The following is a 144,179-nucleotide window of genomic DNA, read 5'->3' as shown; positions in this document are numbered from 1 at the left end:
GGATTACTGCTAAGATTTTTTAATTCGAATGGTAGCTAATTGAAAATGTATGCAGCAGTATACTGCACACGTTTTTGGACAAGAGTTAAGGAAGTCCGATCCAAATGCAGGTTTGATTTCTGCCGAGTATTAACCGAGTGAAAGCTGCTTATTCTTGGGAATAAGCTAATATTCTTACAAAGAAATGACAGTACGGAATATATATATATTGGAAGACCAATGTCAAAATACCCAGACTCGTGAACAGGGGTCGACAAGAGGGTAGTGAACTTACACCACTTATTGCCCGAACCAACCGTTTCTGAGCCAAAAATATCCTTTTAGAATGGGAAGAGTTACCCCAAAATATAATACCATACAGCATAAGCGACTGAAAATAAGGAAAGTGGACTAATTTTCGTGTCGAGCGATCACTCACTTCTGATAACGTTCGAATAGTAAAAATGGCAGTGTGAAGTCTTTGAACAAGATCCTGAACGTGGGCTTTCCACGACGGCTTTCTGTCTACCTGAACACCTAGAAATTTGAACTGTTCAGTTTCATTAATCAAATGCCCGTTCAGTGAAATTAAAACTTAAGGTTTTGTTGCATTGTGTGTTAGAAACTGTAAAAACCGAGTCTTACTGTGATTTAGCGTTAGTTTATTTCCTACACGCCATGAACTTGTCATGTAATGCACTATTTGAAACCGAGCCAATCTTGCACATAACATCCTTTACTAGCAAGCTAGTGTCATCAGCAAACAGAAATATTTTAGAGTTACCTGTAATACTGAAGGACATATGATTTATATAAATAAGGAACATGAGTGGTCCCAACACTGATCCCTGGGGCACCCCCCACTTGACAGTAGCCCGCTCTAGAAACCATTAGTGATACGCTACTGGAGCAGAAGGGAAGAAAGAAGAAAAAAGTAGGGATCAGTCTTCCGTCGTTAAGATGTCACTGATTGCGGGGCACACGCATGGACCAGAAAAAAAAGGGGCTTGTTCTTTTCAAAGGATCTATGCCATCACTTGCGGAATGAAACATGGCATTCCAAGGGGGAGCATAAATCTAAATGGGAAAAATGTCACTTGCACCACTGTTCTTCTGATTGCGAGGCCAGTGCACCATTTCTCTGTGTAGAAGAAGATATGGTATCAAGCTTCATCCCACTGGCTTTATATAGTCATTTTCCTCAATCATGCATTGTGCTATGCTCTCCATAGCTGTACTGATACGTCTCAGAGTGGGGGGGGGGGGGGGTACTGTATTTTTCAAGCTCTCAACTGTGAAACGAGGTGACGTGTTATCCAGAGCAGGCACGGCTGACGCAAGGAGCCCGACACGTCTCCAGTCGTGATGACGTCGGCGGATCGGACGACCGGAGCGTCGCCTCCCAGCTCGCTCCAAATTACGACTGCTGAGGCTGAATCATTGCGCGTAAAACAAGCGCGGATAAAGTGCCGCGATAAAGTCTCTGCAACCCCCCTCCCCTCTCCCCGTCAACTCACAGCCCCACCATATATCACGCCGTGTTTCACGACGACGTTTACGGCACGCTCCCCAAACGCTGACTGCATCCGCTTGCGCGACCATCTCTCGCTTCTGCCGCTCTTCTGGTAGGATTTCCTGCCAGGTGTTGTTGTCAGCGCCAGTACTGTTAAATGCCCGGATTCCCGAAGTCATCTGTTTAGCAAGTGAAGGAGTGCAGCTCGCACTGTGTGAAGTCGGTCTGTTCGGCAACAGTGATTAGTGTAGAGATTTCAGTCAACGGCTTGTAACGTGCGCGCGTGGCACACGATACTCATTAAAGCCTGTACTATGGTAAGTTGACGGGCTTCACCTTATGAGAAAGGATTTTTGTATAGATATTGACCGCGTGTACCTGAATGGAGGCAAATCAGACTTACACCCACTCTGTAATAACAATGATACGTCAAGTAAGTCCGAAATGCAACTACACGTCAGGACGGACAAAAAGCAACACAGCAGATGCTACCAATTTGTTAATAATACGGTCGCCAGCCTAATTAGGCATTAACTGAGTTTATTCCCTGCACAAGTTGATGTACGTTCATGCAAAACAACACGTAATAACACTGCATAATATGGTAAATTTTCGCACCAGAAAATCTACTGAACTGATAATTTCACTTTCTGTACTGATATGGATAAACCATAGATACATGACACTACACTATAATGTTTACTACAAAACTTCGTACTGTCTATTGATCTGATTAAAATCGGGCATAGGTTACCCTAGAAATAGCACTTTCGAAACACACACACAATGTCAATTTTGATGAAGGTAAAACACTGATAAATTTTGGCTTTTATATTGACTTTAACTTTGCTGGTCAAATCAGTTTAGAACACTTCAGAATTGAAATGAATAAAAAAAAAGGGGGGGGGACCCTGAAACTGTTCTGGTCACTGTATTAAAAAATTTGATTACTGAAGTCATTACGTTCTCAAGATTTCCAATATATGAGTTACTACTCTTTTTATCTCATTTCCTGCTCATCTAAATACCATTATACACTCCTGGAAATTGAAATAAGAACATCGTGAATTCATTGTTCCAGGAAGGGGAAACTTTATTGACACATTCCTGGGGTCAGATACATCACATGATCACACTGACAGAACCACAGGCACATAGACACAGGCAACAGAGCATGTACAATGTCGGCACTAGTACAGTGTATATCCACCTTTCGCAGCAATGCAGGCTGCTATTCTCCCATGGAGACGATCGTAGAGATGCTGGATGTAGTCCTGTGGAACGGCTTGCCATGCCATTTCCACCTGGCGCCTCAGTTGGACCAGCGTTCGTGCTGGACGTGCAGACCGCGTGAGACGACGCTTCATCCAGTCCCAAACATGCTCAATGGGGGACAGATCCGGAGATCTTGCTGGCCAGGGTAGTTGACTTACACCTTCTAGAGCACGTTGGGTGGCACGGGATACATGCGGACGTGCATTGTCCTGTTGGAACAGCAAGTTCCCTTGCCGGTCTAGGAATGGTAGAACGATGGGTTCGATGACGGTTTGGATGTACCGTGGACTATTCAGTGTCCCCTCGACGATCACCAGTGGTGTACGGCCAGTGTAGGAGATCGCTCCCCACACCATGATGCCGGGTGTTGGCCCTGTGTGCCTCGGTCGTATGCAGTCCTGATTGTGGCGCTCAGCTGCACGGCGCCAAACACGCATACGACCATCATTGGCACCAAGGCAGAAGCGACTCTCATCGCTGAAGACGACACGTCTCCATTCGTCCCTCCATTCACGCCTGTCGCGACACCACTGGAGGCGGGCTGCACGATGTTGGGGCGAGAGCGGAAGACGGCCTAACGGTGTGCGGGACCGTAGCCCAGCTTCATGGAGACGGTTGCGAATGGTCCTCGCCGATACCCCAGGAGCAACAGTGTCCCTAATTTGTTGGGAAGTGGCAGTGCGGTCCCCTTCGGCACTGCGTAGGATCCTACGGTCTTGGCGTGCATCCGTGCGTCGCTGCGGTCCGGTCCCAGGTCGACGGGCACGTGCACCTTCCGCCGACCACTGGCGACAACATCGATGTACTGTGGAGACCTCACGCCCCACGTGTTGAGCAATTCGGCGGTACGTCCACCCGGTCTCCCGCATGCCCACTATACGCCCTCGCTCAAAGTCCGTCAACTGCACATACGGTTCACGTCCACCCTGTCGCGGCATGCTACCAGTGTTAAAGACTGCGATGGAGCTCCGTATGCCACGGCAAACTGGCTGACACTGACGGCGGCGGTGCACAAATGCTGCGCAGCTAGCGCCATTCGACGGCCAACACCGCGGTTGCTGGTGTGTCCGCTGTGCCGTGCGTGTGATCATTGCTTGTACAGCCCTCTCGCAGTGTCCGGAGCAAGTATGGTGGGTCTGACACACCGGTGTCAATGTGTTCTTTTTCCCATTTCCAGGAGTGTATTATGTGGTTAGCCACAGTGACCACCGCCCATTGAAACCGTCTATGTATGTGGTTAGTTACAGTTTTGCCTGCCCTTCAAAGGGTTAGGCAATTATACCGAAGATTCGGCTCATGGGGTGAGATTAGAGGTTCGGAACTGATGGCGCAAATAGGGGCGTGAAATACTTATTCTATGCTTATAATTGTGCAATACGGAACAGTGTACTTTCTTAGTGGCAGATGAAAGGAATCAAAAAGGGTAATAGCTGACTGAGGTGAGAATGAGAAAAGTTTGTGATTGCTTGCGCCTTTTCGTGAATTCAGTACATATTAAACCCAATGTTGTCCATAAACTGTTCAGTTTAAAGATTCTTTTTCATCACAGTGCGTTCATTGAGCCAGAGATACTGGAGAGTTTGAATTTGTGTCTGTAGTTGTCACAATTGAACCACGCCAAAAACCAATTTGTGATGACATGCTGCAATCTGTATTCACTCCATTGTGGACCGAGAACTAACCCGAAAGCGAGAATCTAGCTGTGCAAGTTGTTAGATCAAATTTCTAATTTCCGGACAGAAACGTGTAGTAGAAATGTCATGTACACTTTGAATACATCTGTGTACTCGTAGTAACACATGTTTACGTCTGTGGAGTAGTGAGAAGATAATTTAAAATTTAATGGTAAATATAATGTCCTCATTCCGTAGGAAGTATGAAGTATCTCCCCAGTTATCAGAAACGCAAGTCCCCATCCAGCACCTGGTGCTAGCTAGACGCCTGCTCTTCGACAGTGTCACAATTTGGTAACCTCTCTCCTGGACGGCAGAGAGAAGGGCTTAAACACGTGGCAATGGACCGCAATTTACGACCTGAAATTTCGAGCGTTTATCGTAGAGTTTGTGACAAACATACTGTCATAATACCTTACGTCCTCGTCTAGTTACATAATATTTTTTGAGCAAATCATTAACAACTTCTAAAAAGACGCTGCTGTTTTTAAGCTATAGGAACTGACGTTTGATGAAAGGTTATCTAACGTGATCTGAGAGTAGGTACACTTTCTCAACTATTGACGAAATGCGAGTTGGATGAGTTCATTTCTAGGCACATACATGAATAGTGCACAGGAAAGAAAGAACAGGCACACCTGAAGTGCAATGGCACTCAATTTCCAAATGGAAGATCTATGTTTGTAAGATTAAGAGCATCAGATTTGGAACAACTTTTTACACGTGTGGCCAACAGCCTTGTTGCAGTGGTAACACCGGTTCCTGTCAGATCACAGAAGTTAAGCGCTGTCGGGCTGGGCTAGCACTTGTATGGGTGACCATCCGGTCTGCCGAGCATTATTGGCAAGCGGGGTGCACTCAGCCCTTGTAAGACAAACTGAGGAGCTACTTGACTGAGAAGCAGCGGCTCCGGTCTCGGAAACTGACATAAGGCCGGGAGAGCGGTATGCTCACCAAATGCCCCTCCGTACCCGCATCTAGTGACGCCTATGGGCTCAGGACGACACGGCGGCCGGTCAGTAGCGTTGGGCTTTCATGGCCTGTTCAGGAGGAGTTTAGTTTAGTTTAGGTTTTTACACGTGTATCACAACCATTGAAAATACTAAATATAAGTCATCCTAATGTATTCTAGCCCATGCATCCGAAGACAAGAAACGTCCTTTCATCGTTATCGCTAGTCACTAACGGCGTTCAATGATTAATAAAGAAGGGGAATATCACCTGACACACGTAACCAGTTGAATAAAGAGACCTGTTGGAGGAACATCCACCACTGAGCATTATATGAGAGGTTGAACCTACCGCTACCATTGTAAAGTTCTTTTATCATCACACGACCTGTTTCGGACTGTCAGGTGTCGTGACTTGGTTCTGTGACCCCAGGGCGCCGCGGTGGACGTGTACAATACGCCGTGTGCTACCTGCGAGCGCAGAACAGGGACTCCCAGCCATACAGCCAATCGATTTGTTCTCCACAAAGCCTACCTCCATTACACAGTAATCTTGAAAGAACTGTGACAGACGCCCCAGCAAGAGGGAACTAACATGCATTGATACTGTGAAATAATGCATTGACAATGGCTAGGGATTAGCAGAAATTTAAATTTGACAAGTACAACCTGCAAAAAAGGACGGCTGATTGCTGTGCTCTATCATTTGTAAATCATACCTCAGTCGCTCAATGCACCCATGTCCCTAATGAGAGGTAAGGTGCGTTAAATCAGAGTAAAAGTAGCCACAACTACACTCAGATTTACACTTCCTAGTCATGCCCGTTAATTCTGTGCACCACTGGCGGTACATCTGTTCCGAATTTTGCTGCTAGCAAAATAATGATATCTGGCTGTACCTACTTTAACTTGCTGGTCGTGGTACTGACTTAATGCAGCAATTACTTCGTCATAGCTGAGTTCGTCGAAAGACGCGGTTGCGAATGGGTTCAAATGGCTCTGAGCACTATGGGACTTAACGTCTGAGGTCATCAGTCCCCTAGAACTTAGAACTAGTTAAACCTAACTAGCCTAAGGACATCACACACATTCATGCCCGAGGTAGGATTCGAACCTGCGACCGTAGCGGTCGCGCGGTTCCAGACTGTAGCGCCTAGAACCGCTCGGTCACCCTGGCCGGCGTTTTGGGAAAAGGTTTTTTATTAACCTGTACACTGGGGACTCCGCAATCGAAAGAAAGTATTGTAGCTTTACAGTACCTTGAACACGATGAACTTGACAATGTTGTTGGAACTGAGCTTTTCCTCTTCTGTGTTGTTAAATTGCCGGAAATGTAGTGTGCTGGTCGGCAGTACTTGTTGGGCTGGTTGATTCGTCTGTTGTGGTACCGACGCAGCTTCCGCAGCCAGAAGTTGTTGTACTGTCGTCAGTAAGGCAGTAATTTGTTGGTACTGAAAAGCTTCCGTTAGATCCATCACTTATTCTGTCTGCTGCTGTGCTGCGGAGACAAGGGTTGGAGGAGGAGGGGTAGTCATGGTTTACACAAATACTTTATAGGAAAGAAGGAAGCAAAGCCTCTGAAAAGAGAAATTTGATAAGTCCTGCGGATCCCTTCCTGGAATACATGCAAGAACAGAACAACAAATTAGCAAATAGAAATCTCTGCTAGCTATAAACAAAAGGAGCAAGTAAAATCTTCAGTCAAGTTGATTAACTACAATCCGCACTGAATTATCCTCGTTGCCACTGTTGTATTCTCGTCGCCACTGTAGTCCTCGTTGACACTGTAGTGCTCTGCACCATAGGAATCAAGGAAGAGGATGTTGTTTAGTAGCCGGTATCCTCTTTCTAGAACACAATTGCACACATGTATTAACAGGGTTGTTTATTTACGTGAACGGGAAACTACTTAACTTCAAGAGTCCATGTGTTGTGGTATAAGCTCGTCACTAATAGTCCACGTTAGCCTGACTGCTGGTGAAGTCCTGCTATGCCATGAATGACAGGCGACAAACAAGGATGCGAGTCAGTGCACTAGTGCCTGAGTTAGTAACTGAGCGACTGAGCTATTGACTGAGACTGACTGAGCTATTGACTGAGACTGACTGAGCTAGTGGCTGAGACTGACTGAGCTAGTGGCTGAAACTGACTGAGCTACTGACTGAGACTGACTGAGCTAGTGGCTGAGACTGACTGAGCTAGTGGCTGAGACTGACTGAGCTGTTGACTGACTGAGCTAGTGGCTGAGGCTGACTGAGCTATTGACTGAGACTGACTGAGCTAGTGGCTGAGACCGACTGAGCTAGTGGCTGAGACTGCCTGAGCTATTGACTGACTGAGCTAGTGGCTGAGACTGATTGAGCTAGTGGCTGAGACTGACTGAGCTATTGACTGACTGAGCTAATGGCTGAGACTGACTGAGCTAGTGGCTGAGACTGACTGAGCTATTGACTTGAATGAGACTGACTGAGCTATTGACTGAGACTGACTGAGCTAGTGGCTGAGACAGTGAGCTAGTAACTGACAATGAGACTCAGCCCTCCAGTCCACGCCGGCAATCGAGATACTCGTGATCGAGAGGGCATTGGCAGCGCGTTGCTTGTGAATCTGTCTCCGCCCTCTCTCCTGATAGGTACACTGTACCCAGCGCCCACTATCGATCACCTCGCAATATCTTTGCTGACCGGTTTGTTAGCGACAGCTTACACCAGCACACACAGGACTCCTACTTTGTATGTGCATCTACAAACGACGAGGATGGCGGTCTGCTAAATGTTCCTCTAACTACTGAATCCCACTTCACTGGCTTACCAGACGATCAAGTGATTCGTAAATTGTATGATTATGAATGGGTGTCTTCAGTTTACACAGGGTGCAACATTGTCTTCTACTGTACCACAACTATACACATCAAAGAAAAGTTTTGCACCACCTCGGTTCCGAGAGTTCCGGAACATGTACAGAAAATTGGAATAGAGATCAACATAAACATCATTTCTACCCTTTTTATTGCTCATGAAAACCACACATTTCATGTTGTACCACCATACAGCGAGACCCCCCAGAGTTGGTAGTCCAGATAGCTGTAAACGCCAGTGCCTCTAATACCCAGTAGCACGTCCTCTTACATTGATGCATGCCTCTAGTCGTCGTGGCATACTTTCTACAAGTTCGTCCAGGTGCTGTTGGTCCAGATTGTCCCACTCCTTAACAGCGATTCGGCGTAGATCCTTCAGAGTGGTTGATGGGTCACGTCGTCAGTAAACAGCCCTTCTCAATCCCAGGCATATTCGATAGGGTTTATGTCTGGAGAACATGCTGGCCACACTGGTCGAGGGATGTCATTATTCTGAAGGAAGTCATTCACAATATCTGCACTTTGGGGCTCGAATTGTCGTCCATGAAGACGACTGACTCGGCAATATTCTGCCGTTATGGTTGCACTGCCGGTCGGATCATGGCATTCACGTATCGCAATGCCCTTAAAACACCTTCCATGACCATCAGTGGCGTACGTTGGCCGCACATAATGCCGCCTCAAAACAGTAGGGAACCTCCACCTTGCTGCACCCGCTGGATGGGCATTCAGCCTAACCGGGTTGCCTCCAAACACGTCTCCGACGATTGTCTGGTTGAAGGCATATGCGACACTCATCGGTGAAGAGAACATTATGTCAATCCTGAGCGCTCCTTTCGGCATGTTGATGGGCACATCTGTACCGCGCTGCGTGTTTGCAAAGATGGACCTCGCCATGGACCAGGTGAGTGAAGTTGCGCATCATAAAGCCTATTCCGCACAGTTTGAGTCGTAACACGATTTCGTAGATAGAACGCCGTCCATGGTTGACAGTGTAAGGTGGAGATATCGATGCTATACTTCAAGGATTGCTGCGCGGGGTAGCGCCGCGGTCTGACGTGAGGCACTTCCTGTCAGAGGTTCGAGTCCTCCCTCGGGCATGAGCGTAAGTTAGAGTAAGAGTGAAAAGTTAGAGTAAGTAGTGTGTGAGCCTAGGAACCGATGACCACAGCCATTTGGCCCCATAGGACCTTACCGCAGAATACTTGAAGAATCGAATCTATCCTTACGCTCTTTACTACAGCGCAGCAGCTTCGCTGGCGGAGATGTCCCATCGTCCTAGAAGGGAGAGGCTGGTGTCTGGACGACTTCTGGCGCAGAGCATCGCCGGTCCCAGGAGCTCGTGCTCCACGCATGGGGCGTAAGTAAAGTAAATTAGTCTTGCGCTATTTCGGAATACTGTCAGTCAAGCCACAGCATGCGTACAGGCATATCCCAAGTGCCTGCGCTTCTCGCGATTACGCTCTAAGTGAAAGATTTTACTGATAGTTGCACTGGTATTAAAACACATGTAGAACGCGTGTATATTTCAGCAATGTTAGAATTCTGAAGTTCAGAATTATATTACATTTAGCATCTGGGAGAACTGTTACGTCGGCCGGCCGGAGTGGCCGAGCGGTTCTAGGCGCTACAGTCTGGAACCGCGCGACCGCTACGGTCGCAGGTTCGAATCCTGCCTCGGGCATGGATGTGTGTGATGTCCTTAGGTTAGTTAGGTTTAAGTAGTTCTAAGTTCTAGGGGACTGATGACCAAAGTAGTTAAGTCCCATAGTGCTCAGAGCCATTTGAACCATTGAACTGTTACGTAGCGAAAAAGTGATTTGATAATGAACCGGCAAAATTAAACTTATAGAAAAGCGTGATAATTGAGTGTTCAAAATTGTTCAAATGTGTGTGAAATCTTATGGAACTTAACAGTCCCTAAGCTTACACACTACTTAACCTAAAGTACCCTAAGAACAGACACACACACCCATGCCTCAGGGAGGACTCGAACCCCGCCGTGATCAGCCGCACAGTCCATGACTGCAGCGCCTTTGACGATGATTGAGTGACCGCGTACCTAGTGTCAATACTATCTGAAGCAGTAGGGACGAGTTACTTGAGATGAATGTGGAATAAAATAACTGTATCGTACAATAGCGTTTAAGTAGTAAAACGTGTTTATCATTGTTAGGATATGTTGGAAGGAACAGAATTATAGAACAATGTGGAAGAATAGATAGGGCATTCGTCGTGGAATTTTAGTACCGCCGCATGTATCTGGGGGTAAGTAGGCTCTATAAGTGACTACTTGTCAGTGTGCGATGGCCATTTTCTCCAACCGGCCAAACTGTAGCAAAAGTATCTAGCAGTTATGAAAAAGCGAGAAAATAGAGGAGTGGCTTAAGGGGAGCCGGAGGTGCCTGTGCTGCCCATGTTAAAATCACTAAGTTTGAGGAACATTTATGAATAAACTGCCAAATAGAAAAATTTGAATTTTTTTTTACATATAGAGTGGTTTAGTATTGCAGTTATGACAGAGAGATTTTGGAGTATCTTTTCTAGTTTCCTTCCAATAATTTTTTTTATTAATGACCCAAATTTTTTTACAAATATTTGCTTTATAATTAAACTGAAATGAAACTGCTGAACATATTGCCAAATGCCTGTTTTACAATGTAAGTTTTGCCACGAGGAGTGCTGTATAAAAATTTCATCTCTCTAGCTTGAGTGGATTTTGAGAAAATGTTCCTTATATTCGAAAAATTATAATTTACGGGAAATGGCTATCAAAGTTTCTCAATACATTCCCGCACTATAGGATGGATTATCAGGGTCTTCTTCTTCATCCTCCAAAAGCTTCCTCCTCTGTCTTCTTTTCTGACCTGTTGTTCCATCATACTTCATATGCCTTTCTCTTCTTTCTGCTCCTCTTATCCTTTCTCTGTCAATATTTCTTAGTGCTCGTACAGTGTTCACCCGAGCTGTAAATCCTAATGCCTTCAGAACTTCACACTTCACACTGTTCCCTTGGTTGTAGGTTGCTATTGCATCATAAATGCCAAAGTGCAGTGTTTTTATGCTTACAAAAACCCTTTTAGGAATCACTTTCTAAATCTAATTGTTTACGCTCTCATTAGGATTCTGCGTCTTTCCGTGTAGACATTTGTGTAACAATTCTGGCTGTGCTAAGTCATGAAAAATTGGTTTTATTGCATTTATCACACCTGCTGGCAAACCATGTTTATGATCATAGCCCTTTTTTGCATTATATTTGTACCAGGAATCTTTTGGGCACAGGCTGTGTTGAGGCAGTATGAAGGAACAATGCCCACACTGCTTTTCGCATGTCACTAACATTACTAGTATTTTGCCTTATAGCATACCCATAGTATCTCTGTAGACGTTCAATCACCTCATCAGTAAGCCTGCCTCTCCCTCCTATTGTCTTTCCATCACTGAGCTTACTTGAACCCAAAGTTTGTTTGAGCCTTCGAAGCCGTGCACCCATACGCTTTTGCACATGCCCAATGCATTCCAACTTTTCAACTACAAATTCATTTCCATATGGTTTCAGTTCCTCTATAGTCTTGAAACCTTTGGAGTCACCATCCCCAAGGTAGTATTTGCTAGAAGATGTCACAGGGCTATGGCCGGCCATGTGTTGCTTAGCAGAAGAACGCACTGTTTCAGTAATTGTAGTATCGCAACTTGGTATTTGTGTTAATTTTATTTTCCCTACGTTCTTCGTCTTCTTATATACACGGTTACTAAAACGTGGCATCGTAACCAGAACAACGCTTTACGCAATAAGTATAATACTACCAACAACAGGCGCAACACTGAAGTAATTCGAAACGGTAAACAGCAAAGAGACGATGTTCCGCGCTATTAGCGCTTCATTTGTCACAGAAAACAATGTAGCCATCCCTTGCACACTCGCTGTATGCGTAACATAAGGCGCTGTATGCGTAACAGGCCAAGAAAATTCCAAGCAGTTCGCCAGGAAGTCACGAGAGGGTGTTAGATGCATTCTGCGGCCGCCCATTTCCTCTGCAGGCGTGGGGGAAAATGGTAATAACTCCACTCCTAGGGCGAGTAGAACAATAATTCAAAGTTTACATTAAAGAGGAATGTTCCAATTGATTTTCGGTAGCAAATAAAAAATCGTAATTTTTTGGATTTGACCACCTCCGGCTCCCCTTAAGTGAGCAGCTATATGGTGAGGAAGTCCACGTCGCATAATTTTTGTCTTACTTACATAGAACGCCGTTTATGGTCACTCCTACCGCAGGTTACGCAGATACCGGTGGAACAAGCAGTCGGTTCCTGTAGTCGATGACGGGGTAGCAACTTCCAGATCGTAGTGAAAGTCTTCGTAAACATGAACAAAGAGTCCAGGGAGTGGCTGGAATTGAAAGACATAAACAAAGGCAAGGTAAATCACGCTACGAAGGCTTCAGAGAATAGGGGAACTGCTACACATTGGAGGCGCCTTGGTATTTGCGGTCACTTTCGCGAAAGGCCAACGTGACCTGCCGTGTCTGCGGCGGCTCCCTCCGCGGGAGGACGCTGCATCCGTGGTATGACAGCCGCAGTTTAAAAGACATTTCCTCCGCATCAGAACTTGGAGGTGCCTGCGGAATCCGAATAACTGACAGATAAAAAAGTGAATTTTTCCATTTACATATACACCAAACTTTTTCTGTTCCTGCAGGGTGCTGCGCTACAAATATGTTTTTATTAGTATTGTTTGCTGTCTTTCCTATATCGGACAGAATCTGCTGGAGTTGTATTGCATTTTGCTAGTGGGCGGTCAAAGTTATTTGCGAGTGCGATCGCTGCTCTGAATGTCCCGGGTAACTCCCAATATCGGGTAATAAAACGGGCGTCCGTATTCCGTTTAGCCAGCGTTCATTAACTACGTAGTGGCACACATCTGCGGCAAAAGCGGCTGCAGCTCCTCGACCCACTTGCTTCTAATTAGGGATTACGCGCGCGCCAGAACCGGCCATTTGTCCAATTACGGGCCGCGAGTGACGGGCCGGCGACAGCGGCTAATTGAAATACGGGCTTACCGGCGGTCAAATAATTAAGTAAGTCGCGCACGGGATGGGACGGTCCGGCTCAGTTGACTAGCTGGCTGACTGGCTCAGGGAGCGCCAGATTCTCGATGTTGCATAACGGTCGCCCAGGCGTGAGTAACGAGCAGTCGCGTGAAGCGTCGTTCGCGCGGGAGGCAACTGAGAGTAAAACACACGGTAGTGAAAGACGAGTTTCAACTGTAGTGATGTTTCATTGTAGAACGTATGTGTTTCTTGTACGTATGCGAGTCTAAAGAATGTACAGCTGTTCCAAGATCTTTGCATCAAATGCCTATGGTTGACAGATCAAGTTTCGACAAATAACTTTAGTTAGAGAAAAAATATTTTCGACACTACCCGACGACGTTAAGCGTCATTTTTATTGACTACGTCAATGAAAGTTGGCAGATTGTAGCCCCTCTGCGGCGGGCGTTTTCGCTGTCTCTGCTTTTTTATTGGTTCAAATGACTCTGAGCACTATGGGACTTAACATCTGTGGGCATCAGTCCCCTAGAACTTAGAACTACTTAAACCTAACTAACCTAAGGACACCACACACATCCATGACCGAGGCAGGATTCGAACCTGCGACCGTAGTGGTCGCACGGTTCCGGACTGAGCGCCTGAACCGCTAGACCACCGCGGCCGGCCTGCTTTTTTATTGCTCGCGTAACAATTAATATATTGATAAATGTATGAGATTAATATGTTGCTACGAAAAGAGCCCTGAAACACTTTTTAGGGATGCTGTGATGTGACTTTCCTTGGATCATTAATTTTCAATAAAACAAAATATATTATCTTCTTATTATTCTGGATCTGGCTTTCTATTAAAGGAACATTGCTTCGTTACTCTAACTCGCTATAAAGTCCAACGTATCTTCCTTACTTTATAGTTATTGAAAAGGTTACTGAAAATTATTTCGTTATCAATACTGATGTACAGTACGCAATGTCTGTTCAGCATCAAAATTTTGCAGTGGATTTTTGTTAACAGTAAAACAACAATAAGTACCACGACTAACACGAGAACACGAGACTAGTATCAGAGAAAAAGATATTTCTACTATAATGTTTGCCAGACCACAACTACGCACAGCAAGATTTCAAAAAAATGGTTCTGAGCACTATGAGACTTACCTGCTGTGGTCATCAGTCCCCTAGAACTTAGAACTGCTTAAACCTAACTAACCTAAGGACATCACACACATCCATGCCCGAGGCAGGATTCGAACCTGCGACCGTAGCGGTCGCGCGGTTCCAGACTGTAGCGCCTTTAGCCGCTCGGCCACTCCGGCCGGCTAGCAAGATTTCTTTTATGTCATGAAGGTAAATTATATTTTTGCACTGTTCATAATATATCATCTGCAGCCCGCGTCCACCTGTAAAACACATAATAAAATCTGCTGCTCTGCCCTGCAATCCCGAAAGCTAAAGGAAATAATTTTAGTTCAGTATTACCTGTCCGCTTCTTTGCGGTATGATTGGTTTCATTTAGTGCAGTTTGAATGCGCCGCGGCAGCGGCTCGTTCGTTCGAAGGGCAGCTCTGCGTCACGAATAATATTTAAATAGCTGAAAATGTCTTAAAAGGATGGAATAAATACCATGAAAGCTTATTACAAATCATAATGCAAGTTTTCACTAAGTAACTATATTCAAAACATTTAGGCAGATTAAATTCTTACACACCTTTACAAATCAATACTTAATAGCGTTCTCCTCACAATCTTGACAAAAGAATGCTACACAAGCATACAATATAGCGTCACAGGCTCTTCCTACTCACGTAACTCCAAAAAGACGACAGAGAAATTAACGCTCGGTCACTACTATCTATACTCGGTGTGACATATTCTCATCTTTGTTTCATATTTAATAAGTATCGTCTGTGGCGGTTTCAGTACTCGCCGACACAGATATTTTCTTTAAAAAATCTGTACATAACTCTATACGAGTATAAAACATGACACATAATGGTTTCTCTTTATTACATAAAGTTCACACAATCATTACAATCATCCAGTTCAATTACTCTTTTCTCCCTTTTTTACCATGTATAATACGTGTTTTGCCAGGAGACGTTACAGCGTGTGTCTTGTGTCCAGTAATCTATTCCATGTGAGATGAGTTAGGCCGAGCAATCTTAAAGCTCCTGATTCGTGTCTAAAATGGCTTTCTCCGCTTAGAGACATTGATTCGTAAAGTTTTCTTGTTGAAAACAGTGCATCAGATGACTGGTGAGGCAATATGCAGCACACATGATTACTCTGGTGATAGGACGTAGTTCCAGGGTAGCCAATTACTACAATAATTACGCCTGGCGTCGCAGGCAGTTGTCAGTGAACACTTTTTCTCTAACAACTACTGTAACCTATGACATGATCTATCAGCCCTAGACGTTTGGTGGGAAGTGAAATACAGTGATCATTGATAAGACCGACAAACCGTAGGGACGCATTCCTGCCTACAAATGGAGGAAAAAAGCTCGTATGAACACGTATCCAGAAATGCACCTTTGCCGCTGTAGATGGCGCTGCCGAATGACAGTTGTTCTGACCACTTGCCGTGTGTTCCTTGTGTGTGTTGCAGCCGGCCGCGATGGTCTAGCGGTTGTAGGCGCGCAGTCGCAGGTTCGAATCCTGCCTCGGGCACGGATGTGTGTGATATCCTTAGGTTAGTTAGGTTTAAGTAGTTCTAAGTCCTAGGGGACTGATGACCACAGTAGTCAAGTCCCATAGTGCTCAGAGCCATTTGAACCATTTTTTTGTGTGTTGCAGGCTGGATGATGGACGTACTGTAAGCGGCAGAATGGTCCGGTATTCATGTCGGGAACAAGCCGAGATGGTGTCTGTGTAGAGCCAAGCAGACGGAAAGGGTCGATAGGCAGCACGGCTATCCAAAAACAATTACCCCACAGACACCAAGCGCATCACACAAGACTTCAAGCCCTCTCTGGGCGTTTCTGTGATTATGGGTCCTTTCAGACGGAGGAACGTGCAGGGAGGCTGTGGTTTGTGCATACATCAGATTTGCACGACCGGCCGGTGTGACCGAGCGGTTCTAGGCGCTTCAGTCTGGAACCGTACGAATCCTGCCTAGGGCATGAATGTGTGTGATGTCCTTAGGTTAGTTAGCCTTGAGTAGTTCTAAGTTCTAGGGGACTGATGACCTTAGAGGTTAAGTCCCATATTGCTCAGAGTCATTTGGCCGTTTTTTTTTTTTTAAAGATTTGCACGACCGGTTTCAATAGGATATTGATACGAACCGTAGTACGAGCCTGTACCCAGAGACTTACAATATATTGGCAGATCTCGTGGTCTCCCAACATAGTGTAAACCAAAGCACGATGATGTATCCTGCATGACATTACGTCCCATTGTGTCCACTTTCCACCTGTTTTGCGACGTGGATGAGATGCATCTCTGTGCTGTTTTCTGCGACGATTTGTTGTCGTGCACTCAAATTGTCCATTTCCGGGCACATGCTGGTAAGGGTCTTTTTTCCTCCATTTCGAGTCAGGAATCCGTTCCTGATGTTGTTGTCAGTTTCATTAATGCTGGCTGAAAAAGCCGCAGCACCAAAAATAATAACAATTATAATAATAATAAGTAACGTAGAGCAATGAAATTTCGGGAATACATCCGTCTACGTAACATATATAAGTGATTAACGTCGCAAGATCAGATGTTTACGTAAGCGCGACATAAGCCATTGCAAATGTGAAATGCTGATAAATTAACAACAAGTTAAACCGCCGAATGTTGAATGCAAGCATGTAAACCTTCATGCATTGTGTTGTGCATGTGCAGGATGTCAGTTTGTGGGTGGAGCTCCATGACAGTAACCCTTGGCCGGTCAATAAAGGGACGGATAGTGATGGTTGTGGATGATGCTTGAGTTGTCGTCCGATGATAAACAACATGTGCTCGATTTGAGACAGATCTGGTAATAGAACAGGTCGTCAACACGACGAAAATTTGTAGAGGATGTTGGGTTACAACAGCGTTATGTTGGAAAGCAACCCCTGGAGTGGTATTCCTGATCGGTTCTAGGCGCTACACTCTGGAACCGCACGACCGCTACGGTCGCAGGTTCGAATCCTGCCTCGGGCATGGATGTGTGTGATGTCCTTAGGTTAGTTACGTTTAAGTAGTTCTAACTTCTAGGGGACTGATGACCTCAGACGTTAAGTCGAATAGTGGTCAGAGCCATTTGAACCAGTTTGGTACTCCTGAGAGGCGGAACAGCCAATCGAATTACAAGATTGATGTACGGTTTTGCAGGCAGGGTGCATGGAAGAACTAAGTGAGTGCTCCTGCTGTCATACGAAATCACACCATAGACCATAACTCTTGGTGTAGGTCAAGCATGCGTAGAATATAGTCACAGGTTGGTGGCAGGCCCTAAACAGGCGTCCTTCTAACCAACACATGGCCATCACTGGCAGCAAGACAGAACCAGATTTCATCAGAAAACACAACAAATCTCAACCTTTGTTTCCAATGGGCTCTCGCTTGAACTCAACGAAGTCGCAAACGGCGGTAGTTTTGGGTCAGTGGAGTACTCGCTACAGGCCGTGTGGGTCGGAGATGTTCTCGAAGTAAACGATTTATAACCGTTTTTGTATCAATGTGATGCCAAATGCTTCTCACATTAGTTCTGCAGATGCAGTAAGATGCCCCAGAGCCACGCACCGAACACGATTGTCTTCCCTCTCGATAGTGACAAGCGGCCGACCGGAGTCCTGCTTTCTTCCGACCGTACACTCTCATAACCACCACTGCCAGCAGTCTAGCACAGTGGATACATTGCTGGCAAATCCTTCTGCAATATCGCAGACGGAACACAGTTTCTCGTAGTCCTGTTACAGTAGTAACTGAGGTGTTGACAATGTCGTCTCTGTCGTCTTAAAGGCATTCTTGACCAACGGCAGCTCACCGCGTCTAATCTCAAAGGTACCTATCGGTGACGACTGTTATAGCTTGTGTGCAAACCAAACCTGTTTTACATCATCATAACGGCACTACTAGTAGCACTCGAATTTGACTGGTGCGAAGTTTAAAGTTTAGAAACACGCCTACCATCTTCGTTTATCTCGGACAACTTCACCTTGGTGATAGATCATTTTCCGTAGTATATATATGTGGGAACTATGTTGATATATTACCTACGATTAACTCAAAAGAAAGTTTCTCCATATTGTTTACTTATTTATTAAATCCAAAAATATGAGTACACAACACTCATCAGAAAAAACATTTCAAAAACGATATTTTCTCCTACGTTGGTCCCAAAGCCTCAGTAAATTAGAAAAGCAACATGGTTCCAGCAGTCTGTGTTTTAAGTAACTTAATATTCATTGCTGGTTTAAGACACTGCCCATTTTCAAGTGCATCAGTAGTACCGGATGTAGACACATCGTTGCCAATTTGTTGAAAATACCGGATGATCAAAAAGTCAGTATAAATTTGAAAACCGAATAAATCACAGTATAATGTAGATAGAGAGGTACAAATTGACACACATACTTGGAATGACATGGGGTTTATTAGAACCAAAAAAATACAAAAGTTCAAAAAATGTCCGACAGATGGCGCTTCATCTGATCAGAATACCAATAATAAGCATAACAAAGTTAGACAAAGCAAAGATGATGTTCTTTACAGGAAATGCTGAAAATGTCCACCATCATTCCTCAGCAATAGCTGTAGTCGAGGAATAATGTTGTGAACAGCACTATAAAAATGTCCGGAGCTATGGTGAGGCATTGGCGTCGGATGTTGTCTTTCAGCATCCCTAGAGCTGTCAGTCGGTCACGATGCACTTGCGACTTCAGGTAACCCCAAAGTCAATAATCGCACGAACTGAGGCCTGGGGACCTAGGAGGCCAAGCATGACGAAAGTGGCGGCTGCGCACACGATCATCAAGAAACGACGCGGGCAAGACATCTTTCACGCGTCTAGCAATAAGGGGTGGAGCGCCATCCTACATAAACATCGTACGTTCCAGCAGGTATCTATCAGCGAGGCTGGCGATAATGCGATTCTGTAACATATCGGCGTACCTCTCACCCGTCACGGTAGCAGTCACTGACGATTTGCTGTCCAGCGCCATCCGTTGGATATTTTTTGAACTTTGTTTTTTTTTGTTCTAATAAAACCCCATGTCATCCCAAGGATGTGTATCAATTTTTACCTCTATATCTGCATTTTTCCGTAGTTTATTGAGTTTTCAAATTTATACTGACTTTTTGATCATCCAGTATGCATTATTTATTTATTTATTCGTGTCAGAAGCATTTACGATGTATAAAATAATGTACAATGTTTACATGTCGTGTGTGTATGTATTTACAAGACAATTATTTACACTTCTGTCGCTCAGAAGTTAGTGACCTCTATTGCATTTGGCGTTGCATGTAGCAGGTGTTCTGTTGTGCATTTTGCTGGACATTGGCTACACTGGAGCAGGCGGAAGGTCGTCTGCGTTGCTCCACGCTCACAGAGTGGCGGCTCCCCTAGGACACCCTATTTAATCAGATTGCTCTTACATTTCGTGACACCCGAGCGTAGTCTGTTGAGGAATTTCCATGTACTCCAACTCTGTGTAGCCGGGTGATAGTCTTTCGCTTGGTGTAATCCATCCCACAGAACTGGTAAGCCTTGCACGCCGTTCTTCGATTCGCTATTGCTGTGGTGCCCCAACTAGAGCCTCGGTAGATCTGAGGAAGCTCTTTCTGGATTTTAGTCGTGGGTTTGTTGGTTGATAGCCTTATACGGGGTGAGCTTCAGAAGTTCCTGATTCTTTCTTCTCACTTTTTGCTGCTACCTCTCGGCGGTTGTCGGGGGGTGCAATTCCCACGAGGCTGTACAGTTTATGCAGAGTAGTAGGCTTCAGGCACCCGATGATGATACCACAATTATCACTGAGAGTGACACCTACTTTCTTGGCATGGCAAGAATTGAACCACACTGGGCTTGCGTATTCTCCGGCAGAGTAACACAATGCAAGGGAAGAGATTCTCACAGTGTAGGCGTGTGCTCCCCGGGGGTGAAGCTGATTGCTGCACGTGATGCCCCTGAATAGGTATCTGAAATAGGTACTGAACTGAACATCAGCATTCGAGAACCACTTTCTGTGGTGTCACCGCCAGACACCACACTTGCTAGGTGGTAGCTTTAAATCGGCCGCGGTCCATTAGTACATGTCGGACCCGCGTGTCGCCACAGTCAGTATTTGCAGACCGAGCGCCACCACACGGCAGGTCTAGAAAGACGGACTAGCACTCGCCGCAGTTGAACGACGACTTTGCTAGCGACTACACTGACGAAGCCTTTCTCTCATTTTCCGAGAGACAGTTAGAATAGCCTTCAGCTAAGTCCATGGCTACGACCTAGCAAGGCGCCATTAACCATTTCTGGAGAGAGTCTCACTTGTATAATCAAGAATACTGTATTCAAATGATGGATTAAAACTTAAGTATCACATCAGCTACGTACTTTTCTTTATAGCATTCATAACGTATCCTGTTCCAGACTTCACGCCAGTCGGCGTGAGTTGACGCGTGCCCTTTCGGTAACTTCACCTTGTGTCTAGACTGTCTTGTCTAGACACAACACTTTCAACAAGAAATATGCATGATACACTATTTTTGTAAGGAATTGACAACGATGCTTCTGCATCGGTTACTAGAGATGGAATCATGTCATTGTGACTTTGATATATTACTAATTAAAATGAAACAGCTGAATTTCTCAAACAGCGCTATACACTGGTTCGACAGCTACCTCAAAAACAGAAGTCAACAAGTCATTTGTGGGTCGGAAAAGTCATCATGGAAAAACGTGCGCTCTGGAGTTCCCCAAGGCTCCGTCCTTGGTCCATTACTCTTCTCACTGTACATTAACGATATTTCTTCAGTGATTCACTCCTGCAACTACCATCTATATGCCGACGACATCCAACTGTACATAAGTGCAAGCCCCAAGAACATTGCTGACGCAGTAGCGAGTATGAACGCAGATCTTTGCTCTGTTTCTCGATGGGCACAGAACCTAGGTCTGAAACTAAACCCCAAGAAATCCCAGGTCATACTTATATCTCATCCAAAGTTAATCAGTCGGTACTTTCGCGAAACAGTCCCTCAAATACTCCTCAATGGTACCCAACTACCATACCAAAAAACAGTAAAAGACCTTGGAATAATCTTGGATGAACACCTAAACTGGGAAGAACAAACAGTCACAGCTTGCCGGAAATCGCTCTCCTCCCTACATGCAATTCAAAAATTTAGAAAAATATTTCCAACCCATGTTAAACAAAAATTAGTCCAAACACTAGTCTTGCCTAATCTTTACTACTGTGATGTAGTTCAACACGGCACAAATAGTGAAAATTCGAGATGCCTCGAGCTAGTGATGAATGCTTGCGTTAGATACGTATGCAATATACGGTTGTATGATAAGTTCTTCATACTCCCAGCTAGGTTGGATACGCCCACATAAGGCACGCGATCTCCACACGATGTGCTTACTTCAACGATTTCTTAGCCACTGGTGCCCCCAATACTTATCTTCTCACATTAAACACCTATCATCATTCCACAACCGCAATACTAGATCGGATACATCTAGCATCTTGGCTGTACCTTTACATAACACAAAATCTTTCTCTGTGTCATTCTCCATCTCAGCCATACGACTATGGAACGCGCTCCCCTGTGATCTGCGTCTTATCCAGAACCACTTAACATTCAAGAGGGAACTCAAGACTTACATATTAGGGACGGTATAGCCACCATTGTCGTGCCCCTCTCATCTTTTTCTTTCTCCTCTCCATCATAGCTTCGAATTTTACCATTCTATTTCTCCTCCTCTAACTTATCTACCTTTTCTATATCTCTTTCACCCCATTCTATCGTCTTATGTCTCTGCTTGATGAGAATAACTCGCAAGCTGCAAGAATATAACGAGAAAATTCCCAACTAGCAATAGGACTGACATTCATAAAAGAAAAAATATGTTCACTTTCCTATACATAGTCATTACTATTATTATTATTCTTGATTATTATAATTACTTTTTGATTGTTATAATTATCATTGTAGTACTTTTATAATCTCTAATTTTTTCTGTAACATTAATACTGTATAACATGTTATATGTCCTTAATGTTCTGTAGAAACTGAAATTTGTTGAATCTGAGAATGCCTGGTTAGGTGTAAGAGAGGGCCTGAAGGCCCTAATCTTGCCAGGTAAAATAAATGCATAAAATAAAATAAATACGATTAATGTCAGTGTCACTAACACCACGCGCAACATGTATCGCAAGAGAGCAAATTGACAGACAACTGACTCACTTTCCGCAAATCATGTATTTTGTCTGTACATGTTACACAGTGGCACACAACAAGCTGTCACATTATTTTAACATAACTTCTACTGAAGTTTTCTTTACGGTTCACGTGAGCTGTGTATTAGTATGACGAGATGCCTCCTATTCCTATTAATATTGTACGTTAGATTAATTTAGGCTGAAGACTAATTTCAACTATGGTTCAGCACATCGTAATGAAATTGAACGTTTATGATGTTTTGCCCCATAAGTAAAGATTAACAGCATATATACAGTTACACATTTACTCCTCCAAAACCATGATACCCCGATGTGTACATATAAAAAGACCATTATTTCTTCCTCTATGGATCTTATCGAGGGAGGAATGTCTTCCAACCTTGTCCAAGGAATACGCGCATTCAGCTTCGCTACTTGTGTAAGATGAAGTCCGACGTGTAGGCTTGTCGGTGAGATGTAGTACCAGAACTTCTCATTGGCTCTTGGTTTATGTGCAGTACGTATGCACACAATGGTCATGCTATAATGACGTATCAGTTAGTAACATTACGTTTGTAAATATCCTGAACTGATTGTACAGTGAGCAATTAGCAATACTGAAAGGAATAGTATTCGTAAAACATAAACCCGCACTGTTTCAAAAAGAGGAGATCTAGTTTATATTTTTGAAGCGATGATTATCATTTGTCTGTCATTTTTCTTATGTCACTTCCTTCGATATATTTCCTGCTCCTGGCCTTGCAGATGTATTGGTATGAATAATTATCTGTTAGTACCAGTAATAACTCTTGTTTTCTTATTTCTTAATATTGATCTCTCCCTTACGTTATTAACAGATTACCAAGCGGCAAAATGAGTGAGTGTTGCTGCATGCATCACAATAACAGGTTTAGGCGAAATCTGAATAGTCGGCATTATCTCCATCTCACCGCGATAACTACGAATTTTTGTGATTTTGTAGAACCTGCTCTTCATTTCGTTAAAAGTAATTCCAATTGCCCAGTGCGAATTCCTTATCGCAGATCGAACATTCCAAATTGACACAATCACACGAAGGTAAGCCAGTTATTTCAAGAGCGTAATATTTTGTGTCGTAGTATTTTTAAATCCGTACATGTTTCGGCTGTTTATCTCGTCCAGTTCTTCTTAAGGCGAATCGAAATTTGAATAACAGATTTTGTGGCGAATGGGGCAATATGAATACTAATTGGAAATAGGCATAAATATACCCATAAAAATAAATAATACTCTTAATTTAAGGAAATAAATTAGAAATAACATTAAATTAAATAATTTTTGCTGAAATAAACTTTTTTGAATTAGATGGATGTATGCCCATCGAAACATTTGTAGTCGTCACACAAGATCTCACAGCACAATCATTTGGCCATTCTGTGATTCTCGAAAAGGTTTGCCAATCGGATGAGCACTGTTGGTCACTACGCCGGAATTAAATAAATCTGTAGTACTCTGACTACACTGTTCATTTTCGTTGGTAAAATTTTTCTGTTCATCACGTAAATTTTGCAAATCGGGTGTGTCAAGCTGCGAAGCGTTCCTTGTAACAGAACGTCCCGCGTCATCCATTATCGTTAAATTAACAGACGACACAATTGAATTTATTTGCTCATCACTAGGATGAAAATCAATATTAGTGGTCGGTACGCACTGATTTTCGACAATTATGGGATTATCATCATTACACTGAGTGTCGCAAGTACTATCGGTCAAACTGTTAGAATCGGCTGTTTCACTCATTAGACATCGCGATGTACTGTTAACAGTGTTTCGCGGCATTTTTCACAAAACAAAATTAAGCACAAATAAAACAAAGACAATGCAATATCCAACAAACACAAATACAACAAAGAGCAACAAATTGCCGATGATCTGTGAAAGAAAGAGTGACAAATTAGTAAATGCGTTGCGCCAGATGCAAACTACGTTTAAGTAAATAAGAGCAGATATATGACTACTTATCAGAAGATTCACAAAGAAATACAATCGTGGCCGGATGTCGCCAAGTGTAACCTCCCCATACAATTATTAAATTAAATGAATTTTTAAATATTGTAACCTCTGAACAAAACTGATTTTAATGTAACCTCTGAACAAAATTGGCTCCCGTTTATAGTCTCTGTGCAAAGAATGCATTCACACTTAATATTCCCACAAAATTCTTTTCTCATTTAATGTCAAGTTCGGAATAGAAAAATTCCTCAACACCAAAAATAATAAAAAAGTTTAGTAACCTGATAAATTTTATGAGGACAGCAGCGCTGACCTTCGGGCCTGTATTCTGAATAAAAAAGCAAAAATTCTTACCTCAATAAAACTGCAATTATATCTGCTCTTAAGTTGGAATTTTTCGACACAGCTTCGTGCGATGCAGGCGTATATATATATTTTTTTTCTGATTATTGGAAGGAATGATCTTGCAATTGAAATATTCCTTAAATTGAAATGAATGCTTTTCTGTAAAAGAGTTGCTTTATATTATAAAAATTATTATTGGGACATTTTTTTGAACAAATTAAATTACAATTAACATACATTATTAAATATGCCCAGGGTTGCTTCTTTACCTTCTACAACAATACTCATCCTCCAGAGTCCTGACCAGAGTCGCGAGCAGAGCACACAGCCGACGCATGCCGACTCCCGCCGACTAGCACGGACTAGCACGGACAGACGACTATTGCTGGACAGACAACTACTATTGTCGACTCGCGCGGTCAAGCGCAGACTAGCAACGGCTAACAATAAACTACTCTCTGGTCAGAGATTCTGTCATGCCTCGCCCATCACCGGCAATGTATAAGTCTTTCAACTGTAGCTAGTTTCACATCGACTCTCAGTACAATCAACACTGTTCTGTGTAACTTTTCCCCTGCCAGATCATATCCTATCAAATGTTTAAGGGGCTCCAGAACGCCCTATACTTGCAATGTTAAAATAACGCTTATAAATTACATCTTTCCTCACAAAGTATTTGAGGTAGGAAGTTGAACTTTTTACAGATTATTTATTGGAATATGGGCTACAACTTAAGACAGGGATTTTACAAAATTTTAGTTCAGTTATGCATTCAGTTCTGGCGCTGCAGTCCGGCACCGCGGGACTGCTACGGTCGCAGGTTCGAATCCTGCTTCGGACATGGGTGTGTGTGATGTCCTTAGGTTAGTTCGGGTTAAGTAGTTCTAAGTTCTAGGGGACTTATGACCTAAGATGTTGAGTCCCATAGTGCTCAGAGCCATTTGAACCATTATTCTTCCGTAGACGATCACATATGGACTTAGGCCAGTTGAGCTGTGCATTTTGGCTTTGTAACAACTTACCAAGTACGTTAAACACACATCCCAACTGGCGTGTTTACTGCCCACATAATGGCTAACCATTTTAATAATTGTTCTGTGGACTTGCTCGACTCTTCCATTTCCTTCAGGGTGTGCTGGTGGAGTCCTCAACTGAGTTAGTTGCATGAACTTAAAAGTCTGTTTAAGTAATTCAGCCATAAGATTCATTCTTTGATCACTAATTATACTTAATGGTGATCCAAACTTAAGAATCCATCCTTTTACAAACATTTTAGCTATAATCTCAGCGCTCTGATCTGGTATTGGTATCATGAGAAGATATCTAGAGAAATGATCTAACATTGTTAATATGTATTTTTCCCATATTTAGTCTTAGACAACGGTCCTACAGCAAATAGTCCTCTCTTTCAAATGGTTCACTTGTCTCTGGCAGTTCTTGTAATTTTGCTCTACTTTATCCTACATTATTCCGTCTCTTACAGGAATCACATTGTGAAACAAATTCGAAAACGTCAGCTTTGAGGTTAAGCCACCAAAACATTTCAGATAGTTTCCTGTTTGTAACTTTTTTACCACAATGTCCTGATAATAAAGAATAGTGTTATTTTCTCATTATTTGCTCTTTCATGCTTTCTGAAATAACTAGGCGGTTTTCTTTACTAGTGGTTTTGTTCAATAATCCATCTATTTTGACAAAATGTTGATCAATTTTCCATTATTTGAATTGTGGGCCTTCTTCTTGAGCTGACTTTAACTCTTCTTCTCGACTTATAGTACCACAAACATTGACTTTTGGACTCATTGCATCAGCATTCCCATGTTGTTCACCAGGTCGGCGAATAACATTAAATAGGTACTCGGGGTTGGGTTGGGATGAGTTGTTTGGGGAAGGAGAGCAGACAGCAAGGTCATCGGTCTCATCGGATTAGGAAAGGATGGGGAAGGAAGTCTGCCGTGCCCTTTCAAAGGAACCATCCGGTCATTTGCCTGGAGCGATTTAGAGAAATCACGGAAAACCTAAATCAGGATGGCTGGACGCGGGATTGAACCGTCGTCTAACCACTGCGCCACCGCTCTCGGTAAACAGGTACTCACTCAGTTTTAATGCCCATCTTGTTAATCTGGAACTTGGATCCCTTAAGTTCAATAACCGTTTAAGTGCGGTGTGGTCTGTAATAACATTAAATTCTCTTTCTGTTAAAAAACATCTGTAATGTGTTATACCAAAAACCAAAGAACAAATCTCCTTCTCAGTAGTAGTATAATTACAATCTGCTTTGTTTAATTGTCTGGAAGCAAATGAGATTGGATGTTCATGACCATCAACTTCTTGAGACAAGGTGGCACCTACGGCAAAATTGTACACATCTGTTGAAACAATAAAAGGTTTACTGAAATGCGGATTGGCTAACTCTGTGGCTTTGGTTAGAGCAGTTTTAAGTTCTTCAATTGCCCTTTTGCATTATGTTGACCAATTAAACGTGGCTTCTGTATTCAGTAGCTGTGTCACTGGACGTGCTATATTCGCATAATCAGCTATAAATCGTCTGTAGAAATTTGACAATCCCAAGAATAATTATAGCTGTTTAAAATTTTATAGTCAGGAAAATTCCTTTGATCTTCAGTACATTTTGGATCAGTTCGAACACCTTCACTAGTTATAACATGACCAAGGTAGTTAACCTTACTTTGTGCCAAATGACATTTATGTGTTGACAAAGACAGGTTTGCACTTCTTATACACTCAAAAACAGCTTGTAGTCTCTCAGTATGCTGCTTGATGTTTTCTCCAGAAATCATTACATCATCAACGTAAACAAGTGGTTGTGTTGGGGTAAGCCCTCGAAAAACTGAATCCAATAGGCGTTAAATTATAGCTGGAGCATTACAAAGTCCAAATGGCATACGAAGATACTTGTACACTCCCGTTGCAGTTACAAATGAAGTCTCTGCTTGATCATCTGGAAGCAGCGTTAACTCGTGATAACCACTTGTTGAATCACATACTCAAAAAACTCGACATCTGCCCAAGTAATCCTAGGTCTCCACTATATTTGGTAATGGGCAAATGTGGGGTTTGGTCACAGCATTCAAAGATCGGTAATCAACACAAAAACGGAACTGTGGTTCTCCAGAAATTGATTTCTTCTTTGCAGTTACAACAGGCGAACATCACAGTGGGTCTCAAGAACCCTTTGGTTTTATAATTTCGGCTTCTAGTTGCTCTTTAACCATGTCTTCTAACTATTCTCTTCGACTAAATTGTATTTGGCAAGGTTTCTTTGTGATTGGAGTTGGGGATGCATTCCCTGTATGAATACGATGCTGAACTAAATGAGTGACAGTTAAATTTCCACGTTCTCGGAATAAGTCTGCATACTCCAACAAAACAAGAGCTAAAATCTTCTGTTCATCAGCTGTCAAATGTTCTTCTTCCAAATCTTGTGCTTCAGTTCATTATTAACTTCGTCTCCTCGTTGGAATTTTGCGGTAGTGTTAACAAAATCTGTGGTTATAACTGCAGCGTCTGTTACTTAATCTGGAATATTACGTCACTTTTAATTACTCTCTACATTTCAGCAACTTTCGTTCCTCGTGGCAAAACAACATCCTCATTGCTCATATTCGTTATTGTAAGCGGGACTTTTGCGACATTCTGTCTCACCATTGTAGGGACACTTACACTTCTAGCAACATAACAATGCATTCTATCCAGTAACTCACTTTTCTCGGACGCTCAATTAATAACAAAGTTCCTTCCTTGCATCGCGGTGACTTAACTTCAACGTAGATTGTCTTTCCCGCCCTCTTGGGAATTAGCTGGGGCTGATCAATTTGAACATCGACTCGGACGGTTTGAAATGAAGCATCGTTTGGGCGGTCCATTCCCACGACGTCAGTTTTACTGCTCCTTTGAATACGATCCAAAGAACGATATCCTAGGTTGTAGTTGCTACGGCCTAGTCTGATCTTTCTTTCTGCGACAGATATCTCTGCCTCGTTAGCGGACAAGAAATCAAATCCAAGTACACCGTCGTAACGCATTTCATTATTTGAAGCTACTTGCACCCTTGCCGTGTATTTATCTTTATTTTCACCTTCATCTTGGCCTTGGCCAAGAATTAATTGTACATCAACTTCTCCGTAGTTACGTAGTTTTCCTCCATTTAACCCTCGTACTTTTAATAGCGGCGGTTTCAATTTATCCCGTTTATTTATGCAACACCACATTAATGAGGTCTGTGATCCTGTGTCAATAAATAGTTTGATGTTTCCCACACGATACACAGCACCTGTCACGGAGTCATTTTCGGTTTGATTTTCGCTGGAGCTAACAGGAATCAATGTCTTTGGCAGGGGGCGGACGGACTGGTGGCTCGTGCGTCCCCGAACTCTTTTGAAGATCAGGCAGATTGCCTGTTGTTCGCATTACCTTTCTTCTTGCTGCGGCAATATCTCGAAACATGGTCCTGCACCCCGCAATGATAGGAGATTCGACTGTCTTTATAATCCTTACGCTTGTGACGCAGCTTATTGCATCTATAGCATTGTACTGTTGTGCTGAAAACTGTGTTCTTGTTTCTACATTTCATTCGGTCTCCTTCGTGCTTCAACGAAACCAACAGCCGATTCTATTGCTTCCTGAAACGTTTTACATCGTGGCTGTGGTGTCACCGCCAGACACCACACTTGCTAGGTGGTAGCCTTTAAATCGGCTGCGGTCCGTTAGTATACGTCGGACCCGCGTGTCGCCACTATCAGTGTTTTCAGACCGAGCGCCGCCACACGGCAGGTCTAGAGAGACTTCCTAGCACTCGTCCCAGTTGTACAACCGACTTTGCTAGCGATGGTTCACTGACAAAATACTCTCTCATTTGCCAGACGATAGTTAGCATAGCCTTCAGCTACGTCAATTGCTACGACCTAGCAAGGCGCCATTACCAGTTACTATTGATACTGAATCATGTACCGTCAAGAGCGACGTTCACCATTAATGGATTAAAGTTAAGTATTCCACCACCTACGTCCGTTTTTTCTAAATTCTAATTTCCTTTTCCTGTTCCAGACCTCACGCCAGCCTGCATGAGCTAAAACGCGTGCCTTTAGGCTTCCTCTAGTAACACGGTGTTGGCTCTCCTGCCTACCACAACAGTGGCAATCTAACAGCTTTGCTTACTTCCTCTCCATACAACCCACGAATAAATGTGTCCAAGTTTTTCTGGTTGGCTTCGAACCACTGAACGCAATTTTCATTTTCATCTTCTACTAACTCGTACGATTGAGCGTTGATGTTTCGAATTCTGTCGCCAAACTGCTCGATAGATTTGTCTCGTCGCATTCGCAAACTGTAAGGCTGTTCGCTGTAAAATCTGATCGCGTTTTTAAGTTCAAATTTCTGAACAACAACCGTTCTAAACTCATTGTAATCTTCTGTTTCCACGCAAGTATTCTCCACGCTAATGAAATCTTGTGAAGCTCCCTGAATTCTTAATTTGGCAACTACTAGCTTATCCGAATCTGTCCATGATCCTAACAGGGCGGCACCTTCATGTTTACGAAAAAACACTTTCACATGATCTTTGGGTTTCCCGCTAAAGACTGGTACTGATGGCAATAATCAAAAATAATTTATTGTAGTTGTACTGCATGAACTAACATTTGAAAAGTCTTTCGGAATGTTACGGTCGCTTCTTTCTGCTTTTAACTGCCGCATCTCTTCTTGCAGTCCACGTATCTAGACGGAATCAGGGGTCCCATACTGATCCAACTGCCCACGCCCCACACCATTACAGAGTCTCCACCAGCTAAATCAGTCCCCTGCTGACATGCAGGGTCCATGGATTCATGAGGATTTCTCCATATTCGTACACGTCCATCCGATCAATACAATTTCAGACCAGACTCGTCCGACCAGGCTATATGTTTCCAGCCATCAACAGGGCCCAGGCGAGGCCTCAAGCTTTGTGTCGTGCAGTCATGAAGTGTACACGACTAGGTCTTCGGCTCTGGAAGCCCAGATTGATGATATTTCCTTGAATGGTTCGCACGCTGACGCTTTTGGTCGCCCAGCATTGAAATCTGCAGCAATTTTCGGAGGATTCACTTCTGTCACGTTGAATGATTCTCTTCAGTCTTCATTGGTTCCATTGTTGTTGATGTCGAAGATTTGGTGTTTTATCGGATTACCGATATTCCCGGTACGCTCGTGAAATGGTCGTACTGGAAAATCCATACTTCATCGCTACCTCGGAAATGCCGTGACCCATCGCTCGAGCGCCGACTATAATACCACGTTCAAACTCACTTAAATCTTGATAACCTGACATTGTAGCACCAGTAATCAATCTAACAACTGCGCCAGACACTTGTTGTCTCATATAAGCGTTGGCGACCGCAGCGCCTTATTCTGCCTATTTACATAGCTGTGTATTTGAGTATGCATACCTGTACCAGTTTCTTTGGAGCTTCACTGTACTTAGTATGCTGTATCTGTGACAGTAAAATTGAGACTTATACATGACTTATGCTTAAATATCCCCTGAAACTGCCATCTACAAGTTGTACTAATTTGTACATCTACATCTACATCCATACTCCGCAAGCCACCTGACGGTGTGTGGCGGAGGATAACCTGAGGACCTCTATCGGTTCTCCCTTCTATTCCAGTCTCGTAGTGTTCGTGGAAAGAAGGATTGTCTGTATGCTTCTGTGTGGGCTCTAATCTCTCTGATTTTATCCTCATGGTCTCTTCGCGAGATATACGTAGGAGGGAGCAATATACAGCTGGACTCTTCGGTGAAGGTATGTTCTCGAAACTTTAACAAAAGCCCGAACCGAGTTACTGAGCGTCTCTCCTGTAGAGTGTTCCACTGGAGTTTATCTATCATCTCCATAACGCTTTCGCGATTACTAAATGATCCTGTAACGAGGCGCGCTGCTCTTCGTTGGATCTTCTCTATCTCTTCTATCAACCCTATCTGGTACGGATCCCACACCGCTGAGCAGTATTCAAGCAGTGGGCGAACGAGTGTACTGTAACCTACTTCCTTTGTTTTCGGATTGCATTTCCTTAGGATTCTTCCAATGTATCTAAGTCTGTGATTGGATTGAGGAGTTCCTAGATAACAGAACGCAGCATGTCATTCTCAGTGGAGAGAAGTCTTCCGAAGTAAGTGTGATTTCAGGTGTGCCACAGGGGAGTGTCATGGGACCGTCTCTGTTCACAATATACGTAAATGACCTGGTGGATGACATCGGAAGTTCACTGAGGCTTTTTGCAGATGATGCAAAATACCAGAAATCTCTTTCTTATTCACTTGGCAACAATAAACAAACTACTCTGAAGGGAAAAAATCGCAACATCAAGACGGAGTTGGCGACATAAAAGAAAGTTTTTAGGCGTGTTTCTACCTCTGAAAGATGATGTATGTTCAAATTCAGTTTCATAAAAGTGGCACTAGTAGCGGCACTATAAGGATGCAAATCAGGTTTGCTTTAAATTCGAGACGTAATGGTGGTCAGCATTCGTCACCTTTGAGATTGGACGTGGTGAGTTGATGTTAGTTAAGAATGCCTTAAAGGCGATTAAGACGCCACTATCAACAGCTCATGGAGTTTAACAATATCGAGTAATAGGGCTACGAGAAGCTGAATGTTCCTTCAGCGATACTGCAGGAAGACTTGGCAGTAATGTAGCCACTATGCATTATTGCTGCAGCGGTGGTCACGGGAGTGTACGGTTGCAAGAAGACACGGCTCCGAATGGCCACGTGGCAGTACCGAGAGGGAAGGCCATTGTGTCCTGCATATGGCACTGCCGCATAGTACTGCATCTGCAGCAGCAGTTTTAGCATCAGTTCACACCACAGTAACACAACGTACTGTTACAAATCTGTTACTTCAAGGACAACTCCGAACCAAACGCCCTGCAGCGTGCTTTCCACTGACCTCACATTACCGCCATTGCGACTTCAGTGGTCTGAAACGAGAGCGCATTGGAGGACACGGTGGACAGATGTGTTATGTTTCCTGGTTAAAGCTGGTTCTGCCTCGGTGCCCGTGATGGCCGTTTGTTTGTTTGCTAGAAGGAGGACATTTGAGGCCTTGCAAGCAACCTGCCTGCTTGCCAGACACTCTGGACATATACCTGGTGTTATGGACCAGGGTATGACTTCGTTTGACAGCAGGAGTACTGTCGTGGTTATCCCATACACCATAACCTCACATTTGTACGGCAGTCTGGTGATTAAATTTGTTAAGCTTCCGTTCGTAAAAAGCATTCCAGGGGGTGTTTTCCAAGAGGGTAACGCTCTCACGCATAACGCTGTTTTAATCCAAAATGCTCTACAGAATGTAGACCTATTGTCTTGGCCTGCTGGATCACCAGATCTGTCTCCAATCAGGCTCATACGGGATATCATCGGACAACTGTCATCCACAACCAACATTAATCGTCCCTGTATTGACGGACGAAGTGCAACAGCCATGGTGTTCCATCCCACAAAGTGACATCCGGCACCTGTACAACGCAGTGTATGCATTTTTGCATGCATGTACTCAACAGTCGGGTTGTTGCAGTGGTTATTAATGTACAAACATTTACCAATTGCAGTGTCTTATTCCACGCTTCAGTAAACTGCTATCTTGCAATGTTAATCTCTTAAATATGTTGTCTTGATAGTTTTATTTCCTAAATTTCATTGATCTACTAAATTACTTTTCAGTGCCGCTATATTGTTACCTTGAGTGTAATTGACAGTACAAAGCAACAGTAACTATTTAATGACTACGAAGCTGCTGTAGGGCCTTTACAATATTATCGTTGTTGTTGTTGTTATTAGTGCCAGTGGTGAGACACAAAGCTCTGGCGGCCTTATTTCTTGCAGTTATTTCAAGTTCAGAAGTAAGGAGTCCAAAAATCAAGTGGTTTACAAACAGCAGACCTAAGTATTTTGTACATATTTTAATTCGGTTGATCTTAAATGGACGCAGTGAAAGCATATTTTGTGTCAAGTGTTTATACCCACTGACGATAGTTAGCTTTTATTTCTGAGAAGCTCTTGCAAGTAGCATTCGTGATGCATTGAGAATTGTATCATCATTTAACAAAAGAGACTGTTGCAAACAAATAGTAGCTGTTGTTTCACTGACTCATTAGTTCGAAATTTAATAAAATATATTTTGTCATTTTCAAAATGAAAGTGTCTAAAGAATATTATTTTCATTTTAATGTTTAGTTAGAAGATAATGTTGATAATTGGGCGGAGGGGGGGGGGCTGTACCTCAGGAAGGTTGGGTACCAGTGTAAGCCAATGCAATCAAAACATACGGTAATTTGTGTCATATGGTTACATACTCGCAAACTCACTCATAAAGCCTGTAGGGTATCGTCCGCTTATCTTCAGTTATGAAATGTGGCAGGAACTAGGTTTCATAGTAGAATTAACGGAAAAATCAGAAAATTGTTTTCGAATCAATCTCAAAAGTCTTGGAATTTCCGGGACGAATATCTTGCCATTAGAGAAAGCGATAACATGGAAAAATCGTAGAGATTCTAGATTGCCAGAATTGATCTAATCTATATAAATAACTATATTTTAACGAAATTCTCTGTGCACGAATGCTACAGTCTTCCTTTTTTATTTTGTATTTTCATTATATTTTATTTATTTAATTATTCGTAAATGCAGTACAAATTGCTACGTGACTGATTTTTTTTTGAAGTTTGAACTTATTCTTTGATACTTTCAAGTCTGATTTAGTGTGATCTAACGAGGGATTCACTTTTTTCTGCAGATAGTGGTATTATTTTCAGCCACGTGATTCAATTCAAATCACATCATTTATTTTTGCAGTAACAGAGTTTTCGAGTGCATACAAAAAGTTGTATTATTGTAGAGTTGCCTGATTCAGAGTACATGAGTTCGTTGCACAGGTCTAGTAAAATTTTATTAACGGCATAATTCAGTATATTACGTACATTAAGAACCGCCATTAACAATTTGTTGATTGAACCAGACTGACGTAATGACGCAAGAGCTAAGAAAAAAGCATGTTTATGAGAATAAAAACAGAATGTAGTGCTTCAGTCACACATACCAGAGGTGCGCGGGGCTGGTATCTGATTTTATCTAGGAAATATATTTGTTAACTAATCTATGATTTCATGCTTATGAGTTAATTACATAATTTTAATTAAAATATCGTCTTGTGCTAAAACAAAGCTGTCTCCTTGTACGTACTGTGACATCCTAGTTCGACTGAGATGAATCCGTTATCTCAAAATCTGTATGAAAATCCCTGAGCCACATGTGTTCCATTGCCTAAAAACATGGTCAGCGTGGACTGTCTGATGCAATCTATCCTCGACAAAGAATGTCTCGGCAGGAAAAAGAAATTATAAAAATAGAATTTCAAAATGTATTAGCAGTTTTAGGCATAATTTCTAAGAAGGAATCAAAAGCGAAATTATTACTACTGATTTATGTAACTAAAATATATCAAATTTGCAGAAAAATAGGAAGTTCGTGTCAAACCGATTTATATTGGAATCAGAGGTGTATTTCCCGTTAATTTACTATTAAATTTTAATACACGGCAGTTTGGATAATAGAAATACTGAGCTCTAGTATCAAGCAATTCATGAGGTACCAACCGAATACTTCCATACTGCTCCTCGAATGAGCAGCGAATGCAAGAGACTTATAACACACACGATCGATCTCAGTCATATGTAGTACATATTTGCTGTTATTTATGGCTGGTGTTGAAGTCAACAAGTCACTTTGTGTAACAGACAAACAATTTGTAACCCCGTTTTTATTACTATTACCAATATCCTCGTATCAGAAAATACAACTTGCACAGTCATCAAGGACTTTTTTTTACAATTTGAAACGCATCTATAATTGACGATCTACTTACTAGAATAACTAAATCATACCGTGGATGACAGCCGAAAATGCTACTCACTGTTTGGTCTTTACCTTATGGAAATCTTGGTAACATTACTGGATTTGGTAGCACCTTCATTTCAGAAAAAGTTAGTGAGTTTATGCTATTCATTTTATCTCTGTCACTCAGTAATCTAAATTAAATTTACTCGTTACTAATTACGACCATGTTTTATTACGATCTCTTGAAAGGCAGGAAGTAATTTCAGATTGTGTTAAAATCTACATAAAAAGAAAAGTCAATCAGTGTTGGCTAAATATGATCTTGAAGCGCCATTTTACATACATTTCGGATCTCTTACTTCACAGACTGAAGTTTTATTTCCACTGATATGTGAAAGACTAGTTAGCTACTGTCTTCCCGAGCCGCTGATGCGACACTAAGAGGCGACAGGAAAGAGAGGATGAAGCGACTGAAGGATGGTTTCACGCTACAGAGAGGTATTTTTCCAAAGGAGTGAAAGATCTCGGTGAAAACCGGAACGAAATCGGAAACTTTGAGTAGATAGCATTCCTCAAGATACTTACGAGAACCATAGATGACAAAATTTTTCCTCCTGGTATGCACTAAAGACCAGTTTTGAGTTATGGAGAAATATAAAATAATAACTTATCTTAGAAGATAGATAGAAGGGAGTCATACCTACATTTGCAACATTTGTCGATATACCGTACAGAAAGCTTTTGACGGTGATGCTTACGAGTACACTCGCACGTTTGGCAAGTACTTTCTATGTTTTTTTTCCGTTTTAGTTCATTTCACGAATTTCTTTACGTATTTGAAATTCATTTAATGTGTTCGAAACTAGGCTTGATTTTTACATTTTTGCAGCCTAGCTGCAACTTCATCTTGTTAAGTGCCTTCTCCCTTGTCCTTGCTTTTACGTCTTGCGTGTACCTATCATCTTTATCTGTTCTGTTTCCCGGGTATCAAAACGTATTTTTGTCTTCAATATTCTTTTCCCTGAGTCCTCCAGTAAGTCCACCTGTGTCAATTTCTTTTTATTTACGTTCTTAAAATACAGCTAGTACTTATTCCATTATAATTAACGCAGAACACAATTCCTGTTCGCCACTGCTGCCACTGCCGAACCATCAGTTAGTTCGTATTGTGCTAACTTTCTGTCGCTGAAAAATATTAACAGTTCTTCACATCCAACTGAAGCTGTTACAGTCCATTGTACCACAACAAACTCCAAAATACAGCCTCATCTCCATTTTGAATGTGCTTCTCCAGTCCATATACACAGCAGTACACAGTCGGTTCGCAGTGTGTTTAATTTTGTGCGATCCAAGATTATATATCCCTGATTGTTTCCAAAGATCACAGCTGCTGTTGTTGAATTAAACCGAGAGAGATTATTTCAGTAAAAATGCAGTGTAGTAAACTATGCAGGTTGCGTAGCACATTTTAGCGAATATTACCACATGGGGAAAAGTGGGAAAGAAAATTCACATAAAATTAATGACTGTATATAGTGTATGTTTCACATTAATGACTGTATATAGTGTATATTCATTAATTATTACGCTTAATAATGTAACAAATATATATTTTCCTAAGAAAGACAGAATTCTAAATTCATAAGGAATTACAGGAAACTCGCAAGTAGTAAGATGATATGTGACATGACTTTGATAAGTTTGGAATGAGAATCGATTAATGTGGTAACAAGCTTTATGAACATAGTTGTTTTGAAGAAATATATTTATTTCTGGTGAATTCTTGCCACAACAAGGAAAACTGGAACTGGACCTTGTCGGACAATATTTATAGATTTGTTTCACTTATGCTGAACGTGAGTGCCTTGGCCAAAAATTAAATGATAATACGAATAATGATAATAAGAAAGACTCAACACTTTTCTGAACTTCCGAGATGCATACCGTGGAGAGCACCAAAAGCACGCCTAAATATTATGGCCAAATGAATGTTTGAATACGATAATGGGATCTTATAAAGACGATAGAGTCCAACGGACTACGTCTCTTAGAGGTATATAATGTTACCACAGAAATTCAGCAAAGTATAAATGTTGCTATTTTTACTTTATTACAAGATTTGAGCTTTATGTTGACACAGCCACTGTCTTTGTAGGTCAGTATCTGACAAAAAGACACTAGGTTCATTACTCTATTTAAACTGAAGTGAAGGAATTTATTTTCAAGTCAATTTCTTTCTTAATCTACTAAAAATGTATTAACTAGCGTCAACAAACGCGAAACGTATTTCCATCAGTGTGTCTTCGTAAGCTATTGCTACCTAACTATAACTCTCACGTATCTGAGTATTTCGTTAACCGAGTCTTCAGAAAGAAATCTTATATAATGAAACGTGGAATAACGGAAGAAGTCAATCATATTACATAGTAAGTTCTCCACAGGTTATCCATTTCGCGTTGGAAGTTGTATCTAAACGTGAGTCACTGTTAAAGAGGTGACGCCTGAGCAATGATATTGTAGTGATACGCATCAAGAAAATTGGAATAGCCATGAATAGATTACTAATGCTGTTTGATTCGAAATAAAGCTTGAAGAGTAAATAGATAGCACACTTATTCATATAATTAAACGCAGTGGTTGATTAAGGGTCAGAATACCTCGGTATAAAGTATAATATGTAATCAGACATGTTCATGACGAAACCAGGTGCCAATATTTTGTACTGGTTCACGCTTACATTGATACGCACTGCAGTGAATCTGTCAGCCTAAGTGTATATTCAGCTATCCACAATGAATGCACCAATTAAGATGTGGGAAAAAATCATTCAGTCTCATTTTCAAATTCCTCATACGTAAAATTAATATGATGATGTGAGTCAGTGCTACCACATCTAGTAATCCAGTGTTCAGTAACGGCAATCATCTTAGCCATACATTATCTAACGCCTAAAAATTGACAAAATACTATGTAAGTGGTTTGTGCCACATTATGTTATCTATGTCCACTCCTACTTAATAGCACATCGTTCTAGTAATCAGATGTAATTCATTTTTGGTATTTTTTATAACCTAGGCTCGCAAAGATGGAGGCAGTTGTGTATCATTTATTTAAGCAAAACATTAATAAACGAAGTGACCCACCTATAAATGACTGTTCGCCACCTGTAGTCAAAATGAATATACTGATCTTCAACAAAAACGCAAGCACAAATTTACAGGTTCACTGTGATAATCGTCACTACATTTAACATTACAAACCATTCTTACAAAGCGGAAACACAACCCGTGACTATGAACAAAACAAACCTTCTCTCTTCATATAAATTAAGGTGGAAGAGTTTAACACAAAGTCAGTACAAATAAACTTCAAAAATGGTGCAGTAACCATCCTGATAGTTACCACTTTTTCGCAAGAGCCGGCTCACGGAAGGATACTAAATCAAGCGCTAGGAAGTATCCCACATGATGACACAGAATTCACCAGAATAAGCTGACTTGGAATTGTCTTGCCGGTAATCTGATGCTTCGTCCAGTAATTGAACCTCAATGCTGTTCCAACAGAGTAGACTGTTTTGCAAATACGCTCCAATATAAGGCACGTCTCATCATTGCCAGATACAGAATAGCTCTCCAGAACAAACACGACTAACCAGAACGAAGGACTAAAAAAAACGCTGACTTCTTTTTGAACCTGAAACAGACGGCAAAGACCTATGAATGATTGATGGCCAACCGCTCACCAAAGACAAGCATACCGATGCAGTGCTTATACAGATTCTATAAACTTACTGGAATCGATATGTAGCTTATATCTATGGATAACAACGGAATATAAAGATTGGTCAGAAGCGGCTTTAAAAGCTTGTATTGTGCGGCTGGTCCCGGCGGAGGTTCGAGTCCTCCCTCGGGCTTGGGTGTGTGTTTTTGTCCTTAGGGTAATTTAGGTTAAGGAATGTATAAGCTTAGGGACTGATGACCTTAGCAGTTAAGTCCCATAAGATTTATTTAAAGAAAAAAAAAAGCTTGTAAGGACGTGCAGGGGAGGTTGTGCTTATAACGACTTGTTCAGAGAAAAACTGGATATCTTGCACCGTTTCAGGATTATTTAGGATTAAAGTTAGCCAACTATGTCGTTGCGCGGCCAAATTCAAGCAATTTCACTCGCTAGCGTGCATTAATGAACAGAAGTCTGTGGGTCCGTAAATTACCACTGGCTCATTATGATATAATTTGCCTTTCTGGAACGGCTACATTCAAAATAAGTAAGCAAAAGCTACGTTTGTTCGGTCTGAAGAACACATTTGGCGACACACACTTCAAGAAAATGATTTAATTCTCTCTCGGGACGGCGTAATTGCTAAACTTCGGTGATAAATAACTCTGAAACGAATCAACGTGTCAGATTCTTTTCTTAAAAATTATTTCTCAGTACAGTGTCTTCTGCAACCACCGTAGAGACTTTTCAGCCTGTTTCTGACCACCCCGTATGTTACCAATAATGAGAAGGTGAAATACGTGGTGAGAAAATGAAAGAGCCGACAACACGAACGTTTTAGTGTGACACGTAACGCAGAAGCACTTGTGGTTTGTCCGTATGCATTCTTCATAAATATTGTATTGTATTACATTTGTTGAGGAAATGTCAATAGTTTTCACTGTGGTAGTTTTCAAATATTTAAAAGCAGATAAACCTGGAACTAACCTTCCGTCCTAATATTGTTGTTGCTGTTGTGCTCTTCAGTCCTGAGACTGGTTTGATGCAGCTCTTCATGCTACTCTATCCTGTGCAAGCTTCTCCATCTCCCAGTACCTACTGCAACCTACATCCTTCTGAATCTGCTCAGTGTATTCATCTCTTGGTCTCCCTCTACGATTTTTACCCTCCACGCTGCCCTCCAATACTAAATTCGTGATCCCTTGATGCCTCACAACATGTCCTACCAACCGATCCCTTCTTCTAGTCAAGTGGTGCCACAAACTTCTCTTTTCCCAAACCCTATTCAGTAACCTCCTCATTAGTTATGTGATCTACCCATCTAATCTTCAGCATTCTTCTGAAGCAGCACATTTCTAAAGCTTCTATTCTCTTTCTGTCCAAACTGTTTATCGTCCATGTTTCACTTCCATAAGTGGCTACACTCCATACAAATACTTTCAGAAACGACTTCCTGACACTTAAATCTATACTCGATGTTAACAAATTTCTCTTCTTCAGAAACGCTTTCCTTGCCATTGCCAGTCTACATTTTATATCCTCTCTACTTCGACCATCATCAGTTATTTTGCTCCCGAGATAGCAAAACTCCTTTACTACTTTAAGTGTCTCATTTCCTAAGCTAATTCCCTCACCATTAACCGACTTAATTCGACTGCATTCCATTATCCTCGTTTTGCTTTTGTTGATGTTCATCTTATATCCTCCCTTCAAGACACTGTCCATTCCGTTCAACTGCTCTTCCAAGTCCTTTGCTGTCTCTGATAGAATTACAATGTCATCGGCGAACCTCAAAATTTTTATTTCTTCTCCATGGATTTTAATACCTACTCCGAATTTTTTTCCTTCACTGCTTGTTCAATATACAGATTGAATAACATTGGGGATAGGCTACAACCCTGTCTCACTCCCTTCCCAACCACTGCTTCCCTTCCTGCCCCTCAACTCTTATAACTGCCATCTCGTTTCTGTACAAATTGTAAATAGCCTTTCGCTCCCTGTATTTTACCGCTGCCACCTATAGAATTTGAAAGACAGTATTCCAGTCAACATTGTCAAAAGATTTCTCTAAGTCTACAAATGCTAGAAACGTAGGTTTGCCTTTCCTTAATCTAGCTTCTAAGATAAGTCGTAAGGTCAATATTGGGTCACGTGTTCCAATATTTCTACGGAATCCAAACTGATGTTCCCCGAGGGGGGCTTCTACCAGCTTTTTCAATAGTCTGTAAAGAACTCGTGTTAGTATTTTGCAGCCGAGACCTATTAAACTGATTGTTCGGTAATTTTCACATCTGTCAGCACCTGCTTTCTTTGGGATTGGAATTATTATATTCTTCTTGACGTCTGAGGGTATTTCGCCTGTCACATACATCTTGCTCACCAGAGGGTAGAGCTTTGTCAGGAATGGCTCTCCCAAGGCCGTCAGTAGCTCTAATGTAATGTAGCCTACTCCCGGGGCCTTGTTTCGACTCAGGTCTTTCAGTGCTCTGTCAAACTCTTCACGCAATCTCCCATTTCATCGTCATTTACATCCTCTTCCATTTCCATAATATTGTCCCCAAGTACATTGCCCTTGTAAAGACCTTCTATGTACTCCTTCCATCTTTCTGCTTTCCCCTCTTTGCTTAGAACTGGATTTCCATCAAAGCTCTTGATATTCATGCAAGTGGTTCTCTTTTCTTCAAAGGTCTCTTTAATTTTCCTGTAGGTAAAATCTATCTTACCCCCAGTGAGATAAGCCTCTACATCCTTACATTTGTCCTCTAGCCATCCCTGCTTAGCCGTTTTGCACTTCCTGTCGATCTCATTTATGAGATGTTTGTATTCCTTTTTGCCTGCTTCATTTAATGCATTTTTATATTTTCTCCTTTCATAAATTAAATTCAATATTTCTCCTGTCACTCAAAGATTTCTACTAGCCCTCGTCTCTTTACCTACTAGATCCTCTGCTGCCTTCACTACTTCATCCCTCAAAGCTACCAATTCTTCATCTGCTGTATTTCTTTTCCCCATTCCTGTCAATTGTTCCCTTATGCTCTCCCTGAAACTCTGTGCAACCTCTGGTATAGTCAGTTTATCCAGGTCCCATCTCCTTAAATTCCCACCTTTTTGCAGTTTCTTCAGTTTTAATCTACAGTTTATAACCAATAGATTGTGATCCGAGTCCACATCTGCCCCTGGAAATGTCTTACAATTTAAAATCTGTTTCCTAAATCTCTGACTTACCATTATATAATCTATCTGAAACCTGTCAGTAGCTCCAGGCTTCTTCCATGTATACAACCTTCTTTTATGATTCTTGGACCAAGTGTTAGCTATGATTAGGTTGTGCTCTGTGCAAAATTCTATCAGGCGGCTTCCTCATTCATTCCTTAGCCCCAATCCATATTCACCTACTATGTTTCCATCTCTACCTTTTCCTACTACCGAATTCCAGTCACCAATGACTATAAAATTTTCGTCTCCCTTCAATATCTGAATAATTTCTTTTATTTCATCATACATTTCTTCAATTTATTCGTCATCTGCAGAGCTAGTTGGCATATACACTTGTACTACGGTAACAGGCGTGGGCTTCGTATCTATCTTGGCCACATTAATGCATTGACTATGCTGTTTGTAGTAGGGTACCCGCACTCCTATTATTTTATTCATTATTAAACCGACTCCTTCATTACCCCTATTTGATTTTGTATTTATAACCCTGTATTCGCCTGACCAAAAGTCTTGTTCCTCCTGCCAGCCAACTTCACTAATTGCTACTATATTTAACTTTAACCTATCCATTTCTTAATAAGACTTAAAACAGCCGACCAGTTGCAATGGATAAAGAAATCTTTACCTAGGTTTCGACAGATTTAAATCTATCTTCTTCAGAAGGCGGCAATTTTACATTAATAATTTGGACTAATGGATCTATGCAGATATTTGTAAAAACGACGATGATACATCATTCCATATTAATGTAAAATTGCCGCCTTCTGAAGAAGATAGATTTAAATCTGTCGAAACCTAGGTAAAGATTTCTTTATCCATTGCAACTGGTCGGCTGTTTTTGGTCTTATTACGTGGAACCGTTGCTGTTGCGCTGCTATGTTTAAAATACTATCCATTTCTCTTTTTAAATTTTCTAACCTACCTGCTCGATTAAGGGATCTGACATTCCACGCTCCGATCCGTAGAACGCCAGTTTTCTTTCTCCTGATAAAGACGTCCTCTTTAGTAGTCCCCGCCCGGAGATCCGAATGGGGGACTATTTTACCTCCGGAATATTTTACCCAAGAGGACGCCATCTTCATTCACCCATACATTTAACCGTCCTTATATATTGTTGATATGTCAGTATCCAAACAAAATGAATATTTTTTGTTCGCAACGTCTATTTTTTTAAGAATCTTGTTGTTCATTTCCATTTAAGCGCGAATAACCACATCGTGAAGATTTTCCAGATGAGAAAGTTGGTGTAATGAGTTAATTTCATCTGCTAAAGAACACAAATATAAAATAACTCAAGTGTAAAGGATACAGACGCGAGCTAAATGCTGCGACAGCTTCAGATGAGGGAATTAAAAAGTAAAATACATCACAAACACCAAGTCTGAAACCTTTTACTGGTGGAAAAACTAGTATAAATTGTCGCCGCCAGAGAAAACATCCCAGCGAGCTTTGTGCCACATTATATGAAGTAACAAGGCAACCACAGCTTAAATTTCCTCAAAATCATCAGCAAGTTTTAATTTTTAAGAGTAAGTTAACACAAATTTCTATGCTAAAAGAACGTTAAAGAATATATCAACGTTTATGCATGGTCAGAAAAGTAGGATGATGTCACAAGCGACACATGAAATCGATTGAAATAATGTGACCAACAAAGGATTAAAACATAGAGATTAATCTCGATGAGTTTTCTCTTGTTAAACAACCAGGCGTGTCTTGAATGATAAAAGATACGGCGTCTAGAAATTCGATTACAGACTGACATATAAGCTTCAACTAGAGAAACGCGAGCAGTACCATAGAATATAATATCAGGTAGCATGTTGCTGCTGCCGAAATGAAATAAACGCTTCATTATGTAATTAACTTTATTGTGACAATATTCCTGTCGTTCCTGTTTTGTTGGGAATTTGATGGTTACTCGAATGTAAAGCATAACATTCCAGAATAATTACTGCAGCAGTTTGCACCACCGACATCGATGTATCTCCGACGGGGTACAAAGAGACTATTACCGTAGGAAAGCCAGAATGAGATTTTCACCCTACAGTGGAGTGTGCGCTGATATGAAACTTCCTGGCCGGACCGAGACTCGAACTGTGGACCGTTGCCTTTCGCGGGCAAGTGCTCGACCAAGTGAGCTACCCAAGCACGACTCACGCCCCGTCTTCACAGCTTTACTTCTGCCGGTGCCTCGTCTCCTACCTTCCAAACATTACAGAAGCTCTCCTGCCCGCAAAAGGCAAAGGTACCGAGTTTGAGTCTCGGTCCGGCACACAGTTTTAATCTGCCACGAAGTTTCATCGTAGGAATATGTCATTGCTAGCACGCGTTTTTGTACAGTTGGGTGTGGGAAACTTGTGAGCTATGAGCAGAACACATGGAGTAATTTCAACAAAACATGATACACTGGCGTTTTACTATCAGGAGTGATATACCGTGGTACTAGGGGACAGCTATTATTAGTCTGGATTGGAGTGAGGGTAGACGGGGGAAGAGCGTCACATTCAAGCATAGCTCTGAAAAGTATTGAGACGAGTCTACATACAGCTATCTCGGAGAAAAATGTCGCGGCGAGAGTGTATTGTGTCAGCTACCGTGGGAGTCAGCACCGACACAAAGATGGAAGGAGAGATGTTGCGACAGCCGGTGGCAGGAATCAAATATGATCTGCGCATAACACTTTCAGATTAATGGAACATTTTGGGGAAAGAAACGTAATTCGTAATTTAACTTCTCGTTATGAAGATGCGATGCGCGAAGCATTCAACCACTACCACCGTCAAACGTTAGCAAAAGATCTTACTGAAAACCCAAGGAAATACTGGTCTTACTTAAAATCGGTAAGCCGGTCGAAGGCTTCCATCCAGCCACTCACTGATCAGTCGGGCCTGGCAACGGAAGCAGCTGAATGGGTTGAAAATAAATCAATTGCCACGTCCTGATGGGATTCCTATTCAGTTTTACGGAGAGTACTCTTCTGCATTGGCTCCTTAGTTAGCTTGCATTTATCGCAAATCTCTTGCCCAACGTAAAGTCCCGAGTGACTGGAAAAAAGCGCAGGTGACGCCTGTATATAAGTAGGGTGGAAGGACGGATCCTCAAAATTAGAGACCAATATCCTTAACATCGGGTTGTTGCAGGATTCTCGAACATATTCTCAGTTCGAATATAATGAATTTCCTTGAGACAGAGAAGTTGCTGTCCATGCATCAGCACGCTTTAGAAAGCATCGCTCCTGCGGAACGCAATCGCCCTTTTTTCACATCATATCTTCCAAGCCATGGATGAAGGATATCGGACGGATGCCTTATTCCTTGACTTCCGGAAAGCGTTTGACTCGGTGCCCCACTGCTAACTCCTAACTAAGGTACGAGCATATGGGACTAGTTCCCAAGTACGTGAGTGGTTCAAAGACTTCTTAAGTAATGGAACCCAGTACGTTGTCCTCGATGGTGAGTGTTCATCGGAGGTGAGGGTATCATCTGGAGTGCCCCAGAGAAGTGTGGTAGGTCCGCTGTTGTTTTCTATCTGCATAAATGATCTTTCGGATAGGGTGGATAGCAATGTGCGGCTGTTTGCTGATGATGCTGTGGTGGACGGGAAGGTGTCGTCGTTGAGTGACTATAAGAGGATACAAAATGACTTGGATAGGATTTATGATTGGTGTAAAGAATGGCAGCTCACTCTAAATATAAATAAATGTAAATTAATGCAGATTGCAGATGAATAGGGAAAAGAATTATGTAATGTTTGAATACTCCATTAGTAGTGTAGCGCTTGACACAGTCACGTCGATTAAATATTTGGGCGTAACACTGCAGAGCGATATGAAGTGGGACAAGCATCTAATGGCAGTTGTGGGGTAGGCATCACGCGAGTGTTACGGAAACCCAGGAACTTGGGTTGGAGTCTCTAGAGGAAGGGAGGCGTTCTTTTCGTGAATCGCTACTGAGGAAATTTAGAGAACCAGCATTTGAGGCTGACTGCAGTACAATTTTACTGCCGCCAACTTATATTTCGCGGAAAGACCATTATGAGAAGATTAGAGTATTAGGACTTATACAGAGGCATATAGGCAGTCATTTTTCCCTCGTTCTGTTTGGCAATGGAACAGGGAGAGAAGATGCTTGTTGTGGTACGAGGTACTCTCCGCCACGCACCATGTGGTGGATTGTGGAGTATGTATGTAGATGTAGATGTAGGTGGCTTGACGTACTTCCTTTGCATCATGGAACTGTGTTTATACGCTATTACTATTCGCACAACGGTGGCTAAGTACCATCTTCCTATTACTCAGTTATAATGCTCTGGAAGTCAGCGACCAAACTGGGCCGGCTAGCGATGGGCGGCTGCTGAAGTCAGTATTGACGGCGGTTGCTGAACTACATCCTCCTGGAGCTGTTGCACTCTTTCCATTGACGCGCAGGTCAGCTCGCCTTCTTTTTGCCGGTCGGTGTGCAATCGATGCCTTACGATTGCACATGAGGGATAAGACTTCCCTGAAATCTACAATTATGAATACGCTAAAGGCACCTAAGGCGAAAGGTTAGGGCCAATGCAACATCATGTGTCATTTCCTGTTACTACTTTATTGACATAAATACCTCTGAAACAGGTAGACACTTGGCAATCACAATATCAGTTAATTTCAAAGTAGACTGAGTAAGGTATCAGATCTCAATAATAGCACAATAATAACAGCTAGGCCTTTATTCGTAAGAGTTTCAATTAACCCAAATACTGAAATAGCTCTTAATTAAATTAAAGGGGAACAGGCAGGCCTCCTTTAATAATAGCTCCAGTTAAGTAAAATTACCGAACATAGCAACAGGCAGGCCTTTTTTAATAACTGCTTCAGTTACGTGAAGCTACCAAATGACAAACAGAGTACGCCTTCATCACCAACTGCTTTAGATAAGGAACCAGGAGTCTGAATTGCCCCCTCGCAAGGGGTGTAGCAGAAGGTTTATACACAAGGAGCACAGGTCTACATCAAATAGAAAGGCCACGAAAGGTTACAACGAGGGTACCGTCGTCACTGCAAGGTACCGCCTCTACAACGTCGGCGAAACGCCTGAATGAAACTACGCTACCAAAACCAATTACGTAGCCTCGGAAACTGCCAATTTGGATACTCAGGCACATCCTATCATTATCATCATCATCATCATCATTTAAGACTGATTATGCCTTTCAGCGTTCAGTCTGGAGCATAGCCCCTTTATAAAATTCCTCCATGATCCCCTATTCAGTGCTAACGTTGGTGCCTCTTCTGATGTTAAACCTATTACTTCAAAATCATTCTTAAACGAATCCAGGTACCTTCTCCTTGGTCTGCCCCGACTCCTCCTACCCTCTACTGCTGAACCCATGAGTCTCTTGGGTAACCTTGCTTCTCCCATGCGTGTAACATGACCCCACCGTCTAAGCCTGTTCATCCTGACTGCTACATCTATGGAGGTTATTCCCAGGTTTTCTTTGATTTCCTCATTGTGAACACCCTCCTGCCGTTGTCCCCATCCACTAGTACCTGCAATCATCCTACCTACTTTCATATCCGTAACCTCAACCTTGTTGATAAGGTAACCTTGTAACCTCCCCCTCACTTACCGACCTTAATGACAGTGAAAAATGAAACCGCGTGTACCTAATGGGAGTTTTGGAAAGGCAATCGTCACCGAAGTTAACCTGTCGGTAAAGAGGGAGGAAAGGGTTACATCTAAATGAAAGGAAATGTGCTAATGAAACTGGAGGAAATTAATTTTGAAAAGGGGTAAAGTTAATAAAGAAAGTAAATGTGTAGCCGTTACGTTAACAATTAACTAGCGGTAATTAGGTATTTGAGATTTGGGGGAAATCACGGTCGCCAGTCCTAAGGACAATTACTATAGTAAATGAAAAAGAAAGGTTATTACACAAATAATTAGCACTAGAAGCGTGGCAACTGAAGGTTGACACGTGTAGTGTGAAAACTGAAAGTTTGTCAGAAGTAATAAATTTCGTTACACCCTGACTTAATTTAGCAAAAGAATTAATAAAACCGGAAAATCGAAAGTTAATTTAGTGACTGAAGTTAATAGTGAGCTTTCTTTCTGAAGCACATCGAAATTCAGTAAAATACGGTTAGTCTTGGACTACCTCAACAATCATTTCAAAAGCTACTTGAATCTACGCAATTTAGAAAGAAGAGATTTAACTTTGAACTTGAATTAAATGATTCTGAACAATTAACAATAGTAAAATTTAGTACGTACCAAGCTGAGCTGCAGTCACAGGTAAGCTAAAATACGAGAACAAAACTCGCACTCTTAATTTGTGCTTGTGTAATCTGAATATTGTAGCCAGCTAACTGAACTTTGAAATAAAAGCAGTGAAATAGAATTAGCTATATTACTTTAGTGCTGGCGTTTAAATTTCAACGACACTCGGGTTCATTTCGGAAAAGGAAGGGACCCTGCTTGGTAATGCAATTGGGACAATGAGCAACAAAGGTTCATGCTAAGTTGCTGTTATTATAGTTACGAAAATGGTACAGTTTGAAAAGCTGAGGTCTGCCATACAGTTCTAAAACTTTACTTGCTTCCAGTCTTCCTTGATGGTTGATTGAAGGTTTGAAGCCGTCGATCGAGGAGGTGGCGACAGTCACTCATTGTCGGCCGTCGCTGTTGCAGAAGCTGGATGTTGGCGCGCCTTCTTCTCGACGCGGTCACCAGGCGAAACGGGCTCTTGATGTGCGCCAGGTATTGCTTCCCGTCCGCGACACCACGTCAGAAACTATCATCGCAATCCAGCGCAATTACATGCTGCCAAACCCCGAAAGCGCGGCAACTCGCGGGAGCGTCACACAACACACCTGCTCCACTCGCTACTCCCGCCACACTCCTTCTCCCAGCCCGCGCTCCACGCGGCAGAGTTAACACTCCCAAAGATCCTACACACTTTGATTCTTCACACGACCTATCGACGTAATCGTTCGATAGCAGTTTTCCCTAGGCAAGACCCAGCGTAAAAATACAAATAATATTTACGAAACAAACCAATTATACATAGACATAAATGCATAAATATACAAATAGTAAAACAATTACAATATACAAAGAGACAGAAATGTCATATCTTGAGGTAACAAAGCAAGGAAAAAAAAATAGTACAATAGATGGAAATAGGAGGATATGCATTTCCGGCGTTACAACCTGAATCCACCTAGCTTTCGCTCCCATATAACAAAGTTGGTCGAGAGAGAATCAACCGTGCACAGATAACTTAGTCTTGGTACTTACTTCCTTCATGCAGAAGAGAGTAGATCGTAGCTGAGCGCTCACTGCATTAGCTTTGCTACACCTCGCTTCCAGTTCTTTCACTATGTTGCCACCCTGTGAGAATATGCATCTTAAGTACTTGAAGCCGTCCACCTGTTCTAACTTTGTTCCTCCTATTTGGCACTCAATCCGTTTATATTTCTTTCCCACTGACATTACTTTCGTTTTGGAGATGCTAATCTTCTTACCATAGTCCTTACATTTCTGATCTAGCTCTGAAATATAACTTTGCAAGCTTTCAATCGAATCTGCCATCACAACTAAGTCATCCGCATATGCATGACTGCTTATTTTTTGTTCACATATCTTGATCTCACCCAGCCAGTCTATTGTTTTCAACATATGATCCATAAATAATATGAACAACGGTGGGAACAGGTTGCAGCCTTGTCTTACCCCTGAAACTACTATGAACCATAGTCCTTACATTTCTGATCTAGCTCTGAAATATTACTTTGCAAGCTTTCAATCGAATCTGCCATCACAACTAAGTCATCCGCATATGCATGACTGCTTATTTTTTGTTCACATATCTTGATCTCACCCAGCCAGTCTATTGTTTTCAACATATGATCCATAAATAATATGAACAACGGTGGGAACAGGTTGCAGCCTTGTCTTACCCCTGAAACTACTATGAACCATGAACTCAATTTACCGTCAACTCTAACTGCTGCCTGACTATCCATGTAAAGACCTTTAGTTGCTTGCAAAAGTTTGCCTCCAATTCAATAATCTCGTAGAACAGACAATAACTTCCTCCTAGGAACCCGGTAATATGCCTTTTATAGATCTATAAAGCATAGATACAGTTCCCTGTGCCACTCATAACACTTCTCCATTATTTGCCGTAAGCTAAAGATCTGGTCCTGACAACCTCTAAGAGTCCTAAACCCACACTGATTTTCATCCAATTGGTCCTCAACTAATACTCGCACTTTCCTTTCAACAATACCTGAGAAGATTTTACCCACAACGCTGATTGAAGAGATACCTCTGTAGTTATTACAATCTTTTCTGTTTCCATGTTTAAAGATTGGTGTGATTACTGCTTTTGTCCAGTCTAATGGAACCTGTCCCGACTCCCAGGCCATTTCAATTATCCTGTGTAGCCATTTAAGACCTGACATTCCACTGTATTTGATGAGTTCCGACTTAATTTCATCCACCCCAGCTGCTTTATTGGACTGCAATCTATTGACCATTTTCTCGACTTCCTCAAATCTGATCCTATTTCCATCATCATTCGTATCCCATTCTACCTCGAAATCTGAAACATTGCTGATCGTATTTTCACCTACATTGAGCAACTCTTCAAAATATTCCCTCCATCTGCCCAAGGCATCCACAGGATTCACCAGCAGTTTTCCCGACCTGTCCTAAATACTTGTCATTTCCTGCTTACCTCCCTTTCGAAGACTGCTAATTACACTCCAGAATGGTTTTCCAGCAGCTTGACCCATAGTCTCCAACCTGTTTCCAAAGCCTTACCAAGATTTCTTCTTGGATGCTGCAATTATCTGTTTGGTGATGATGATGATGATGATGTTTGGTTTGTGGGGCGCTCAACTGCGTGGTTATCAGCGCCCGTACAATTGCCCAACCTTTGCTCAGTCCAATTTCGCCACTTTCCTGGATGATGATGAAATGATGAGGACAACACAAACACCCAGTCATCTCGAGGCAGGTGAAAATCCCTGACCCCGCCGGGAATCGAACCCGGGACCCCGTGCTCGGGAAGCGAGAACGCTACCGCGAGACCACGAGCGGCGGACTATCTGTTTGGCTTTGTTTCTTTCTTCAACATAACTTTCTCTGTCTACCTGAGTTCTAGTATGTAGCCATTTTTGATACGCCTTCTTTTTCCTTTACATGCTCCCTTGACTGTGTCATTCCACCAAGCTGTTTGCTTCATCCTACTTTTACACACTACTGTTCCAAGACATTCTTTAGCCACTTCTAGTACTGTGTCCCTGTACCTTGTCCATTCCTTTTCCAATGACTGTAATTGACTACATTCAACTAACTGGTACCTTTCTGAGATCGCTGTTATGTACTTGTGCCTGATTTCCTTATCCTGAAGTTTCTCCACTCTTATCCTCCTACATATGGAGCTGACCTCCTGCACTTCCTGCCTCACAATTCCAATTTCAATGCTTATTAAATAATGATCAGTGTCATCAAAGAATCCCCTGAATACACGTGTGTCCCTCACAACCTTCCTGAATTCCTGATCTGTTATTATATAGTGAATGACAGATCTGGTTCCCCTGCCTTCCCAAGTATAACGGTGGATGATCTTATGTTTAAAAAAGGAGTTTGTGATTACTAAGCCCATACTGGCACAGAAATCCAAGAGGTGTTTCCCGCTCCTGTTGGCCTCCATATCCTCTCCAAATTTACCCATAACCTTTTCATACCCTTCTGTTCGATTTCCAATCCTGGAATTCCTGGCACTACCGATGCCAATACAATTTAACAGAGCGATGACGTCTGCAATGTAAGAAGGTATCTCGAAAAGAAAACTAGCTATATGGTGCTCGAAGACGAAGACGTTTGCAGGGAAGTCTGCTGAAGCTCAGTCATCTAGGTAGTGATCTGATGTCTGATGACGACGCGGGGGGAGGGGTGGGGAGGGAGGTTGGAGGTCCTGCCACAGCACTGAAGAAACACGTTAATGCTCCGCCTCAAGAAACACCATCGTCTCACCACACGGTTTAAGATATCCTGTCAACAAACAACCAAGGCCAGTATCGACTCAGGAAAAGCTAACGACTCCCACAGTTCGAGGAAACAACTGCTGGTGAAAAGGATCACATAATAAATCGCAATGAACGCAACAGATATGAAGAATCAACAACAAAAAACAGTTAATGCCTCAAAATACGAAGCTTAACCGAAGTTCACGAATCGAAGATGAAGCTTGACTGTTGCTAAGGGCACCCGGAACTCAGCACAGCGAAACTGGCTTGAACTCTCTCATCGGGTTGCCACGTCCCAGTGCTGGCTGGCCAGGCTTCGCACGAAGACGGCACTCGACGTCAGCAACGAATTCGAATCGGCCCACAAACATGCCAAGCAACCACTCGCCGGACTTCGTACCCAAAACACTTGTGCAAGTGCTCGCCTTACCCTCCAGGCGTACATCTCGCACTGTCTTCCTCACTCCGTTACCACTCCCTAACTCCCACGCCACAGCACTATCCGTCCACATCAACAACCTCCAGCAAAGATCTTAGTAGCCTTAAACCAGAGGGACACAATACTATACATCGAGCTAGCGGTGCCAGGAATTCGAATGGCGACGCCAGCACCCCGCCACAGCTCAACCGCCTTCCCTTAAACCAATGAATCCCGTTCCACCCAACAGAAGAAGAAGGGGAAGGGCTTCAATCGGTGAAGATGCACCCTGAGGACCTTATCAGTGGCCAGATGCAAGTTAACCGAACCCAGAATTTTGATGATAGTGCATGGGGCTATGAAACGAGGAATGAATTTCCCTAGTTTGGCACCACCTCCAAGCCGGTCCAGGTCTTCACGTAAACCTCATCTCCTAGTTTGCCCTCAAAGGGGCGTCTATTTCTATTTTATCGCCGTGCTTAGCGGCGGAGGGATAACCTGATCTTATTCCTGGCCCGTTCCCAAATCTTCAGGAGTAATGGACGAAGGCAGGAGGTCACTGATACCCCACAAGTTGGACAGAGGGGAATTGATGGGATACGCAAACAAGAGAGCGGCAGGAACTGTCTTGGATGCTTCGTGCTGCGCAGTGTTAAAAGCAAAACTGAGTGAAGGTATCCCACTTACTCGGGGACTTATGATGGTAAATGATCAAAGCTGAACTAAAGTTGCGATTCACACTCTCGGCAAAGATGACTGGGATAATATGGCGTGGTGGTTAGGTGCTTAACAGCGTTATAATAGCAAAACTGCTTAAACTTTTCGGCAACAAACGCCGGAGCTTTATCGCTAACAAGAATCTCAGGGGCTCCAAACCAGCTGAAGATGTCGCTCAGAGGTGCAATGGTAATGGCCGCTGTGACCCCATAGCTGGGGACTAGCAATACAGTTCTGGAAAACGCGTGAGCAACCTACAGAATATATCAGTTGCCCTGCTGGTACGGCATTCGGGAGGATGGTGGTTCAATCCCGCGTCCGGCCTTCCTGATTTAGGTTTTCCGTGATTTCCCTAAATCGGTCCAGGCAAATGCCGGGATGGTTCCTTTGAAAGGGCACGGCCGACTTCCTTCCCTAATACGATGAGACCGATGAACTCGCTGTCTGGTCTTCTCCCCCAAACAACCCAACCCCCAGCTGGTACGAAGAAGAGGCCCTACATAATTGATAAAGAGTTTCTCCATAGTGTTTTTCTCACTCTCGGGATGTAACAGCCCCTTCGAAGGACTAATACTGGCTTGAGCCTTCTTACAGGTTTCACGGTCACCCACTGATCGCCTGACATCCTTAAACAATGTGGGCCAGATGAGATGGGCTTTAACCTTTTCTAAGGTTTTATGAAGACCCAGATGTTCTCCCACTAGAGAGTTAGGAAAATAATGGAAAACGGGAGGCCTCGGTGAAAGGTGGCTACACTTAGTGACAGCGCCAGAGATTGCGCCAAAGAGTTAGATTCCGCCGCCTCCACTGGTAGTGTTTGTTGAGAAGTTGTGGTAGTGAGTGCTTGTTGAGATCTGGTAGTGGAGAGTGCTTATTGAGAAGTCGTCGTGGGGAGTGTTTGTTCAGAAGTGGTGGTGGTTAGAGCTTTTGCTGAGAGGATCTTGATAGCTCTACTATTTTAGCCCATGTCGTGTGCAGTTGTTTTGATGGGCTAGATAGCCGATGCTGTTCGATTGCGGATGTTGTATTGATCAGAGTGTATGTTTCGTCTATATATATGAAGGTAAAGAAAATTATTTTTATTTCAAATGTCCTAACTAACAATGTCTCTTGGTCACGGGTTCAGTCAACAAAGCATCTGGCTTGTGTTCATGTATTAGAGTGTAATTCTGGTTTCTATGTGCAATTATAGTATTTCCGTTTTTTTAATTACTTCAGTGTAAATGGTGCTTAAAATATCTTCTATTATTGAGGAAGAACCGTGCCAGATGTGTACGTTGAATCACACTTCCACACACAGAACAGTTACATTTGTGCTTTGTTGTTTCGTAGCTTTTGTAGTTGCTGGGGACTTAATTAATTAGTTGTGTTAACGGAAGTTTTCTTTCATTCTTTGTTGTTATTCTATGCAGTCAGATTGCGTACTAATACTGGTCAGGGCCAACCGGTTACGAGACTGCGTAATCGGACAAACAGCGACTAAAAATCAAAATTATTTTCATTATATTTAAATAATTAAGCCCCCATGCACCGGCTCCTGAGGCAAACGTTTTTGAAGTTCCCGGATTTTTTAACGCGTTTATATAGTATGCTATTCCTGATAGAGTAGTCGCTAACCCTACCATCGGAGAAGAGCTGCATTCTGAATGGACGCCGCAGCGGATAGTGATCCTTCATGGTTTTAAGGTCCAGAAAAACCGGTGAACTTCAGCTACAATGGAACACACTGCCGGTTGAGACTCACTAACGCCCTTACTCTCCTGAAACATGCGACTGAGGGCGTCGGTGACTTGGTTGTCAGATCCTTTTGTGTGTCACACATTGAAATGAAACGCGGAGGTGAGGACAACTCACTTGACAATCGTACCAGTTTTTATGGGTCGAGTCAACACCGAACTATTGGCCTGATTGTCCGTCTCGAATTAACACTCCCTATGCTCAAGTTAGAACAGGAACTTCTCTAATGCGAAAAACGCAGGTAGCACCTCACACTCATAAACGGAGTAATTTATCCCGTGACCAACCTTCTAAACGCGAAAGACAATGGACGTCTTATACCTTGATCCTCCTGCAACAACAGTGTAGCTATACCAGCATTGGAGGCATGAATTTGGACGGTAATTTCTTTGCCGAAATCTGGGACGGCTAAGATCAGCGAGTTTGTGATAGCGGTTTTAATGGCTTAAAAATCCGACTGTTGGCACTCACTCCAGATAAATTTCTTCCCTTTCCTACGTAGTGTATTCAGGGGAGCAGCCATCTGGGCAAAATAAGGAACAAAACGGCGAAAATAATTTGCCATCACGATAAATCGGGCTATCTCCTTCCTGTTTCGACGCTAAGGGAATTTCTTCAACAACTTTATTTCTTCCTGGTCAATCCTCTTGTCGTCCCAGGAAGTTAAATGTCCCAGAGAGGACACCTGTTTTCTACCTAGTGTAATCTTGGGCGGCATAACGGTTAACCCCGCATCCCGAAACTTGGAGAGGATCTCCCGAAGATGGGAAATATGATCCTCAGACGTCTGACGGTAATTGATAACATCATCAAGGTAATTAGAGACACAAGTACACTACAAGTCGACCATGATATGATCTAACAAACTAGACTAAACCGCCGCCCCAGTGGAAAAGTCGAACGGTACCCGGTTGACCACACAAAAATTCCAATCAGTGCAGAACACGGTGACACGTTCAGACTCCTCGGTAAGTGGAATCTGAGAATAAGCTTGGTTGGGATTAAGCACCGTGAACCAGTTAGCCTCCGAATACCAGGTAAAGCGGTTGCGAAGATCCATCAAGGGCAGATATTCTAAGATAATTTTTTTATTAAGGAGCCTATAATCAATCACCGCCCTGTAGCCCTGGCCCTTTGCTTTAGGAACGAAAAAATTCGGTGACGCGTAGTGAGATATAGACGGTGTAATGTCCGCCTCCTTCAATATACTCGCCAATTTGAGTCTCAAGATTTTAAATTTTGGTGGCGAGAGGCGATAAGGAAATTGTCGCACCGAAATATTGTCAGCCTACGTATGTGGTACTGTATGACGTTAGTGACGCCCGACTTATTAGAGAAAACCTCGGGAAACTCAGTTAATAAATTCAACAACTGCCCTTCGTGACCCGGCTCAAGATGGGCCACATGAAACTCCCTGCAGTTACAGTCTACCGAATCCTCAACACTTGCGCAACGGCAAGGGCAAAATGTTATCTCGTCACTAAGCGAAAATCTAAAAGATAATATGTAGTTTTCAGAGTCGAGAAGTAATCTATTTTTCCGAATAAAATCACACCCGAGCAACAAATTTAGCGCTACATCTTTAACAAGCGAGAGCGTAACGGGCCGTGGGAAATTACAAATGGAGCAAATACCGCGCAACTCGCCGACCAGAGGCAACTCTTGCCCATTTGTCACACGTATCCCGGAGGGTAGGGGCGCACGGACGATAATTCATGTTGTAACGTTTCTGTCACGAACTGTAACGGGGTTTTCTCTTTTGATACTATTCAATTGTCAGGATGAGCATTCTAAAGCATTCTGTCAGGGTGAAATTACTAAATTAATCAATTTTTCTCTCTTAACAACATGTGGGCAGGATGGGTTCTTCCTTGGCTCGGGTATGAGGTAGAATGAAACAGGATTTTTACATAAGATAACTTTTATTGAAATGTTTTTTACAAATGTTCCTTACTGGATGTTCTGGCTCGGAGAACGGCAGCTGTGTCGTTTGCGTAGCCTTCTGCTGCGGCAGCGGCGGCCATCTGATTACGCGTGGCAGTGTGTATCTCGTGTCGCCGTCTCGCCCAGCTGACTGGAGACGCGCCTCGTGCGGTGGCCCGTTTAATTATTGCGAGCGAAGTCGTGCATCGGATGGTGATACCTTGGATGTGGCGTCCCAGTGTTTCTCTTCTCTAAGCGGCCGCGTGTGTTGTGCGTCGGCCAGCGGAGCGGCGCGGCAGGGGAAGGCCAGTGTCCCGGACTCGAACAACGGACTCCCGCTTGCCAGTCTTCGGCTGTCAGATCTTCATCCCAGCTCACAGGTGACTGCTGATGTGAGGCCGTCTCCTTCCCGTCCTGACGACTCACCCGGGTACGTAAAAATCAGACTTCAAATACCTTTTAACTTCTGTCTTCTGGCGCCGAGGCTGCTGCTTGCTATTCCATTACAGCGGCGGACTTGGTGCGTCTGTGCATGATGCAGTCTCTTCTTGCATGACGGTCTTCAGCACCGAAACTGACTGAAAACTATTGCTACGCTTCTTCACTTCTTCGTCTCTCGTCTCCTTTGTCTGTCGGGCCCACTGCGTCTCGCGTATTTATTCACTTCAGTGTACTGGAGGTGAACGACTTCACGGTCATTGCCTCTTGTGTCACGTTGAAAAGCATCTAGAAGAATCTTCTTAACGTCGGTCATTGGCTCTTGGAATGTAGGCGAGGGCCTTTGCTCACATGAGAAACACGTGAGCCGGTCGGGCGATGCCCTGACGGCTGAATCGACAGCGCCCGCTTATGTGGAACTTGCTGACTTCACGGTCATTGTCTCTTCTGCTCTGCTGTTCTGCCCGCTGTTTGCCAGTACGTAACTCTCTAAACTAAACCAAGTTTTTCATTTATATTCTAATTTCTACTTCACTTTGATTTCACTAATTTATTTACTTAAATACCACTCAACAATGTAAATGACCAAACTCCAAGTATCAATTATAATTCAGCAAGGACATGGAGCTACCAGAATCCAGCAGCACATCCGAGGCCTCTTGTCCCAGATAGGCATAGATAGAAGGGAGGGCAGATACAGAGGGAGCTTGAATACGCGCGCACCATGGTGCACGCCTCCGATCGAAACAATCTTCCCCTTCATCACCTGGTGGCATTTGCCGGGTCTAGGATCTCGTGCTACGGGACACTTGCGCACCAAGTGATTGCGGGAGCCGAACCGAAGACAACCTTTCACGTAAAGTGGGTTGGATGCTTGAGGAGACCTACTAATTATCGAGGTGGAGGGATGAGTTTACAAGTGCTCCTCAGGCCTCAGCTCCCCATCGGCAAATGAGAAGGATTCCGTGGAATCAACCAATGCGTGAAATTCCCGGAAGCTAGTGGGACTGGAAGAAAAGGCCAAGAGCTAACTTCGGGACTTCGGGACGCATGCCCTCCAAACCGACATAGCAAGAGTTAAGGTGGCTATGCGCCCTCGCTCCAAGTAGTGGTTCAGCGGTTCAAATGATGCCTGCACCGGCCAGTAATATCTCAATACAAGCTGTTTCGCATCCGCAGCGAGAGCTCCCTATCAATAATCAGTCTCCTTAGTTGTGCTATTGAGCCCTCCCGCTTCAGGACTTCAGATATAAAATCACTCAGAGTACTAATCGCCAAGGGACAAGTAACGCTAATATCATATGGTGAGGCGGCCCCAAGGCATCGTATTGCACAAACAACTACAAAAATTGCTGGCCACGGCCCAAGGTATGAGTGAAAGCTCTGAAATACCGTTGAGTAGGCACATAACTGGTGTAACCTCTGCACAGATAAATAATATAAATAATATTCACATTTAGTGTAACCTCCCAAAAAATAAATTACGTAACCTATCAATAATAAAATGGGACTAATCTCTCAATAAAATATGCGGCTCACTTACATAACCTTTCATTAATTAACTGACTGTGAATTTAAACTCGTAAATTATGGACGTCAGCAGTGCTGCGTCATGGCCCTGAAAGATCATTCTGAATAAATGGAAATTTCTTACCTCAATAAGGTCGCCGGATAACGCATATATATATCTGCTCCTATAAGAAATTTTTCTGGCACAGCCGAGTGCAATGCTGGCCGATAGATTTCTCATGTATAAAATGAAACAACTGATTTTTCTTTTCAATAATTAATATGACCAAGGATTGGAGAAATTAGTAGATTCTTTAAATTGAAATGAATGATTGTCAGAAGTTACTTTTTATGAGAAAGATTATTATTAAGAGATTTTTAAAAAACATATACATGGGACTTGATATAACAGTACTAGATATGCGCGAGGCTGCTTTCACCTTATACTACAATGCTCAGGCTCCGCCATCGCTCCCCAACGACCGGCCCAGCCAACTCCACACACACACGACTGATAGCTACTACTACAACGAACACACAGTTCCTACTGCTGACAGCACTGCTCTCTGGTCTGAGATTCTCTTATAGCTTACATATCGCAGGCAGCGCGTGAGCAATCCATCGAAATTACATCTTCTCGAGTGCGTTAGCAACAAATTCCTTAATCATGGACATCTTACACTGGGTTGGGTAGTCTAGCAAAATGATTAGCCGTAGGGCTACCTAAACCTTGAGCCAAAGACGTCTGGTCACAGAACTGATTCGTTGGGATAGCTACTCGACGTGCTCCCATTTCCTGACTTTCAAAGCTTAAGGACGCTGCTTGGACCTGCACTCGCTCGCTCCATCGCTCAAATGCCCCGCCCTGATAACTTCAATCTGGCTAAGTTGGAAGGAGGTAATTTCTTTCACATGATTCCCCAAATGTGCTACTTGGACCCGAATTCTACTAGGTTGCATAACAGTATGTTGACCATGTGCAGAAAGGACGCGTTCCGAGGCATCTCATTCAGCGCCGCGGAAATATTAACGAGAGAAACACCTGCCTGCCCAATGGTGCTCGCCGAAACGCAAAGTAGATTGCCCAACGCCCCGCGAAACCTGGCCGCCAGCTCTGGAGCACTACCCTCGGTGCTAAGTTCCAAAATCGTAAGTTTACAATGGGACTACTCCATCTTTAGATGCCCGACACCGGGGCAGCCTATAACGATATGTTTAGTAATGAGTATACATAAACATACAGTTATAAATGTCCCCGTTCGTAGTCCCTAATTATAACAATATGTTTACTTTTGTGCTGTGACATATAGCTATAATCAGCGGTGGAAATATATTTGCGAACGCCGGCCGTGTGCGGCTGTTTCTTGTTGGATCGTCTGATCAGTCGGAAGTTGCATTGCAGAGGTGAGTAAATGCCTATTCAAAATATAATTATTTTTGAATAGCTCAACATGAATTTCCTAAGCGACCGTAGTTTATCATGCATTTACCAGTAAAATACGGCGCGGAGAAAATATTTCGCCGCATACAACTTCCGTCCGATTTCGATGAAAGAATTCGTGACTGTGAACTCTCTATTTGGCAGAAACATAAAGAAAATTAAATAACTTCATGAAGGAGTGAGACATAGATTCTATATTAAATAAATAGTCTATACACCAATTCCATTTAAATCTGAATTTATGGCAATTAATAGATGAACTTACACTGCAATGAAAGATTTAACATGGATGCCGTTTTGACTGGCACTTCTCTTCTCGTAATAAAAATAATTCCTTTGACGTTTTCATATACACGTCGCACAATAAATCTACTGCTATTGCACTTTTAGTATTGCACTTTTACTTTACACTAAAATATTATTATTTTTAACGATAATAATACGGCGGCAAGACATGCGCGTCCGACGCAAGTTACAGGAGACAAGAGAAGAATGAGTAACTGTTCATCGAGAATATGTCGTACATAAAAAAAAAGTGTAAAAGTGTTCTTCTTCTGTCCGTTTTTCGCGCCGCGGTTTTCAAAGTCAATTACTCACTGCATCTCTAACGGCGCTTCGACAATAAACAAGTTACGTCACAGGTCGTTCACCTTTTATATTCTCGAAACATCATTTGCTAACTGTAGCTGCTGCCGAGCGACTGTTCGATTAGTGAATGATTTAAAATGATAAGGCAATCACATAATGTTACAAGCCCCTTGGATACATAGCAAGCTGGTTCCCTGCAAACAACGGAATAAAGTAATACCATGCTCGACAGACAGTAAGAGATCCTTATGCGCTAAGGAAATGATCACAGGAATTGAAAAATGACCAGAGAAAGGGTAGACAATACTAACCCGCGTCCTGCTCCACCAAGGCGCAAACTCTTCTGTGAGTACCAGGTTTCAACAGTTGAAATATACAATTATGGATAAAGGGGTGTAAGCCGAAAGGTTAGGGTCCATGTGCCCTCGTGTCATTTCCTGTAACTACCTTATTGATATTATACCTCTGAAACAGATAGGTCCTTGGCCATCAAAATGTCGGTTAATTACAACATAGATTGAGTAAGATATCAGATCTCAATATCAGGGAAATAAAAATGAGAGTTTCAGCTAACCCAAATTATGAAAAAGCTCTTAATTTAACTAAAAGGAAACAGGCAGGTCTTCAATAAAAACAGCTTTGGTTAAGTAAATTCACCCAATGGAAGACAGGTAGGCTCTCATTAATAACAGCTTCAGTTGAGTAAAATTACCATATAGAAAACAAGGAAGCAATCAATGATAACAGCTTCACTTTTGTAAAATTAGAAAACAGCCCGGTCTTCTTTCATAATACCTTCAGTTAAGTAAAATTACCAAACAGGAAAAAGAATAGCCCTTCATGAACAACTGCTTCAGGTAAGTAACGAAGAGTATGAATTGTTCTTCACAGTGGGTGCACAAGACGGCTTACACGCAAGGAGACCAAGAATTCACCAAATGGGAAAGCCACGAAAGGTTACAACGATGGGACCGGCATTCCAAGGCCGTTTTCATTGGGTACAGACCGGCGAAAGAAATATTACCACAGCAAGATTAATTACTTGAAAACAACAATAACTGGCGAAACACTATACTTCCATCGCTGCAAGATGGCGCCTCTACAACGACGGAGAAACGCCCTAAAGAAAACTAGGCTGCCAAACCTCATTACAGAGATTCAGCAACTGCATAATTTTGAGGCCCAAGCACCTCCTAAACCAATACAATTAACAGAGTGATGACGCCAGCAATGATAGAAGGTATCTCGAAACCGGCACACAGCCGTATTACAAGAACAAGCTACTTATCTCGTATTCGAAGGCAAAGACGTTTGGCAGGGAGATCGGCTAAACCCTAGCACTAGTATTATTGTTCCGTTCATATTTTTCGCTGTTGCTAAATATGAATGAAAGAAGCTCCGCAATATTGTTCCTTCCGAGAATGCTACCTCTGCGAGTTTCGCAGGAGACTTTCTGTGAAGTGTTGGGGACGAGGTACTGGCCGATGTAAAGCTATGAGGAGGGGTCGGGGTTGGTTCTTGGCTGGCTGAGTCAGTTGATCACTTGCCCGCGAAAGACATAGGTTCCGATTTCGACTCTCGTTCCGCGATAAATTTTTAAGCGTCAGGAAGTTTCATATCATCGCACACTCTGCTGCAGAGTGAAGATTTCATTCTTGAAGGAAGCTTGTTTTTGTAGTACTGAATAATTTTGGGTGCATAAAAAAAGGAAATGTCATAACCAACAAATGTGTAATCTAATAAAAGCGAAAAATGTTGTCTGTGGTCTGCTCAATGGTAAACATGTTATTCTCAGCTTTTTCCTAATCAATTTATCCTTAGTTTATGTGTGGAAACTGCTTGTAACTTCGGTTTAGTGATGCATGTCAGTGAAGAAAGTCAATGTATGGTGTTGGAATGTCGCTAATGGCTCTACTCAGCGAGCGCGTTCCTCGAAACTCTGCTCGTCTGGTTTCTGGTTCAGTATTAGCTGCACGGCTTGTGATACATGAATTACAAGGGAGTAGCATATTGAGGAGGTGTCGTATCGTATTGCCAAACACGACCTCTTCTCGGATGGACAATATTTATCGTGAAAGTCGGGCACATATAATTGGGATCATTACTTATTTATCTATACATTTTAAATTTCCTATTTGCTTTTAGTCTGTTATCTAAATAAAAAAGAGGCCAAATTTTGCACATTAACTGGCATGTTTTAATACAACAAACAATATTTTAACATAAAATTTAAAATCTATCAACATTATGAAGTCTCAATAAGAAAAAAATCTGTATGAAAATCCTGCACACAATATTATGATATTCTGCCGAACTGTTGTCTGCTCATTCGGAATGCACGACGGATACAGTACTGCTCTACTGTACTGTACCCCATTACTACATCACACATTTTGCAATTTGCAGTATTAGACTACACTGAAATGCAGGAGGATGTGCAACGAATTGAGGCATGGTGCAGGGAATGGCAACTGAATCTCAATGTAGACAAGTGTAATGTGCTGCGAGTACATAGAAAGAAAGATCCTTTATCATTTAGCTACATTATAGCTGGTCAGCAACTGGAAGCAGTTAATGCCGTAAAGCATCTGGGAGTCGGCATTAGGAGTGATCTAAAATGGAATGACCATATAAAATTAATTGTCGGTATAGCAGATGCCAGGCAGATTCATTGGAAGAATCTTAAGGAAATGCAATCAGTAAACAAAGGAAGAAGTTTACAGTACACTTGTTCGCCCACTGCTTGAATACTGCTCATCGGTGTGGGATCCTTGCTAGACAGGGTTGATAGAAGAGATAGAGAAGATCCAGCGGACAGCAGCGCGCTTCGTTACAGGATCATTTAGTAATCGCGAAAGCGTTACAGAGATGATAGATACACTCCAGCGGAAGATTCTGCAAGAGAGACGCTCAGTAGCTCGGTACGGGCTTTTGTTGAAGTTTCGAGAACATACTTTCACCGAGGAGTGAAGCAGTATATTGCTCCCTCCTACGTATATCTCGCGAAGAGACCATGAGGATAAAATCAGATAGATTAGGGCCCACACAGAGGCATACAGACAATCTTTCTTTCCACGAACAATACGAGACTGGAATGGAAGGGAGAACCGAGAGAGGAACTCAAGGTACCCTCTGCCACACACCGTCAGGTAGCTTGCGGAGTATAGATGTAGATGTAGATGTAGACTTTACCATGCAAAAGAACACTACGCAGCATTACACTACTCTACTGTAGTTAATTTCTTCATTTTGGCTGGACTGTTAGACCTTGTCTAGTTGAGACACAACTAAGGATTCACAGGGCATGTGCTGCCATGCCACCAAGTGTATAGAGATTCATAAATGGCTGTCATGGATGTCAGGAAATCTTTCACGGACTTGACCGAGTCCCATTCCGCGTTCCTTCATTAAAATCACTGTAGCTGGATATTCTGTCATGGTGCGTTTTGTAGTCATGATATGTACGTTGCTTTCCTCTCGGTGATGTACGCTTGCTGTTCGTGAAACGATATTTTGACAATTAGAAAACTCAGCTTATACGACAACTTCTCATTTTTAATCACACTACAGACTGGTCTGTTGCCAGAGACCATGCTGTCGGGATCAACAACGTCCTGTCTATTGGGACACACTCAGACGATCTGTTGTGGCGATTACTTCACATTTAAGTCTATATTTGCATATTTTAAGTATCTGGTATATTTACCGTGTTCTTGCGGTATTGTATTTCTCCCTCGATGAAGGAGAAGAAATGCACTCTTGATGTTTCACTTTTGGGAGGAACTAGTGAGCACTCCTCTGTGTTTCGCCACGTCCCAGATTTATTTGCATTTACTATTAATACACGCCCGCATTTCGTGTTTCAAAGTGGCTCTTGAGCCGCGTACCTCATCTCTTTCGTTTTTGTGCCACTATTTTGTGTACCCGACTTTGTTATGACTAGGACCAGTCTAGTATCAGCACGAGCCTTTCAGTCGGTAACGTTCTGTCTGAGCCTGTCAGTCGTTCAAATGGTTCAAATGGCTCTGAGCACTATGGGACTTAACATCTGAGGTCATCAGTACCCTAGAACTTAGAACTACTTAAACCTAACTAACCCGAGGACATCAAACACATCCATGCCCGAGGCAGGATTCGGACCTGCGACTGTAGCAGCAGCGCGGTTCCGGACTGAAGCGCCTAGAGCCGCTCGGCCACAGCGACCGGCAGTGAGTCGTAAGAGCGCACTTCTGTGTGCTCGCCGACTTTCATTATGGCTCTAGGCCCATGCAGTCCTCTCATAGCCCTCACCAGCAATTAAGAGTGCGTTGCTGTATGTCTTTGTTGAAAGCATCTTCGGCCATTTCATACTGTTTTCTTCGGCATATTAATGTGTCTGGCAAACAATTTCCACGTTTGTGCGACAGTTTTACTTTTCGTCTATTTTGGTACCAATGTAGCTATATACTTACTTTCTTTTAGTAGGTGAGACATTTCTTCTGATCGTCGGTTTTGTAACGGAACTGAAATGATGGTGGGCTGACAGTAATTTGGAGCCCTCGCGTCGGAAACGGGCGCGCTTGTGTGAGACTGCCAGGGAGTGCACCCTGATGCCATCTATTGGCGAAACTGGGAATTAGCGCTGCCTGTCAGACAATGCACTAAGCTCTCGGAGTCAAATGTATTCTTTTTCTTGGTAATTATAAGTTATTACTGTATAAGTTAATGTTGTAAAGCGCTAGTAGTAAATTATTATGACTGGTATGGACTCCAGGGTAGCAAATATAAATATTCTTAATTACTAAATGATTTCGGTAAAAAGGTGGTAGGGGAACGCCCCCACTCTTGGTGATACGAGCGTAGCTAGGGGTAGCTGGAGACACAGGGACTGAACAATGGAATGGCCTGGGGAGTGTTGACGTGATCGGACGTGCGTAACTGTGCTCACGCAAAAGTGATTGTGGAACAGCTAAGAGGCGAATATCGTCGCCGTTTTTGGAGTAAAACGCGACGAATGGTTGTTGAAGCCGCCTCTATGCCACTGGGGCTGATTGTAAGAGTTCCTGTGCCCAGATTTTATGGCGGACGTGCAGTAGCTTATACGAGTGCTACAGCTCGTATTTCCAGCCGCCATTAAGGGCATGATTCGTGAAGAGCTGCGTTAGCCACGTGCATCTCACCACCAGCACCGACACGTCTACCCAAGGCAAGACTGCTCGCAGTTGTTAAGTCGAACTTTGTATACATGTAAAAGGAGAATACCAGTTTTCTTTTATGCAAGTGCAGAGTACAGAATATAGTAATGAGTACAATTACGACGCATGTTGTTCATTGTAAAGTGTAGTAACCTCAAACATAGTACAGTGAAATCAGACTGAGGCCACCATCGCCTCTTTCATTTACAATTCTTTTGGTTGTAGAATACTTTAGCGTATAAGAATGTTGAAAAGAGCAATGGTCACACCAGAATGATTCGCCTATTTACAGTTACTTAAATTTTTCTGAGCAACCTTTCAAGTAAAGTCACTTAACTAATTCTGTATCAATGGTCCAAAGAGTAATATCCAAAATCATTAAATAAGTTGAAGGATAGAATTTTGTTAACCGAAATTGCATAAACTGTCTTGGTAGTAATTACCAAGCCAACTCACAGAAATTGAGAGAGTATTTGCTTTGTAGAATCATCTAGAATGATCAGAAATAGTAATATTCAGAATTAAGTTTAAATTCAACTCAAGCCATTTCAATTTGAAATGAGCCCAAAAATTGATTTATTCTTTTGCTCCTTCAGAGCTGGCGACCGTAGTTATAAGTATTTTCAGGAGGATTCGACGGTAAGTCTGCTGCTCTCGTCGTGCTGATAGGATTATCCACTGCTGCTAGCAGTGGTGATTAGATACATAAGCTCACTACCAAGTTAAGTGGGTTAGGTAGGCAGTGTTACCGTGTGAACTGTAGGGCACTGTAGGCCATGGATCGAACCCGTTCAATCATCACAGCTCTTAGGGAAATAGTCTGGTTAGGAGTGTACTAATCATTAGGTAAATACTGGCGAGTAACGGTCAAAAATGTATACGCTAGTGAATTTAGCAAGGTCCACGTAGCACCTAGTTAATGTGGTGCAATGGCGAGGGTAGGAGTGGAGTAAAAGTGAGCTGAGCTTGTGGCAGCTGTGCTGGATTCAAATAAACTACGTGAATTCACTACTGCCTCTTACCATTGGGACTGAGCTATTTACAGTTAAAATACGTAGCAGTAAGCGCAAAGGCGTGACAGCTACAAGTCCGTATTGGTTTTATACATACGGAATTGGGAAGTGGGTCATTCCGTCAGTGGAGGGGGTTAAAACAACCGAGTCAGTGGAGAACATACCCCATTTACTGATGGAAAGATTCAGCGGTTCGGTCGCAGTTTTCTTGATCTCAATAATGTTTATTCTGATAACATGCTAGCGACCTGGTACCAGCTTCAGCCGGTTAACAATGTGTTGACAGCCGAACGACTTACCTTGCGTAGTGCTAGTAATTTATATACACTAAAGGTTCTTGTGAATCATTACATCTATCAGCGAAAACCGTGTCAAAATCCCTATTGTCGTTCCTGAGATTAACCGATACGTACAGACAGAAAGATGGTGGTAGGGGAGGGGGAGGTTCGATTTATGATATGTATCGCGTATAGCCCCCCCCCCCATGAAGCATGGACCTTGCCGTTGGTGGGGAGGCTTGCGTGCCTCAGCGATACAGATAGCCGTACCGTAGGTACAACGACAACGGAGGGGTATCTGTTGAGAGGCCAGACAAACGTGTGGTTCCTGAAGAGGGGCAGCAGCCTTTTCAGTAGTTGCAAGGGCAACAGCTACAGAAAATATCACATTCAAAACTACCACGACAAAAAAGAAGGAATTAGTATAGGAGTAAACGGCATAATACTTGCATTCACTGAGGTTACTCATTACCAGCATTAAATATTTATGGACTGACAGGGATAGAACTCAGACTATGGTGAATTTAAATCAGTTATTAACGAAATATTAGACGCGCCAGTCCAGCAATGGACTGACGTGTGAGAACCATTAAATAGTTTTGACTGCAGCTGTCGTTAATTTGTTTTCTAGGCACAAAATTTAAATCAGCATTAAATGAAATATTAGACGTGTCAGTCCAGAAACGGACTGACGTGTAAAAATAGATAAAATGTTTTGACTGTTGCTATCGTTAATTTGCTTTATATGCACCAGTTGCTGGGCGTTAAGCACTTCTTTATAATTTTCGTCTAATTTAACGATCGTATGTCGTTACGACTCCAGTAAAAAAATGCAGCTGGCGGAATTACAAACTCGGAAGATCACCGAACGACACTACATCAGCTGTAAACATTAGCGATTGTATAACACACCAGAGTGTGCGTCATTTACCAGTTTCAAGAAGTGTCTGGAAGATGGACGCTTTGACAGGGCACCCCTGGACTGAAATAACGAAGTGTTGATGCATTTTATCAGTATACAGGGCGTGCAGAGATATTTGATCTTTTCCTTGCAAAGTTCATCACCGAGGTTGCCAACGATGTCCTCTCCCACAAACCATAAAGGAGAGAGTGAGTTATGAATGACGCGACTCCTTGTCACCTAAATAAATTTTTAAAACAGCCTCTCACAGAGAAGATTATGCTGGTAGACTTGGGGAAAATTTTTTTGTCGCTTTGGAGGACTAATAAACAGGAAGGGTTACTATCATTAGTGCATCATACTCATATGTCCTAGAAAATCTTGAACCTCCTGTTATATCAAAACGACGTCCACGACTGGTGTTATGCCACAACGAGAGGACTCACGGTTTCATGTAGCCAGTGTACGAGGTGCATTCAAGTTCTAAGTCCTCCGATTTTTTTTTCTCCGGACTGGAAAGAGATAGAAACATGCGCATTGATTTAAAATGAGGCTCCGTTCATTGTCAATACGTCCCAAAGATGGCAGCACCGTACCGCGAGAATGAGAACTGTTTTAAATACTTAAACGTTCATCCCGCGCGTGCATAATGATGGCTATTAACAAAATACTGTTTCCACTTCATTAATTCGCGTATCCCACTGCATGGTGTGTAATTATTATTTATTTAAAATGGAGACTTAAAGTTACCTGCCTCATGACTTCATGTAAACACAAGACTCAAGGTCAACACCCACAGTTTTCTGTCTAAGTATAGTTACACCGTATCGCGAAAGAACAATGATTACGTGGTTCTAATAGGGGACAGATTTATACGCTGTTCTTCCGAGCGTACTGAACATGTTGTGTGTCATTAAACTAAGGAATCTCAACCGAAAAGCACTAAGCAGTCCGTCTTCAGGCCACGAGTGGCCTACCGGGACCATCCGACCGCCGTGTCACCCTCAGGAGAGGATGCGGATAGGAGGGGCGTTGGACCAGCACACCACTCTCCCGTTCGTTGTGATGGTAACAGAATCACAACTGAAAACACTTATTAATTGAATACTCACAATCTTTGAGTAAAATTTTATGATACAAAGTCTACGTGCCATGAAATAGATCAAAACAATTTACATATATGTATTCATGCTATCAGTAGCACTGCTAGTTACTTATACGACTGGGCATCAACAGGAAACTAGTCGTCAGTAAGAATGTTCCGTAGTGACTTCTCTGCTATAGGTTATAAAAGAAAATGACCGTCGTCTGAAAAATAGCATATTAGCTTTTGCAAATAATACTTACTGAAATAACATACACCTGCGGCTATTAGCTTCCTTCTAGACCCCGCAACTACCATATACGTATATTATAGCCCAGTCCTAGCTCGAAGTTATAGTCTTAAGAATTCGTTAAGAATTTCACAAACCATACCCCTTTAAATATTTAATATATATAGGGGACATGCTGATAGGTGTCACGTATAATTTTCGTTTCTGAATGTCTGGTATCTGAATCGATTGTGAGCGAGCAGCGATGTTGTAAGCTGTATCGCAGAAGCTAAGCTAACACCGCCGATGTGCGAGAGGGTGCAGTGGAAGCACACAGTGTTAATCTTTCGTAGAGTGAGGCATACGAAGTTTAGCTGTGTTGGAAGTAAGATGATAATGTTAAGCAGTGTTAGAGTGAGGAAGCAAAGGCAATGCTGTGATTCAAATTTAATGTTGCAATTTGTCATTTTGTTCAATCAACATGATTATGAAAATGATTTGTGAAGGAAGAAATCAAATAGAATGTGAATTAAATACAAAAATGATGTTACTTTGTTTTCATTGTTGCTGCGCCATCGAACTAACTTGGTTATTGCACTGAAAGTCGTTAGATCTGAGAGACAGAAAAGTGTAGTGTTTGGATGTTGAGAAGTTGATTAAATTTAAAATCTGCTTTGAATACTTTTCTCATGATATAGTGTTGTCATTGTTGCTCATTTTTCATTTTCTTATCAACCTTTCTCTTACAATACCTTTTAATGGATCATCCAACCAAGTATGTTCGGTAAAATATTCGATTTGCCATTAACATTACATCTCTCGAGTGTCTCTACGTAAATACAGTACTTTGCAGCTTTAGCATAGCTGCGCGCAAGACGCGTTATCCCGATTTGCGCGGAACAGAGGTAAGGAGAAAAGATTAGGATTTTTTTTTATTTATTTAATCAGGGCCGACTTATGTTATTCAGAGACAGTTTTTGTGAGCAAATTTTTCAAAGCCAATTACTCTATGTTTCATGTCCAAATTCAGGCAGTTCACTTTGTTCAAAATTCTTGCACCCATATTGCTAACTTTTACAGTATGAAATACTTCCCTTATGAAAATCAGTTACTTTTACAGTGTGGCTTGGGTTTCACAATACAACAGTACACGTTTCATTACGACAGTTTGTTGCTCGGCCTTACAACCAGAATCTTCTGCCAGAATTTTTATTTATTTAAAGAGAACTATCAATGCATTTGAACAAACCCACTCAGATCATATATCAACATTTAACAACGATATCAACAAAATATCTTAAAACTACACCTCATTAGATTACTATCCTGAGGAGCCTCACTTACAATCTTAGAGTCTAAGGAAACTCAGTAGACAAAAAATCACTTGCGACTGTAACACCGAACTACTAAACGCACCAAGGTGTTCTTGGAACACAACACATAAAATTTTTGCATCACATTCTCTGATCAACACTGTGTTCCAGGATATTAAATCAATTTCGTGCATCACGCAGGAGAATAAAAATTCTATCCTGATACTACTTGTTACGTTTACGCCGTATAACATCACCGTCCAATCTCCCACAACAGTAACCACTTCATAAAAGCAAGCCCAGTGTTACGTCAGTAACAGCACCACAACACTGTAGGCGCCGCGTACGGCGAACTCTGAAAAAAATCCTTATTTAAACCGAACCATACGAGTTCGGAAACGAAATCTCCAAACTATCACTATGAGTCCACAGTCCTGAAGAAGGAGTATACTCGAACACAGTCTAGATCAACAAACCACTTTAGATAAGAAAGGAAACGTACCGCTTATATTTCATATTTCTTAGAATACCGTCCGTCCACTCACAAAAGAGTTTCCTATCCTTTAACTTAGGCTGTATTCGCATATGTAATACCCAAAGGTATCGTCACCATCATCAGTTATCTGCTATATTAGCAGGTCCTTTGCCTCTCCATTTTCTGCAATCCATTGCTTCCTTCTTAAGGCTGCTGTATGTTGAACCGTCCATCATGTCATCCAGTATCTGGAATCTCTTCCTTCCTCGCATCCTTTTCCCTTCTACATAACCTTCTAAAACTGTTTTTATCAGTCCGTCATTCTTTCTTAATACATGCCCAACCCAATTTATTTTTCTTCTCTTTATTACATCTAGTAACTGTCTTTTCTCTCCCACTCTTCTCAGTTGGGCGCTAATGGCCATAGAAGTTTTGCGCCCTAAAACCACAAAAAAAAAACTCTTCTCAGTACCTCTTCATTTTTTACTCTGTCCATCCAACTTATTCTTTCCATCTTCCGCCATGTCCAGATATCAAAAGCCTCCAACCTTTCTCTGTCCTTTTTCCTCATAGTCCATATTTCAGCGCCATATAGAAGAACACTCCATACAAGACATTTTATTAGTCTCTTTCTGAGTTCGCTGTACAGACCGCTGCAGAAGATTCTTCTTTTCTTATAAAACGCCTCTTTTGCCATTGCTATCCTTGTTTTAATTTCTGTGGTGCACTTCCAGTCGGTGTCTATCCTGCTTCCAAGATACTTAAAATTTTGCACCTGTTCTAGTGTTACTCCATTCAGCACAATTTTTATTTCCATATTTCCTCCTATTGCCAATACTTTTGTTTTATTTGTGTTAATTTTCATTCCATATTTTTTTTCCGTTAGTTGCAATGGTGTCCACCAAATCCTGTAATTCTTTTTCCCCTGTCTCTAGAAGGACCATGTCATCAGCAAATCTCAAGCACCCTACTCTTCTTCCTCCAATTTCTACTCCTTTGTCATCTAATGAGCATTGGTCAATCATATTTTCCAAGTACAGGTTGAAAAGAGTAGGTGATAAACAGCATCCTTGTCTTACTCCTTTCCCTAGGCTGATCCAGTTTGTGCTTTGTCCTCTCACTTTAACTGAAACTTTTTGATTAAGGTATAATGAGTTTATAAGTCTTCTGGTTTTCCAGTCCACTCTCTTTTCCCTCATAATAGTCGCCAGGTTGTCCCAAACCACATTGTCAAATGCCTTTTCTAAATCGATGAAGCACATACATAGGTCCCTTCCTTTTTCAATAAACCTTTGTCCCAAGATTCGTAGGAGCCCTATTGCATCATTGTATCGTAGATGACTACAATTCATACAATGCCTGCCACCAACCCGGATTTCGATACAAACGCATCCAAACATCGTGACGCAGAAAACGTGGCCATCTGTCAGACCCACTAACGCGGAACATTTCCGTAATGCAGCCTGCGGTTTACAAGAACTCCGGCGTCATCCGCGTCGTAGGTTCACAAAAGAACTTCCGCCCCCCCCCCCCCCCCCCCCCACTGGGAAAACTTCACAGCAACCGCCGCTGCAGGCAGACGAAGTTCGTCAAGACAACTACAGTGTAATGCCAAGTGGCACCCTGCGTATGCATTGCTAGAATAGTCTCGCTGGCACTGTACCCAGCCACAGCGTGGTAAACTATTTAACACGGTTCCCATAGTTACACAGCAGGTAAGAACTGTGCAGTGAGGAGTTTAACTACTGAATGAGTTCCTTTCTTCACAAAAATTTAGGAGATATATGCCATCTAGGATTGATATTGGAAACAGAAAGGATTCAAAGAAGAGCGCCACGTTTCTTTACATTTTTATTTTATTTTCTACTTCTTTATGAGTGGCCAGTCTTCTAACTGGTATGATGCTGTCTGCCACGAATTCCTCTCTTGCACCACCCTTTCCTCTTCAGAGCAACACTTGCAATCTACGTCCTCAATTGTTTGCTGGATGTATCCCACACTTTCTGTTCCTCTACAGTTTTTACCCTGTACAGTTCCCTCTAGTACGACAAGATTATTCACGTCTTAACAGATGTCCTGCCATCCTGTCGCTTTTTTAGATATTCATTTTCGCAACAATTCTGCGGTGAACCTCATTGCTTATCTTATCAGTACACATAACTTTCAACATTCTTCTGTAGCACCACATCTCTAATGCTTCTATTCCCTTCTGTTCTGGTTTTCCCACAGTCCGTGCCTCAAGGCCGTACAGTGCTGTTCCACAAAGGTTCATTCTCGGAAATTTCTTCATCAAATTAAGACCTCTGTTTCATACTAGCAGACCTCTCTTGGCCGAAAGTGCCCTTTTGCCTGTACTAGTCTCCCTCTGCTATGTTCGTCATGAATTATTGTGCTGCCTGGATAGATGAATTCCTTATATTTTATCTACTTCGTGATCACCAGTTCTGATGTTAAGTATCTCGCTTTTCTCATTTCTGCTCTTGTCATTACTTTCGCCTTTCTTCCACTTACTGTCAGTCCACATTCTGTAGTCTTTAGACCGTTTATTCCATTCGGCATATCATGTAACTCTACTTCACTTTCACACAGGATAGCAATGTCATCAGTGAATCGTATCACTGAAATACCTTCATCTTAAATTTTCATCACACTATGGAACCTTCCTTTTATTTCTGTCATTGCTTATTCGACGTACTGATTGAACCGCAGGGACGAAAGACTACATTCCCGTCTCACTCATTTTAATCCGTGCACTTCGTTCTTATCTTCCACCCTTATTTTCCCTCTTGGTTCTTGAAGATACTGTATCACTTTTCCCGATGGCTTAACCCTATTTTACTCAGAATTTCTAACATAATGCACCATTTGACATTGTCGAACACTTCTTCTAGGTCGACAAATACACTACTGGCCATTAAAATTGCTACACCACGAAAATGAAGTGCTACAGACGCGAAATTTAACCGACAGGAATAAGATGCTGTAGTATGCAAATGATTAGCTGTTCAGAGCGTTCATACAGTCTTGGCGCCGGTGGCGACACCTACAAACAGCAGTTGACCAGCGTTGCCTGGTGAAACGTTGTTGTGATGCCTCGTGTAAGGAAGAGAAATGCGCACCATCACGTTTCCGACTTTTATAAAAGTCAGATTGTAGCCTATCGCGATTGCAGTTTATCGTATCGCGACATTGCTGCTCGCGTTGGTCGAGATCCAATGACTGTTAGCAGAATATGGAATCGGTGGCTTCAGAAGGGTAATACGGAACACCGTGGTGGATCCCGAGGGCCTCGTATCACTAGCAGTCGAGATGACAGGCATCTTATCCGCGTGGCTGTAACGGATCGTGCAGCCACGTCTCGATCCCTGAGTCCACAGATGGGGACGTTTGCAAGACAGCAACCATCTGCACGAACAGTTCATGGACTATCGGCTCGGAGACCATGGCTGCGGTTACCCTTGACGCTGCATCACAGAGAGGAGTGACTGCGATGGTGTACTCAACGACGAACCTGCGTGCACGAACGGCAAAACGTTATTTTTTCGTATGCATCCAAATTCTATTTACAGCATCATGATGGTCGGATCTGTGTCTGGCGACATCGCGGTGAACGCATATTGGAAGCGTGTGTTCGTCATCGCCATACTGGCGTATCACCCGGCGTGATGGTATGGGGTGCCATTGGTTACACGTCTTGGTCACCTTTTGTTCGCATTGACGGCACTTTGCACAGAGGACGTTACATTTCCGATGTGTTACGACCCGTGGCTCTACCCTCCATTCGATCCCTACGAAACCTTACATTTCAGCAGGATGATGCACGACCGCATGTTGCAGGTCCTGTACGGGCCTTTCAGGATACAGAAAATGTTCGCCTGCTAACCTGGCCAGCACTTTCTCCAGATCTCTCACCAATTGAACACGTCTGGACAGTGTTGGCCGAGCAACTGACTCGTCACAATACGCCAGTTACTACTCTTGATGAACTGTGGTATCGTATTGAAGCTGCATGGGCAGCTCAATACTCAATACTCAATGCCCAGGAGTATCAAAGCCGTTATTACGGCCTGAGGTGGTTGTTCTGGGTACTGATTTCTCAGGATCTATTCACCCAAATTACGTGAAAATGTAATCACATGTCAGTTCTAGTATAATATATTTGTCCAATGAATACACGTTTATCATTTGCATTACTTCTTAGTGTAGCAATTTTAATGGCCAGTAGTGTACCTATGAACGTGTCTTGAGTTTTCTTCACTCTTACTTCCATTATCAACCGCAACGTTAAAACTGCCTGTCTGGTGCAGACACTTTCCCTGAAAAGAAACTGATCATTTTCCAATAGATCCTGGATTTTATTTCGCATTCTTTTTACATTATTCTTCTCAACAATTTTGCCGCATGGGCTTTTGAGCTGATAGTGTGATAATTCGCGCACTTATCAGCTCTTGCAGTCTTTTTGTGTGATGTTTTTGCGAAAGTCGGGTACTATACCACCGGACTCACACATTCCACACACCAACATGCATAATCATTTTGTTGTTGCTTCCCCAAATGGTTTTAGAAATTTCGGTAGAATATTATCTAACCCGTCTGCTTTATTTCGTTGTAAGTCTTCCAAAGCTGTTCTAAATTCTGATCCTAATACTGGATCGGCTATCTCTTTTCTATCAACTCCTGTTTCTTCTTCTATCGCGTCATCGAGTATGTCTCGCCTCATAGAGGCCCTCAGTATATTCTTCCCATCTATTCGCTCCCTCCTCTGCATTTATCAGTGAAATTGCCATTGCAGCATTTTTAATGTTACTGTCTTCCTTTTAATTTCACCGAATGTTATTTTGAACTTTTTTGTATGCTGAGTCGGTCCTATCGACAATCATTTCTCTTTAGATACCTTCACATTTTTATGCTTCCTCACTTCGTCGATCAACTGAAGTATTTCTCCTGTTAACCACGGTTCCTTAACGCTTACCTCTTATGTACCTATGCTTTTCTTTGCAGCGCCTCTTATTGCCCTTTTTAGAGATACCCATTCCTCTTCAACTGAACTAACGCAGTATCTATGACCTTAGAGAACCTGTAGCATAACTCTTCATTCTATAGTACTTCCGTATCCCACTCTTTTTTTCATTGTTCCTTAAACTTTAGCCTACTCCTGATCATTACCAAATTGTGATCTCAGTCTCTGTCTCCCAATGTGCACGCTTTACAATGCAGTATCTAATCTCCGGCCTTTTCCAAATACAACTGCTTTGCTTGTGATTCTTGGAAAAAGTATTCACTATTACTGATTACAGAACACAATTAGTCTTTCTCCTCATTACGATTACCGAGTCGATATTGTCCTACAATCCTTTCTTCTTTCCCTATAATAGCATTCCTGTCCTCAATGACTATTAGATTTTCATCTCCCTCTAAGTACTGAATTATCCTTTCAATATGCTCGAATGCTTTCTCTGTCTCTTCATCTTTAACATGTACACTCCTGGAAATGGAAAAAAGAACACATTGACACCGATGTGTCAGACCCACCATACTTGCTCCGGACACTGCGAGAGGGCTGTACAAGCAATGATCACACGCACGGCACAGCGGACACACCAGGAACCGCGGTGTTGGCCGTCGAATGGCGCTAGCTGCACAGCATTTGAGCACCGCCGCCGTCAGTGTCAGCCAGTTTGCCGTGGCATACGGAGCTCCATCGCAGTCTTTAACACTGGTAGCATGCCGCGACAGCGTGGACGTGAACCGTATGTGCAGTTGACGGACTTTGAGCGAGGGCGTATAGTGGGCATGCGGGAGGCTGGGTGGACGTACCGCCGAATTGCTCAACACGTGGGGCGTGAGGTCTCCACAGTACATCGATGTTGTCGCCAGTGGTCGGCGGAAGGTGAACGTGCCCGTCGACCTGGGACCGGACCGCAGCGACGCACGGATGCACGCCAAGACCGTAGGATCCTACGCAGTGCCGTAGGGGACCGCACCGCCACTTCCCAGCAAATTAGGGACACCGTTGCTCCTGGGGTATCGGCGAGGACCATTCGCAACCGTCTCCATGAAGCTGGGCTACGGTCCCGCACACCGTTAGGCCGTCTTCCGCTCACGCCCCAACATCGTGCAGCCCGCCTCCAGTGGTGTCGCGACAGGCGTAAATGGAGGGACGAATGGAGACGTGTCGTCTTCAGCGATGAGAGTCGCTTCTGGCTTGGTGCCAATGATGGTCGTATGCGTGTTTGGCGCCGTGCAGGTGAGCGCCACAATCAGGACTGCATACGACCGAGGCACACAGGGCCAACACCCGGCATCATGGTGTGGGGAGCGATCTCCTACACTGGTCGTACACCACTGGTGATCGTCGAGGGGACACTGAATAGTGCACGGTACATCCAAACCGTCATCGAACCCATCGTTCTACCATCCCTAGACCGGCAAGGGAACTTGCTGTTCCAACAGGACAATGCACGTCCGCATGTATCCCGTGCCACCCAACGTGCTCCAGAAGGTGTAAGTCAACTACCCTGGCCAGCAAGATCTCCGGATCTGTCCCCCATTGAGCATGTTTGGGACTGGATGAAGCGTCGTCTCACGCGGTCTGCACGTCCAGCACGAACGCTGGTCCAACTGAGGCGCCAGGTGGAAATGGCATGGCAAGCCGTTCCACAGGACTACATCCAGCATCTCTACAATCGTCTCCATGGGAGAATAGCAGCCTGCATTGCTGCGAAAGGTGGATATACACTGTACTAGTGCCGACATTGTGCATGCTCTGTTGCCTGTGTCTATGTGCCTGTGGTTCTGTCAGTGTGATCATGTGATGTATCTGACCCCAGGAATGTGTCAATAAAGTTTCCCCTTCCTGGGACAATGAATTCACGGTGTTCTTATTTCAATTTCCAGGAGTGTATATAATAAGCTATCGGTGTTGTTTTGCTGTCTGTTCTGATGAGAAGAACCCTGTTACTGAAGTATTCATGGAAACGCATTCTCTGCTCCGCGTTCTTAATCATAACGAATCTTAATTCCGTTATACCCTTTTATGCTGCAGCCGATATTACCCTACACTCGTCTGAGCAGAAATTCTTGTCTTCCTTCCATTATACTTCACTCAATTCCGCTATATATAGTCTGAGCCTCAGCATTTCCCTATTCAGATTTTCTAGCTACCATGCCACGTTCAAAGTTCTAAGGCTCCGATTCGCAGAACATTGTTATTTCATTCGTTACCCAATGTTTTTCTCATTGTATTCTCTCGATTTTCAGTCCCCCCACCGGAGATCCGAATAGGGGACCTTTCGCCAATGTAGATGTCATCATGGCAGCTTTTACTTACATGCCACATGTCCTATGGATATACGTTGTGTTCCTCTAATGCAATGGTCTCCACTGCCCTCTGCATTCTCATGCAGTTCATCACTGCTGATCTGTGGTGGCGTTGAACTGTCTTATCTTCAAACACACAATGCTACATAATAAGACACAAATGGTTGCCCTGCGTCTCACTATTGAGACTATGTTTTTAAAAGAATCCATTGACTGCTTGACAAAATTATAAACAGACGTTAGGGCTATTCTTTAAGTAAGACTTGGAATCCTGCTTTATATAACATTACAAAACTACGGTCGTTAAATCGGCCGATAGAATTTCTCGACATTGGTTCTCGACTACGATTCATATTTCTTGCGACGGTATCTTGCGCACGCACTGTTTGTCGTCGGTGACGTATAATTGGGCCATCGCTTGCGGAATGAATCGCATCAAACCTACCCTTGGGTGGACATGGAGAAATAGCACTCCGGTATTATCCTGCGAAAGTCTGATCTAGGTTTCCACGCCCGTAATTCCGAAAGCTACTGCTGTATGAACCAGTTGAGGTGAGATTAGCATACAGCGTTGCAGACTGAAGATAGTGCCCAGACGGCCTCTAGAAATACTGTGTCTAGATGACCGCATGGTCTGGCCACAGGCCCGACAAGAAAATCACCTTTTAATACGCGGGGAAAGTCTGTATGGTCATATTTTGCCATTCTTAATCTGCTGGAATGCGGCTTTTCTGTAGTGAAAATGAGGTCTCACAACAATTAAATTTTGTTCATCATGTCACATAGGCATGTACATACTGGATTACCAGTTTCTCAGTACGTGATTAAGGTGTTGTACTTCCGTCAGTGTAGTCGCTACAACCGTTACAGCAGAGCATTTATATCTTCAGTGATTGTGGCACACATGTTAATGAAACAGCTTTGAACAGACGTACCACATGTTTATAGCCCTCTATTAGTCTGGCATCAGGCTCTCCATATAAGTTTCAAATTATGAAATGAGAACTACGTCCCTATTGTGTTTTTGATTTTAAAAATAGAAAACAGAAACTAGTTTTAAAAGAATGTAATATTTAATTGATGACGTTTTTCACTATTTGTATTTATATTAGAAGCACAAGTGTCGTACAGCAAACTCCTTGAAGGTTGTAGAGTTTTTTGTGTTTCCTTTGCTGAATCCAACATCACTGTTACAGGGTATTCCTGCAGTTTTTTCATATTACAATTAGGTTCAATGGCTTTTAAGGAAAAGACCAACCCTTTAATTTTCAGCAGTTTTTTCTTGGAAAGTGTGTTCAGAATTATTTCTCTCTACCAATTAAATGGCCATACACAACAAGTTACAACAAGTCATTCCAAAGAAAAACGCGTACAATAGTAAACCAGCTCTTCTGCAAGATCTTCACTCGGAATAGCAGTTCTGCATATTTTTATTTTGCTTGTTCCTCAGGTGTATTGTGCTTCAAGTTGGACAATCTCGTTGGAAAAAATAGTAAGTATTGTTTTTGGAACATTATATTATTCTTCTGTAGTAACACATTTAAAAGGTTCTGTTCTCGTCTTATGTAAACTGTTTATCGTCCATGTGGAAGACAGCTTTCATTAGACAGTCCCACCACCCTTGATATGAAAGCAATCGAACACATTTGTCAGAGGGATTTAAAAAAAAACATTTGATATAGCTGAGCCATCTCAGAAAATGGCATTTCCTCAAGGAGTGGTTGTGTTTTATGAAAACATTACGTAAAATTTGGTTGACGACCACCATATAAAGTTAGACCCCCTTTTGGGATGTTTGTGTAGGGTGGGAACCTATCATATCTATTGCAGTTGTTGCCCGTCATATTCTGGGTAGTAAATTGACATGTTATTACACGACCTTTACACGAACATATCTTAATTTAATTAATTAAATTTGAATGCTAAGATCGTGTGACAACATGTACAAAGCTATTGAGTCAATATGACTCACTTCATATACACTGGTATACGATACATGAAATCTAGATCTACTATGAAGTACAGATTGATATCCTACTGATTTCTGCCGGCCGGAGTGGCCGAGCGGTTGTAGGCGCTACAGTGTGGAACCGCGTGACGGCTACGGTTGCAGGTTCGAATCCTGCCTCGGTTATGGCTGTGTCTGATGTCCTTAGGTTAGTTAGGTTTAAGAAGTTCTAAGTTATAAGGGAATGATAACCTCGGAAATTAAGTCCCATAGCGCTCAGAGCCATTTGAACCTACTGATTTCTGACTTTCGATTAGTTTAAAAGAAGATGCACTTGTCTTCCTTACATTAGAAACCTGTCGCTTGTAGCATCTTGAAGGCAGATTCCATATTCTGTAGGAGTTACTGTGTCTCTGTTTCTCAGACGGTTATGTCGTCAAGATAGCTGACGGTCCTCGGAGGTTTGCCAAGTATTTAATGTTTCTAAATACTGATGGATCTATTTTTGTGCACAGGCTGTTAAAAAGGATAATCATTTGCTACTGTAAAGTCCAGGTGAAGTACTGATCACCATAAATCTCTGCGTGATTTCATTCAAAGGGATTTGCAACTATGTTCGTTAAGGTCCAGCTTCGAAAAGTACATAACACACGCTAATTTCTTCCAGCTTGGAAATAGGATATGAATCAATAATAGATTGAGAACTGATCATCGCTTTGATATCTAGGAAGATGCGAAATGCGTCTTTTGCTTTCTATTCATTGACTACTAGTTACGGCATCTATTCCATCATTCTGTTCAGTACTGCCGAGTTCTACATTACTTTTAACTTGAGCTTTACTGTCAATTTTGGGATTTCTGACTTTCGAAACGCCTGAAAGCTAACCCTGGTGGGACAATTTAAGGCAAAATTTAATGTACTAATAACATTTATTTTCCCAAAACAGACATAAATTATATTAAACAAGTTATTGATTGACCAACTAACGGGTGATTTAAGACTACAGTGGGCAGGGATCCTGGGTGACCGAGACAGTTTGACTAGTGGATTGAGTCAAGTACTCTGGCACTAAAAAAGTAGATGACGCAATCTGAATTGATCTGACGCTGAGCTGACTTTGACTGATCAAATCTACCGAAGTTTCTCTAGATAGGTGCAGCTGAGATCAAGTGGCGATTGAGGATTTGTACGCCCTTACAATGCCGAAGTGGCAATACGTTACTGTGTTTGCTTCGTGCGGCGATGTAACTTGCAGCTGGCGAGGTGTATGCGGCGGAGGTGATACGTGGAGGCAGCACCTGTGATTCGATCGCAGCCGTGAAAGAAATGCAAAAATCTCACGGTCTAGTGCTGAGGCAGACGGATCGCAGTTTACTCTCTCCCAGAGCCCTGAAATCAAGGTTGATTTCAGTGTGTGACACACCCGTTCGCTGGTCATACCAAGGACTAATTTGGCTCCCTTATATGACAGAGTGCACAAGGATACCAAACGTCAAGACTGGTGAACCAAAAACGAGAGCCTGAGACGTTTGAAGTGAAACTGTCAGTACAGTAAGAACTTCACCACAGGCTCCAGAGTCTAAACTACTAGCAAGTGAACTCAGTGTCAGGACAGGCCTCAAGTACCAACCACTCATGCCAGAGCTTCGACCAGAAGTGCTCACCAGACCAAAGTTCCACATCTGAGTGCTTTGCGCCTCTCCAGGAAAATAAAAATCCGTTTTCCAGCAAAGTGCATGAACGACACAGCCTTCACCCCACCTTGAGCCAATCACAGGGCTCTAGAGGAGCTAAATCTCCCCTCGCACACGACAGCACAAACTCATGTCGGACCAGGGTCACAATTAAGAAATCTGCATATCTGAAAGAAAAAGGAAACCGCCAATTATTGGCTTTTTTAAGTTTTTACACAGGGGAAGACGATTTTTTCCTGAAGTCGTGTCTCTTACATTGGTAATAGGGAACAGATACAATCTCGAACATCTTTATCTGAATGACTTGTGCCTTGGACCTTGTTAGTCCTAGCTATGAGGTGTAATAAAGATTATATCTCTAAACGTTTCCGGAGTTTCTTATACGACCAAGGCAGCCGACGGAAGTGGTTGACTGGCCTATTTGCACTATTGGTGAACACAAAAACATGTGAATTTCTGTTACTTGTGGCTCTGCACACAATGCCCAGTTTACGACTCCACTGTGTAGATGTGGTCCTTCAGTCCATCGTCCCAGCCCAGGCTTCTGATGGCGCTGCGGCAGGTAGTGCGGCATTATTATGCTGGAGACCTGTCACGCCTAGGAGCTGCCCCATCTGCCCTGTATGGCTGTGGGCCTGTCCAGCAAGATTTACTGAGGGATGAACTCACCGCCAATTGCTTTCAACTCCCAACAAGCCGTTTCTAGGAGCTAAGAACCATAAAAAATACCTCATGCTTTTAGCATCCTACCAGGCTCCATCAACATCTGCTCAGGCCGTTAACTTTCCAGAGTCTCACTCAAGGTATGTCAGGTTGTAATGAAATCTTTAATAATTTTCAATATACGAAAAATAGGAGAGAGAGTAACTTGTTCTCTCTCATGCCTGCAGTTTAACGATTGAAATGGGCAAACTTGTGACAATTTGAAAACTGAACAGCACTGTATCTACCCAAAGCCTCACCTGTTATTGTGAGAAAATACAGGATTCACGTGACGTTTTGTCCACGAAGTTTTCGAACTTCTGCACATTCTTTATGAACATCAATTGCTTTTTACTTTTTAATCATTGCTGTATGTTTCAGTGTGTGCTCGTTTTATCAGTTGTGGTTCCGTTTACAAAACTAGAAGCTATGTCCAGTTTTTAAAAGTGGTTTCCAGTGGAAACAGAAGCCACGTATAAGGTCTACGCCACAGCATGAACAAGAGCATAATTTAGTTTCTTTATGCTTGTATACTGCCAACGGTATTGCGCAGTGGTAACACCAGTTACCATCAGATTACTGAAGTTAAGCACTGTCAGGCAAGGCCAGTTCTTGGTGGTGTAACCATCCAGGTCTGCTGAGTGCTGTTGGTGAGTGGGGTGCACTCAGTCATTCTAAGGTGAATTGATAAGGTACCTGATTGACAAGTAGTGGCTCTGGTTACGATAACAGAGAACAGCAAGGAGAGCGGTATGCTGAGAACATAACCTCCATATCCACATTGAATGACGCCTTGGCTGAAGATGACCAGGTCATCGGTCGATGCCACTGGATTTTCCAAGGCCTGTTCGGATGGAGATCATATTGTATAGTGCGTGTTCCAGTCGAATAGCATGCGCACCCTTTGTTTTCCAGGTCTGTCTGTGCTGGTCTGCTGGCCACGGCGGATGTTGACGGGCAGAGAATATATCAGTGTCTTCACACTGTATCCCCTCAGCAGATACATCCGTTTATTCATCAGCACAAATCTATGGCTGGCTCTGAGCACTATGCGACTTAACTTCTGAGGTCATCAGTCGCCTAGAATTTAGAACTTATTAAACCTAACTAACCTAAGGACATCGCACACATCCATGCCTGAGGCAGGATTCGAACCTGCGACCGTAGTAGTCGCTCGGTTCCAGACTGTAGCGCCTAGAACCGCACGGCCACTGCGGCTGGCCCGAATCTACGTCAGACAGTCTTGTGAAGACAGTTTTGTTAGACAAAGTATGTCCTTCGTTAATTTATGGTCGGGGGGTGCATGGTAAGCATGGCTCACATTAATGATTCTGCATAAAACTCCATTGATCATTTTCAGAATGATATTTACATTCGATAGTCTTGTCCTGTAATTACTAATCCAGTGTTTATTGATCTGATCTAACTTCTTGAAACACTGAAAAGATATTTGTCTGGCAGCAGCAATATGAACTTACGAGCAAAGATGTTTCGCAAGTGTTTCTCTAATCTCAGAGTGTCAGAGGTTCGCAAGTAGGTGACAATTTCTGAGGAAGCTGAAATACTGTGGGGCCTGCATATCCTCATAAACATGACATCAGTTCCACATCACGGGATATGTGATGCATGATGGAGTGCTGCTCCAAGACCCAACTTTCCGATCGAATGCTGGAGAGGATGGTTGCAGCATTTATAATTTCAGTGGTTGCATTTGGCCTTTCATATTGCTTTCTTCAATTCTGGCAAAGCGCTCCAAGATGAGCTTATCATGTTTTCCGGTTGCTCAGAATAGCTTACAATATTCAAAGATATCTTCCTGGAAAAGAAACTGATCAGCAGTCCTAGAATCTACAGAATCAATGCAGTTGATCAAGCACTCTAAAGATACAAAAAATAAAGTTTGTTCTATCTACTTGTGTGAGTTTTTTCTCGTTATTGTTACTTGTTACCCGTCGTTCACTGTTGACGGGAATGCTGTGGGTGTGCCTCGTTGTCAGTGCTGGGGACACGAAATTCGTTATCAGCAATTAACAGTTTTTCTCTTTACCGAATGTTGGGTACTGGCGAAAAATTAACAATAAAATTTAAACTCCTTTCTCGTGGTCAAAACTGTGACTGATTGCTATTATTAGTTCAGCTCAAACATCCAAATCAAATAGTTCTGAGCACTATGGGACTTAACATCTGCGGTCATCAGTCCCCTAGAACTTAGAACTAATTACACCTAACTAACCTACGGACATCACACACATCCATGCCCGAGGCAGGATTCGAACCTGCGACCGTAGCAGTCGCGCGGTTCTGGACTGAGCGCCTGAACCGCTTCTCTGCTGGCAGCAGACTGCGACCTTACGAACTAAACACTTGCTTGGCAGCGCGGCACTGGAAAAGAAATATGGCAACAGAATAAGATGATGATGATGATGATGTTTGGTTTGTGAGGCACTCAACTGCGCGGTTGTCAGCGCCCGTACAAATTCCCAACCTTTGCACAGCCCAATCTCGCCACTTACATTAATGATTGTGAAATGGTGAACACAAACACCCAGTCACCTCGAGGAAGGTGAAATTCGTTGATCCCGCCGGGAATCGTAACCGGGACGCTGTGCTCCGGAAGCGAGAACGCGACTGCGAGACTACGAGCTGCGGACGAAAGAATAAGAAATAACCGATAACATTGATCAAGAGTTATGATGCAATATAGCACTTCGGTACAACGCACTTGATTGCCTTTACGTGATGAAAAGGTATCCAAACGACGTTGATTTCCTATCGAATCTATGAAATAGTCACAATAACTGATGGTAAGGATGCTGAAGTTTTTGTTTACGTCTCCTGGCAAAAAACATATTATATATGGTAAAAAAAGGGAGAAAAGAGTAAATGAACTGGATGATTGTAACGGCGTGGACAATGATTGTGTGAACTTTATGTAATAAAGAGAAACCATTATGTGTCATGTTTTATACTCGTATAGAATGTTATCCGCAAATAGTAAGTACTAAATCAGAATATAGTCGTCACAGAACTGTACTGAGGCGGCTGCAGGCACTGAACTGAATACTTTAACTGCGGGTTCGTAGCTGTCAGAGTGGCTGCAACGCGCCTTCTTTTCTGTCTGTCGGTGGATGGATTTCTTTGTCCGCCAGTACAGGGCGGAAGCAATGTTGTCCACGCTTGACAGCGCTCTCTTTGGCGGCTGTCCGCGCTATCGATGGACGTATACGACACGCTGAGAGACGTGTCATGGAAGCAGAAAGAGGTCTGGACTGTGGGCTCCCTCTGGACGTCGCTGCTTTTAACTCAGGGGCACCAGTCGAGTGGTCGTCTCTGTGTGGTCGTGGCCTCTTGCGGCATGTTTTGTGTACCTCTAGCTTGGTACACAAAAATTACGATCAATACCTTCATCACAACACTTTCTGTAAATAAATTTTCACATCACTCTACAGTATGCTCAAAAAATTTTAGAAATACATTTGATCATCACTTTGCAATGTGCACAATATTGCAGGAGTAAAATATTAAAAAAAACTCTAAGTACGAGGGTTGTTAGGCAAGAAAGGCCCGGAATGAAAATGATAGAGGAAATCGGAGGAAGTTGTAATCCCCGTGACAAGGTACTCGTTAAAGCCTGTGCTACGGTAAGTGAGCGAGATTCACCTTATGAGAAAGGATTTTCGTATAGATATCCACCGCGTGTACCTGAATGATGACTAATCAGACCTACATCCACTCTGTAATAACAATGATACGTCAAGTAAGTTCGAAATGCAATCACACGTCAGGACGGATCAAAAGCAAACCAGAAAATGCTACCAATGTGACAGTAATACGGTCGCCATCCTAATTAGGCATTAACTGAGTTTATTCCCTGTACAAGTTGGTATATATTCAACCAAAACAACAAGTTGTAACACTGCATAATATAGTAGAATTTTAGAACCCGAAAATCTATTGAACTGACAGTTTCACGTTCAGTACTGATAAGGAAAACCATAAATACAAAACACTACACTATAATGTTTACTACAAAACTTCATACTGTCTATTAATCTGATTAAAATCGGGCATAAGTTACCCTAGAAATTGTACTTTCATGCCACACATCAAATGTCAATTGTGATAAATATAAAACACTGATAAATTTTTATGTTTATATTGACTTTAACTTTTGCTGGTCAAACCAATTTAGAACACTTCAGAATTCCAATGAATGAAGGGGGGACACTGAAACTGTTATTATCGCTGTATTTAAAAAAAATGATTACTGAATTTATTATGCGTTAAAGATTTCCAGTATATAAGTTACTACTCTTTTCATCTTATTTACTGCTCATTTAAATGCCTTTAAATCTCTCTCGAAATAATAAACTTCATTACTATATCAATACTAAAGTTATCTTTCAACTTCGTTAGACCTTCGTTATTCATTTACTGGTTCATTAACAAAAGATTTCTTTAAACACCATTCTAATATAGATAGTTTTGCAAATAATAATTATTAACACAATTTTTAATTTTCATTTCGGGACACTCGGATTGCACAACGTTTGGAAAGGACCCTGTCTAGGTTAGTTGAGAGGATAGCTCAATGACGGGAAAGTTCTGGTAAAATGTAGGTTATTATTGCACCAAACAAACACAGTTCACTCTCTGATCCACACGAATACAGTACTAAAAGTTTCAACGTGCTATTATGGATGCGGCGGTTGGCAAGCGGCGAGATGGCGAGGCACAGAGCACACATACAACCACAGCTATGGCTCTTGACGTATCGGCACTTTAATTCTTCTTAGCGTCGCAGTACTTTTCCATTTAGTGCCTATGGAATTTTGCCATGCTGTGTGGGCGTTGGGACGGCATACCCGACGCTCAGTGAAGCTGTGGCTTCGAGGAGAGCCTCCTCGCTCCAGAAGGTGTCGCTCAAACCAGTGCCAAACTCCAACTACTACTGAGCCCGTTGTGCCGTGCAGTGCCCGGGCGCATTTTCCCGCGCTCGCCTGCCATCCACCTTTTACCGCTCTCTGACAGACTGGGTATTCACCCGAGGTTTTTGCATTCTACATATCCCAACACATTGCCTACGTTACAATTTTAAACATCTTACAACAGTTTCAACATTTGTTACATTTCAATTCTATTGCAATATTACCTGACATTTGACATAAACATTAATTAGTCGCATTGAAACTTACTTACAGTTTTCTTAAGATAGTGGCATGAAACAAAAAGAAATGAAAGCAGAACATCAATTACACAAGTTTATCGTAAAATCGGATGAAAAGAATTACTTATATGTACAATAGTACAGAGTCGTTGTTGTTACAAAGTCTTACACTCATGTTAGGCAGTGTCTTCAGTATATATGGCAATCGCGTCACGTCATCCTTCTCAGTTCCGAGATGCCAGTGACGTTCAAAAGAGCATGGAACAACAGTGTCTCCCGCCAAGTACTGGTACCCGTTGCAAGGTTTCGCCTGATCTCATGCAACTCTGCATAACATACGTGTCATGCACTTCCTTCTTCAAAGAGAATTCTTGGCGTTACACTGAAGGGGCTGTGAGGACACCCTTCCAGCGTTTTCGAAGGGAAGTGTTTCATCACCCACCCAGCCCGGACTTGGCTCCCTCTTATGTTCTTCTCTGCTCACACGAACCGCTGGCTATGAAGACAACATTTTATCATAGATAATGAACTGCAGACAAGCGTACAGAAGTAGCTGAAACCACAGGAGGGTGCCTTTATGTCGAGGCTATTGGGAAGTTTGTACAGCGCTACGACAAACATTTAACTCGGAGCGCCGACTGCGGGGAGAAGTAGCTGGAGAAAATAGCTAACTGTTTAAATAAAACGTTTCTCCTTTTCACTCCGATTTCCATTTTGTGGCCGATCGGACCTTAATTTCCGAATATCCCTCGTAACTCAACATGTACCCTCGGAGTGAAGCAGTATATTATTTCAGATGATAATTATGTATTGGGTTTCGTATGAAATCATCTAATGTAGACTATGATTTCTTTTGGTAACATTAGACCATCTTATCGGTAGCCACGACAGTCCATTAAACAATACCGAGCTCTTTCTCAACCTTTCTCCTCATCTGCCAATCTTCGTCCCATTGAACTAGTGACACGTGCTCATTAGCTGCAACGTCGAAGTAATTTTATTTCTGATGTGCATTCATTGATTCGAGAGAGTTGCAGAGTAATAGATATCAGCACTGTCAGACTGGAACAGCGTCGCTTCTAAGATCGCACTACGCATTTCATGTGAACAGTATATCGATATTAATGTCCAAATATTTGAACGTTTTTTCTGACAATATGTAGCTTCCATTGTTTTCAGTTACACATGGTTTTCATCATTTGACGAAGTGAGTGCGGGTAACTGCTTTTATATTACATGGATTCCTTCATTCAGGATAAGTTCTTTCGTACTACATTGCTGTAATTTGAGATCAATCACTGCACACGCCCTAGACAATGACAAGAATCTACTTACAATCCTGAATAAAGGAGTCAGCTAATACACTCGAAAGTCAGTCTCAATCGTAGAGATATAGCGGGCAATGAAATTGCATACCACCAATATAAGTCCTAAAAGAACTGAAATTTCATTAGAAAATTTCTGTGTCTTGCATGTTAAGAATTTACATTTGTTGAATGAAAGGAAAACTTCCCAAGAAATAAATCGACGTACCCAGAACAGGATAATCAAACGAATTTTCTCGGGTCGAAAGGGTAAGTAACATCATTTCGCTGATTACAAAGTGGAGTCATAAATATCTTCAACATTTCGCGGCCCTGTCAGCAACAGTGTAAATTATAATTTTAATTATTAACAGCCTCAGTTGCACCGTTTACCTAGAATTTACCTAGGTTTCAGTCGGGATAACCCAACCTTCTTCAGAATAACAGTAACTACCGTTTGTCCGTAGTGGAGATCGTGAAGCTAAAACTACAAATCCATAAATTATCGTCACGCTATAAAACTTATCTGGAACTGCCTCGGCCCCACTTCGCGACCCACTTAGACACATCTGGAGTAGCCATGGGAGTAGCTTATCACGCAACTGTTAATACGACACGTGTCGTGAGGAAATGACTGTTCTCCTGTTGGAATATAGCACCACAGTACTGTCAAATTTGGACGCAGGGTGTCAGTGACGTACTGCTGTCCTCCCAGAGTGCCCTCAATCACTACCATCTGGGCTCTCAGGTCATATCCGATTACTCCCCACACTACGACACCAGAACTGACACCGCTGACGCGTATTGGGGGGGGGGGTTGGAGGTGGGAGGGGGAGGTTTTGGGTCATCAGTCTTCTGACTGGTTTGATGTGGCCCACCACGAATTCCTCTCCTGTACCAAACTCTCCATCTCAGAGTAGCACTTGCAGTCTACGTCCTCAATTATTTGCTGAATGTATTCCAATCTCTGTCTTCCTCTACAGTTTTTGCCCTCTACAGTTCCCTCTGGTACCGTGGAAGTCATTCCCTCATGTCTTAACAGATGTCCTATCATCCTGTCCCTTCTTCTCATCAGTGTTTTTCACATATTCATATCCTCTCTCATTTTGCGCAGAACCTATTAATTCATTATCTCATCAGTTCATCTAATTTTCAACTTTCGTCTGCAGCACCACATCTCAAATGTTTCGATTCTCGTCTGTTCCGGTTTTCCCACAGTCCATATTTCACTACCATACAATGCTACATTCCAGATGTAGATTCTCAGAAATATCTTCCTCAATTTAAGGCCTATGTTTGTAACTAGTATATTTCTCTTGCCCAGGAATGCCCTTTTTGCGACTGCTAGTCTTCTTTTGATGTCCTCTTTGCTCTGGTTCATCATTGGTTATTTTACTGCCTAAGTAACTGAATTCCTTAACTTCATCTACTTCGTGGGCATCAATCCTGATGTCAAGTTTCTCGCTATTCTCATTACTTTCTTGGATTTACACTCAATCCATATTTTGTACTCATTAGATTGCTCATCCCATCCAGTATACCACATATTCTTCTTCACTTTCACTCTGGACAGCAATGTCATCAGCGAATCTTATCATTGATATCCTTTCACCTTGAATTTTAATTCCACTCCTGAACCTTTCTTTTATTTCCGTCACTGTTTCTTCGATGTACAGATTGAACTGCAGGGAGGAAGAACTACATCCCCGTCATATTCCGTTTTTAATCCCACCACTTCGTTCTTGGGAGTCCACTCTTATTATTCTCTCTTGGCCCTTATACAAATTGCATATTACCTGTCTCTCCCAATACCTTTTCCCTATTTTTCCCAGAATTTCGAACATCTTTCATCATTTTACATTGTCAAAGGCTTTTTCCAAGTCGACGAATCCTACGAATGTGTCTTGATTTTCCTTTAGTCTTGCTTCCATTATCAACCGCGAGGTCAAAATTGCCTCTATAGTGCCTTTATAGTACATGGAAGAACCCTGTAGATACTAAAAGATATCAGATAGATTATATAATGGTAAGACAGAGATTTAGGAACCAGGATTTAAATTGTAAGACATTTCCAGGGGCAGATGTGGACTATGACCACAATCTATTGGTTATGAGCTGTAGATTAAAACTCAAGAAACTGCAAAAAGGTTGGAGTTTATGGAGATGGGACCTGGATAAACTGAGAGAACCAGAGGTAGTACAGAGTTTCAGGGAGAGCATAAGGGAACAATTGACAGGAATGGGGGAAAGGAATACAGTAGAAGAAGAATGGGTAGCTTTGAGGGATGAAGTAGTGAAGGCAGCATTGGATCTAGTAGGTAAAAAAGACGAGAGCTAGTAGAAATCCTTGGGTAACAGAACAAATATTGAATTTAATTGATGAAAGGAGAAAATATAAAAATGCAGTAAATGAAGCAGGCAAAAAGGAATACAAACGTCTCAAAAATGAGATCGACGGGAAGTGCAAAATGGCTAAGCAGGGATGGCTAGAGGACAAATGTAAGGATGTAGAGGTTTATCTCACTAGGGGTAAGATAGATATTGCCTACAGGAAAATTAAAGAGACCTTTGGAGATAAGAGAACCACATGTATGAACATCAAGAGCTCAGATGGAAACCCAGTTCTAAGCAAAGAAGGGAAAGCAGAAAATTGGAAGGAGTGTATAGAGGGCCTATACAAGGGCGATGTACTTGAGGACAATATTATGGAAATGGAAGAGGATGTAGATCAAGATGAAATGGGAGATACGATAATGCGTGAAGAGTTTGACAGAGCACTGAAAGACCTGAGTCGAAACAAGGCCCCCGGAGTAGACAACATTCCATTGGAACTACTGACGGCCTTGGGAGAGCCAGTCCTGACAAAACTCTACCATCTGGTGAGCAAGATGTATGAAACAGGCGAAATACCCTCAGACTTCAAGAAGAATATAATAATTCCAATCCCAAAGATAGCAGGTGCTGACAGATGTGAAAATTACCGAACAATCAGCTTAATAAGTCACAGCTGCAAAATACTAACACGAATTCCTTACAAACGAATGGAAAAACTAGTAGAAGCCGACCTCGGGGAAGATCAGTTTGGATTCCGTAGAAATACTGGAACACGTGAGGCAATACTGACCTTATGACTTATCTTAGAAGAAAGATTAAGGAAAGGCAAACCTACGTTTCTAACATTTGTAGACTTAGAGAAAGCCTTTGACTATGTTGACTGGAATACTCTCTTTCAAATTCTAAAGGTGGCAGGGGTAAAACACAGGGAGCGAAAGGCTATTTACAATTTGTACAGAAACCAGGTGGCAGATATAAGATTCGAGGGACATGAAAGGGAAGCAGTGGTTGGGAAGGTAGTAAGACAGGGTTGTAGCCTATCCCCGATGTTATTCAATCTGTATATTGAACAAGCAGTAAAGGAAACAAAAGAAAAATTCGGAGTAGGTATTAAAATCCATGGAGAAGAAATAAAAACTTTGAGGTTCACCGATGACATTGTAATTCTGTCAGAGACAGCAAAGGACTTGGAAGAGCACTTGAATGGAATGGATGGGGTCTTGAAGGGAGGATATAAGGTGAACATCAACAAAAGCAAAACGAGGTTAATGGAATGCAGTCGAATTAAGTCGGGTGATGTTGAGGGTATTAGATTAGGAAATGAGACACTTAAAGTAGTAAAGGAGTTTTGCTATTTGGGGAGCAAAATAACTGATGATGGTCGAAGTAGAGAGGATATAAAATGTAGACTAGCAATGGCAAGGAAAGCGTTTCTGAAGAAGAGGAATTTGTTAACATCTAGTATAGATTTAAGTGTCAAGAAGTCATTTCTGAAAGTATTTGTATGGAGTGTAGCTATGTATGGAAGTGAAACATGAACGGTAAATAGATTGGACAAGAAGACAATAGAAGCTTTCGAAATGTGGTGCTACAGAAGAATGCTGAAGATTAGATGGGTAGATCACATAACTAATGAGGAAGTATTGAATAGGAATGGGGAGAAGAGAAGTTTGTGGCACAACTTGACCAGAAGAAGGGATCGGTTGGTAGGACATGTTCTGAGGCATCAAGGGATCACCAATTTAGTATTGGAGGGCAGCGCGGAGGGTAAAAATCGTAGGGGGAGACCAAGAGACGAATACACTAAGCAGATTCAGAAGGATGTGGGCTGCAGTAGGTACTGGGAGGTGAAGAAGCTCGCACAGGATAGAGTAGCATGGAGAGCTGCATCAAACCAGTCTCAGGACTGAAGACCACAACAACAACAGTGCCTTTATCTTTTTTAAAGCCAAATTGATCGTCACCTAGCACGTCCTCAATTTTCTTTTCCATTATTCTTTTCAGAAACTTGGATGCATGAGCCGTTAAGCTGATTGGGCGATAGTTCTCGCACTATTCAGCTCTTGCAGTCTTCAGAATTGTGTGGAAGATATTTTTCCGAAATTCAGATGATATGTCGCCAGACTCATACATTCTACACACCAACGTGAACAGTCGTTTTGTTGCCACTTCCCCTAACGGTTTTAGAGATTCTGATGGAATGTTATCTATACTTTCTGCCTTATTTGATCGTAAGTCCTCAAAAGCTCTTTTAGAAACTGATTCTAATACTGAATCCCCTAACTCTTCTAAATCCACTCCTGTTTCCTCTTCTATCACATCATACAAATCCTCCCACTCATTGAGGCTTTCTGTGTATTCTTTCCACCTATGCGCTCTCTCCTCTGCATTTAGCAGTGGAATCCGTTTGACTCTTAATGTTACCACCCTCGCTATTAATGTCACCGAAGGTTGTTTTGACTTTCCTGTATGCTGCGTCTGTCCTTCAGACAAACATTAATTTTTCAATTTTTTCACGTTTTTCTTGCAGCGATTTCGTCTTAGCTTCCTTGCACTTCCTATTTATTTCACTCCTCAGCGACCTGTATTTCTGTGTTCCTGGGTCTCTTGGAACGTTTTTGTCTTTCCTCCTTTCATCGATCAAATGAAGTATCGTTTGTTACCTATGGTTTCTTCGCAAGTTACCTACTTTTTATCAATGTTTTTCTTTCCAACTTCTGTGATGGCCCTTTTTAGAGATGTCAATTCTTCTTCAACTGTACTGGCTACTGAGATATTTTTTTATTGCAGTATCTATAGCCTTAAAGAACATCAAGCGTATTTCGTCATTCCTTACTACTGTATACCACTTATTTGCATATTGATTCTTCCTGACTAATGTCCTAAACTCCAGCCTACTCTTCAACACTACTAACTAGTGATCTGAGTCTATGTCTGCTCCTGGGTACGCCTTAAAACCCAGTATCTGACTTTGGAATCTCTGTCTGACCGTGATGTAATCTAACTGAAATGTTCCATTATCACCCTGCGTTTTCCAAGTATACCACCTCCTCTTGTGATTCTTGAAGAGAATATTCGTAATTACTAGTTGAAACTTGTTGCAGAACTCAACTATTCTTTCTCCTGTCTCACTCCTTGCCCTAAGCCCACAATCTCTTGCAAAATTTTCTTCTACTCCTTCCCCTACAACTGCATTCCAGTCTCCCATGACTATTAAATTTTCGTCTCTCTTTATGTACTGTATTGCCCTCTTAATATCTTCATATACTTTGTCTATCTCTTCAGCTACAGCTTGCGACGTCGGCATGTATACCTGAACTATTGTTGTCGGTGTTGGTTTGCTGTCGATTCTGATAAGAACAACCCTATCACCGAACAATTCACAGTAACACACTACCTTCCTATCCATAACGAATCCTACTCCCGTTATAAATTTTCTGCTGCTCTTGATATTAACCTGTACTCATATGAGCAGAAATCCTTGTCTTCTTTCCATTTCACTTCACTGAACCCTACTATATTTAGATTAAGCCTTTGCATTTCCCTTTTCAGAGTTTCTAGTTTCCCTACCACGTTCAAGCTTCTGACATTCCACGCCCCGATTCGTAGAACGTTATCCTTTCGTTGATTATGCAGTCTTTTTCTCATGGTCATCTCTGGTCACCTCCTCCTTGGCAGTCCCCTCCCGGAGATCCGAATGGGAGACTATTCCGGAATCTCTTGACAATGGAGAGATCGTTATGACACTTTTCAATTACTGACCACATGTCCTGTGCATACAAGTTAAGTGTCTTTAATGACTTCTGCATCCTCATGCTGTTGATCACTGCTGATTATTCCGTCTTTAGGGGCAGTTTCCCACCCCTAGGGCAAGAGAGTGCCCTGAACCTCTGTCCGCTCCTCCGCCCTCTTTGACAAGGCCGTTGGCAGAATGAGGCTGACTTCTTGTACCGGAAGTCTTCCGACGCCAGTTCTGATTATTAATCAAAATTAGTACCCGGTACCGAGGAAGTTTTGATTACTAATCAAAGACGCTACCTCTAGACCACGAAGATAAATTATTCAGGCTCATGCTAAACATCACGAGCTATGTTAGAAGATCTTATTATTCATCTAAATGAGCTAGCCGCAATGACTGACCAGTACTGTAATCTGTTGGTGCTACTGAATGATACCTGTCGTCTTTTACTACTGCAAGTTACTGGTAAGATCAGCTACACAAAATACTTCTTTACTAATTTCCTAAATCCCAAGAATGAGTCTGCAAGTAGAGGCTAGTCATGCTTGCCTGCAACGAGTAACAAACACAAAATTTATGGTTAGTGGGCCAAATTTATTTAAATATTAATTAATTAAATTGATAAATAGATGTCACCTCACAAATCATTTGATGATAATTAGTATAATACCAATCCTTACATTGGAGGTGCAAACTGACTTATTTTAAGGATCCTGAATAGTGGGATGAATGGTGCTGTGAGAAGTAATACCAAAGAGTTTAGCAATAATTCACATTTGTTTCCTCTTTAACAGTAACACACACACAGAAGTAAGGAAATGTAAATGACATGTGATTATGGTCTCCCGTCGGGTAGACTGTCCGCCGTGTGCAAGTCTTTCGATTTGTCGCCATTTCGGCGACTTGTGCGTCGATGGGGAAGAAATGATGATGATTACAACACAACACCCAGTCCCTGAGAAGAGAAAATCTCCGACCCAACCGGAAATCGAACCCGGACCCTGAAGACTGACATTCGGTTCCGCTGACCACGCAGCTACCGGGGGCGTACACACAGAAGTTAAAATACCGTTACTTGGGATGCTAGTGCGTGGATCGACACATTGTACATTATACAGCGCAGCATCTCGACCGGTACATGATGGGTAACTCTGCTAAATTACTGGATACAATGTATCAAGATCACACATACCACGTTCACATTGGTCACTCACACAACGAAAGACAGAACATAGAAAAAAAGCTTCCATAATCCACAATTAAGCTCACGTGGTCATAGCCCTACTGCCTTAACCGTCAATCTCAGAGAACAAAGTCCACTTCTAAAATTCCGTGCAACTCAGTAATTTTGCAAATAAATTTACCAAAGAAGAACACATCTACTCCGTCATGAAACTGAGGCTTCAGTTCGAACACGAAAGGTGTTTACGTCAAACTGGAGCATCATGGCGTACAGTGAAACACATATGGTACACCAGATTACGGTGTACTAAGTCCGTTGACATGAAACACAAATTGGACGGTAAATTAAATAAAATTTAGCACAAGCATTCCACAAAGAACACGACACATTCATACATAACACGCTAAACTAATTAATTAAAGCTGTAATGCTGTACATCACGTAGTGGCACCGCTTGTCCACGCAAAGTTACAGTTGCACAAAAGGTCTCATCGAATAATCTGAATACTACTGAAATTAAACCTTTTATCTGATTGAATTTGTTTGTGCGGCATGATTATCAATGCCACGCACGAGAGTGACTACCGGAAACTCAACAAAGCTCTCAAACATTTCAACTCAGCAAACAGAGATAATACTCAGAACATCTGTACTCACCGGCGTCCTAGAGAACAGTAACCTAATCGTCTCTTTTGTTCGGGGTCCACGCACGGTGGCCGGAAGGGCTCAGGGAGCGTAAACGGATTCTACCTGTACCAACCTAACAATGGGTGCTGACCAGTGGCCACTAATATCTCTCTGACCCAACGTAGCAATATTCGAAGTTCTACACAATGGCTGGCTACATTCCTCTTAACATTCATAGAACCATGTAGCGGCTCACATGGAGCCGTCACATTACTACAATTAAAGCTCGCGAATTCTTCATCTTGCCCCTTTTTCCTTGATCTGCCAGTTCTACTCTTAGTTTTGTTCCTCAGGGGCTATATTTCACATGCGTGCCACAATGGTGCTCTTCTCCTAAATATCCGGCTGTGGAGAAGACGTAATTTCAAATCATCCTTTTGAGGTCACAAGCTGTGTGTTTCAGCTTATGAGATAATGTAGGAAAGACATAAAAATCATTTGTCCATGCGGAAGTCGGCCCTCTAAGACACGATTTGTTGTGCCTTTAGGCTGTGTGCTCTGAGTTTTGTAGTTCATGTTCATGTTCAATTCTCCGTTGTATTACTTTCGAGTAACTTTCGCCCATATCGTAGCTCATTGCGTGCACTTTGCCATCTCCGATTGCTATTACACTCAGCTCGCGTTATTAGTGAGTATTTTCAATGTCTTGGGGTATACTGGTAGGCCATAAATCATCTTGATAACTATATATGAGCACTCGGATATATTGTCGAAAGCAGTAGTAGCTTCCCTAGAGAGCTCCGATGGAGCTCCGCAGGTTTTTATTATTTGGTCCTAACCGCCAACTCCATTCCAGAAGAGGTATCCATGTAGTCAAGATATCCTCCTTCGTAGGAAGGAACATTCTTAAGTCATCGGCGTCTTGTGGGAAACCAAAAAGTAAAATTTGTAATATATTACATCAAAATTATCATCATTCAAACAACGGCCGCACCTAATGTAAGACACTTAATTTCCGTCTCTATGTCCTCTCGAAAACATGTAGAAAAGAGTTGCGATAACTTTTGCATGAATTGGTCAATAACTCATTCGGTAAAGAAACATCACACCTAAATTAAATCGCATATCTTTGAATTATGGCGATAAAATGTTAAATTCCACACCCCTTTTGTTGTCACAGTGGAATCGAAGAGGGCAGCGATAATATATCATAATCCCGGCAGAAGGAAGAATGGTCACTGTCGAAGATAACACACAAATATACATTCGTCACATGATTCCGCAAAGTGAGTATAAGCGATTCCCCTGAGTTGGAAAGACTGTAGCAGATTACATTCAGAAGTGGCTGCTCGATGCCTCGCTGCTTCCGTCCTGCGATGAGAACTTCATGAGTGGCGCTTTATTATTAATGAATCTCTTTTTATTCACCTCCATCCCAGCCTATCTTCCTTTGTGAGACAACTCGGAACAGAACAGGGCTCTCAACTTTCACAGCTGGCGAGGTGCATCACCGTCTTTTTCTTTTCGTCAAACAGTTCCGTAGAGGCCTAACCAGGCGTGGGAACATTTTTACATCATTAAAAATTGTCTTGGGAACGTTAATACTTCTGAAACCTCATACACTTTACAGAAGCCAGCTAACGGCGGTATACCGACTGAGATAATGAACGTTTGCTCGAGAGTTGAAGAAACGGCCAAACGCAATGGTGGAATTAGGTCAGTAATAAACTTTCGCCACAGAACTGCTGTCGAGATATTTCTTTAGGAGACTGTTCTCTGCATATTTCGTTTTATTGTTCCAACCTACAAATACAATTTGCTGTATGGAATTGTGGGAATTATATACTGCAGAAGAGAAAGTAAATGAAACATTTAAGTACACAATAGAACTATTGCCTCATTTGTGTCCAGACAATATCAAATTATTCAGAAATTTCTGAATTTGCCCTTCCTTGGGGAAAAACTCCATCAGTTGCATGACAAGTGTCACAAAATATAAGAGTCAGTGATGTGACACGAGGGAAGAAGAGAGAGTGGTACCGTAATTCGCTTATACTCTACTGGCCATTAAAATTGCTACACCAAGAAGAAATGCAGATGATAAACGGGTATCCATTGGACAAATATATTATACTAGAACTGACATGTGATTACATTTTCACGCAGTTTGGGTGCATGGATTGTGAGAAATCAGTACCTCTGGCTGTAATAACGGCCTTGTTACGCCTGGGCATTGAGTCAAACAGAGCTTGGATGGCATGTACAGGTACAGCTGCCCATCCAGCTTCAACACGATACCACAGTTCATCAAGAGTTGTGACTGGCGTATTGTGACGAGCCAGCTGCTCGGCCACCATTGAACAGACGTTTTCAATTGGTAATAGATCTGGAGAATGTGCTCGCCAGGGCAGCAGTCGAACATTTTCTGTATCCAGAAAGGCCCGTAGAGGACCTGCAACATGCAGTCGTGCATTATCCTGCTGAAATGTAGGGTTTCACAGGGATCGAATGAAGGGTAGAGCCACAGGTCGTAGCGCGTCTGAAATGTAACGTCCACTGTTCAAAGTGCCGTGAATGCGAACAAGAGGTGACCGAGACGTTATAACACTCCCGTCTGCTACTGCTATACCATAACCTCGAAACTGAAGGCAGTTTGCAAAACAGAATTAGTTTGTTATAGTAATAATGGTATAAAGCAACAGAACAGTGTTACTCTCTGAGAGGAATTTTGCTAGGTTGACCGTGTTGTTCCTAACGGAGGTGGCTTATCGGAAATGAAAGTCAGAATTACGTAAACATTTGAACAGTAACAAACAAAATTTTGCCTATCTGCACTGTTTAACTGATAAAGAAAACGGTCGCCAGCCTAACTAGGCATTAGAATGATTAACATTCTCGTTCAAGAAAATAGTTATTAGTAACTTTAATGGATAAACACAACCTATACTTTGTCACAACGCGAGTGCAGTGAACTCTAACACATGCATATGTTTACGGTAAGATTGATGCTAACAACTGGAGCAGCACAAACCATTTGCAAAAATATAAGAGATAGCGAAACACACTATTACTTTCAGGGCTTAAAGAAAATATGATTTTACTAATTAGTGGTCTTTCCGTTACTTGTTACCGCTCATTAATACAATAGAGAAACTGTGTATCTTGTTATACTATTAATATGCACTTCCAATACACAAGAGAGACAAACACTTAGCAATCATGAACATATAGTTTTCTACTATTGCAGTTTCCCACTTTTACTACAGCGAAACACAATGTTGACAAAATTGCAAGAAACTGACTCACCTTTTAGAATATACTACAGACAACAATGTGATCATTTACTTTATAAGTCTCAGTCTTAAGAACTTTTAATTTTGAAGTTGGCAACAGCACTTTAATAAGCAGTTTTAATAGGAATATTTTCAGCAAACAACATTTACTTTAACTCACTCTCTTGCCACATTAACTTTAACTTTTTTTTACTAAGTTCAAGAGGTATTAATTAGCATAACATTGGTCATAAATGTTCTTTCATTAGGGACACTCGAATATCACTTTAGCTCAAAAGGAGAGGAACCTGAGAGGTGTTATGATGAGGAGAAAAAATCAGGGTAGGTACATAAATTCAGATATAAATTACCTTATATTTGAGCACACTAACACATCCATTAAGCTAATCCTTCACTGTACATCATTGTAGTATTCCGATGTAATGATTGCGCAATGTGGTGGCAACTGCATGTTGTTAGTTGGAATTGCCGGTAGAATTGCTGTCATTTCTTGGTGGCGATGATTGATAACAATCCCAGAATATTTCCAGCTATTTATCCATTCTTCCGAGGCATTGGCAAGCGGCAGGAAAAGCCTCTCTCGGAACCAGCACAATATGCATCTTTTACATGGCAGTGCACCGACTCTTAGCTCGTCTCCGACTCGTAGCTCGTCCCCGACTGACTATCAGTTCCACCTTTCCTACCTAGCCAACCACAATTTGCGCACGCTACACAGTTCCGTTCCCGAAGGGACCACTGCACCTTTTACATACAAACTCACTAAGAACCCTAAGTGAAGGTCAGCAGTTTACATAACAGCAAACAAACACATTAAATAAAACAAAACATTTACTCATATTGACATCTCTACAAACAAAATTATTCACACAAAATTACAATTATATACAGTAAGTTTTGTTCCCTCCAAATGGGACAAAGAGTTTAAATGAAAGATATGCTACACAGCATAGAATCAAACCATGACATCAAAGTTTGTATAAAGAAAGCAGTATACAATTTTATGTTATCGATTCAGTCACACACATTTCCAGAAGCACAGCAATGTAACATTAAATGAAACAAAAGCAAAATAAATCCATACAGCATAAGAGCTGTGGTGTTACAACGTGTAACAAATGGAACCCCATACCATCACGCCGGGTGACACACCAGTATGGCGATGATGAATAAACGCTTCCATTGTGCGTTCACCGCGATGTCACCAAACACGGATACGGCCATTATGATGCTGTAAACAGAACCTGGATTCATCCGAAAACATTAAGTTTTGCCGTTCGTGAACCCAGGTTCGTCGTGGAGTACACCATCGCAGGCGCTCCTGTCTGTGATGCACCGTCAAGGGTAACCGCAGCCATGGTCTCCGAGCTGATAGTCGATGCTACTGCAAACGTTGTCGAACTGTTCGTGCAGATGGTTGTTATCTTCAAACGTCCCCATCTGTTGACTCCATGCGGATAAGACGCCTGTCATCTCGACGAGGCAGTTCGTATCCAGCACGGCGTTCCGTATTACCCTCCTGGACCCACTAATTCCATATTCTGCTAACAGTCATTGGAACTCGACCAACGCGAGCAGCAGTGTCGGGATACGATAAACCGCAAACGCGCTAGGCTACAATCCGACCTTTATCAAAGTCGGAAACGTGATGGTACGCGTTTCTCCTCCTTGCACGATGCATCACAACAGCAATTCACCATTCAATGCCGGTCAACTGCTGTTTGTGTGTGAGAAATCGGTTGGAAACTTTCCTGATGTCAGTACGTTGTAGGTGTCGCCACCGGCGCTAACCTTGTGTGAATGCTCTGAAAGGCTAATCATTTGCATATCACAGCACATTCTTCCTGTCGGGTAAATTTCGCGTCTGTACCACATCATCTTCTTGGTTAGCAATTTTAATGGCTAGTAGTGTAATATACACTACATGGCGCCATGTATTTTCCATTTTCTTCCGCAGCAGTTGCGACCTATAGTTGTAGAAGAAAAAGTGTGTTATAATTGGGTCGTGCAAAACCCATCAATAATCCAGGCGATCATTGTAGGCAAAATCACCCCTTCCTTCCGCCTCCTCGATTTCCATCTAACCATCTAGGGCCGACTTATCACCCTCACTCCCACCCTTAAGTACCTTGGCGTCACCCTCGACCGCCGCCTCTCCTGGACCCCCCACCTCCGGACGAGCCAAGCCAAGGCACACGCCTGCCTCTGTCCCTCAAACTCCTCTCCGGCCGAACTTGGGGTGTCGACCCCTCCTCCATCCTCCATACCTATAAATCCCTCATTCGCCCTATCTTTTGCTATGCCCACAATGCCTGGATCTCTGCTCCCCCTACCTTTTTGTTAATAACTTCGGTATTTTTTAATATTTTTGTGTCAAATTTGGCATGTTTGCCGATAGGACAAGGGTACATCGATTGTCATTGTCAGATCCTTGAACGCCATGCTCTTCGCCTCGCATATCGCATCCGTCTCCCCTCCACCACGTGGATCCTGTACGACCTAATTCCGTTCCCCCACCTACTCCTTTTCCTTGAACGGATATGGATCCTCTACACCTCCAGCAAACTCGATCCTCCTCACCCGCTTGTCTCACCCATCCTCTCCCACCTCCACCCTCTGCCACGCCTGTATTCCCACGTCCCACCGATCTCCATCTCTCCACCCTCCTTACGCTTTCCCAAGGTGGCTTCGGTCAGCTCCCCCCTCCGTGATGATGTCCTCCTCCCCTCCATCTACCCCTCCTATCAACTTTGATCCTCCCCTTCCACTTCCTGTGTCTTTTCCTTTAGGCACCATCCCTCCCTTCTCTCTCCTTTTCCCCCAACCCCCTTCCTCCACCCTTCTTGCCCCGCGCTTCACCTCCACCTTCCTCCCTTCATCCCTTCCCCCTATCTCCCCTGCCAGTTGCATCTCTGCTCTCCCCTCTCCCACCCCCCTTCCTCCTCTCTAGGCAGGTCCCCAGTCTCGTACACACTCAGTGGATATTCGCGCGCCGGAGATCATTGCCATCAGTGTATAGTGTGTGTGCCTTCGTGTTTGTGTTTAGTGTTCTTTCGCCGTCACGCCACCACTGTTCAGCTTTGCTGTCGCATTCGTCCGTGATTTGTGCGCCGTGTCAACAGGTTATAGTGCTTTTTCTTGTCCAGTGTGAACAGCTTCATGTATCTTGTTTTTCGTGTCTACAGTTTTTACCCGCCATTTTTATTGTATTATCTGTACCTACTTTATGTCATTTATTGTACCACTCGCGGCTGAAGAGCAGCGTATTATGCTGCTGACAGCCCACCTTCGTACAAGGTGTTTAAAAAACAATAAAGAAAAAAACAAACATCGATATCACTTAACAGCAAAGAGATGATGCGTGTTACTAGATTAATTCTGAAAACAGATTTCTGATTAGTTTTTCGATCGCATGTATATATCTGCCACAATATTAAAATTTCTGAAATCATGTGCATGATTTCCCTGTTTTGTAGCTACTTTGACCACTTGCCATTGTTAACCTAGAAACAATTTTGATGCCAACAACTGTGGAACTGAGGAATACATACATTAACCACTAGTACGCAAACAAAGGCACATTTGTAATTGTTAATGTGCCTACAACTTAGTTAAACCAATTTCTGTTACATACTGCTCAAATTGCAAGCTGTGGTTCAGGCAGTGATTCGGGTTCAACACATAACGTCAAATATCTCTGGAAACAAGGAATGGAGTTCGTTTGGTCACAAGTGCCATATGTTGTCTCGACAAATGACGAACGAATAACCTTAATTCTATCTGCAATGGACGTTCTGAAACGAAGATTTAGGTCCAAGATGTGTGAAATTGAAGGTACTCTTCTCAGCTAAATTTCGAGGTATGTTTGTGTGGTACTTTGTCTTCGTACTTTTCATTACATTTATAATTTTGACGATGGGTAACTCTAATTTATGTACCGTACTATTTTATTTCTTTTCTGAGGCTTTATAAATCACTTAATAAAACTTGCGATCGTATATCGGTAGTCAAAGTCTCTTTGCGTTTTTCAGATACTACTCGCAACTGGAATGGTAGCTGACAGCAGTGATGGAAGTATAGTCTGCTGAATGTATCCTCAAATCCATGCTAACTTTGACCACCAAATTTTTTTCCATTATTTCCTTTGCTTTTTAGAAAATGTGTTGTAGTAATTAGTATGTAATCCTTTCATACAAGCCCCTATGTTTACTAACATGAATTTGGCAGATGTTAGTCATGATAAACACTTTTGATTCTGAAAATCTGCCAGAGTAAATCCAGTTTACAGTATGGCGTTTCCGCCATACATCGCCAGTACGACGGACAGGATCGGTCGCAAATTGTGTAGACACAGTTTAAAGACTATTTACAAACCGACCAAGAAGATCAAAGTGTCTCAGGTGGGTAAAGGACCAAAGATATCCACTCGTGATGTTGGTAATATACCGAAGAACTTGTAAATGGGGAAAAGCCTATGTTGGAATGTCTGGACCTACCACCAGAAATTGGCTGTTGTGGACGGACGACATAATAAAATTCCCAGCACACAGCCTCTCACTGTGGAGAAGAGGTGCCATGTCTGTTCATTCAGGAAAGCCATAGAAATACACGAACATCGCAATAGTTTTAAAAAAAGAAGCCAGAAATCGGCCACCCACGATGGCGAAACATCAGGAAAATGATCAAGCAAATGTCAGTCGAAGATCTCGTGACAAAAACCAGATAGGAAATAAGTTAACGGATTTTGCTTCATTTAATTGAACAGCTTCACATGGAACTGCATTTTCGGGTAACTCATCTTTAGGGAAGAAAGATTGTATATCTCAACTGTATGTCACAAGTGTAATATGTAGTGCTCACCTTCAATCATCTTGAAGACAACTGTTTAAGGAGTTACGTATGTTAACTACATCATCAAAGCATATATTTTATTACATTAAAATTGCTTCAAATAATCAATTCGAGTTCAGAACGACTAACAATAATCAAGGTTTTAATAGGATACTAAAAATTAAAGATCATTACTTTTCATTACAAATAACTTAAGCTCTGACTGGGGTAAATAATGCTGTAAAGTTTTCGAGTGCTTACCCATTGGAATAATAGCCACTGAACTTACATATATCCACAACATAATTGATATAATTCATTCGTAAGTCTACAATAATGAATGTTTAGAAGATGCTTAGAAGTCGTTTACGAGAAAAAGAGCTTAATGCCCCTTATCAATGTTGCAGGTTATTTTGTTTGGTTAGTAGTGTAATAAAAAGTTTATCTCTCACTCATTAGATTGCGTAAGCATGGAAAGTGCGTTATACAGTAGCACTTTAGAGTATCTCAGAATATGTCTTCAAATTGATCCCTACTTGACTCTCACAACAACAGTAATCGCAAAAACCTTGCACAGGAAAGTCTATTAGTGTGCTGTTCAATGTTCCATTTGTCTCAAAGTGGTAACTAATACTCAAGCAAACTTCTCTTTGGTTATCGGTAACACAAAGGGCTTATATCTTTAAGTGTGTCATTGACAGTTGGTAACTGTTTCGGTTAAAATGACCTAGATATGTTACAAGCAATTTACAAAAGGAACTATAAATTTAATAGTAGCCCAAAATAAATATTTCTTTAGACAAAAAAGTAATTATGACATAACTGTCTCCGATGGACCTATTCGGCTCGCTTTTATTAATTGGAAAAGTCGCATTTTGGCTAAGTGCACGACGTCCTAGTCGCCCCAGGAAGGAAAGACCCCAAGCAGTACGCGTAATGCAACCAGGTCATCTGATTGGCAGTCAGATACATCAGCCACCCATCTATTGCGATCTATATAATGTACGAAAATGAAACGCCTGTCATATTCAATGGTCTAGGAGTGGTGTCTTTGATCACATTTTAAAAACGGCCTCGGCCTCTGAATAAAAATCATCAGCATCGACGGGCGAGGACTTTTGCATAAGACAGTATCAACGAGGATGGAGAGGCGGACAGAGTTTCAGGGCCCTTTATAGCTCTTGGGATGGTAAACTGTCCCTAAAGGCGGAAGAATCAGCAAAGATCAACGGCTTGAGTATAGAGAAGGCAATGGAAGCCACTGAGTCAGAAATACATAATGTGTACCCACAGGACACTGTAAAAGTGTCATGATAATCTCTCCATTGGCAAAAGATTCCGGAGTAGTCCATCATTCGGACCTCCGGGAGGCGATCATCAGAAAATGATGGAATAATCAACGAAAGGATTACGCTCTACGCTTCGGGCGTGGAGTGTCGGAAGATTGACCGTGGTAGGGGTGCTAGAAAATCAGAAAAGCGAACTGCAAATGTTCAGTCTAGATATAGGGTAGGCGCAGGGGGAGCGTTAGTGAAGTGAAATTGACAGAATAGAAACATTCGTAATTAACATGAAGGTAGGTGAACGGTGTGTTTACTGTGAACAGTTCAGTAACAGCAAATGAACACCTACAGTACAGTTTAGGTATATATGCCGACGTCGCAAGCTGAAGATGAAGAGACAGAGAGAGTAAATGATAGTATTGAACGTGTAATTAAGTTCGTAAAGTGGTAATAAAATATATCCGTCGTGGGCGACTGGAAAGCAGTTGTATGAGAAGGAGTCGGAGAGAGGGTTAGGGGAGAATATAGGCCTGGTACTAGGAATAAGAGAGGAGAAAGACTAATTGAGTTCTGAAATAAATTTAAGCTAGTAATAGCCAACACTCTGTTCACGTTTCATAAGACTAGGACGTATACTTGAACGGACAGGGAGATATAGGAAAATTTCAGTTACATTACGTCGTGGCCAGATAGAAATTCTAAAATCCGATACTGGCTTGTAAGGCTTACCCAGGAGGAGATACAGATTAAGATCACAATGTAGTTGAGAGGAAACTAGGCTGAAGTTTAAGAGATAAGTCAGAAAGAATCAATCCTTAAAGAAATGTGAAAGAGAAGTACTAAGGACTGAAGAGATATACTTAAAGTTCTCTAAGGCTATAAATACTGCAGTAAAGAATAGCTCAGTAGGCGGTTCAGTCGAAGAAGAATAGACGTCTCTAGAAAGGGAATTGACAAAACTTGGAATGAAAAACAGTGGTACAAAGGAGGTAACTGCAAAAAAGTCATGGGTAACAGAAAAAATACTTCAGTTTTATAGGTGAAACAAGGGAATACACAAATGGTCAAGGAAGGAGAAATAGAGAATCCGCTGAGGCATGAAATAACAGGAAGTGCAAGGAAGCTTAGACGAAATAGGTGCATGAAAAATCTGAAGAAATCGAAAAAGAAAAAAATTTCAGGAGGACTGAGTCAGTGCACAGAAAAGTCAAAACGGCCTTCAGTGAAATTAAAAACAAGGATTGTGCAACGGTAATTTCACTATTAAGTGTAGATGAGAGAGAGGACAAGGGAAAGAGTTCATCGAAAGTCTCTGTCAGGGAGAGGACTTGTCTGATTATAGAAGGAGAAACGAAAGATGATATAGAAGAGAAATGGGATACAGTATTACAATTTCGAAGTTCTTTGGAGGATTTCAGATCAAATAAGCCAAAAGGTATAGACAATATTCCATCAGAATTTCTACAAACATAGGACAAAGTGTCAAAAAACGACCGTTCACGTTGGTGTGCAGAATGTATGAGTCTGTCGATGTACAAACTGAATTTCGGAAATATTTCATCCACACAATTCCGAAGACTGCAAGAGCTAACAAGTACAATAATTATCGCGAAATCAGCTTAACTGCTCGTGGATCTGAGTTACTAAGAAGAAGAACATACAGAAGAATGGAAAAGAAACATGAAGATATATCTGATGGCGATCAGTTTGGTTTTAGGGAAGGTACAGGCACTAGAGATTTAGTTTTGACGTTGCGGTTGCTAACGGAATTTCCATTTATTATTAATGCAGCAATCGCAACACATTTTAAAAATGTTGTATTCAGCCTAGTCGTAAATATGGGTATCTAGGAAACCTGCGTTCTCGGATCGATAGACAACATTCAAACAAATCATGTTAATGAGATTTATTACAGAATGAGCAATTAAACTCCTTAACATTGTGTTACGAGGTGCATTCAAGTTCTAATCCTCCGATTTTTTTTCTCCGGACTGGAAAGAGATAGAAACATGCTTATTGTTTTACAATGAGGCCGCGTTCATTGTCAATACGTCCCAGAGATGGCAGCACCGTATGGCAGATAGAATTTTACCGCCAGCGGCGAGAATGACAACTGTTTTAAATACTTAAAATGGCGACGTTTTCCTTACTTGAACAGCGTGCAATCATTCGTTTTCTGAATTTGCGTGGTGTGAAACCAATTGAAATTCATCCACAGTTGAAGGAGACATGTGATGATGGAGTTATGGATGTGTCGAAAGTGCGTTCATGGGTGCGACAGTCTAATGAAGGCAGAACATCGTGTGACAACAAACCGAAACAACCTCGGGCAAGCACAAGCCGGTTTGACGACATGATCGAGAAAGTGGAGAAAATTGTTTTGGGGGATCGCCGAATGACTGTTGAACAGATCGCCTCCAGAGTTGGCATTTCTGTGGGTTCTGTGCACACAATCCTGCATGACGACCTGTAAACGCCAAAAGTGTCATCCAGGTGGGTGCCACGAATGCTGACCTGACGGACGACCACACGGCTGCCCGTGTGGCATGTTGCCAAGCAATGTTGGCGCGCAACGAAAGCATGAATGGGACTTTCTTTTCTTCGGTTGTGACAATGGATGAGACGTGGATGCCATTTTTCAATCCAGAAACAAAGCGCCAGTCATCTCAATGGAAGCACACAGATTCACTGCCACCAAAAAATTTTCGGGTAACTGCCAGTGCTGAAAAAATGATGTCCATGTTCTGGGACAGCGAGGGCGAAATCCTTACCCATTGCGTTCCAAAGGGCACCACGGTAACAGGTGCATCCTACGAAAATGTTTTGAAGAACAAATTCCTTCCTGCACTGCAACAAAAACGTCTGGGGAGGGCTGCGCGTGTGCTGTTTCACCAATACAACGCACCCGCACATCGAGCTAACGTTACGCAATAGTTTCTTCGTGATAACAACTTTGAAGTGATCCCTCATGCTCCCTACTCACCTTACCTGGCTCCTAGTGACTATTGGCTTTTTCCAACAATGAAAGGCACTCTCCATGGCCGCACATTCACCAGCCGTGCTGCTATTGCCTCAGCGATTTTCAAGTGATCAAAAGAGACTCCTAAAGAAGCCTTCGCCGCTGGCATGGAATCATGGCGTCAGCGTTGTGAAAAATGTGTACGTCTGCAGGTTCAAATGGCTCTGAGCACTATGGGACTCAACATCTTAGGTCATAAGTCCCCTAGAACTTAGAACTACTTAAACCTAACTAACCTAAGGACATCACACACACCCATGCCCGAGGCAGGATTCGAACCTGCGACCGTAGCAGTCCCGCGGTTCCGGATTGCAGCGCCAGAACCGCTAGTACGTCTGCAGGGCGATTACGTCGAGAAGTAACGCCAGTTTCATCGATTTCGGGTGAGTAGTTAATTAGAAAAAAAATCGGAGGCCTTTGAACTTGAATGCACCTCGTACATAGATGTGTCGTAAGCAAAGGGCGACATACGAAATATTCAGCTTTCTTTAGTATAACAGCTTCAGTGTCTGATACACAGAGGATTCAAGCGAAGTAATGAGCTTTCACGGTTCTGTGCAAGTCGCTAGCCTCGAAGCTGCTGTTCGACTGCGCCGCGACGAGTCATAGGCGGCGCTTATGTCGCCACTGCTGTCACATTGTCGTCCTGGAGAGGGCGAGGTCGTAGCACACGTGATAGGAAAATATCGGTTTTTAACTTAATGAGGCGAAAAACGGCATAAAAAGCAAAATGACATCGATTTAGTATGGTCCTGGGGCGAAAAATTGCACATAAACAAAATGACATAGGTGTCCAACTATAGTGAGACTGACGCAAAATGCTGTTTGTGGTGTGCTGTCCACCGGTGTCTTATAGGGTGCCTACAAAGCTATTCTCGGATTCTTTTTTTTTTTGTGGTCATCAGTCTACTGACTGGTCTGATGCGGCCCGCCACGAATTCCTTTCCTGTGTTAACGTCTAAATCTCAGAGTAGCACTTGCAACCTACATCCTCAATTATTTGCTTGACGTATTCCAATCTCTGTCTTCCTCTACAGTTTTTGCCCTCTACAGCTCCCTCTAGTACCATGGAAGTCATTCCCTCATGTCTTAGCAGATGTCCTATCACCCTGTCCCTTCTCCTTATCAGTGTTTTCGACATGTTACTTTCCTCTCCGATTCTGCATAGAACCTCCTCATTCCTTACCTTATCAGTCCACCTAATTTTCAACATTCGTCTATAGCACCACATCTCAAATGCTTCGATTCTCTTCTGTTCCGGTTTTCCCACAGTCCATGTTGCACTACCATACAATGCTGTACTCCAGACGTACATCCTCAGAAATTTCTTCCTCAAATTAAGGCCGGTATTTGATATTAGTAGACTTCTCTTGGCCAGAAATGGCTTTTTTGCCATAGCGAGTCTGCTTTTGATGTCCTCCTTGCTCCGTACGTCATTGGTTATTTTACTGCCTAGGTAGCAGAATTCCTGAACTTCATTGACTTCGTGACCATCAATCCTGATGTTAAGTTTCTCGCTGTTCTCATTTCTACTACTTCTCATTATCTTCGTATTTCTCCGATTTAGTCTCAAACCATACTGTTTACTCATTAGACTGTCCATTCCGTTCAGCAGATCATTTAATTCTTCTTCACTTTCACTCAGGATAGCAATGTCATCAGCGAATCGTATCATTGATATCCTTTCACCTTGTATTTTAATTCCACACCTGAACCTATCTTTTATTTCCATCATTGCTTCCCCGATGTACAGATTGAAGAGTAGGGGCGAAAGGCTACAGCCTTGTCTTACACCATTCTTAATACGAGCACTTAATTCTTGATCGTCCACTCTTATTATTCCCTCTTGGTTGTTGTACATATTGTATATGACCCGTCTCTCCCTGTAGCTTACCCCTACTTTTTCAGAATCTCGGATAGCTAGACAATTTACAAGCAAATCATATCAATGGAGTTTATTACCTTAATTGAACTGACATACTTAACTTTGGGTTACAATATCGTGTCGCAAGCAATTGGCGCCATGCAGATATCAATGTTTCTCGCTATGTACAGTGTTCATGCAAGTAATAGATAAGTAACACAAGTCACGGCTCTTCTAGTGCTCTCTTCTAGTCCGGCCGAGGCAGGCAAGAGCGGTGCTTATATTCTCTTCGGTTAGAGGCTGCTCCTTTCCTCGTGCGTTCCTAATATATTTTTAATGGCGTTTGACGAGGGCCTCCCGTCGGGTAGATCGTTCGCCTGGTGCAAGTATTTCGATTTGACGCCACTTCGGCGACCCGCGTGTCGATGGCGATGAAATGATGATGATTCGGACAACACAACACCCAGTCCCTGAGCGGAGACAATCTCCGACCCAGCCGGGAATCGAACCCGGGCCCTGAGGATTGACATTTTGTCGCGCTAACCACTCAGCTGCCGGGGGCGGACCGCGCGGTCCTAATCAGCGTACTATTGGCTGACGTCGTCTCACAGCCTTCCCTGCTCTTCCGTTCTTCACTTCGTGCCGGTGCTTGCCATTACGCCGGGAACGCTGTCCACCATTTCCTGAAACAAGCTGATATCGAGAAAGAACATGCTGCACAACTAATCGGAGTGTATCGGGCGTCACGTTCAAAACTGCGTTGCACAATGCGTTCATTCAATTCGGAAACATTCGTAACTGGAGTACTGAACACGCAGGGTGTTTCAAATATGACCGGTATATTTGAAACGGAAATAAAAACTAAACGAGCAGCGATAGGAATACACCGTTTGTTGCAATAAGCTTGGGACAACAGTACATTTTCAGGCGGACAAACTTTCGAAATTACAGTAGTTACAATTTTCAACAACAGATGCCGCTGCAAGTGATGTGAAAGATATAGAAGACAAGGCAGTCTGTGGGTGCGCCATTCCGTACGTCGTTTTTCTGCTGTAAGCGTGTGCTGTTGACAACGTGCAAGTGTGCTGTAGACAACATGGTTTATTCCTTAGAACGGAGGATTTTTCTGGTGTTGAAATTCCACCGCCTAGAACACAGTGTTGTTGCAACAAGACGAAGTTTTCAACGGAGGTTTAATGTAACCAAAGGACCGAAAAGCGATACAATAAAGGATCTGTTTGAAAAATTTCGATGGACTGGAAACGTGACGGACGAACGTGCTGGAAAGGTAGGGCGACCGCGTACGGCAACCACAGAGGGCAACACGCAGCTAGTGCAGCAGGTGATCCAGCAGCGGCCTCGGGTTTCCGTTCGCCGTGTTGCAGCTGCGGTCCAAATGACGCCAACGTCCACGTATCGTCTCATGCGCCAGCGTTTACACCTCTATCCATACAAAATTCAAATGCGGCAACCCCTCAGCGCCGCTACCATTGCTGCACGAGAGACATTCGCTAACGATATAGTGCACAGGATTGATGACGGCGATATGCGTGTGGGCAGCATTTGGTTTACTGACGAAGCTTATTTTTACCAGGACGGCTTCGTCAATAAACAGAACTGGCGCATATGGGGAACCGAAAAGCCCCATGTTGCAGTCCCATCGTCCCTGCATCCTCAAAAAGTACTGGTCTGGGCCGCCATTTCTTCCAAAGGAATCATTGGCCCATTTTTCAGATCCGAAACGATTACTGCATCACTCTATCTGGACATTCTTCGTGAATTTCTGGCGGTACAAACTGCCTTAGACGACACTGCGAACACCTCGTGGTTTATGCAAGATGGTGCCCGGCCACATCGCACGGCCGACGTCTTTAATTTCCTGAATGAATATTTCGATGATCGTGTAATTGCTTTGGGCTATCCGAAACATACAGGAGGCGGCGTGGATTGGCCTCCCTATTCGCCAGACATGAACCCCTGTGACTTCTTTCTGTGGGGACACTTGAAAGACCAGGTGTACCGCCAGAATCCAGAAACAATTGAACAGCTGAAGCAATACATCTCATCTGCAAACTTTACAGAAGCAAGTAAAGATTGGAAGGTAGGAGACGAGATACTGGTAGAAGTAAAGCTGTGAGTACCGGACGTGAGTCGTGCTTCGGTAGCTCAGTTGGAAGAGCACTTGCCCGCGAAAGGCAAAGGTCCCGAATTCGAGTCTCGGCCGGGCACACAGTTTTAATCTGCCCGGAAGTTTCAGAATGAAGGTTGTCTTTCTTCCCTTCCTTGGCAGCCATGTCCTGAAGACGCCCTGTAATGCGCCTACCATTGGAGCTATCACTTACCAATAATCCCATCTCTGTGACTGCCTGGATCTTGCAGGCTGAGATATTTCCTCTGAAACATTGGTGATTTCGTGAGGATGGCAATGCCGGATGTTTCGTTGGATTTCATGCTTGCAGGCATACCCAATGTTCTGGCGATACCCCGTGCTCTTCGTGTTTGCACAACAACGCCCGACCCCTCCTACAACGCTGTGGCCACATCTTGGACATACATCGGATCAACTGCTTTCCTCCCTCTTCCACATTGCGCTGCTAAAGAAACTTTATTTCCGAAATGTTGTGATCACTGTTTTACATACCGTTAGCAGACACCGGAGCAACACATTTTTTTCATAGCCTTGAGAGGCCAAAACTTCTGAAGGGCTTTAGGTGTACAGTCACCATTTTTGTAAAAGAGCTTTACCAGCAGCGCGCGGTCCGTTATGGAGACAGTAATGTCTAAATCTAACATAATACTCATTCATTAAATCAAACTTACGTTTGACGTTTCACGAGACGGTGAATGGGTAAAGGCAAACTACGGACGACGCCTTTGGCACGATTGTTTTATGTATCTCCACTGCAGGACGTGATTTTAGTGTATTTTTGCTTCTGATGAAGGTATATTTAGGTATACCGAAACCTTGGGCAAGGATTTCAATAAATCTTTATCCTGCAACTGTTTGGCTGTTATCACTCACCGTATAGGCAAAGCAACAGTTAATGTAGTTCTGAACAATAATGATGTGCAACAAGTTGAACTATTTAAACTCAATGAACACATTTTGCACAAATCTGAAAACGGTATGAAATTAATTTAATCCTTATCTGTATTGACAGGGATCTGTTGGGGAATTGGTTCGGGAACAATGAAATTAAATTACATAAAACTTGTGCTACCACATTTGGCATATGCCGCCCCCGTTTGGATTTAAGCACTAAAAAGTTAATACAATTGCATAAAGATTCGATGAATACAGCGTTTTATCAACACTAAAACAGGTAACCCTTATAGAACAACGTCCACCGAAGCGCTTTGCGCTCTACCAGGCCTTACAACAATAACTATCAAATTCCAGTTAGTAGCTGAATACAAAATTATGAAAACTGAATACGCGTCTCATTCTATACCGAATCATCCGGCTTACAAACTGTGGCCCCATACTATAACTGTAGTACGTTGAGAAGAAAATAACAAATTCGTGGAATAACCTATAGAGGTTTACATCGATGGTAATTATTTGGAGGCCAGAACAAGAGTATTAATAATCATTAATGCTACACCTGCCTGTCATTCAAAGTACAAACTAAAGAACGGGTACACCATTACCAATTCAGAACAATCCGCATTCTTTCGAGCCATAGAGAAACTAAATAATTTAGGAGAAATAAGTCTTACCATGGCAGCTGTAATACGTGCGCACTGACAGTGGAGTTACGCTCGCTAGACTCGTTAAAGAATTTCGTTGATCATTAGTAATTCCCCCCCCCCCCCCCCCATTAACCATGGACCTTGCCGTTGGTGGGGAGGCTTGCGTGCCTCAGCGATACAGATAGCCGTACCGTAGATACAACCACAACGGAGGGGTATCTGTTGAGAGGCCAGACAAACGTGTGGTTCCTGAAGAGGGGCAGCAGCCTTTTCAGTAGTTGCAGGGGCAACAGTCTGGATGATTGACTGATCTGGCCTTGTAACAATAACCAAAACGGCCTTGCTGTGCTGGTACTGCGAACGGCTGAAAGCAAGGGGAAACTACGTCCGTAATTTTTCCCGAGGACATGCAGCTTTACTGTATGATTAAAGGACGATGGCTTCTTCTTGGGTAAAATATTCCGGAGGTAAAATAGTCCCCCATTCGGATCTCCGGGCGGGGACTACTCAAGAGGATGTCGTTATCAGGAGAAAGAAAACTGGCGTTCTACGGATCGGAGCGTGGAATGTCAGATCCCTTAATCGGGCAGGTAGGTTAGAAAATTTAAAAAGGGAAATGGATAGGTTAAAGTTAGATATAGTGGGAATTAGTGAAGTTCGGTGGCAGGAGGAACAAGACTTCTGGACAGGTGACTACAGGGTTATAAACACAAAGTCAAATCGGGGTAATGCAGGAGCAGGTTTAATAATGAATAGGAAAATAGGAATGCGGGTAGGCTACTACAAACAGCATAGTGAACGCATTATTGCGTCCAAGATAGATACGAAGCCCACACCTACTACAGTAGTACAAGTTCATATGCCAACTAGCTCTGCAGATGACGAAGAAATTGAAGATATGTATGATGAAATAAAAGAAATTATTCAGATAGAGTAGGGAGACGAAAATTTAATAGTCATGGGTGCCTGGAATTCGTGTGTATGAGAAGGGAGAGAAGGAAACGTAGTAGGTGAATATGGATTGGAGCTAAGATATGAAAGAGGAAGCCGCCTGGTAGAATTTTGCACAGAGCACAACTTAATCATAGCTAACACTTGGTTTAAGAATCATGATAGAAGGTTGTATACATAGAAGAACCCTGGAGATACTAAAAGGTATCAGATTATATAATGGTAAGACAGAGATTTAGGAACCAGGTTTTAAATTGTAAGACATTTCCAGGGACAGATGTCGACTCTGACCACAATCTATTGGTTACGACCTGTAGATTAAAACTGAAGAAACTGCAAAAAGGTGGGAATTTAAGGAGATAGGACCTGGATAAACTGAAAGAACCAGAGATTGTACAGAGTTTCAGGGAGAGCATAAGGGAACAATTGACAGGAATTGGGGAAAGAAATACAGTAGAAGAAGAATGGGTAGCTGTGAGGGATGAAGTAGTGACGGCAGCAGAGGATCAAGTAGGTAAAAAGACGAGGGCTAGTAGAAATCCTTGGGTAACAGAAGAAATATTGAATTTAATTGATGAAAGGAGAAAATGTAAAAATGCAGTAATGAAGCAGGCAAAAAGGAATACAACGTCTCAAAAATGAGATCGATAGGAAGTGCAGAATGGCTAAGCAGGGATGGCTAGAGGACAAATGTAAGGATGTAGAGGCTTATGTCACTAGGGGTAAGATAGATACTGCCAACAGGAAAATTAAAGAGACATTTAGAGATAAGAGAACCACTTGTATGAACATCAAGAGCTCAGATGGAAACCAAGTTCTAAGCAAAGAAGGGAAAGCAGAAAGGTGGAAGGAGTATATAGGGGGTCTATACAAGGGCGATGTGTTTGAGGACAATATTATGGAAATGGAAGAGGATGTAGATGAAGATGAAATGGGAGATACGATACTGTGTGAAGAGTTTGACAGAGCTCTGAAAGACCTGAGTCGAAACAAGGCCCCCGGATTAGACAACATTCGATTGGAACTACTGACGGCCTTGGGAGAGCCAGTCCTGACAAAAATCTAACATCTGGTGAGCAACATGTATGAAACAGGCGAAATACCCTCAGACTTCAAGAAGAATGTAATAATTCCAATCCCAAAGAAAGCAGGTGTTGACAGATGTGAAAATTACCGAACAATCAGTTTAATAACCCACAGCTGCAAAATACTAACACGAATTCTTTACAGACGAATGGAAAAACTAGTAGAAGCCGACCTCGGGGAAGATCAGTCTGGATTCCGTATTAATACTGGAACACGTGAGGCAATACTGACGTTACGACTTATCTTAGACGAAAGATCAAGGAAAGGCAAACGTACGTTTCTAGCATTTGTAGACTTAGAGAAAGCTTTTGACAATGTTGACTGGAATACTCTCTTTCAAATTCTAAAGGTGGCAGGGGTAAAATACAGGGAGCGAAAGGCTATTTACAATTTGTACAGAAACCAGATGGCAGTTATAAGAGTCGAGGGGCATGAGAGGGAAGCAGCGGTTGGGAAGGGAGTGAGACAGGGTTGTAGCCCCTCCCCAATGTTATTCAATCTGTATATTGAGCAAGCAGTAAAGGAAACAAAAGAAAAATTTGGAGTAGGTATTAAAATCCATGGAGAAGAAATAAAAACTTTGAGGTTCGCCGATGACGTTGCAATTCTGTCAGAGACAGTAAAGGACTTGGAAGAGCAGTTGAACGGAATGGATGGTGTCTTGAAGGGAGGATATAAGATGAACATCAACAAAAGCAAAACAAGGGTAATGGAATGCAGTCGAATTAAGTCGGGTGATGCTGAGGGTATTAGATTAGGAAATGAGACACTTAAAGTAGTAAAGGAGTTTTGCTATCTGTGGAGCTAAATAACTGATGATGGTCGAAGTAGAGAGGATATAAAATGTAGACTGGCACTGGCAAGGAAAGCGTTTCTTAAGAAGAGAAATTTGTTAACATCGAGTATAGATTTAAGTGTCAGGAAGTCGTTTCCGAAAGTATTTGTATGGAGTGTAGCCATGTATGGAAGTGAAACATGGACGGTAAATAGTTTGGACAAGAGGAGAATAGAAGCTTTTGAAATGTGTTGCCACAGGAGAATGCTGAAGATTAGATGGGTAGATCACATAACTAATGAGGAAGTATTGAATAGGATTGGGGAGAAGAGAAGTTTGTGGCACAACTTGACCAGAAAAAGGGATCGGTTGGTAGGAGATGTTTTGAGGCATTAAGGGATCACCAAATTAGCACTGGAGGGCAGCGTGGAGGGTAAAAATCGTAGGGGGAGACCAAGAGATGAATACACAAAGCAGATTCAGAAGGATGTAGGTTGCAGTAGGTACTGGGAGATGAAGAAGCTTGCACAGGATAGAGTAGCATGGAGAGCTGCATCAAACCAATCTCAGGACTGAAGACAACAACAACAACATTAGTAATTCACAGAAGAGATCAGAAACTAAACTGTGTCAGAAGTAGTGACATACTAACCTCAAGTGGAATAAACTGGCAGACAAACTAGCCAAACAAATAGCTCTTGAAAACACAAAAGAAAATTGCAGCAGAGTTCCTCCATCTGACATCAAAAGAATATTAAGATACGTACAGAACGAGAAATAAATAAGAGAAAGGGTTAAAACTACAAAAGGAGTAATCACAAAAGGCTATTTTTCCAAGTGCGCAGCACGTCTTTTCATGAAGTTACCGGATTCGTCTGTCGTTACAACAGCGTTCACAAGGTATGAAAAATGAGTATCTTACGACAAGCGGTTTAGGCAAGCCGCAAGTGCCGCTTGTGCAAGCGCAGAGGGGGGGATCAAAGGGTAGATCATCTCTTATGGTTCATCTGAGGACTTAATAATAAAATAGATGCGCTAAGGAAGAATATTACAGAACAGAGAGGCGTCTCGCTGGTCGATAAAGCTATCCACAAAAGAATTTCACATACTTGGTAATCTTAAAATATCTCCGTGCTTATGTATATTTATGTTACTTGAAGTTCTAAAAAATGTTGTTCTACCAGAAAACGTTATTTGTATCATACAGAAGTTTACTATTGTTAACATGATTAATCTTATACTTCCCATCTATACTATGGTAATTCGTTATAGTTAGCCTTGTTCCTTATGCGTCCGGTCTAAACATTAAACCTAAATATGCAGCGTTACAAATATTTTAATGGGACATGTCGTAAATCCATACTAATATTATAAATTTGAAAATAACTCTGTCTGTTACTTTTTCATGACTAATGTGCTGAACCTATTTCGATGAAATATAGTGCGCTATTAGTTTGAACCCTGAGAAAGCCCATAGTCTACTTCATAAAGTGCGTAGCGGATGATATTTACTGATGTGAAGAATATATCTCGAATTAGGGAAAAATATTTACCTATTGAAAATGCTGTTTTTCTTCGAGTTTTGAACTTTATCATACTTGTGAAATTTATTTTGTTGGCTTATACGTTCTACGTTACACGATTCAATGTAACGAATACAATGGCTGTGCTATCCTCAAGATGTTTAATCGATACTTCCATACTAATGGTATTAAATAAGATGTAATGCATATGTGCATTCGCTTCACGTGTTTAAGCCAAGTATTATACATATTTATGGGATCGGGAATGCTCAGCAGCAGCTAGGTTACATGTAAATTTAACAATTAAGCGTTAGCAAGAAGCATTACAGATGAAATCATAGGAGGCAATGTTGTGCAACCTTAGTAAGGACAAGATCCGACTATTCGGGAGTAGGATCTTACAATCGGAGACAGTGTTCCGAGACAAACTTCCGACAATATGTCAGCAAACGTGACGCCAGATCCGCCTACCAACCACGATCTGAAAGCCCATTCGCTGAAAGTTTGGATATATATATATATATATATATATACAGGGTGATTCAAAAAGAATACCACAACTTTAGGAATTTAAAACTCTGCAACGACAAAAGGCAGAGCTAAGCACTATCTGTCGGCGAATTAAAGGAGCTATAAAGTTTCATTTAGTTGTACATTTGTTCGCTTGAAGCGCTGTTGACTAGGCGTCAGCGTCAGTTGATGCTAAGATGGCGACCGCTCAACAGAAAGCTTTTTGTGTTATTGAGTACGGCAGAAGTGAATCGACTACAGTTGTTCAGCGTGCATTTCGAACGAAGTATGGTGTTAAACCTCCTGATAGGTGGTGTATTAAACATTGGTATAAACAGTTTACAGAGAATGGGTGTTTGTGCGAAGGGAAAAGTTCTGGACGGCCGAGATCGAGTGATGAAAATGTAGCACGCATCCCGCAAGCATTTGTTCGCAGCCCAGGAAAATCGATTCGCAGAGTTAGCAGAGAGCTGCAAATTCCACAATCAACTGTATGGAGAGTCCTACGAAAAAGGTTAATTATGAAACCTGAACGTCAACTACCCGAGGCGATGGATCGGCCGCCAGGCAGCCCGTGACAGAGCACTTCATCACTGTCCTCCAAGAAGCCCTGATCTAATCCCCTGGGGGTATGTTAAGGATATGGTGTTTCGGCCACCTCTCCCAGCCACCATTGATGATTTGAAACGAGAAATAACAGCAGCTATCCAAACTGTTACGCCTGATATGCTACAGAGAGTGTGGAACGAGTTGGAGTATCGGGTTGATATTGCTCGAGTGTCTGGAGGGGGCCATATTGAACATCTCTGAACTTGTTTTTGAGTGAAAAAAACCTTTTTAAATACTCTTTGTAATGATGTATAACAGAAGGTTATATTATGTTTCTTTCATTAAATAAAAATTTTAAAGTTGTGGTATTCTTTTTGAATCACCCTGTATATATATAGGTGGATTAAAAGGAGAAATGAAGACCTATACAAAAATACAGAAAAGATCACAGATACAATGAGGAAGAGACGGAAAAAATTTTGTGGACATTTAAAAAGAATGGAAGAAACACGGATTACAAAGAAACTTTTTAATTACGTTAGTAAGCTGAAAAAACACTGTAGGATGGATAGAAGCAGTAATGAAAGACGCCAACAAAATAGGTGTTACAGAAGAAATAATACGTGACAGGAATAGCTTTAGGCTACTTATAGAAAACGGAAACTATGAAGAAGATGCGCCAAAACCTCGACCCAAGAGGGTGTGGACAGATGAGCAGAGACGAGCAGTTGGCGAGAAAATGAAGAAGTACTGGGAAGTACGGAAGAAAAAGAAACACCATAAGTCTTAAGTTGTATGCGCTCCATAGCTGGCCAAATTCATAATATATATATATATATATATATATATATATATATATACATATATATATATATACACACATATGAAACGAGAGAAGTGTCATTGGCGGAGGGAGAGAGGGGGGTCTCTCTTGTCCTTTGGGAAAACAGGGCGAGTTAGTCGCGAGGTGCCACTCATAACGCACCGTCGAGTAACCAGGACGGCTCTAAAACTATGGTCGCGAGTGCATATTCCAGCTGTTAAACATGATGTGAAATTTATTAGTTATCAGAACGCCACGTGTCGTGGTCAGTGTCTATCATGTAAAATGAGAAAAATAGGTTAATGTGTTGGAAAGGGTCGAATATAACGGTGTAGTCCAGAGCCGCTATATTGCAAATTCTGATTTTGTGACGTGTGTGAGAAAGAAATTTCTGGTTAAAACAAGTATAGTACAAACGCTGTTGACAATTAACAACTGGCATCCCTAAACACTCCACTTCAGCTGCATCACCACCTACATGGAACCTGGAGACTGAACGCTTCCACTGTGCTACGTGGGACTTACCGAAGCAGCAAGACACCAGGTTAGTGAGACCGCTCAGAGAAGCGCTTGCTTCTCGCTACAATGTCACTGAAGACGTTGTAAAGAGAGTAACTCTGTTACGTTTTCACAGTTAAACAGCCGAACAAATTTTGATGAAATATAATATGGAGATAGCCTAAACCCTGTGGAAGAACGTAGGCTACTTCAGAGAGAAAAAAATCGAGCCCTACGATGGCGAGGAGGAAGCAGAACATCTTTTTTATGTCACTGACCATGTTGTTGTTGTGGTCTTCAGTCCTGAGACTGGTTTGATGTAGCTCTCCATGCTACTCCATCCTGTGCAAGCTTCTTCATATCCCAGTACCTACTGCAACCTACATCCTTCTGAATCTGCTTAGTGTATTCATCTCTTGGTCTCCCCCTACGATTTTTACCCTCCACGCTGCCCTCCAATACTAAATTGGTGATCCCTTGATGCCTCAGAACATGTCCTACCAGCCGATCCCTTCTTCTGGTCAAGTTGTGCCACAAACTTCTCTTCTCCCCAATCCTATTCAATACTTCCTCATTAGTTATGTGATCTACCCAACTAATCTTCAGCATTCTTCTGTAGCACCACATTTCGAAAGCTTCTATTCTCTTCTTGTCCAAACAATTTACCGTCCATGTTTCACTGACCATAAAATAATGTTAAACAGTTATAAATGTGATATGCATTCCGTAATGTGTAGTTACTCCAGCAGCACAATGCTTAGATGAGCTTTGCTGCCCACGCCCATCCACGCACACCGCTTTCTTTCGTCATCCATTGGGCCAGTTACACAAATGACAAGTTACTCTTATCCACACAGGCAGACGCATGAGGGTACCTGACATTACTAGAACTATAATAGCTTACTTACTGACCATCACCCAACATAACAAAAGTGCCGATATTTAAGCGGAACTGCATGTAGCAACTAGTAATCAGCTATGCTAAAACCACCGTAATGACGTTGGTTTGCTAAAATATTGAGATGTATTACTGAAGCAAAACTGAAGTAACGATAGAAGATGACGAGTGAGCTGTGACCAGAATGGAATAGCTGATCGTCAAGGGATACAGGGTGTTACTTATTCACTGAAAATATTTGTGTTGATACTGGAATTGAGACAGGCGGCAGAAACTTTAAAAATATTAGAAATGAACTGTAATACACTGACTGGCAAAAGTACTGAAGCACCCAAAAGACGTGTCGGCTGTCACGTGATTTCGTATACGTGCAAACAATTGGTATGAAAATCATTACAGTTGTATCGCTCTCTGATGCATGGAACAGGCACCAGAGTGCATTTGTTTTGTTCATGTTTAATGTTTTTACCAGCATTGGTAGTTTTTGTAGGGCATGTGTCAGTTGCTGACTGATCACTGTGAGGGACACGAAAATGTTGAAAAACTCTGCAGATGTATGTGCTGTTTTTCGTATTTTGATTCATTTAACCCTCGAGCGGGCACGCCATTTTTTTTAAAAAACACAAGCAGAATTGAGCTGTATTATGTATAAATGTCAAAAACAGTTATCTTTATGTTACCAAGGCAAACATGTATGAGCAATATCACAGTCTAATCTTAGTTTCATTAAACAACGATAAAATGTTACATTATAGAAAGTAAATCACTGTTTAATTAAACACTAATAAAATAAGCTTTCATTATATCACTCTATTGCCACATAGAAGCTTTATCCCACAGTAATGAACTAAGCATTAAAGAGTGTCGCTATTTCACATCCGAGGCAACTGTTTATCAATTGCTACTTATCTCGTAGACAACAGACGCATTGTGGATCTGTGGTGGTAGCTCCGAATCTGGGTCATTTTCTTGTACAGACTGTAATTTTTTTCTCACCTAGCTCGCTGTTTATGTTATAATACAGGGTGCTTCAAAATGAAAATACGGGTTTTAAGGCTTTGTAGCACATATTACATTCACCTTACAGTTATAAATAATACAGTAAATGAAAGAGAAACACGAACAGTTTTTCTTACAATTATTTAGTGTGAACACCGATCACACATCGAGTCCATAGGCCAGTTACTCCGAAACCTTGATGAATGTGCCAGGACTAACTGTTGCAATAACACTGTTTCTAAAGTCGGATACATCAACTGATATCTGAGGCACGTACACATGATCGCGTCAGATCGTGTGTGAACGTGGAAGTCACGCATAAAATGCCGTTTCAACAGGTCTCTTGCGCCCAGTTTACTGGTCAGATACAACGTCGTTTAACCAGTTTCGTACTCAGTTATGGCAGTGAGGCGGCCCACAATCTTGCTCCAAAATAATGGTGTGTTGTTCAGCTTCCTCCCATTGAGGCACGGGCCATAGCTGTAGCACATCAAGATAAGTAACATCAGTTACAGTTGATTCACCGAAAAAGGAACGCCGATAAGCTTTCCGGGGATATTTCTTGGAGATAAGCGTGAAAGACTGCACTCGTTTAACATGTGTTTCAGTCACTCTTTGTCATTCCATACTCTTCCCAGGCATACTAATGAAACTGTTTGGGTTGCTCTTTCATGCGGTGTATTATTTACAATTGCAAGTTAAAAGTATTAAATTCTGCAACACCTTAAAACCGGTATGTTCATTTTGAAAAATGGTTCAAATGGCTCTGAGCACTATGGGACTTAACATCTGCGGTCATCAGTCCCCTAGAACTTAGAACTACTTAAACCTAACTAACCTAAGGACAACACACACATCCATGCCCGAGGCAGGATTCGAACCTGCGACCGTAGCGGTCACGCGGTTCCAGACTGAAGCGCCTAGAACCGCACGGCCACACCGGCCGGCATTCATTTTGAAACACCCTATAGTGCAGCTTTCGTGTATGCGTGACAACTTATCACTGTGTTCACTGAAGCAATATAATGGAATAGAGATGGGTCCGTAATTGTAAAATAACAATGGAAAGGTACAAGACAAAGTTATTTATGGCTGACTCACTTCATACACAGGCGCGCCTGCTCAAAGCTTAGAAACAACCTTGTAAGTGCCTTACAGAGTATTAAATCGAGTGATCATGCAAATTTTGCATTGGCACTAGTATGAGTAGCCAAGGAGTGTGTGTATATTTCTTCTTTCTTATTCTCTTTATTGTTTAACTCAATAACTTTGTTTCTACTTTTTATGACAACCGTAGTTTAGCCTTTAGTTGCAATACGTTCGAATACGCCATAGGCTTCAGGCCTTGCAAAACTTGGAACGAGACTTTTCGTTGCCATTTACTTGACTGCAGGTGGGAAAACGCATTCCCAACCCCACGCTGGGTAGACAGCCCTCTGGGAGTTTAAAATCTTGGGTTTTCGGCTGACGGACAGTGGAATTCCTTCCACAATCATTGCTGTTTCCTTTTGCTCTTTTTAGAGAAAATTCTAACTGGGTGTGAAAATACTGTGACTTCAGCAATGTGTAAAACTAGAAATACTGATTTTCTTAAACGCCATGACGTAGAAAGGGGGGTGGGGGGGGTAGGAGACGTTTTCCCGGCGAGCATTAATGATGTAACATCAAGCAGAAGAATTCAAGAAATGATAGTAAGAACAGGAATGCAAAGCCTTGTAATTCCAATTCCACAAGTGTAGATAGGCCATCTACCTTAGCATACAGCCCAGTAGACAGGTTACTCCAGAATGAGATTCCCACTCTGCCACTCTGCAGCAGAGTGTGCACTGATATGAAACTCCCTGGCAAATTAAAACTTTGTACCGGACCGAGACTCGAACCCGGGACCTTTGCCTTTCGCGGGCAAGTGCTCTACCAACTGAGCTACCCAAGCAAGAATCACGCACCGTCCTCACGGCTTCAATTCCGCCAGTACCTCGCCTCCTACCTCCCAAATTTCTCAGTAGCTCTTCTGCTAATCGTGCAGAACTAGCACTCCTGGGTGAAAGGAAAGCAGCAATTACCCGCGAAAGGCAAAGGTCCCGGGTTCGAGTCTCGGTCCAGCACACAGTTTTAATCTGCTAGGACGTTTCAGACAGGTTTCTGTTTAACCTTCGGCTGTGACAGACTAGACTGTGATCATACGTCTTCAGAGGTTCATCTTCAAAGGTACAATGGCGATCACGGAAAATGGAAAGTACTTAGATAAATTTGCGTTTACTCATCCGTGTTAAGGGAACTTTGGCTCGAAGTGCAGTTTGTTCAGGATCTTCACTCAGGATCATATGCTATCCCTGCCATTAGAATTTCTTTCTTTAGTTAGTTTTTAATTTTGCACAAGTTTGAGGAGCTACGTGATTGAGATGTAGCGGCTCTGGTCTCTAAAACTGACATACAGCTGTGAGAGCGGTGTGCTGACCACATGCCCCTCCATATGCGCATCCTGTGACTCCTGTGGGCTGAGGATGACACGGCGAACGGTCGGTACCTTTGCGCCTTGATAGCCTGTTGTGGCAGAGTTCAGGATATTTAGAGAAATGTTTTGCTATTGCTTTGGATGCATGCCATCACCCTCTTCAACTTAGACTTAGATAAATTTTTCAGAAAATTATTTCAATGTAGGGCTGATTTAGTCGTGACTGAATCACTGCCAGATGAGTCAGTAAGCAATGATTCAATGTGGAGAACGCACACTGACCAACGCCAGTACAGGTCGCAATACAGTAACTCCCTATGGTAAAGTACCACACAACTCCAGCATGGTAGGGAAGCCAGGGAGCTAAGACTCAGGCTGATTTCCTTCTGTTCAAGAGGTTTGTCCTCTTTTCTCCTTAATGCATGCACAATTTTCGTTAGCGTCTGTAACGCACATTCATTGTTATTTGGGAGAACATTTTTGCTTGATGAACAACGTGTAAAATATCTGGTGGTTTCTATTTTCCACTTTCCGTATCCTAATACACATCAACTAACTCTATTAAACTGTGTTTCTAATGGAGTTTTTGGTTCATTTTTAATGTGATCAGCAGTTGCTGAAATCATGTTTAGTATCCATGTTTGTGTGGAGAAAGTAAAGGGATTGATTTTGTGTAACAACTCTGCTTCAAGTAGTAGCACCATTCATCTTTGAAAATTTTGTATGATATGCATACAGATGCAAAGAAGAACTAAATTTAAATTCATGTAAATGAGATGCGTTATTTCAAACAGTTACTAGCAAGAGTAATTTCTGGTAGCTGCAGGCTCTTTAATTGAATGCCATAGGGTCAAATACTTTCCTTTAGATGCGGTTTTTCAACTCCTTATTCAGATTTATCAGGACTTAAACATGGGGGGAGTAGTGTGGCGTATCATACGAGTTAGAGGACAGTTACTGAAATAATAACTACAATGTCTCATTCGCAATATCACGTTCTGATATGCTACAAAGTTATCAGCTCCTGATGGATTTTTAATAGGGCCTTATTATGGCTCTCCATTGGCCCAGCTGGTCAAATCGTGCTAATGGCTAACTTAGTCTGGCATTCGAATGTGACAGGGGTCTGACGTTAGACTTCATGGGAATGTGAGATCAAGCATACTCATTTTGATTCCGGTCAACCCTCAGCTGACCGCTACAAAGGAGGATCGCCATAATGAGCACCAAGCCAATCATAAGCCCTTCACATTTGCTTCTGCCACCTGGGAACGTAGACTCCCTCCAACATTATACTTCGTCCAGCACCCTTGTGCTCATTTGCCAATCCTCATCCCATTCAACTATTGTCACCTACTTCTTGACTTCGATGTCATCTCGCAACATTGGTCCGAAACTCGCAGCAGCTGGAATAGGAAATTACAGGCCCATGAATAGGCTGTTCTTAACACAACAATACAGAACACAAAACAAAAATACAGGTAGTGGTTCACAATTGGTTCACATCTTACTTTAAGAACAGGCAGCAAAACAGTATTTTCCACAGTGTTGAGAATGGCTGTGATGAGGGGTCTGATCAAATTGGGGGTGCCACAGGGATCAGTGTGTGGGCCACTCCAATTCCTTATTTACATAAATGATACGCCCTCTAGAATTATGGGTAATTCTAAAATAATTCTTTCTGCTGATGACACTAGCTGTGTAGTAAAGGATGATGTGTGCAACTTTGGCTCTGTTTCAGATAGTGCAGTTCATGTAGTAAGTAAATACTTTTAAGAAAAAGATCTAACGCTAAATCATAGTAAGACTCAGTTTTTATAGTTTCTAACACGCAATTCAGCAAAACTCAATGTTTTGATTTCACAGAGTGGACATGTGATTAGTGAAACTGAACAGCTCAAATTTCTAGGTGTTCAGATAGTAAACTGTCGTGGAAAGTCCACGTTCAGTATCTTGCTCAAAGACTTAATGTTGCCATTTTTACAATTCGAACAGCATCTGAAGTAAGTGATCGTTCGACAAGAAAGTTAGTCTACTTTGCTTATTTTCATTCACTTATGTCGTATGCTATTATATTTTGGGGTAATTCTTCCCATTCCTAAAGGATATTTTTGGCTGAGAAACGTGCAGTTCAGGCAATTAATAGTGTAAGTTCGCGAAACTCTTGTCGACCCCTGTTCACTGGTTTCTTAATATATATATTCTTTATTGTCGTTCCTCGTTAACGACATGAGCTCATTCCCAAAAATTAGCAGCTTTCATTCAGTTAATACTACGCAGGAATCCAATTTCCATTTGGATCACACTTCCTTAAGTCTTCTGCAGAAAGGTGTGCAGTATACTGGTGCATTCATTTTCAGTAAGCTACTACAATAATTCAAAAATGTTAGCAGTAATCCACGCGCTTTCAAATTGAAACTAAAAACTTTCGTTTTAGGCCACTGCTTCTATTCTGTTGAGAATTCCCTTGAAAAATTAAGCTGACTTCTATGTTATACTGTTGATTGCTTATAGTTAAACTAATGGCTTCACTTTTTTGGGTTCATTAATATTTTATTGTATCTGTCATTACTTACAAGTTGTAATTCCATGTACTGACACGTTCCATTACCTTCGTGATTTTCTCCTCAACTTGGTCCTACGGAACTAAACGCGTAAATAAAAAACGTAAACAAATAAACGAACTCATCTGGAGTGGTGGTGTGACCACGATGCATGGCCTGTTGGACAAAGGCATAGAGCTATGATCTGTGATTCATCGCGGATCTGTCCTGCCCCAGATGACCATTGCTGACAAGTAGGTGGTGACCTAGAGGCGAGTGCCGTTCTTACAGAGCGTTGGAGGGCCACACCAGTGTTATTCCTGCGTCACAGTGTGGGAGACAGTCAGGGGTGACATCAGGTTATGGTTTGAAGTGACTGAGGGAGCTCCTACGGCATAACACTATACAGGGTGAGTCACCTAACGTTACCGCTGGATATATTTCGTAAACCACATCAAATACTGACGAACCGATTCCACAGACCGAACGTGAAGAGAAGGGCTAGTGTAATTGTTTAATACAAGCCATACAAAAATGCACGGAAGTATGTTTTTTAACACAAACCAACCTTTTCTTAAATGGAACCCCGTTAGTTTTGTTAGCACATCTGAACATATAAACAAATACGTAATCATTGCCGTTTGTTGCATTGTAAAATGTTAGTTACATCCGGAGATACTGTAACCTAAAGTTGACGCTTGAGTACCACTCCTCCGCTGTTCCATCCTGTGTATCGGAGAGCACCGAATTACGTAGTGATCCAAAGGGAACGGTGATGGACCTCAGGTACAGAAGAGACTGGAACAGCATATTACGTCCACATGCTAACACCTTTTTATTGGTCTTTTTCACTGACGCACATGTACATTACCATGAGGGGTGAGGTACACGTACACACGTGGTTTCCGTTTTCAATTACGGAGTGGAATAGAGTGTGTCCCGACATGTCAGGCCAATAGATGTTCAATGTGGTGGCCATCATTTGCTGCACACAATTGCAATCAATTTCTGGCTTAATGAATGTCGTACACGCCGCAGTACATCTGGTGTAATGTCGCCGCCGGCTGCCACAATACGTTGTTTCATATCCTCTGGGATTGTAGACACATCACGGTATACAGTCTCCTTTAACGTACCCCACAGAAAGAAGTCCAGAGGTGTAAGATCAGGAGAACGGGCTGGCCAATTTATGCGTCCTCCACGTCCTATGAAACGCCCGTCGAACATCCTGTCAAGGGTCAGCCGGGTGTTAATTGCGGAATGTGCAGGTGCACCATCATGCTGGTACCACATACGTCGACGCGTTTCCAGTGGGACATTTTCGAGCAACGTTGGCAGATCATTCTGTAGAAACGCGATGTATGTTGCAGTGCTCTCCGATACACACGATGGAACAGCGGAGGAGTGGTACTCAAGCGTCAACTTTAGGTTACAATATCTCCGGATGTAATTAAAATTTTACAATGCAACAAACGGCACTGATTACGTATTTGTTTATATGTTCAGATGTGCTAACAAAAGTAACGGGGTTGCACTTACAAAAACGTAGGTTTGTGTTAAAAAACATACTTCCGTGCATTTTTTATGGTTTGTATTAACCAATTACACTAGCCCCTCTCCTCACGTTCGGTCTGTAGAATCGGTTCGTCAGTATTTGATGTGGTTTACGAAATATATCCAGCGGTAACTTTAGGTGACTCACCCTGTATAACGGATATCCTGCGACCTCATCTGAAACTTCTCTTGAGGTATTCCCACAGCCAATAAGATCCTCAGCCCTACCGCCGACAGAACGTCTAGGATCAGTTCCGACCAGCTCCGTCTTAATGTCTGTGTCCAGGATATCAAGCACCAGTTACAATACTTGAGGGCCAGCTTCCCTTGTGAGGAGATATAACGGGTTTATGGTACATATCCCAGTCGAGTCAGTGCATGCGTTCTGGCCAACATGGCACCAGTAAGTGACGAACTTGACAGTAACTGCCAAGTTCTCTGTAAATTGGACTCGAATTTGTAAGAACCAAAGTAAAATCAAATAACTCCCAACCTGTGGTTTTTGATTTTGTTTGCCCTCCTACTTCATGACGCTTTTTTTTTTTATCAGGCATCGTATTTCAGGGACGAATCTCAATAACCGAGAGAGGGGCAGACAAAAGTAACAACGGAGACAGGGGCTAATACACGACGAAAAATAAAAGTTCTATGCAATGTTCCTTCGTGCATATATGCCAACGTATTTCATGCCAATGCAAGGGCAATCCGACGATAAAACCAATTGAGTATCTCTGTGCCTGCGCGGGAATAACTGTGCGAGCAGTATGCGAAGCAGAAACTGAGGTATATGAAAGTTAGCGGTTTTCCTGCGAAACGTGCTTGGTTTGCAAAAGCGAGCAATCGTTCACGTAGAATAAGCTAATCCGAGCTCAAGTCTCAGTACTGTATAGCTGTGGTGGTACAGTATTTACAATACGCGAATACATTTTATGCTTTAACACGGCTATAAATCATCAGCAGTGTCTCTTCCTTCGAACATGCATGCATGTTCGAGGAACATTGCATAGAACTTTACAGACACTGTCAAATACAGATCAACGACAGAGAAGAACATAGGAAAAGAATAGAGTGTCACCAGTGGAGCCGACAGGAGAAAAGGACACTGAAGTTCACGGAAGAACAGTGGAAGAAAAGAAGAGAAAGAATGGAGAAGAAGAGGAAAATGCAGTCCACGAAGGGGTTACCCGTGGTCCTACAGAGGCCGTAACACAAGAAGAAGAAGAAGAAATATATTCATTTTCGTCCCGCCTGCGATCGACATTTGAGCCAATGATATGGCTTCTTTGCCACGCTTCCAGATTTGTTATTAAATGAATGATTGCCTGTGCTGAGCGTTATACTGTTATACGGTTTCTGTATTCTCTTTGGACTTTGGCCAGTCACTTCTACAATTACGTAGTAGCACATGTAGTTGCCTGTCACGACAAGGTCCTCTCCCTCTTACCATCTTATAACGGAAGCCAATGGTGAGTCACTTCTTAACTTGGCGCAGTTATACGAAAGGTAGTGAACATAGTACTTGCGTCGGTAAATCCTGATAGTGGTGCTACAAGATCATTTACATGTCAACCAAATCTGCTTCTACGTATGATGTTCAGAAATCAAATGCCGATTACTATGATACAATACTTTCAATTTATGACTTGTTTTTATTTAAGATTCAGAGAGTGTGCCAACAGTAAATTGTGCGCGCTTGTGATTCGATTAACTTGCAAATATGGAAATCTGCGTGGGATCTTACTTCAAACTTCACTTCGTTTTGAACTAATTGAGAGGGTAGTTGGCCGGTAAAGCTGTTTGTACTTTGTCATTTGTAGATGTGAGTTGTCACTGGGATTCAATTTATTTAACGATATCACCGGCCGCGGTGGCCGAGCGGTTCTAGGCGCTACAGTCCGAAACCGCGTGACCGCTACGGTCGCAGGTTCGAATCCTGCCTCGGGCATGGATATGTGTGATGTCCTTGGGTTAGTTCGGTTTAAGTAGTTCTAAGTTCTAGGGAACTGACGACCTTAGAAGTTAAGTCCCTTAGTGCTCAGAGCCATTTGAACCATTAACGATATCGGTGAAGAGGACATTCTCCAGATGCGCTTCTCTAGGTATTAGCTGGTACTCGCTTCTGATGTGAGACACTGGGCCAAAGGGGCCATGTAGTCAACCGAGTTACTGGAACAGTGGTATCATAAATTGATGCATGGGGCTGACTTCTGGGAAAGTTCAATATCTGGCACCTTCGCTTAAATTATATGTAATTATTTTAAGGTGTTATGGCATGTATGGTACTATTGCCATTTTGTGTGCAAGTAACACTTGTGCCAGCTTCTGAACGAAGCCGTTAACTTCCTTCAACGACTATTGGTCTGAAGTTTTGGTATTGTAATTAAGTTGTGAACTGTAATTTAGCTCTTGTTATTGGAGAGTCTGTCAGTTATTAATTTTGAATTAAATGGACACTGGGGCATAGGGATCCTCTTAAGCGAAAGTATTTTCATGTTAAAAATATCTGATTAACTCGTTGGTGACTTTAAATAATTCAGTAATTACAGTTAGTGTGTTTCGTTTAATAATCATGTGCTCTCAGCCTGTGTGTTGCCTGTGTAATATTGTTGGTGTGAAATAAATTACGAAATTTTATTATGCTGAATTTGCGGTTGCCAGCTCACCATTTATGGATACCTACATTCTAACCATTCCAGAGTTATGTGGCCAAATCACTTGACTTATCATCCAATTATTCTCGTAAATGACCACTTTTGTCTAAGTCTTTGAACGAATTAATGGTTGATGTTTAAAGAGATTTCGTTTCATTTATGCTGTTGTCTATGTTTCACAGCTATACAATGCTGTGTGACTGGGTACAGTAGAGGAGAAGAAAGTGAAATATGTTCATTTGTACAGGTCCGCCTTGCGACCCACACCTTGGATTGTACCTGAGATAACACTGAATGCGGTAGAGAGCTGGTGTTGAGTGGAAAGGTTCAAAAATGGTTCAAGTTGCTCTGAGCACTATGGGACTTAACTACTGAGGCCATCAGTCCTCTAGAACTTAGAACTACTTAAACCTAACTAACCTAAGGACATCACACACATCCATGCCCGAGGCAGGATTCGAACCTGCGACCGTAGCGGTCGCGCGGTTCCAGATGGTAGCGTCTATAACCACTCGGCCACACCGGCCGGAGGAGTGGAAAGGTACTGAGCCATAGCGAATGTAATACGTTTCTAAAAATACTAATGCAATTATTTTCTTAATCAATAATAACATTGACTGAAAAGACTAAATTTCAATAACCAACTCATGGCAAACACCTCAAAAGGACAACAGTATAAAATCACTTCCTTTTTGTAAGGATTATTACAAAAATACATTTACATTCCAAAAAGTAAAACATATGATCAAATGACCATATCACAGATATGAAACATCGGCTACTGCCTGTAATTATAAAAACGACTAGCAAAAGTGGTTCAAATTTGTGATGATAGAGGCGGTGGCAGAGGTGACGGCAGTAGCAATAATTCCTCCTCCTCTACTAACATTGGAAGGCGGTTACCGCTACCACAGTAATACAAACCTTCATTAACAATTTCAATATTGGTACTCAAGTATCCTTAACAAGATCACAGTTAACAAGAGACACAATCACCTACGATGTAACAGAGAGACAACTCTTTAATTATTTGGTAACAATTACCGTACTACAAATGCAGGAGTTCTTCTTTACCTTTTTTGTAGATGCACACAATTTAATAAACAGCTCGAGCTCGTGATACTAGCCAACAGGTAACTACTGATATGCCTCAGAAATAAGGTAGCTAGTTTCAGCAATTTTCACTGACTATAAAGTACAGTTCCTAGGGTTGGGGTTGTTTGGAGGAAGAGACCAAACAGCGAGGTCATCGGTCTCATCGGATTAGGGAAGGAGGGGGAAGGAAGTCGGCCGTGCCCTTTCAAAGGAACCATCCCGGCATTTGCCTGGAGCGATTTAGGGAAATCACGGAAAACCTAAATCAGGATGGTCGGACACGGGATTGAACCGCCGTCCTCCCGAATGCGAGTCCAGTGTGCTAACCACTGCGCCACCTCGCTCGGTTCAAGGTACAGTTCCTAAATCAGAAGAATTACATCTGCATACTATACCCTTAGATTCTAAAATCATTTGTGGTAGTGACAGCCACAAGCCCACACACATTGATAGAACTGGACTCACGTAGTACCAGGCAAAACCTTCATAAATAACACATTGATCAACATAACAACGGGCAACCAGGATACGGACTCAAAATAGTCACCACTCGACACCAAGTGACGTGCACACTAATCGGATGCTCACAGTGATTGCTCGTAAAATCCAGCGCCCAATGACAAACACTTGCTTAGAGAGCGCATAGAGATGTAACGAAGGCTACTCGTAGTCGGAAACCCACGGGTACCATCTAGCAGACGCCACCGCGTCCAGTACTTGCAAAGGTCGCACAGGACTCCAACCCGGCACCACAGTGGACACAAACTGCTTGCAACTTCAAAAGCAGAGGACACGCCAAGAAACTGTGTGCCGTGCCGAAATAGCTTCTAACGAGCAATGTTCACGGTTGCGACCAACACTCGGCTCCGCCAAACCCATAGTCAGCAAAGGCACAACTCTCGCCAACGGCCTACGGTAGACGCTTAGCCACAGCAAAACGCCGCCTCACTTGCGCTCTTCGTCGTCCGTGTCAGACTTTCCTTTCCTCTTGGTCGTGGCAGCCCTTAACTACCCTCTCCTCCCACCTGCCCTCATCCGGCGACAGTAAGGCCCGTTTCACACTGGCACACTGATCACGGTCACCAGCGACCGACACCAACAGGGATACATTCTTTTGAACTGAAGCATTCACACCGGGACACTACACCGGCTCACCGAGCCACTGGCACCCAGCAGTGACTTACCCTCGCCACATGTGACGGACGCCGTCGCTGTGTTCACAGCAGTCACCGCCGGAGGCGTGTTAGTTTGAATTGGAGTGTTCGCGCTGGGACACAGACCACAGACACAGCGCTGCAGATTTGCCAACAGACAGGCAGTCATCTCTGAGACAGTGCCGCATAACATTCGTTATATATTGTACTGTATACATTGTAGGCATGAGTTTAGATTTCATTAACACGGGTTTATAAGTGAAGCAAAAAGTCGTGCCGCTATTTGGAATGTCAAACGCGATGACTACAGCAACAAAGTTGGGGCTAGGAGGGTAGTAACCTTCAAGCACATTTGCATTCTTCGCCCCGTTTTTTTTTCTGCGTCTTAAGGTGTTCCGCCATATGGTCCGAAAATAGACTTAAAATATTATTCTTAATTACAATTATTTACGCATATGTGGCTACTACAATAATGAATTTTATTCATTTCTTATAGTATTATTGAGGTACACGTTCCTGACACACTATAATTTTAATTGTAAGTTCCAATCAGTTCAGTGAATACAATAATGTGAATTCTTACAGTTAACATAGTAAGGATTGCACAATGCGCATCACAAATACAATGCCAGATGAACAATGAGGCCTAACCACATTGACGTTCAAGTAACATTTCTAGCAATTGCATTTTTTGCTGCTGCCAAGCCACTTCATCTCCAGGGCTAACGAAGTAGTTTGCAAAGTCATCTCTGATACTGTTCGCAATATTTCCTCCAACGACTACACGAGGTAATATGTCCTGCAATCCCTGAATAGTAAACGTATCTTCAAACGACATAAAGAGTATAAAACAATCCTTTCTCCAGCTGATCATGTAGCAATATTTCCTCCACGGACTAAGCGAGGTAATATATCCTGCAATCCCTGAATAATGAACGTATCCTCAAACAACATAAAGAGTATAAAACAATCCTTTCTCAAGCTGATCATTTAGCAGTGGATGTACGTGTAATAAACGTTTTGTATTCATCCTCCTCTTCCTCCTCCTCCTCCTCCTGCTTAGAAGTACCAAAAAAAGTTCCTCCTCGCTCGAGTCCATTTCACTAACTAATCAGTTGGCAACACCTGCGGTGTCGGAGACTAGTGATCCAGGAGTGCTCACCACGATTAGCGCTGATCGTCACTGGCGACAGTCACGTGTCCCTGTGGGAAACGGGCCAAACGCTCCATGCGCTCTGGTGGCCAGAGGGATTCCAAATCCGCGGGAATTACGCGAAATTAAACGAGGGCACACGGCTCATAATCAATATTGGAAACTGGAACGTGCTGTGTTATTAATAATGAAATCTGAAGCCTACTTGTTTTAATTTGTGTTAATGGAGAGAAAGTATGAACATACTTTTACTGTAATAAGTACAGCAGATCACGATGCAGCATGTTAGTCAGAGAAACTGCGCCGCTACAATACGTTCGCTGTTGACTGGCTGTCGTTTTATGTCCATAGCTCCACAGTGATATATTTCCTTCCTGTTGTATGAGCGAGGTGGCGCAGTGGTTAGACACTGGACTCGCATTCGGGAGGACGACGGTTCAATCCCGCGTCCGGCCATCCTGATTTAGGTTTTCCATGATTTGCCTAAATCACTCCAGGCAAATTCCGGGATGGTTCCTCTGAAAGGGCACGGCCGACTTCCAAACCCATCCTTCCTTAATCCGATGAGACCGATGACCACGCTGTCTGGTCTCCTTCCCCAAACAATCTACCTACCTTCCTGTTGTAAATAGGCTGTTTAGGTTATCTATGTTGGTGACGCCACGTAGCCCACTGTATGAAAATCGCTGACTGCGCTGTGTGCAGTCTGTGGCTGGTTGGACTCATTGTTGGAATATTCGCTAGCGCAGTGCTGGGCAGTTGGACGTGAACAGCCCGTAGCGTTGGGCAGCTGGAGGTGAGCAGCCAGCAGTGGTGGATGTGGGGAGATTAGATTAGATTATTTTTTCGTTCCATAGGTCCGTGCTGAGGAGATCCTCGTGGATGTGGAACATGTCATTTTTTAAGCTGAAATAACAATACTAATAGTATGAATATATACAATACATCATTTGTTTCTATTAAAAATTTCGTCAGTGGAGTAGAAGGACTTGGCCACTATTAAGTCCTTCAGGCTACTTTTAAACTGATCTTTATTTGTAACTAAATTTTTTATCTTTGCTGGCAAATTGTTGAAGATTAGTGTTCCTGAGTAGTGGACCCCTTTTTGAGCTAACGTAAGTGCTTTTAAGTCCTTGTGCATATCATTTTTGTTCCTGGTATCGTATGTATGTACTGAGCTGTTTGTTGGAAAAAGGGGTATATTATTTAGGACAAATTTCATTAAGGAGTAAATATAATGAGAGGCAGTAGTTAGTATACCCAGTTCTTTGAAGAGGTTTCTACAGGACGTCCACGAATTTACTCCACAAATAATACGTATTACACGCTTTTGGACTCTGAAAACTTTTGTTCGACTTGAAGAGTTATCCCAAAATATTATACCATATGGAATGAAAGTAGGCAAAGTATGCAAGCTTTTTCATTTTTATGTCGCCTACGTCTGCTAACACTCGAATTGCAAATACAGATTTGTTAAGGAGTTTCTGCAGTTCTGTGGTGTGCTCCTCCCAACTGAATTTATTATCCCAGGAATTTAAGACTGTGAATCTCTTCTGTTTGCTCTTCTTCATACTTTATGCATATGCAGGGTGGAAACCTCTTAAAGATTCTGAATTGCATACAGGGAGTTTTTTCGAAGTTTAATGTCAGTGAGTTGGCTTTAAACCATTTATTAATATCCATGAAAATATCATTAGCAGATCATTCTAGAACTACACTCGACATACTATTTATTGCAATACTTGTGTCATCTGCAAACAAAACGAACTCAGCTTCTGGCAGTGTAACTGAAGAGAAATCATTAACGTACACAAGAAAAGGCAATGGCCCTAAGATGGAACCTTGTGGGACAACACATGTAATTTCTTCCCATTCTGACGAAGACTGATGACTTAATTCACTAGTCCCTTGCACTGACACCCTTTGCTTCCTGTTAGCGAGGTATGATTTGAACCATTTTGCAGCACTACCCGTGACACCATAGAATTCAAATTTATTTAAAAGGATGTCATGGTTCACAATAAAATGCCTTTGACAAATCGCAGAAAATACCTGCCAGAGTTTTGAGATGTTAATATGAGCGGAAGATCAGGACGAGTGTCCGTCAGAAAAAGGAAGACTGTCAAACTGGATGTCACAACTTTGACTTTTTGGATATGACTTTTTGACATTGTTAAGGGAAATACATTGTTTGTTCTCTATCAATATCTTTTATTTGCTAACTATATGCTTAGTGCCTTCAGTAGTTAGAATCTTTTATTTAGCTGGCAGGATTGGCGCTCGCTCTATTGCAGTAGTTCGAGTAACGAAGATTTTTGAGAGGTAAGTGATTCATGAAGGGTATAGGTTGTTATTAGTCAGGGCTATTCTTTTGTAGGGATTACTGAAAGCCAGATTGCAATGAACTAAAAAATATTGTGTGTCAGTTTAGTGATGATCGGAATAAGTAAAGAGAAAACTGAGTACGTCCAGTTTTACTCAGTTGTTTCAGTATCAAATAACGTAAAAGTTTACCAGCACAGTAATTCTTTACATTCAAAGGCGAAGTTTCACTGTCAACATACGCAAAATATTTGTCTATTCCAGTCTCCTTTCCTGCTATGAACATATCATTTGGTTGTTTTCATAAAACATTTAGAGTGTCTCACGTGATGAGTACCCACTACTATTTCAGTTCAATATTCCATAGAGTTATATATTCTCTCTCTGCACAAGTGGTCCCCCTGTTTCAGCTCTCGGAAGATTTAGCCCCGTAATGTAGTCTTCGCATGCCGACAGACAACATGATATTCCTATAAATGGAGCTCAAAAGAGTCCTGAACGACCTTTGCTGTAGCGTGTTTTCTAAATTTCATATGTCTTTGTAATTTGTGTGGTAGACTCTATAAACTTTTTACTAGCCATAATTCTTCGTCAAATACTGGGAAACTAGGATCTTCAGATATAAACGCGTAAATCAGTCTATGAATAAGTAGTAACTGTGTTTTAGCAGTGTAACTACCTCTCTAGCCATGCTACGCTGTCGAATATCAAACACTAGAATAATCAGTGAGTTAAAAGTTGAGATACTGAATTTCTACATTTTATTTATGAAACTCTGTGACACTGAGGTGAGAGAAGGAAAAAATCTAACAATCTCAATGAAAGCACAAATTCTTCTGAACAAATAGGTATGCTTTTCAATAGAAAGCAACCTTACCATTATATATTAACAATGTGGTAAAATCTTTACCATTAGGATCGTATTTACACGTGGCACCACTTCCGAAAGCATACTAATAATACTGGGATGTGTACGTCAATGCTCAAAATTATTTTGTTATTTACAGACCACTTGCATGGTCATAGATGAGAGGCAGACATGCACTACTAGGTTCTCCAACGGCGAAACATTTTGCACCTTTTTAGTTACAGCTATTCCTTTTAGTTTGAAGTGTAGTGACACCCGAACGTACTTTCTGAGGTACATAGTGCCACAAGCACTGCTATTCTGTGCAAGTATCTTTGCTTTATGAGAATTTGTTTCGCAACTAGACTTAGTCTTCAGAGGAGATAGATACGCATCATTACGTGGTCCGAGAGCATAATAGTATTTGAAACCTAGTTTTCCTGCAGCTTATTGCATGACGATCTTCGCCATTCTAGTTTCTATTCCTTAATGCATCTTAGAGCTCATTCTCCATTTTGGAAAACCTTATATATGGAATGATACTTACGCAAAATTCTTTTATATATAAAATTGTGTTATTTTGTTTAAGAATAATAATTCATACTAAACTGATCATATGCTTGTGATTAAACTGTCAAATATTGAACGTTCCTTCCTGCCTCTGAATACTTTTTAAGCGTCTTCTCATAAATTCATTACTTTTTACCAGATAATTGTTGTTGAGTCCTCCTGATTATCATGCATTCTTCAATTTACTGTGTTTGTGAAAAAGCGACATATGTGTGCAGTCTATTAGGAATGTTTACATCGTTCGATGGTCTGTTCGTTGGTAATCCTTACACACTCAGTTTACAAGTCGGTCAGGCTCTTAGGTTAGCCTAGGAACAGAACAGGCCTTGAAGAAGCGACGAGTGACATCTTTGTGAGCTTGGTCAGGGCTGACCGCTGAGTATGAAAGCGGGCGACTGTAGATAACGGATGGAATTACGCGAAAGACTCTATATGCGTGGCCGAGTACGAGAAGTGTAACTTAGGTGCTACGGAATTTTACTTGTTTGTATTACATGGGGAAATACTGAACTTGAATCAAATGATTCTACACAATAATTGAGGATGTCAAATTACGTGTGTCTCAGAGCAATCGTGCGAAATCGAGTTTTTAATTGTCATAGGTTTTTACGAACAATGATTGAAACACTATTTTAAAGTATACCGTTGGTAAACTAATACTGCTGCGTCCACAAACATAGTGTAAAACTGGTGCTTAACTTTACAGTGAACAAAGAATCACACATATCATGACAGCATACGTCATAGCGAGTCTTAAAGATTTTCCGAAACGTGGGTGCTACGTCAGGTAGTTACGTGCCAAAATAAGTATTACCCAACTTGACTGCATACGGAACCGTTGTGCACAGTGACTGTACTATTATAAGGAACGATAGGAATACAGCAATCAGTAGAAATCCCTTTAATTTTTTTTATTTTTTTGCATATTAAGATTTAAGCTATTGTTGTTGAATTTCCTCTTGCCAGTGTACCAATCGAGTCGTATGGTGCCGTATACTGCTGGGAGTTCGTCGGGTTGTAACTGAGTCAGATGCAATGAAAGTGGCTAATTATTATCTGCAAATGGAATAACAATTAAGAATAAAAGCAATGGAAATTCAACTGATTGCTGTATGCCCATATTTCCTTATTGACCAAGACAGATCATCAATTAAATCGGCCGAAATTCAATTTTATTGCGCGATACATGAAGTCACTGTGTAAGTGAGCAGAAAATTGTGGTGTGCCTCGGACATGTCCGAAAGAACAGACACCATATCCATATAAGTACATATTTCTGGCAACACCGGTCATGACCTTCTGTGCGGATGCACACATATTCCCCCAACTGTTACGGGACTTGGTAAGAATGTCTTCCACAAGTATTGAGTGTGTTGGGGTGGGAAACCACGAATGTAGTGTGTGGACATACAAGGTGAGAATGTGGTTCTTGCGGGAGGCGTGCGCGAGATAGTCCCTGCGTTGACGCTATCCTCTGTGCCCTCGGTGGCTTACATGGATACAGTGTCTGCCATGTAAGCAGGAGGTCCCGGGTTCGAGTCCCGGTCGGGGCACACATTTTCACCTGTCCCATTTGATATATATCAACGCCTGATAGCAGCTGGAGGTATTAATATAATTCTAATTTCGCGGGTGTTCGGATACTTTTGATCACATAGTGTAGTTCGAGCGTCAGTTTATTTTGTGATGAACTTTAACAAACAGTATAGTGCCATCACCTATGATGTTTTGTAGTAACGCATAACGGGCAGTTGGACTTTCGTTTTGATTTCATGGTGAATGATTGAACTAGACCGTTTGCCAGATCTTGTTCGCTAATGATGCAATCTCAACTGGAATTTGCTAAAATCTGTATTCATTACGTTGATGTGGAAACCTACACGCATTTAATTATTTAATGTAAGGTCGTCATATTTCTTTGTGTGAGAAGTGAAAGGATAATATACAGTATTCAATTTCGCCAAGTAATTTTGTTTATTGTTTGATTTCCACCGAATTTTCATTCACTTTTATGAGACATATTACATTGGCCACTATTTATAGGTGAAATTCATATAATCCGTGCCTACCTGACAAAACATGTTGTAGATTGCTGACGCTGTTACTAGACCAGAGGCACAGCAGCAGACTGTCCACCCCTGTGACTAGTGCCACATAACATCATCAGGGTCGTTTCATTACGTTGGATTTTAATAAAACCTCGAAGTATTTCACAGTTTGAGGCAAAATATTTTGATTATGATCCGAGGTAGCGCGGGAGGGGGAAGATTTGCTGTAGCTCTCTCTCTCTCTTTCTCACTCTCTTTCTCTGGGTAACAAATTACCGTGGTTCACATTTCTTACACTATTGTGCTTAGGCTTTGTGTGTGCATTCTAGTTCAAAAAGGCTTACTGATCACGGTTAGTATCACTTTAACGCAGTGGTCAGAAACAACTAATCGATTCAGCTGTTACGCGTTCGTTCAGTGTTCGATGTACAATGTAGACTACTGTACGACATCCTTGACTTTTCCGACATGTATTCTGTCTCGAGCACCACCTGCCACTTGAGCCATCAATCAACTACCGCATTTCTATTCTGTCTGCCCGTCGCTTGATTTTCTTCGTACACCTGTATTACGTATCTAGTCTGAAACATACTTTATGTTCAAGACAACGAGGGACGACAGCTACCAGCTTTCTCACTTAAAACTTCAGACTATTTCTTCCTGTGAGATATATGTTTCGTTCTCTAAATGGCTGAAGTAGAGAGAGATCATTAATCATATAAGGTCCACCACAAAAAATACACACATCAAAAAAAGTTATGCATCACCCCGGTTCCCAGAACTCGGGAAGATAGACGTTGATTATGGATATTGTACCACAGCCAAAGTCCCTTTGACTGTTCAGAAATGTCACCAAACCCACACAAAGATGTAAACAACCATTCATGAGCAGCGCCTATTAGACGTAGGGGGTCAGACTGCCGATTAGTTCCAGTCTTCCGCGAGGAAAGAGGCACACGGCTCGTGTTGTCTGTAGTTCAACCATGCCTAGGCGGTCAATACCGCTGTTCAATCGCGTCCACATTGTTACTTTGTTCCAGGAAGGGCTCTCAAAAAGAGAAGTGTAAAGGCGTCTCGGAGTGAACAAAAGCGATGTT

This window comes from Schistocerca cancellata, chromosome 6 (assembly GCF_023864275.1).
Source record: "Schistocerca cancellata isolate TAMUIC-IGC-003103 chromosome 6, iqSchCanc2.1, whole genome shotgun sequence".
Taxonomy (NCBI): domain Eukaryota; kingdom Metazoa; phylum Arthropoda; class Insecta; order Orthoptera; family Acrididae; genus Schistocerca; species Schistocerca cancellata.
This window is presented reverse-complemented; position numbering follows the sequence as displayed.